The following is a 142,336-nucleotide window of genomic DNA, read 5'->3' on the forward strand; positions in this document are numbered from 1 at the left end:
ATTCCAGGATACTTTTAAGTTAAAAAAATCAGTTATTTAGCAACATGCATGTTATCATGTTGTGGCAAGAAAATATGGGGTTTTTTTGGTCTACGCATAATAGTATAGCTAAAAGAACACATTCTCCTATATTAACATCCAGAGAAGGGGTACTTTCTTAATTTTTAACCCTGCTTCCTTTTTCAAAATGCATTTTATTTTTTTCCAACTAATAAAAAAGTAGCCAAGCTTAATATTTCAAGAGATAATAAGAGGCTTAAAGCAGCAAATCAACAAAAACAACAGTTACAAAAAGTTGTCCCCTATTTCTCTAATCCCTCTCCCCAGATCCACTGTCCAAAGATAAGCATTGCCATTTCTTCTAGCAAATTCTTCTGATATTCACTGTGCTATTTTTTGGTAATACATTCGTGTTGCAATTTTTCATTGGTCAGCTGTAGGCATTAACCTTTGACCTCCCCATCACTGTCTCTCCTTTCATCTTCCTAAAATTTAATCATTCTGGAGACTTCTTTTCTTCGGTTCTCAGAAGTTTTCTTGTGTTGCATCTTCCATACTTCGTGCCCCCCACCCCCGTCAGCCTTTCTGGAAGTCCTAGAAATCAATAGACATACCCTTAGACTTTCTCCTCTATTTCCTTTTCTTTGTCTTTTTGTTGTACTGGATTTTAGCTTCTAACTGGTCTATTATTTTATTTTGTTTGGGTTTTGTTTATTTTTCATTTTGAGATTCTTTTGCTCTGGGGTTGCTATCGTGTATTCAAAATACAGTGTATTCTGTCCTTGTTTCATAGATGTGATACCTTCTCACATGTCTCTCAAGATAGTAATTATAGGGTTTATTGTTTTTAAGCTTTCTATGTGTCCTCCATTGTCTGTACCTTCTCTCTGGGTCTTTCTTTTCTGTTTGTCTGGGACTCTCTCTGTGATGTTGGACCCTTTCCTCAAATATGACCTAATACCTATGACAAGGTACTAAAAAACTGATTGGAAGTGTGGAGACTGATGTGGAGACTTTGAGGACTTGGGGTTTTCACCAGAAGGCCGTGAGACTTTTTGGTCTCCTAAAGTTAATTTTCAGGTGTTCTGTGGGGCTATTCACACTTTCCAGGAAAGCTGCTCTCTAGGGTCCCAGGTCTGCCTCTGCTGTTCTAGAGTCAAGTCAGGGAAAGAGCTGGAGAGCCGACAGTTCAGCACAAGTCTGACTTTAACCCCTATCTTCTGTCCTGTGCCTCGCCTAGCCTCCCAGAGCCTGACACATTGCCATTCAGTTCATCTGGACAATAAACTTCTGGTCTCCATTGGATGGAGGAACAGGAGACGAGCAGGGCAGAGAGAAGGGATGGGGGGGGGGGGGCCAGATGGCATGGGGGAGGGAAAGGACCTGAGAGTACAACTGCTCAGTTTCCAGACTTTCAACTATTCGCCCATTTTTAGCTCCAAGCCTGACCCCGGCTCCCTGGTCCGTGGTGTCCCTGAGTGCTGAGCCCCTCAGGGATTTTCAGGGCGAAAGACTCACTGCTCACAGGAAATACCCACTGCCGGCCAGTAGCTCGAACCGTCCCATGTTCTGCAAAATCAGTTGCCACTTCTCCATCCACCTCCACTTGAATTCCGATGTTTGCTCTTATCTTGTGTCCATAGAGTAATCGTTTTTAAATTGTCACACTCCATTTGAGTGGGGAGGAGCCCAATGCTTATCATTAAAAAAAAAAAAAAAGCCACATTCATCTGGAAGCCCCTGTGTTTTCAAAACTAAACCTTGGTGTTGTTGGTTTTTGGTTTTTGACTTTTTTTTTTTAGTTGTATCAGAAAAAAAAAATTAGCAATTGGGTGATGTGAGTGAATGAAGAGACTCAAATGAATAAAACATGGTTTCAGCACTTAGAGAAGATACAAATGACCTTGCTTGACTTCTGAACAAAGTTCACCAACAGGACTCTCGTTTTTCCTGACAGAGCCTTAGACATCTTTTGAGAATTAATTTAAACCAAAAAATCAAAATTTTCAGAGACACTATCATGAAAAGCACGGACATGGAAGGGGAAATTGTAGCTTCCCCTCCTAACTTCACCCCTGCCCTTACATTTCATGGCGGGTGTGGTTTTTTTGGGGAGAGCAGAGCCAGGGCCTTCATGAAGGAGCCTGTGTTCTTTCTCCTGAGCTCCCCTTGGGGTTCTGATTGATGTGGAAACCCCTTCCTTCCAGCAACAACAGAGGGGAACCTTGTCTGAGGCAACTTGGCGCCTTTGACTAAAATATTATTTCCTCCACATGTTGGAGTTCACTCCTGGGAGCGTTGGGGATTTAACCTCCTAAATGCTACAAACCTGGACAGGTATTTAGTCTCACTGTGCCCCCTGGGAGGACTGATGTCAGAGACCAATTTCCCAAACTCTGTGGTCATCAAGAGGGCCAAGCCCGTGAAATGTTTAAAACCTCTTGTGGCCTCGCACTGTAAATCTGTGTCTCGACAGACAGTCCCAGGAGAGCTGGCTGCGACGGCAGGGCCGTCTGACCACGTTCGACGAAGCTTGCTCAGCAGAGCAGGTGGTCCCCGTGTGTCAGGCCCCCATCAGGCACAGCCATCCCTCACTCTGTCAGTCTACCCTTTCAGGACAACTTAATTGAAATGGAGTCCAGAGTTATAAAGTCCACAACCTCAGTGACTTGGAAAGATCTGAAGGGACCACCTGTTTCACTGTAAGCGTGGCAAAACCAATCCCCAAGAAGCATGACCTCTCCTAGTTCACACTGACCGTTAGAGGCAAGTTGGAATTCATCCCCGGGCAACCTGGCCTGAAGACCACCGCACCATCCCCTTTCCCAGAACCAGTGTGTTAAAATGGCAGCTGCCAAGCATGGCAGACCCGTGCCGCTCAGTAGCCCCCCCCACCTCACCCCATTCCAGAGCAGGTGTCTCTTCCTGCCCTGCACAGACCAAAACATGGTGGACCCTGGGCAGCTCTGCCTCCCTGTGAACTCAGACTCACAGAGAAATTGTTAACACAACCCTGTACAGTAGCACAGGCCTCATGCAGATCGTTGGTAGCCCCTGCACTGTGAGGAAGCATACACAGATGGCACCAAACTTAGAGAAAGAGGGAGAGGTGAAGGACAAACGTGAGTTTGCCTGAAAATGCATCCTCTGCACCCTTTACACTGTCGAGTACGTGGCTTTGCCTACTTCCTGTGCTTTGGCTAAATTGATCTTAAAGAACTAAAATATAAACGAAGGGTCCCCTTGGACAAGACGTTCTCATTCATTCAAGTATCTACCATCCCCGAGTCCATAAATCTCACCAGCCAGTGGAAGAGGCCAACGTTAACTCGGCAATTGCTAATACAATGCGACCGGCTGCTGGGGTGCTGCAGGTCTGAGGATCTCTGTTGTCTTCTGCAGACACTGAGATGAGGGCCTGAAGAGGTCAAAGGTTTAGATCCGCTCCAGGGATTTGTCTCCGGGGCCAGGCACTTCCTTTGAGTTATGCCCATGAGCTTCCTACTATTTTGTGCAAGCTTCCTCATCCCCCAACAGATGAAGATTAGCACACCCCCACATTTCATCCTTTCCTGACTTCTCATGCTCCCCAGAGTCATCCTGGGCATCTAGAAGTTTCGTGCTGCTTTTAATGGCACACAATTTATGGCCATCCCATATGGCAGAGTATATCTGTAAAGCATCCATATGTAGCAACGCACAGAAGCTCTAGACAAGGCCAGAGGCAGCTGCAACCCAGCCTCCGGGGACACTCATTCCCATGAACCATCGTGGGAAGACAGTGGAGAGCTTCAGCAAGTCCACCATCACCTCCTCCAATCTGAGAGCAGTTTCCTTTAGAAGCCCTCCTGGATGAACTGCCCCAGGGTTACTGGAATGGTCTTCTCTCACTGGGCAGCCTTATGATAAAGGCACCTGTAAAACCAGAGGGCACAGCAGAGGGAGCCAAGCAGAGACCACTGGGCTCATTGTCTCCTCATGTCTGTTTTGTGTGATCTTGAGTAAATGCACTTAATCTAACATGACTGCTTCCTCATCTATAAAATGCGAATAAAAGAATAGGGTTGTATATACAGCACTTAGCACAGCACCTGGAATGCAGTTAATGTTGAACAAACACTAGTTATTATAATTGTCACTGACGTTATCACTAGTTTTCACAGCCCTGGAGGCAGGACATTTATTACCAAGCAGCTTGAATTATTATAAGCTGATTGAGTCTGACTGCCTTCCTATGGTTACAACACACAGGGACTCTGGTTAGTGTGCCGTGAAATGAAACAATATAGCAAACAAAGCTCTGGGTGAGCCCTGTCATCCCAAAGAACAGCTTTTCCCTCTATTTCCCTGAGGTCAGGGCCGGGCCGTGCCCCTAATTGGGAGTGTCGTTGGTTCACTGGGTGGAATCCTATTGTTACAAAACCTACAAAAGCTTGACCACAGTGCAGAAAGTTTTCTTGGTTCACTCCTAATAGTAGATCCCGTTTCCCGGCATCTGCTGTAGACAGGTACTTTTGACACAATACTTCTATCCCAGTGAGACACCTTGTAGACCCATTTGATAGATAAGAAAGTTAGGACTGAGAGAGGATAAAGAATGTCTCAAGCCACACAGCTGTTAACTGCGGAACTGAACTGGGCACCGCTCCTCTCCCTCTCTGCACTGCTTCTCTGCCCTGGCCCGGCTGTGGACAGATGCACAGAAGAGGAACCAGGCAAGGTAGGAAATTCTGGCTCTCTTCCTTTGCATTCTAGGTGCATCCCTGGCACTTCTCAGGGCAATTGTCTGGATTCCTTTAAGAATGACAGTCATCTGGAATCACAGACTCAGGGGTCCAAATCGTCTGATCAGAGCTTGAGAATTGCCCTCAGTGTCAGCAATGTAAACGTGTGCACACACACACACACACACACACACACACACATACACAGACGGTATTCTTGGGGGCTCCAGGGAGCTCATGACCTCCCACACCAGCCCATCCTATGAGTGGGGAACAACTGAGAGAACACCTTCCCCTACTGTGAACTGAAAGTTTCTCCCCATAACGCCCACCCATTAGGGCAAGTTTAAATTCTTCCCAACGCAGCCGGAGTGGAAAGTGTGCTTTCTCTGTGCCGTACCCACGCCACACTGTTGTCAGGAGCAGTGGGGCCCCTAGCTCTCTGGTCCCTATACTGCTGTAGTCTGAGGCTCCCTTCCTGCTGTGCAGGGTACTTTTCTGCACTCTTTATACAGGTCCCTCACAGCCGTGCTCAGTCCTGGGTCCTTCCCTCCACCCTTTCACAAGCCTCTTGGAAGCCCCCCGATCTCTCAGGGAAGTGCCCCCTTCTTCTTCCTCTGAGCCCATGAAGGTCTACAAAGTCAGACCTGAAGGTCTGGGAGCTTCCCCCACCTTCACAGTTAGCTTCTATTTCAGGGCCTCTGGCCCTCGGTTCCTGGAAATTTTTTCTCTGAATTCTGAGATGTCTGAGGACCTTGTCTGCCAGCCAGATTTCTCCTTTCCCCACGGAGCTCCACAAATCGGCTTAGTGACAGCAAGACCAGAAACTCTGCCAGAGTCCTCTTTGCAGTTTCCTCAAGCCAGCATACACGGGGTCTCGTCCACTGGGTGCTTTCACAACGGGCCATACCCTCCTTCCTCCACCAACCCGACCTGCACTGGGCTCTTGAGCTGACAGTGTGAAGCCTGCTTGGGATTCTCTCTTTCTCCCCGTCTCTCTGCACCCCCCAACTTGTGAGCACACACCCTCTCAAAATAAATAAGTAAACATTTTTTAAAATGTAAATAAGTAAATAAATAAATAAATAAGGAACAGGTAAGTTTAGCAGCTCCCTAAGGACATCCAGTGCCCAGTGTTGTTGCCATAGCACTGGACAGACTCAAGTGCTTGTTTCGCCCTTTGCCTTGACCCCCCTCATCACCAAGGAGCTGCCCGTCCTGATACAGGTGCACTCACGGAGGGGGAGCCCAGCCCATCCTCAGGCCCCTTGTTAAAAGCGAGGGACACTTTCCCAGAAGTACATCAGCACATACCCCTTCCAGGCTGTTTGGCCAGAATCGGGTCACACGCTCGCTCCTAAAACAAAGGCACCAGGAAGGGAAGGCTATAATCGGGCCTGTGGAGTTCAACAGACCGTGGCAAGCAAGGCCTGGAAGGAGTCTATGTCTTCTGAGCAGGCAGATGTCAGACACCCAGCAAAACCAGCTGCTGTTAGCAAGGAGGAAGCAAAGCATGCTGCAGGGCTGGCCAGAGCTTCCCGAGGAGCTGAGGGCACAGGCCCCCACGGGGCACGGAGCCACAGGACTGCGGACCCCCCGGCCACCCACAACAACATCTGTGCGGTTCAATGTGTGCTACAGACACCCAGGTACCAGCATGTGGGAGAGGGGATGTGGAGCGCCAAGACCTGTGAAAAACTGGGAACTTTGTGGGGCGCCTGGGTGGCTCAGTCGGTTGAGCGTCTGACTTCGGCTCAGGTAATGATCTCACAGTTCATGGGTTCGAGCTCCTTGTCGGGCTCTGTGCTGACAGCTCAGAGCCTGGAGCCTGCTTCCGATTCTGTGTCTCCCTCTCTCTCTGCCCCTCCCCCACTCACACTCTGTCTCTCTCTCTCCTTCAAAAATAAATAAACATTAAAAAAAAATTAAAAAAAAAGAAAAACTGGGAACTTTGGAGTTGATAAACACAGCTGACCCAAGAAGTAAATATGTCAAACCATACATTTTCAATCTTTTTAAAATTGTTTTCTTTCTTTTTGAGAGAAAGAAAGAGAGCACATGTGCATGCATGAGCTGGCAGGGGGCAAGGGAGGGGAGGTGCTGGGGGGGGAGAGCAGGGGAGGGGGGAGGGTACAGAGGATCTGAAGCAAGCCCTGCTTCATAGCAGACAGCAGAGAGCTCCATAGGAGCTTGAACTCACAAACCATGAGATCGTGACCTGAGCTGAAGTCCTACGCTCAGCTTACTGAGCCACCCAGGCGTCCCCAAACCATACATTTTTAAACTTGATCTTAAAGGTCACATGAACAACAGCGATTCTTAAACTGATTCAAATGGGGGAGATTAAAAAAAACTTGGTAATCTTTATGGAATGTTATGAAATCTTGACCAAATTAATCAATCATATTAGAATAACTTTGTTATTTTTATTTTTTTCATCATAATAAGTCTTTAATCCTCATCCCCTATATCCCCCATGCCCCCACCCACCTCTGCTCTGGTAACCATCAATTTGTTCTCTATGGTTAAGAGTCTGTTTTTTGGTTTGTGTCTCTCTCTTTTTTCTTTGCGTGTTTGTTTTGTTTTTTAAATTCCACGTTTGAGTGAGATCATATGGTACTTGTCTTTCTCTGACTATTTCACTTAACATAATACTCTCTGGCTTCGACCATCATTCTTTTTATGGCTGAATAATGTTCCAATGCGTACATACACCACATCTTATTATCCGCTCAATTGATGGACATTTGGGCTGCTTCAGCAATTTGGCTATTGTAAGTGATGCTGCAATAAACATAGGGATGCATGTACCCCTCTGATTTTGTGTTTTTGTATTTTGGAGTAAAATAACCAGTAGTGTGACTCTTGAATGATAGGGTAATTCTACTTTTACTTTTTTTTGAGCAACCTTCATTCTGTTTTCCAGAGTGGCTGCCCCAGTTTGCTTTCCCACCAACAGTGCAAGAGAGTTCCTTTTTCTCCACACCCTCATCGACACTTGTTTCTTGCGTTTTTTATTTTAACCATTCTGACAGGTGTGATGTGATATCTCCTTGTAGCTTTGATTTTAATTTCCCTGATGGTAAGCGATGATGACGAACATCTTTTCAGGTGTCTTCTGCCCATTTTTTAAATGGATTATTTGTTTTGGGGTGTTGAGTTGTATCAGTTCTTTATGTATTTTGGATACTAACCCTGTATCAGACATATCATTTGCAAATGTCTTCTCCTATCCTGTAGGTTGCCTTTTAGTTCTGTTGATTGTTTTCTTCACTGGAAACTTACAATAAATTTACTAGAGGGGCGCCTGGGTGGCTCAGTCGGTTAGGCCTCTGACTTTGGCTCAGGTCTGATCTCACCATTCATGAGTTCGAGCCCCGCATTAGGCCCTGTGCTGATAGCTCGGAGCCTGGAGCCTGCTTTGGATTCTGTGCCTCCCTCTCTCTCCGACCCTCTCCCTCTCACACTCCTCTCTCTCTCTCTCAAAAATAAACAAACATCAAAAAATTTAAAAAAAAATTTACTAGAGAAAAATATGTATTCGTTATACGAAGGCATATGATCCTCACCAAAGCAATAAGCGAAACAGACTATGCCTGAGCTTTTCGTTATTATTAGAATTTAGTTTGGGGATTTTTTTTTTCCTAATTTGGTTGTTCGGCTGTTTATTCCACTTGAGCAAAGGGATAAAAGATTTCAGAAAAATGCCTGGGAGGAATGCTAAAAGTTTTCATCAATGAGTAAATTGTGAATTAGTAAAAGCCCACGATTGTCAGCTTTTAGAGGCTGGGCTTCCTGGAGCAGCTCTCAGAACATACCCTGAGAATCACCGATCCAGCCAAACCCTCTCATTTATCGTCTGCAAAAGTCACTAAGGCTAACAAACATCTTTGGGTTTCCCCAAGGTCATCCAGTTAATTATTGACACAGAAAGTCCCCTCCCAAAGAATCACAGTGTTTCCCACATCACACGTCAGGGATGCCTGTCGGGGATAAAGGAGGGTCCATGTGTGCTATGGGCCTGAGCTAAGTATAACTGGTCGGAGTCCAAATCTAGCATGGCTGCAAAGCTTTCTAATCCACCTATATGCAGAAGAATAGAAGCTTGGAGCTCATTTCATGAGTTGTTTCTGCTAGCGATTTAAAGACACAGCTTTCTCTTCCACACGAAACGGTCACCTCTAGACAATGACTTCCCCGGACCCTGTGGGCCTGAGGTCCAGGTGTGACTTTCTCAGAGCTGACCAGTAAGGAAGGGCCTGGGCTGGCTCCTCGGCTCTCCCCTCCCACCCAGAAATGGTTAATTGCCAGCTCCAGGCTGCCTCCAGCCCAGCCCTAATTGGCCCGATCTCAAGCGGCCGTGCTGGAGCCGCAGCAACTCTGGGCCAGGCCGGAGCTGCGCGGAGCGAAAGGGGCACTCTTCCAAGGTAATGATTAAGCTGAGCGTCTGGCAAGGGCACAGGCAGCAGAGCCGGGAAGGTGAGCCCTGTTCACACCTCGGCCAGGCTGTGGTGGCCAGGACTGGTTTGGAAGGCAGGGCCCCGGGGCACAGGGGCCCAGAGCCGACAGCCACAGCCTCCCCCTGCACACGGGCATCCAGGAGCATCTCAGGCCGGAGCTTCTGCTGCCTGCCCTACTAGGACCCTGTCCTCGACCCTGGCACCATGAAGCTGCAGATGTTCTGGACTGGGCTGGAATACACCTGCCGGCTCCTGGGCATCACCACTGCTGCAGGTAAGACCCCACCTCCCCGCTACAGTCCCCTGCGCCCTGGACACAGCAGACATGGCTGCTCAAGGGGTGGGGGCCAGCAGGCTGGGGACAGATGGACACATCGGGCCACATCTGCTCTCACTTTTCTTCCCAATGCCTCCAGAAACACTGTTTCGCAGGGCAGCGGCAGGTGCAGTGGGGTGAGCCTGAGTGAGGGAGCCTGATGCCAAATCTCCACTTGGTAACCCACCACCCATGTGACCCTGGGAGCCCTCAGTGTCCTCATCTGGGAACTGAGTAGAGAGGGTCTGCTCTACCTCCTGGAGGGCTATTGTGTGGTGGAGGTGGGGTCTGAAGGTGAAGGTATAAAAAACCAGGCTAATGTGAGAATCAGATGCCTCCCCGTATAGTTATAAAGATGATCAACAGAGCTCAAACCACAGCCCTATTTCATAAAAAGAGAATTCCCAGCACTTGGGGCAGGCTGAACTCTAGGACTAAACATGGAGATCCCCGGCTTCCCTTGGCCCACTCCCACCTCATTAACAGAAAGTCCTGTAGAAACCCAAGCCCCCTCCCTGTGGCCTGACTACAAGAACACAGTGTGGGTCTGGAGAAGAAATGGTTCCCTACCCTGGGCTCCTCTCCCTTACCCGGCCTGATCACAGGCTGCTTGACTTTCTGGAAGCACAGACAGAGCAGAACCAGAGCACCCACTATCCTGAGTTCTGCCTGCTCACTTCCCCAGTGCAGACCCCAACCTTTAGTCCCATAGGCCCCACATGGCCAGAGTCTGTGTGAGGGAAGTGAGAAGGCATCGTTCTGAGCTCTTAGCTCTTGTCCCACTGACCCTTAGGAAAAAGAAGAGACACACATTGATCACCAGGTCCTTCCTTGCCACTGGACAAAATCCAGGATGGGTCTTGGCAAATAGGAAATGTCCCCCAGCTCAGACTCCAACAGTGCTGGTTCCAGCCCCCCACCTTGTCATCTGCTGATGTGTGACCTTGGGAGAGCCACCCAGACCCCCTCGGATGGCACTTTCTGATCTGGACCTCCTGGCCAGGTATTTTGAAGGATCAAGGATGCATAAGCTGAGCCGAGTTAAGTGGAACTGAGGGCATAAGCCTCTTGGGAGAAGCCTCTATGACATGGTTCAGAGCTTGTTGGGGAGGCTGGCCAGTGGGTTCTTCTAGCATCCAGGTCCTCAGCACAGGAAGTCAGCTGTTGGGGAAGCTCTAATGCCACCCTTCTTATTGCAAGATGGAGCACCTGAGCCCAAGTAGGGGCAGTGACCTTACCCAAGGTCACACTGCAGATCACAGGGACAGCAAGTCTGGAGCTCAGGTGCCTCAACTTTTGTAAAGGCCAGGACTCTGGCCAAAAAAAACCCTGCTTCTCAGAGTAGGAAGCCCCACCCAGCAGACACCAGGAAGGGTCTGGAATTGCTCTGCTGAGGGTCCTGAGTAAATGGGCTGGCAGGGTAGCCAGCTCCCACCTCCAACAGAACCACCTTGTTACCTACATATAAGGGAATGAATGCCGACGCCCATAACTTTACATCCTGGGGAGAGAAAGGTAAACCTATAGAGTGTTTCTGTGTCTGGGGTTCGAGTCCTGGTCTACCCCTGTTGATCTTGAGCCCACCCTGCCCTCCTCCAGGCCTTGGTTTTCAGATAACTATAATGTATCCTTTTTAGCTATCAGATATCTTGGTGATATTCTGCCCAGAGCTGCCTCCTGTCAGGAAGCTGTTTTAAGACATATCTATTTTTCTAATAGCCTAGCAAAAGACAGTTTAAAAGTCTGATTTATCTCAGTCAGTGGAAGGGTCTGCAGCCACACACACACACACACACACACACACACACACCTCCTCTTAAGCACACTCTTATCTCTGTGCAGAGGGCTGCTGTTAATGCTGAAGATGGGTCTTCCTCTTGGTTTTGATAAGATCCAGGCTAAAAATAGGCCACAAGTTGCCTTTTAATGGCCAGGCTTTCCAATAATCTTGTTTGAGCTTTTTAGAGTGCTGGGAGCACGTGGGAAGCTAGAGAGAGGGGCTTTGGTGCTTTTGGGCAAATCTCAAGTTTCTTCCAACGTCACTAAACTCCTGGCCCGTTTCCAGTGTGTAAGATTTGCAAATTCTTTATTCCCTTAAGCCTCTTGTTGTTGAAATCTCCGTTGAGAAATCTGGGCCTCATTTACAGGGGCATTGCTACCAGAGAGGAAAAAAGACTTGAGACAGAGGCTGTCACTTTACAAAAACCCCAGGAGACCTAACGCAGCCCCTGGTCCTTTTGTCAGAAGGAACGTGGCATCTCCAGAAATGAGGAGAAGCATGTGGCCCAAGGTTGCCCAGTGTCACCTGAAGGTGACACCTGCCAATCCACCTGCCAATCCCCTCTGCAGATGGGATCTGGGACTATTAGAGATTCTAAGGGTACCAGACCCCAGGAGACTCCACCATGATGGCAAAGCCCAGTGGCTAAGGCCTGGTTAGCTGAGCTCATCTCTTCTTCTCCTCCCAGGCCCTTTGGATGAAGTTTCTTCAGGATGTCCAGTAGTCCCACGGGCCATTGCTGTCCCACCCCCATGCCCAGCCCCACAACACCAGTGGGCACAGACAGAGCATTGCCACTGCTGAACAGGGGCAGACAGGCCACGAGCAGACAGCACCCAGCTGGAAGTGTTTCTAAAATTAGAAAATTCTCTCCCATGAGACTTTTTTATGACTTTGAACCAGTCATAAAGTTTCCAAGTCATCACAGAGCTGCCCCCCCCCCCCCAAAACGTTTGTCTTACCCTTGGCCGGCTTCACTCATTTGCATTACCTCCTTGGCATGGAAGGAAATACGTGTGTGAGTGTGTGTGTGTGTGTGTGTGCGCGCGCGCGCGCATGCACATGTGATGTCTGGTGCCTCTGCTGCTGAGATGTGGCTCTTGGAGTTGCTCAAAGAAGCAGACACAACTGGGAAATGCACACAGACTGTGAGCTCTCCACACCTCCCCTCGCAGATGCCCACTTGTCCAACCCTCAAAGCGGGTTCTCATTGTGTCCACATAAAGGCAGGGACGTGCCATCCTGAGTTAGAGACTCGGGCCCCAGGGGATGTTCAACCCTGGGCTTTATTCTCACTACAAACCCACCATCAGAAAAGGGAACCTGGGAAGTGGGTTGTAACTGAGATGGGAGGCCAGAGGTACAGGGCGCCCCTTCTCTGTCCCGCAGGACTGGTCCCCATCCCTGTTCTTGGAAAGCAGGATTGGCTTCCCTTTGAACTTCGGCAGTCCTCTTAGTCCCTGAGAGAGAATCTCCATGCACTTCCTCACCACTCCTCAGCCTCAGCCCCGAGTCTTTGGGGAAGAGAATGGAAAGAGCCCACTGTGTTGGCCCTTTGGTGACACCCCTGCAACTTTCCTCAGAGCAATGGTGGCTCGGGGTTGAGGCTTCTCACTGCCAGTGCTTGAGGGCTTTCATCGTTCTTCCAGCCCCGCTCGGGTGTGAGAGCCGATAATGAACATGATTATTTGAGTATTTACTGCGAGCCAAGCTCTGCGCTGCCTGTTTCAAATGTAGTGTTGCATTTCGTCCTCATAATGACTCTTTGAACCATCATCATACTCCTCCCCATCCCCACTGTATGTGGGGGGGGGGGGAAACTGAGGTTTGGTGGAGTGAAACACCTCATTCAGAGTCTCACAAACAGGAAGCAAAGAGGCAAGATTCTGATTGATGGTGGTCTATTCCTGAGACCCGACTCTTCCACCGAATTCCGGCTAAAGAACACGTCTTTATATGTCTTGGCTACCCCAAGATGCGGGAGGTAAAACACACAGAGGGTCCCAAAGAGGCCGGACCGAAGCCACACCATACACAGGCTCAGGCATGTGGGGTCACAGCGAATTGGGCACAGCTACACTGAAGCCTAGTAAGCATGACCAAACACTTCCTGAATCTAAAGACACTGACATTTCATCACTTCCTGTCTCTGAACATGCATACTTTGACTGGCACTACCAAATCCACTCCTGGACCTCCTCTGAGGACAGACAAATCTGCTCACCTTTCCGGAGGGAACTGTCACAGCAGGACCTCCCATTTATGGGTCCAGAGATGCACAACTGATAACAACAGCAGAGTCATGATTTTGCTAAAGCCCCACCAGTGTCTTTGAGGGCCAAGTGCTGACCTTAGTCCTAGTTTACAAATGAGAAAACCGAAGCTCAGAACGTTCGGGTAGCTTGGCAGAAGTCGCACAGCCAGTAGACAGCGGGTATGGTATTGGGGGTCCAGTCTGCCCATTCGCAGGGATGCGGTGGAACATCCAGAGACCATCAGTACACTGCTCCAAAGAGAGGGGTGCCACACAGCCAGCTGGGAAATGGGCCGGCACTGAGACAGGGCCATTTTGAATGAGCCCTGCTTGTCAGGCTAATGTGCTCTTTCTCACAAATCAACTATTTTAGATCAACCTGGAATCACTTAAGGGTCTGTTTTGTTCCAGGTTTTTGACCTATTAACCTCTTCTGTCCTCTAAAGGACAGAGCCACATTCCCCAAAGCCCCATTCCTTGCCAATATTCGGTTCAAACTGGAGATTTGGCTTATTAATATAGCCTAAGACAAAAGAAGCATTTAAACCCAGATGTTCTCATTATTTTTTAAAGAGTACAGCAAATGCATAGTTTGACCTTAGCCCTGACAAAGCCTTCAAAAAAAAAAAAAAAAAACAACAACAACTAATGCTTCTGAGGCAACCATCTTGGGCCCTCCATGCTAATTTCCATCCTTCTTAAATGTGTATCCCCGTGACCATTTCCTGCCATCTAAGGAAGCTTTGTGCACTTCAACATGTCCACAAGTGAATTTATTACCCAAGCGAGACCACATTGTTTTCAGATCCTCCAAATGGATGTTGACTGTTTTTCCTTTCTGATCTGATTGTTCCAATGAGCAAATGAGATATCCCTACTTCTGTTCCGCTCCCTTAGCACTGAAAGATCATATGACTTGGGTCATTTTTTTTTTTACCTCTTTGTGCCTGTGTCCTCCTTAGATTTAGAATCAAGGAATCTGTCACTCCATTTAGGATTCATTTATTCAGCAAACATGTGCTGAGTTCCCATTTTGTGTCGTGTAGACACATAGATTAGTATGGTCTGACCCTTACCCTTGAGAAGCACATGGTCTGACCAGGGAGACAAGCCAATAAATACACATCCCAGCACCAAGTGCTGCAGTGTGGAGTTGGAGGGGTGAATTTGTGTTCTTCTCTACCACTTACTAGGTGTGTGACTTTAGGCGTGTTACCTAACCACTTTACACATCAGTTTTTTCACCTATGAAATGGGAATAATGACTGTATTTACCCTCTAGGGCTGTGAACATTCAACAAAACGATGACTGAAGCATGAAAATGCCTGGCACATATATTCTCAATCAGGGCTGGTTAATTTTTAAAGGGATGTGTTGAACACAGGGATGGTAGAGCATAAGTGATGGGCTCTTCCTGAAGGATGGAAAAAGAAGAAAGACCAGAGGAAAGGAATAAGGCAATCTATGACCCTTGAAGCTGCAAAGGGAGGAGGAAGAGTCCTTAGAATGTGAAGAGTCTTTTACTGAATAACATTTTCCTTCACAGTTCGAGGTTGGGTCATTAGGATCAGCCCACAGAAAAACCGATCATTTCTAAACCACACGTAGTGATCAAATCAGAAGAAAGGTGGTAGCCTCGTTTTGTTTTTTACCAGCTGGCAATTCTCTTAAAATTGTCCTTAGTTCTGAACAACCATCTGAAGAGGGCTATTATCAAAAGAGATTGTCGTTAGATATAAGTGGCAGATGCCGAGGAGGAAGAGCCTTCTGCGGATTTCCCCCCAAGGCTTCCTAGAACACCAGAGGCCAGGTGAAGTCAGATGAAGAAACATGGCTTGTGTGGCATGGATAGAGTATCTGGAGGGATGGCCATTGTTTTCCGGCACCAGGAAACTGCCATATGGAAGGGTGAGCAAATGTCTTCTCTTTGAACGCAAGAATAAGAAGCAAATACCTTGGGCAAATACCTTGACCTGAAATCAAGACCTAGAAGAAATTCCCCCTGTAGGTCCTTACAAGAATGCTATTCTGTGCTAGAGGTGATATCCTCAATAGTATCAGTGATCCCTGCAGAGCCATCAACAATGTCATCCCCCAAAAGTGGCGTATCAGCCTAGATGGCTTCACAAGTGAATTCTACAACATTGAAAAACTAATATCATCTATTCTACACAACCTTTCCAGAAGCCTGAAAAGGAAGGAATACTTTTCAACTCTTCTATAAACTAGCATTGCTCTAATACCAAAACCAGACAAAAACATCATGAGGAAACTACAAATAGCCCTCAAAACATAGATGTAAAAGTCCAAACAGTGGTTTAGAAAATCAAAAAATATATATGTCAAGAGGATAGTATATCATACACAAGTGGAGTTTATCCCAGGAATAGTAAGATTGCTTTAACATTTGAAAATCAATTAATATAATTGACCATATTAACAAACTGAAAAAAGAAAAGCTTATATTATACAAAGCATTTGACAGAATTTAACATTCTTTCATGAGGAAACCTATCATCAAACTGGGTATAGAAGAAAACTTTCTCAGCCTAAAAAGAGCATCTACCAAAAACCTTACAGCTACTTACAAGTAAAAGATCAAATGACCTTCTCCTAAGATTAGTAACAAGACAAGAATCTTGTTACAAGAATCTCTCACCACCTGAGCCAACATGGTACTAAAGATTACAACCAGTATAATAAGGCAAGAAAAAGAAATAAAGTACATACAGGTTGGCAAGGAAGAAGAAAACTTGTTATTCACAGATGACATGATCATCTATGCAAAATCTGATGGAATCTATCAGAAAAGCTACTAGAACTAATAGAAGGTGTAGTAAGGTTGCATAAGACAAAATCAATATACAGTAACCAACCATATTTCTCTATACCAGCAACAAAAAAATAGAAAATGAAAATTTTTATTTTTTTGTTGTTTTTTTTAATGAAAAATTTTAAATACAATTTACATAACGTCAAAAATATGAAGTACTTCAGGATAAATCTGACCCAAAAAGAAACTAAAAAAAAAAAAAAAAAAAATGCTAGAGGTAGCAAAGAAGACCTAAATAAATAAAGAAATCTATCCTGCTCATGGGTCAGAAAACAACATTACTCAGATGTCAATTCTTCCTAAAATTGTCATACAGTTTAAAAGCAAACTCAGTCAAAATCCCAACAGTTTTTTTCCAAAACCTGAAGACTGCTTCTAAAATTCACATGCAAATACAAAGGTCCTAATATAGCCCAACAATGTTGTAATCAAAGAACAAAGTTAGAACATTAACACTACCTGGGGCGCCTGGGTGGCTCAGTCGGTTAAGCGTCTGACTTTGGCTCAGGTCATGATCTCTTGGTCCATGGGTTCAAGCCCCGCGTCGGGCTCTGTGCTGACAGCTCAGAGCCTGGAACCTGTTTTAGATTCTGTGTCTCCCTCTCTCTGACCCTCCCCCATTCATGCTCTGTCTCTCTCTGTCTGAAAAATAAATAAATGGTAGAACATTAACACTACCTGATTTTAAGACTTATTGTAAGTCTGCAGAAGTCAGGACAATGCACTATTGACATAAAGAAAGACAAATAGGTTAATGGAACAGAATAGTGTCCAGAAATGGGCCCATACATTTATAAACAACAGAGTTTTGACAAAAGTACAGAGGCAATTTAGTGTAGAAAGTGTAACTTTTTCAGCAAATGGTACTGAACAATTGAAAATCCATTTACCAGAAAATGAATGTCTATCTATAGCTTGTACCATACACAAAAAAAGACTAAAGTGGATTATAGACTTAAATGTGAAACCTAAGACTACAAAACTTTTATTTTTTTTAATGTTTATTTATTTTTGAGAGAGTGTGTGTGTGTGTGAGTTGGGGAGAGGCAGAGAGAGGGAGAGAGAGAGAATCCCAAGCAGGCTCCGCATTGTCAGCACAGAACCAGATGCAAGGCTGGAACCCGGGAACGGCAAGACCATGACCTGAGCCAGAGTCAGAGCTTAACTAACTGAGCCACCCGGGAACGCCTAAAACTAAAAAACTTTTATACTACGGGATAAACTCTAGGTAATGAGTTAAGCCAACGTTTCTTATTTATAATATCAAAAGTTCAATCCGTAAAAGAACAAACTGATAAATTGCATGCCATCAAAATTAAAAACTTCACTTTTCAAAATAGAATGTTAAGAGACTGAAAAATCAAGTTGACAAAAATACATGATGGCCAATAAGCCCATGAAAAGAGGTTCCACATCATTAGTCATTAAGGAAATGCAAGTCAAAACTACAATGAGATACTACTACGTAGTATTAGAATGGCTTTCTACCAAGTACTGAGTGTTGGCAAGGATGTGGAACTCTAATACAGTACTTATGGGATGTAAAATGGTACACTCACTTTGGGAACGATTTGGCGATTTCTTTAAAAAGTAAACATATAACTACCATATGATCCACCATTCCATTCCTAGCTATTGATACCCAAGAGAAAAAAAAAAAAAAAAGCAATGTCCACAAAAAGATTGTACATGGATGTTCATAGCATCTTTATTTGTAACAGCCAGAAGCTAGAGACAACCCAAATGCCTGTCAACAAATGAGTTATAAACCAGCCCAAGTATATCCATACTGCTTAGCAATAGAAAGGCGTAGGGGCTACCTGGGCTCAGTCAGTTAAGTGTCCGACTCTTGATTTTGTCTCAGGTCATGATCTCATGGTTTGTTGGATTGAGTCCTATATCAGGCTCTGAGCTGACAACACGGAGCCTGCTTGGGATCTTCTCTCTCCCTCTATTTCTACCCCTCCCCCCACTCACATGCACTCTCTCTCTCTCTCAAAATAAATAAACTTAAAAAAAATAAACAATAGAAAGGCATAAGTCCTGATATGTGCTACCACATGGATAAATCTCAAAGTAATTATACTGAATGAAAGTAGACAGCCAAAATAGAGTATATATTGTATGATTCCATTTTTATAAACTTCTAAAAAATGCACACTAATCTCCAATGACAGAAAGCAGGTCAGTGGTTGTCTGGGGGTGGATGGAAGGGTGGGAGTGTTGTATTACAAGGATACAAGGGCCACTCTGGTTTCTGCGTGCCTCATGCTCCAGCAGGTTGGCTCAGGTAGCTGTGCATGATGATGGTAGAGGCAGGAGAGAGCAGACCAGGTTCACAAACCCATTTCACATCATTGCTTGCATGATGCCTGATAACATCCTCTTGCACAAAGCAAGTCACATTTCTGAGCTCAGATTTGAGGGCTTGGGGAATCAGCCTTCGCTTTAATGCGGGGGACTGCAAAGTCACAAAACAAGGGGTGTGGACACAGAGAGGGGCATTACTTACTGCAGTCTACCCCAGGACTTCTACAAGGCCAAATGAAGTAGACCTCCTGGATGGTCAACTTTGGTCTATAGCTCATGTTAAAAGAATCTAGTCTAGAAAATTGAACGGGTGCAAAATCTTGCCTTTGGGAAATTCTCCCCTAACGGGCTTGTGAGAGGTATTAAGGGTAGTGACTGCCACACTATACTCTAAAATCTCTTCTAACTGAATATCTAGAATTTTCTACTATAAAATCTTGGCCTTTTCTCCCAGTGTCTCTGAACCATGGCCCATATGTGTCAGCTGACCGTCTCTCAACATACAGGTAAACCTCCCTGCCAGGCTTAGACTCTGCCAAAGCTTCTCCTGGGTTAAGAAGTCTACAGCTACTACCTCATTATCTCAATGGATCCTTAGCAACTGGCTCCAACATCTTCATGTTCTTAGAAATGGTGCAAGTGTAGCTTTTACCTCTACAATGAACTGTGACCTTTTCAGAACCTAAACCATCCCCAGCCATTGTCATCAGCTGGTACATCCTTACCCGAGATGTCCTTGTGTATCCTACGACTAGTAGGAGATACACCATACTTGAGGAAGAAGAGGAGAGACAATCATGACGTGGTGAGTTATGAGGCTGCCCTCAGCAGCAGTGAATATGACATTTTCATCTTGCTCCCCACGCAGCCAGAGCCAATATCACTGCCTGGCATGAAAACCCAGGTAATGTGACCTCTAGTGACCTCTGTTGCCATCAGGGCACCGCACTGAATGTAAGACAGATATCAAAACTCCACCCAGTGATGGAGTCGGAACAGACAACCCCCAGCCAACCATGAGGTCAGTCCTGAGACAAAAGCAGCACGAGGCCAGAGGCCCCCAGGATAGCCCCTCAGCAGTCAGCACCACGGACAGGCCACGTCCTCATGAGCACACTGGTCCTAAGCCCTTGGCATCCCTAGCAAGTCACACAGAGGACGTGACACAAGAGATGTTGAAATGGATGGGGATTTGGACTACTGATATCCCAATCAGGCCTGCAGAAGGGACCTCAGGCAGAAAAATCAATGAACAACATCAGTGTGCAGAGAAGAGCTCTTTAGCCACAATAACACCGCGTATTAATGGAAGGAAAGGATGAGAATAAACCCTCTCCTCCCCCTTGAGAGTGCTTGCCTCTCTCGGGCAGGAACAACCTGCCTCTCCTGATAATTCTATGAGCCATCGTCTACATTTGCACAGCACTCTGTAATGTACTAAGATTGAGCATTCAGAGCCATTTGTGCATGCTTTTATTACCCTCATTTTCCAGAAGAGGAAGCAGACGAGAGGGTTATGGTTTGCTTGAGAAGCCGGGGCTCCGCTTTCCTGATCAGGCCTCACGTTCTCTCTGCCACAGCCGAGTACCCGCACAGCTCCCATCCGCCCCTGCTCTGAGACCAGCACATCAAGACGCTTAGAAGGATGCCCAGAAAGCGGTGCACCACAGAGTCTCGGGCCAGAACCTCTGATCCCTGCTAACCTGAACTAGAACAAACCACTCAGGAAGGCAACTCAGAAGAAAGCCCTGGCCTCTGGGAGAAGAAAATACTGCGCCTCGGCCCAGACAGGAGGGACAGAGGCTAGAGGGCAGGGGACAAGGTGAGGAGGCCAGGCCTGTCCACAAATGCTTGTGGAGGAAGAACTGGCCCTAATGGGCACCAAGTAGGATGCCTCCCCCAGGGGACGGTGCAGGAGGGGGGAGACAGAAGGGTGGGGCAGACTGTACAGGGGGTGGGGGGCTCCTAATGTGGTTCTGTGGGTCTGGGAAGAGAAGTAACAGGGCCCTGAGGGACAGATAACAGGGAGTGTTGGAAGGAGTCAATGGGTCACTTGGTGGTATAAAAGTAGTTACATGGCAGTTCTGCCCAGCACCACCCTCCCACCTGCAACACAACAACAATGACAACGACAACAACACATCTAGGGATCATGGCTGTTCTTAGGGGCAAGTTTTTCTTACAGAGAATTTATCGTAATGAAGCCCTGATTCTGGGGACATGTATGGTGTTTGTTTCCATGGTCGAACTGTCCGCTCCTCTGTCTCCACGCCCAGCTCTGGGAAAAAGCCTCAGGGGCATTTGTCGGAGTGAATTGCTGACACAGATTGTCCATTTCACACTGAACTAGAGCCCCGTGAAGCCAGCGTTGCAGAGACACCAGCCAGGCTGCCTTGTCAGGAGGAAAGGGGACCAGGAGTACAGGCCAGACTCCAGGAGTAGCTAGAGGCTCCCAAACCCTGGGCCATGTGCGTCTCTGGATGCCAGGGCCGGAGACACCCATTGCCATGGTCACAAAAGGGCCAATGCCGCCTCCACATCACCCTGGGAGTGAGCACCTCCTTATATTTAGGTCTTAAATTTAGAGTGAGCGCCTCTTTAAATTTTGTGCTCACCTCACATCAGTCCTGGCTTCGCTGGATGCCGAAACTTCTCCGTGTCTTATAGACAGCCCTGCCTAAATTTGGAAACCTGGCAGAGTTCCTAGGTCCGATTCCACCAAGCAAGGACTATACCCATTCTCATCCACGGGGCTGACAAGAGGCTTCGGAGAGAGCAGGTGGCCCACGCGTGCGCGGTCCTGGGAAGACAAACGCACAGGAGACAAGATGGCCAAACGACTTCTCACACACCCGTCCCATTTTTCACCTAACACCCCTCCTTCCAATCGAAGGCCACACATCATGCTCATTTCTTGGCTTCTGAAATACCCCAGTTCTGGAAACTAGTCCCCTGGAAAAACATTTAGGAAGCTCCAGACCCTCAGTCAAAACGGCCTTGGAGTCCTGTATCTGCATCACATGGCACTGTGGGGCCTCCCAAAGACAGTGCGTTCCCAGCACAGTTCAGTGAGAACAGCAGGCGGGGAGCTGCCATGGCAATGGCTGATGTGGCTGTCTGGGGTGAGTGCTAGATACGAGTCACAGCGTTCTCCCGCAGTAGACGGGCCTCAGTGTTTGCTTTCCTCACTTTTTCCACTGGGAACCTTTGTAAAATGAATCTGCAGAAGGGAACTGCGTTGGATGAGGCAGAGCCCCACCGATCCTGCATGAAAGCCTAAGCTATTATACCAGCGAATAGGATCCTAGAGACCCCACCCCCACTCCTAATGAGCTGCCTCGCCCGGCCCGTGCCCAAAGTTGAGCAGGGGGAGAGTTGCTACAGGACCTGGGAGCCCACAAGTTGGCTTTCTGACAACCAAGCTGAGGACCGGTGAGAAGGGCCAGAGGCCCAAGGGGCTTTGGGCGCACGCTCAACATTGAGAGTCAGAATATAGACCAGACCAGACACAGGGACTTCTGGGCCAAAAACCTCAGGTAGTTAAGAAGATAGGATAAGCTGCTTTTCCAGTTCTGTGGCTACCTAATAAAACCACTCCAAAACTTAGTCGCTTGAGGCTACAACAATTTTATTACGCTCAAAATGTTGTGGCTCGGGAATTCAGGCAGAGACAGTGGAGACGGCTCATCTTTGCTGCATGACGATGGGGTGGCTGGAATGACTCCTCAAGGGCTGAATGTCTGGAGCTTTGGTTCTGACTGTTGGGTTGGCTCGTCCATTTGTCTCCACTTGGTACCTGCTGGGGCTGGGACGTCCACGGAACTTCCTCACGGAAACTTGCCTGGTGGAGAGGGCTGAACCAGCTGGGGCTGGCTGTGTATCTGTCTGTCTCTCTCTTTCTCTGGTGTTCCCTCTACATGGCTTCCTCGCACACAATGGTCCCGGGAGCATCAGACTTCTTACGTGGTGGGTGGGTGGCCCCAGAACAGGCATTTTAAGAGGCCTGGGTGGAAGCTCTTTGTGAATTAGCAGTGTAAGTCCTTGAACTGTCTACATCATTCTACTGAACTGAGTCACTAAGGCCAGACCATATTCAAAGGGAGGGGAGTTAGACTCCACCTCTTGATGGGAGGCATTGCAAAGAATTTGTGGGCAGCTTCCATTAACACATCCTACTGTAACAAAGAAACCCCAAATCACGTTGCTAAAGTTAGGGGTATCTCTCTCACCTAACTGTGTAAAGTACATGGGCGTCCACTCTCCTTTTCTGCCATAGAGCCCAGCAATTAGTTTATCAGGTGTCTGGGAGTGTGGCTGCCCCAGGGATCCGTGGGAACATCTTCACAAGACCATCCCTGGCTCACTTACCTTAGTCATGGCAACTAGTGTGACCTTTGGGGAGATAAGTGCTAGGGAGAAGAGCAAGTTCTCGTAGAAACAAGTCCAATCCCCAGGGTACGTGTCTGCACCCAGGCTGCAGGGACAAGGGTTTTCCCAGCACCACAAGGCACAGCTTTCTCAATGGACTTGGCTCCCTTGGAGGAACAGGAGGAAGTTGCAAAGTACAAGAGGACTTGAGGGTGTGGGCCCAGGAAGCCACACTGTCACTGCCCTAGTGTGGAACCCATGACCTTACCTGGTCCCAGGAACTGCACAGAGAAGCCCAGAGACAAGGCCCTGTCCCTTTTCAGCCACGGCGGTTCCAGGTTCTTATTCATGCTGCTCCATGCTTCTGGCATCACCTTGCCTTCCTTCCCTGCAGAACCGTCCTTGGCTTCCAGACAGAATGGAGCCAGCACTCGTCCTGTTCCAGGGGTGCCGTGGCCTCTTCCCACCCTCCCCCGCTCTTCATTTCCTGGGTCCGCGACAGTCTGCCCAAGCCCCAGGGTATATTTCCTTTGCACCGCTGTGCTTTACCCAGGCCTGGCACAGAGGATGTGCCATAAATGAGGGTGCAGGCTGACCGCTGGGGACTTTGGACCCTGGCCTATTAGGACAACTCTTGGGTCTCTGGGGGGCACTGCCCTGGGCAAGGAGATTCAGCCGCGGCTACTTCTGACATTCAGAAGATGACTCTGCTCAGACTGACGGCCCCTTTCCAGAGGCCTGGGGAGAGGGCCAGATGGGTTACTACCACACTGAGCCAGAGTTTAGACATTCAGCAGATCATCGAGGCAGTGAGGCAGGAGTTTCCTGACTCGTTCTGTGGCAGACATTAGAGAAATCCATTCACAGCTGGGTTTGGGGGACACAGTGGTCCACTGCCCATGGCAATGAGGGTGTCATCCATGTAACACCCCCATCACCCCATGTGAGGGCTCCCAGGAAATGTCCTCCCCACCAGCACCATTGTCACCAGAGTCCTTCCTCTGCTGGGGGTTCTTGGGGCCCCTGGGAATCAGTCCTGATTCTGGCTGCCCTCTGCCCTTTACAACAGCATGCCCCGGGCAAGGTGCCGCACCTCCAAGATGCTTGCTGGGATTTTTCCATAAGTTACATGAGGGACGTTGTGCAGACTAAACAAGATGCACGTAGGGGCCTACTGGAATGTGCCGGCACGTGCTGGGACCTCCCTGAGAGGCAGCTGGGTGGTCACGTCCAGGGAGGCTCCAAACCCAGACGCCTTCTGGTCCCACCCTTCCGCCTTCCACTACCCAGATGAAAACCAGGAAGAAATGGCAAGGCACGCCCTTCTCTGTGCCTGGTCTGAGCCCCCAGACAGAACCAGCCCTCCCCGCCTGGGCTCCTGTGCCTACTGGCACCCTAGTATTAAACAGGGGAGCAAGGGCACCTGGGCACGCCAGCAGGAGCCAAAACCAGAGCTCGTGGCTACAAGTGTGCTGGGAGATGGGGAGGCCAGGAGCAGCCGGACCACGGTCCTGTCTCTCGGTCACCGCCTCACGTCTGCTGCTTGATCTCGGCCAATCACCAAAGCCTCTTGCCCTGTCTGCCCGAGGTCGGGATGCTTTCTGAAATGCCAATCTGAACATGTTGCTCAACTTCTCCAAAACACTCAAGGCCCTCCCTGCCCATCCTGTGGGGGCTGATATTTAAAGACCCACCCGCCAGCCTCAGTCCACATGGACTGCCCAAGGCCCCCTCTGAGAAAAGAGAGAGCTCTCTCTTTTCTCTACTGTTCCATTGATTTGTTTTTTTAATCGCAGACCAGTGCTGCCTCTACAGCATTCCTAGAATGCCCCTCTGACTATTGACCTTCTGTTTCCATCAAAAGGCATCAAAATACCTCTCCACAGGCCTAACAAACCAGGGCAAAGGGCTCTTTCCAAGACCCTTTCCTGCCACCTGCTGGCCAGTGGCCACAAAGCATGCGAATCTACAAATGTGAACGAAGCCACCCGCCGAAAGTTAACAAGCGACTGAGCAACTGTGGTGTGCCTGGCGTCAGTTAGCTTACTGAATCCTTACAACCATTCTGTGCAAGAGGGATGACGAGGAAACGGAGGCTCAAAGAGATTGCGTGCCTCAGCTATTAACTGGCGGATGTGAGGTTGAAATGCAGGAATGACCTTGGTTGGTAGGCTGGTTTTGCTTACACTCTCTGTGCCTCAGTTTCCTTTCTGTAAAAGGACGGTAACACTAGTACCTTCACAGAGCACTGTTGTGATGACTTGGAAAGTTAATAAAAGCTAAGTGCTGAGGACAGGGCAAGATACATACATTGAGTGAAAACTGAATAGACAGATGGGCATTTGCCTGCAGCATATACCACATCACACACACACAACACACACACACACACATACACACCGACAGTGGAAACCAGGAAACCGCCCATCACCTGGAGCCAGAGTCTCAAGTTTGGTCTGCAGATCGTTTACCTTCTGACATGTGTCCTTGGGAGAACTACCCAAGATGACAGACTGAGTAGGAAGTATATGCCTCCCTGTGTCTCGGGCTGCTGTTGAGGAGCCAGGACGAGCTTGACCACCGTGCAGAAAGCATTAAGCTCTCTGTAGGTTATGCCGGCCTGCTGGATGTATGTGGCCGACCAGCATCCCTGGCCCTCACGGGGTACAAGCCAGTGAACATCTAGAACCTGGAGAGGGCATGGGGCCCTCCATGGCTCCAGACCAAGCCCAGGGGAGCACCGGAGCCCTCCATCACTACGAATCCTCAGGCACCGCCCCTCCTTTCCTGGACAGAAGCACTCTGTGCCCTGCCCCTCAAAGCACTTTCACATCCAGTCCCCCCAAGGGGGAGCGAGAGGTGCCTGTGGCCTAAGTGAGGGGCTCTGCACTGCTCTTCAGCAGACAAAAGTCTCAGGACATGGGGATGAAAGACAAAATTTCTGCAGCAGACAAAAGTGTCAGGACATGGGGATGAAAGTTTACAATGTCTCTGCCAGGGAGGAGAGGACTCATCAAGGGAAGCAGCCTCCCGACCAGCAGAGGTGAAGGGCCACACATGGACAGGCTACCAAACATGACAGCCTAGCCCTGCCATCTGTGATTTTCTGGGAGGGAGACAAGGTGAAGCCACAATTCGGCCAATAGCAGAGGGGGTCATCTGAGCCCAGAGAAGAAATAGAGGATGCAGTGTAATCAATTAGGACCAGAAAGAACTCTGGTTACTGGGCTATGTGGCCCTGGAGGAAGTTTTCAGGACACCTCCGTGCTGTCTGTGGAATGTTTCCATCAGCGAGCGGATGGGGTCTGAGCCACGGCTCATTGAGTGAAGCGGTAAGAGCAAGGGAATCCCCATGAGGAGACAGCCCGGAGCCAGCAAGTCTAGAAAGGAGAGTCCGAGAAGAAATTCACGCTGGACAAATGGAAGGTCAGGTGCTTGAGCACAAACACCAACCGCCAAGTAAGAGCAGGAGGAGGGACGAGGCTAATCAGCTTCCTGTGTCCGAGCAAACCCTCAGGGGCTTAACCAGCACTGGGACCAAAGCAAGGAGCCAGGACTGTGTGATACAGGCATGAAACCAGCAAGTGAAAACGAGGCCACAGAAATAGCTAGAACAGTGAGCTAGGCAAGGGGACAGGGGTTGGGGAGGTCCCATGGCCAAGCACGGACCCAGACACATGGCATACACGGGTATGGCTTGCAGGACAGTGAGGGCCCTTAAGGCCATGCCACATGGAAGACAGCCATGGAGCAGAGGGGCTGGTGGCCCATCAGTGTGAACTGTCTCTGGGGACACTAAGGGATGGCCCATGTGGGCAGAGGACAGGCATCTGTGCCCCGGGGGCACTGCTGGGGTTCTGCCTGAAACCCCTCTGGCTTCCAGAGACCATTCCAGAAGGCTCCCTGCTCTCCTGCATCTTCCTAGCCACTAATCCCTGTGCCATGTGGAGAAGAGCCCACCCTGGCTCCCGGTCCCCAGGGAGAAGCCTCACTCCACAGCCAAGGAACCTTCCACAGGGCCATGCTCTGGCTGGAGCACGTGGGCCCACTCTCCCCTCTCTTCTTCCCCTCTTAGTGTTGATCGGCGTGGGCACTGAGACCTTCCTCCAGGGACGGTTCAAAAGCCTGGCTTTCTATTTGCTGTGAGTATGCGTGAATGTGCTTTCCCTGCCCACATGTTCTGCTCGGCACATCCCAAGTCTGTCTCTTCAGACTAACACAGAGCAGCCCCCACCCCTTTCCCATGCTAACTCCGTCACATCCCACAGGTAGAAGAAGTAGAGAGGGCTTTTAGGATATTCTCGGCTTTGGGCAGGGCTTTGGTCGGACTATCCCATAAATCAAACAATTCTCCTTCCATTCATCTACCTACACACCCATCCTCCCATCCATCCATCCATCCACCCATCCGTCCAACAACCCGTCCATCTATCCATCCATTCAGCCAGCAAGCCAGCCAGCCGCCCTCTACCCACCCATCTATCTTTCCAATCATTTCTTTATTCAGCAACCACTAACTTAGCTCTTGTTTTAAAGAAAGAGGAATCAACTCAAGAGACTATATTTGTGAGCCCTTCTACATGCCATGCACACACACAAAAAAGGTTTTATTTACATCATGTTCTTTTACTCTGACCGCATCACGGAAGTGCACACTGTCCTAGTTTTTCAGGTTAAAAGGTTCAGAGGGAGTAAGCAGCTCAGCCACGTCACCAAACATAAGAGCAACAGGGCACAGACTCAGGCCTGGGCCCATGTAGCTCCTCCCCAGCATCTTTCCCAGCCAGCTGCCTCTGCAAATGCCTCCCGGCAGGAAGGAGATCTCTGTGCGGTGGTGACCCAGGGAGTGAGGAAAGCCTTGGGTCCCTGCCGGCTCTGACCAACCAGCTTCTCGGCAGCCCCATCCTGAGGGACACAGGGAGCCTGGGCTTGGCCTGCAGGGTGGCCAGGCTGCCTCTGCAGCTCCTCCCTCTCCTCCCCATCTACATCCACCCTCATCACTGCCCAGGGCAGGTCTTCAATCTGCTAGACACCCACCATCTCCCATCTTCCACCCTTCCAGCCCACATCCACACCACCACACAATTAGCCACCTATAAACACAGGGCTCTTCCAGAAACTTCAGCAGCTGCCAGGGTCTCCCGGCCATACTCTCTGCCATTTCCTGGCTTCCATTTTAGTTCTTGTCACTCAGCTTCCACCCCCGGAGCTTCTGACTCTTTCTCAAACTCACCTGCACCACCTCACCTCCTAGCCCGTTGTTCATCCCGGTGAGCACCCAAGGTGATTTTCCACCCACCTCGACATTCCCAAAGCCTGATATTCCTTCCTGGCGTTCTGCCCTGGGAAGCTTGCCCGGAGCCTGAAGCCCCCACTGCCTGAAAGTGACTTCTCTTCGCTCTGAACACCCTCCATGTCCCACTGAGCCTGTCCCCGCTGCTCTGCGCTGTCTTTCCGGAATCCAGAAGCGGGCCCGGCCTTCCCCCTCTCCGCACGGTTGTGCAGCTCACCCACACGGTCACTTCAAGTAAGAGGTAGGGTTATCATCCTGCTGTAACAGGTCAGGTCAGTAGCCAGTTAATGCAAACTGCTTTCTGCCCAGAACCCTGCCCCTTCCTGACCGCTCTGTCCCTTTCCTGAGAGGACGCTGTGCCCATCTGGTCACTCTGCGGCCAGTCCTCGAAGACATTATTTCCAGCCTCCGGTCCCCCTGCCCCTTGCGGTGAACTGGCTTAGGTTCTGCACCCTGCACTGCTCTATAACCCCACGGGATGGGCAGCCACCACCCTCCTGAGCTCACAGCCACCCACACCTCAAGGGCCATCTAAACGCCAGCCTCCCTCTTCCTTCTTCCTCTGCCGTCCTCCTTTGCACTCACTCAGGCTCCCCTGCAGATCTCAGACTCCTGCCTCTGCATTCCCTCAGAGCGGTCCTCAGTCCTTGATGGCAGCGCATTGAGGCAGTGGCAGCGCATCGATGGCAGTGGCTGTAGGACGGCCACTCCGTCCTGCATGTCCCCAGGACCCTCGCACTCTCCAGGAGGAACTGAGCTGTTGTTGGCTTTCGCTTGTCCTTCACTTCTCTCTGCCCTGGCTTCCTCTCCCATCTTCCTCCTCCCTGCAAGGCCCCTCACTGTCTTCCTCACACGCACCCACAAACAGCAGCCACACCTTTAGCTGAAGGGTCTGCGTGGCTTGTGTGGCACCCTGGGCAGAGGCCTTGGTTTGTAGGATGTTGCTGCCACTGCAGGGCTCTAGCCTTGGATTCATTGCCCCACTTGAGTAAGCAGACTTCCCTGGCCTCAAGAGGCACAGCCTCTATAGCACCAAACAGGACGTCTGGTGAGTCACTTTATTGCCCAAGCCTCAGTTTCCTCCTTGCCACCCCCCCCCCCCCCCCCATCCCAGGCAATGACGCTTGTTTTACAAAGCATGCACCTTGGTGTGCTTGTTAGGAACACAGGCTCTGGAGTCTGAGTGCTGGGTTCAAATTTTGCCCCTGCTGCTTATCTGCTGTGTGACCACAGCAAGGATCTTGACCTCTCTGTGCCTCGAGGCCCCTAGCTGTAAGCTGAGGGTAATTACAGTGCCTCAACAGTAATATGGTTACAAGGACTGAATGGATTGATATTTGAAAGCCCTTAGGACATAGCTGGCGCATCGTTGTCATTATATAAATGTTAGTTACCCAATTTAAAAGCTAAGGAGTAAGAGGGAGATACTGGGAGACATAAAGAGAATAGGAGAGAATGGGGATTAATTACTAAATGGTCACAGAGAGAGAAAGAAAAAAGATAATAACTAACATGTATATAATGAGCACTATGTGCCACATTTGAAAGGCTTTGCAAATATCAATTCATTCAGTTGTTATAAGCAATGTTATTGAAGCAGTGTAATTACCCTCAGTTTACAGATGAAGATACTGACACACAGATAGGTCAAGCCGCTTGCCTATAAGCATACAGCTGGTCGGTAGCAGGGGCAACGCCCAGGAACCTGAGGAAACCACGGCCCCCAGCCGCAGTGGGCCTGGGCTACATGGAAGAATTAGAGAGGGAACTGCCAAAAGGCGTTCACAGAGGCTCAGGTCACACAGGAAAACCAGGAGAAGCAAGAGGTCACCAGACAGAAAAAGGAGGAAAGGGGAGTCTTTCCATGAGGGACCAGCCTGTGCAAAGGCCCTGTGGCACTAGTAGCTTCCCGTGTAGTCAGAGGACTATAGAAGTTCATGTAAGACTTTAAAGGCATGCTAAGAAATTTCCATGTTATGGGCCAGTAGGACCCTCCAACAAAACATTCAAGTTCCATTCCCAAAGATTCTAATATATAAAGTCTGAGGCTCACCCAGGAATCTATGATTTTACATATTTCCCAGAAGATTCTGACTGGAAGTCCCCTGGACCATACTTGGAGCACAGGGAACTTTTGAAACATTCTGGATTGGGAGGAATACCATCACATTCAGGTGTCAGAAGGAGCCCTGGGGGCAGCCCAGTAGGGGCAGAGTGGAGAGGCAGGAAGGGGAGAGGGGAAGCAGGGAATCAGGGAGGCAGAGAAGGGGAGACTAGTGCAGGGGTTGAGAGGGCAGTGCCCAAACTCAGGTCAGACAGGTGAGGCCAGAGAGAATGGGAGTGACTCTAAACCGTGGAAGGAGTACAACCAGCCCCTCCTGGAGACGGTTTGGACAGTGGGAAAAGAGGAAGAAGGGAAGGAGTCTGGAACAGCTCCAGCCTTCAGGTTTCTACAGCCAAGCAGTGAATGTCCTCCTAGTGACGGTAAGTAGAAGTATGTGCCTGCCAGTGTCCACACAGGGGCCTGGATCAAGGCGGCCTCCCCTGCTGGCCCATACTCCCTCACCCATGTCTGGGCCCTGGCCCCCACCCCTCCACTGAGGCCCAGGTCCTAGCATGAAGGCAGCTCCTGGCAGATGTTGGCTTAGCGGCAGCATCAGATCGGGAGACCCCTGGTCAGTCTGCTGGCTGTGCCTGGCCAGGAGCCCCGGATGCTGTGAGAAAAAAGGCTATGGGAGAGCGAAGGGCGGACCAGATGGCACCAGACCTCCCTTACCTGTCTCCTCCACAGGTTTATAGGAGCTGTCATCTCTGTGTGTGAAGGGGCCTACTTTGTGGCTCAGCTGCTGACCATCTGCTTCCAGTAAGTACCCTCCAGAGCAGCCCCTCCACCACCTCCCAGCCCCAGACGCTCCCAAATACCCCCACCTGTGAGGCCACAGCCCAGGTGATGTTCTGCTTCTGCAGTCGCTGCGGATGGCTTCCCTCCCCACAGTGTGGCCAGCCCCCGCCTAGACATGGGATCAGGCCCGCACGGCTCAGTGGTCTCCTTTCCCCGCTCCCAACCAGGGGAGCAGAGTGAAGCATTCACTGAGGGCCTGTTCCCACCCAGAATTCCCCGCAGAGTCTGTCCCCACCACCAAGAACAGATCATACCTGCACCTGCCATCCAAGGCACCCACAGAGGGGTGAGGACCCTGCAGAAGGCCGGACAGGTTTGGAGTAAACAGAACTAGATTTGAGAACTGGTTCTTTTTCCTGCTGGGACCCAGGGACAAGTCAGGGGCTGCAAGGATCTTGGGAAGCCTCAGTTTGTAGAAGCTGTCATCAATGTGGCCAAGGGCTGTCCCTGGACCACAGCTCTCAGAACCTAAACAGTTGGGTTTCTAGGTAGTTAGGGAAAGAGCCAGGCCTCAAATCCAGCTGTCCCGGTACCTTGCAAGGCTATCAGCTGCCTCCCAAGGTCACCAGCCCTGAGGCCACAGGCTTCCTCCTTTCTGATGTATGTTACTGCCAAGGGATCTTTTGCAACTTCTCTGGAAGGAGGAGGGGCAGGGAAGAGGGGGCAGGGAAGAGCCCTGAAGCTGAAGGGGCATTTCTCCCTGCTCTGGACTCCCTTCTCCCAGCCCGGGTTTGGTCACAAAAGAACGTCCACCAGAGGGCACCAATGAGCCATGGCCATGGCCGTGGTGGAGGGCCTTGCTCTGGACCAGCACAGCATCCTCCAGGCCCCTCCACTGCCCCCAAACTTGCCTGGCCAGAATTCAGCTGTGCAGAGCCCTGCTCCAGACCAATTCAGAGGATGAAGGAGACAGACCTAAAGGCAAGCCCTTTCCTCTGAAACCTGGAAGCAACACCCCTGAGGAAAACTGCTCAGCATCAGGCCTCTGCCAGACCCATGTGTGGTCCTTGTGTGACAGTTTTTAAAAAAGCCCCTCCGGGCTGATGCCATCTTATGCCTAGGTGACACTCCGTGAGCAAGGTATAACTGGATTCCAGCCTGTTCATACAGGTGGCCAGGCAGCTTGTGCAGTGCACAGTCAACACAACTGTCCCAGCAGGCTATCTCCCCTACTGTGTGCCTTCTCCACTCCACGGGGGACCTCCCAATGGGGCCCTGGTTTCCTTCCCAGTCTTGGCTGAGTCCTGATATCATTTGGCTCCTTTCCCCCTTGACCTAAAGGCAGGGCTAGACAGCATTTCAGAAAAATTGTGGACCCTCTGGAGGGACTCAGACAAGACCCCTAACTGTGGAACCCCTGGTGAGAACACCAGCCCCTGGGGAGTGTTCAGCCGGAGGTCACTAAAGAGAACATGGACACAGAAAGACCCAGTCCCAGCCTCCAATAGCTTCACTTGTTGCTGGGGCTTGTCTGGGTTGTTTCCTGTCTCCTATTAATCCTGGACTCCCTCCCGCCAGGTGTCGGCCAGCGTCCCTAGCCTACAAAGCAAGGGAGAAAGCCCGCTGGTTGGGCTGCTTCCAGAAGTTCCTGGCATACATGCTGTTGTCTGTGGCCTGCTTTCTCCACCCTGTCCTGGTCTGGCACGTGACCATCCCAGGTAGGACCTCCAGGAGTTAGTGGAGGCCAGCAACCCCCACCACAGACGGGCTCTGAGCAGGGAGGGCTGAATCCCCTTCTCACAGGCCTCACGGACACTGGCTCCCGGGGCCCCCACTGACCCCATTGACTTCTCCGGCCTAGATCTTGGGGATGAGGAAGTGTCAGACATCCTTCATGCTGTCAAGGGGCAAGAATGTCCCTTCATGCAGGTATCCAGAGGCTGCACCCACAGAGACTTGTCCTCCAATGCCTCTGTGTGGTCAGAGCTTTCGGAGGGCGTGAGATGGTCATTTCTCTGTACAAACCCATCCCTGTCTCCCCAGTGCCTACCCACTCAGGGGCAAACTCCTCAGCCTGGTTTGGAAGGTATCCCATGATGGGACCCAGGGCAGACCCTCAAAGCCTCCTCATCTTCTCCCACCCCAACTTCACAGAGCCTGCCAGTAGCCTAGTGTCTGATCCTAGAAGCCAGGACTCTGTGATCCCGCCCCTCGGTGTTGTCCATGACCTCTTCGGCTAATACCCTCCTCTCCCCTCCTCCCTAGCTGTGAAAACTCTGTCCCTTCTCGTGACCCACCTAAAATGCCAGGAAGCCAGCTGCCCCAGGGAAACAAAGTCGAAAGGCAGAGCTTCCTCTTCCTCCCTGTGGTTTCTTTTCATGTACCTGTCATAGCATCTCAAGGCCACTCTGCACAGCCCTCAGTGGACTCCAGAGAAGGATTCAGCATTGCCGAGGCCAGAGCGAGCCACAGCCTCCCGCTCCTCGGAGATGCCCGGAGGCTTCCTCTGGCCAGAGCAGCAATCTCTGCCTGAGACAGAGGGACCTCTGGCCTGGAAGCTGGGGGTGGGGGGCCCCCAGGAGGGGGGCCCATGCTAGCCCAGCCCCACCCCATAGGATTTGCTCTTTCCTCTGTGTTCACTGGGGAGGCTGAGGAAGGAGCATGTCCCCGCTGCTGGGAACGGAAGGAAGCCCAGATCAGCCGCTGGAGCCCAGCATTCAGAAGAGAGTGCAGACCCATTGAAGGTCCAGCCTGACACGCTGTCCTAGCAGGGAGGCCAAGCACGGTGATGAAAGGCCAGGCAGGCTGAACCAGGGTTGGCTGTCACTAGGCAGGGGACCTCAGGCATGGGGCCCCCCTGGCTAACGATGAGGGTGAGGACCCCAGCATAGCGCTGGCCCTGCTGACGTCCCTCAGCCGGGCATCAGGCCTGCCCCCTGAATGTGAAGTGGGTGCGTGAGGACAAGTCACATGTGCAGGCTGGAGCACAGGAGGGCCTGAGGGTGCCGCGATGGCCTTTTGGGACAGCGGGCTTGGACAGCCTCTGGCCCTTCTCCAGCACTCACCCCGCATGCTGACCTCCCACATCCCTTCCAGGCTCCATGCTCATCATCACTGGCCTGGCCTACTTCCTGCTGAGCAAGCGGAAGAAGAGCAAGGCCAAGCCCGAGGCACCCGCTCCCCCAGAGCAGTACACGGACCCCTCCGGCAGTGCCGTGAGCACCACTGGCTCTGGGGACACCGAGCAAACGTACACCTTCCACGGGGCCTTCAAGGAGGGGACCGGCTCCCTCTTCATCCACATGAAGAGCATCCTGAAGGGGACCAAGAAGCCCGGTGCCCTCCAGTGCCCGGACACCCTGACAGAGCTGACCCTGGAGCCAGCCGACTCGCTGGTCAAGAAGAAGCAGGTGCACTTCGAAGACAGCATGGTCAGAATCATCCCGTCTCTCACCGAAGACCTGGACGGGGGGGACAGCGAGCCAGAGGAGACCACCTCTGACACCACCCCCATCATCCCTCCCCCGCAGGCCCCTGCCTTCCTGTCCTCTCTCACAGACGCCAGCCTGTTCTGAGCCGCAGGCTCCAGCCGAGGGGACACTCAGCAAGGGGTCTGCATAGATCGATGGCCCTGTCTGGAGTTTCCTGACATCTGAGGGCCCCCCTCCCAGGGAGCTTGGGGTCTTCACAGGTTAGTGCTTCAAGGGGTGACCAGACATCCCCGTGGTAGCTGGGCTACTGGGACCATCAAGTGGCATGGCAGATCCTGGAGACGCCTCTGGCAAGGCACAGATGAAGCTCGTGCTGTCTCAAGCCAACAGAAGCTCCTCCTTCCTGGCCAGGGGGTGGGGAAGTCCCTGTGCTTTCCCCAAGAGAGACCATCAGCCCCATTTCACACAAGGCTGCTCCAGCCCCAAGAGCCAATGAGCTTCTCTTGCTCCTGACACGGGGCCCAGCAAGGCCTCGTTGTCCATCTCGCGTCAGATGCCGCAATCCAGCTCTGAAGGCCCAAGGATGCGTGGGCTACTTAAGCATCTCAAAGGCAGGTGTGAAGGCAGCCATAGACCCCAAGCCCCAGCCGAGCTGGCTCAGGATGTGCAAGGAAGGCACGGCTGTAGGCCCTCGGGAGGGGGGCAGCTCGAGCAGTGGGCCGCATTCTCTGCCTGCTCTGGGGCTGGCCCTGTGCCGCCTGAGTTGCACAGGCGCTCGGGGACACAATGCCACACTGTGCTCCCTGCAGGGAAAACCAGGCCGGATGAGTGAGGCTCATTCCAGAAGCATCACTGAGAACTCCCTGCCTCCCCACCACATAAACTTTCCCGAGATTCCAAGTAGATGATGTAAACTGAAAGGTCCTGAAAGCCGACGACGATCCGGCGGTGAAGACCGCAGCACAGGACACAGTACCTCGGGCATGCAGGGACCACGGGGGTGGTGCCCTGGAGACACTCAGCACAGAGAGGTGGCCCCGCCATGTGTGGGTGAGGGTGCGTGGTGGCAGAATAGGTGACAAATGCACATTTGTTTAAAATGTAAGGGGGGAAAGAGGAAGGAAAGAGGGGGGAGATAGGAGAGGGGGCGGGCAGGCTAGCCCTCTGCCCCTGGGCTGTGGAAGTGACAGTCCGCTTAGAATGAAGGAAAAAATTCGAATCAGACCTTTCCTAAAGGATTTTCACCATGGTATTTGTTTCTAAAGAGCGTCCTCTGGTCCGTGGGATTGTGGCAAGGAGGAGCAGACCCGTTACCCTTGGGAAGCAAGCTCGATGAATGGGCAGGCTCAAAAAAATAGTTTCACTGTTGACCAGTTTGTGCCACAGCAACTCCTCCAGCACTTGCTCTAGGTTCTGGGTAAGAAACACGTGTTCCTTCCACATCCCCTGGGAGTCACACGGCAAATGTGTGGGAATACAGCCAGTCCAGTCATCATTTTGGTGCCAGAATCCCATAGGTGTTGCAAACGAGCAGCCCTCTTCCTGCACGAAGCCAGGTCTCCTGTAAAACCAAGTGAGAAAAAAACAAAGAAATATGTTCCCATGAACCCTCGATGCCGGAAGCGGCAGAGCTGTTTAGCTGCCACCAAAGAAGAGCTTCAGGGTCCCAGGGTCCCCGGGGGAGAGTGAAGAACATTGGTAGACAGGGACGGCCCCCAGCTCCTACCGGGCCAGGTGTCCCAGGCAGGCCCCCGGTGCACAGAAGGAGCCCACGTGGAGAGGGGGCAGGGCTCCTGCATCCGTCACACGTGGAGGGGGACATGATGGGCACAGACACCCTCACAGTATAGGCATGGCGGTCTTCTGGGGAACCCCAAAACTTCTGCTCTGTTCTCAGAACCCAAGCCAGTAGAGTGGAATGGATGCCCAGGTCGCAAGAAGCCAACCCTGAAGTGTGATATCAGAGTATCAGATTTCTAATAAACTTCTATAAACCCAAGGGCTAGAGCATTGCTTGGTATGGTCCCTAGAGGGAGCTGCACATTGGGGGTTCCAGGTGACACGGTGTGCGTACCGTCCTGTGACATCTGGGCTTCCTGGTGCCCGTCCTCAGTTAAGGGAGAGTCTGCAGGGCTCTGGAGCAAGAGGTTCGGACAGTTACGGTCTCGCCTCGCTCAGCAAAGTAAAGCTCTCACTCTTACTGCCGCCCAAAACCACAACAAAGCTGGGATGAGGTCGTTAAATAGGCTGCAGCCCGTGCCTCTGTCAGTAGACCAGACGAGAAAGTGGCACCTCGTGAGAAGCAGATGAATACCACATGTCGCCATTTGACTCTCGGCCGAGACACTCTCCACCCACGTCCTCATCCCCTGCTATCCCTGTGAAGATGGTATAATGGCCCTTATCCCTGACAGGGACAAAGACCAGAGGGACTGACCCTAGCCTGTCCCATTCCCTTTCTCAGCAGAAAGTGGGGCAGACATTCCGTAGATGTGGAACAGGGCAACTGGCAGTAGAACAGCGTTGGGCTGGGATCATTGGCTCTGCCACTAAGCTAACATGCTGATTGACCTTGGCCAGCCTTCCTCAGGTCTCTGGTCTCGGGTTCTCCCCGTAGTGTGTGGGAATAACAGCTTTCTCTCAGGGTTGGTGCAATGACTCAACTGAGAAAAGTGGGGAAAATGATGTTCAGATTACACACCACCCATGTCCCACGTCCCCATCGCTGTGGGGGCCTCACACTGTGTGTGAGTGCTCTTCAAGGAGGCCCCAAAGTAAGGAAGCACTGAGGAAACACCACCAGCATATGTCTCAGCGGCAAGGCCACTCCACAGTCCCATGCTTGAGCCTCGGAAGGGTGTAGCCACCATCCTCCGGCTTCGACAGAGAGCCACAGCGGACCCTCAATCATGAGGACCCATGCCCTGGGGACCATCCAAGATGTCCTCTCTGACTCCCATCAGTACTAAGGGTTGTTTTCCTTTTTTCTTTTTTCCATTTTTTAGTTTTTAAGATGTATTTATTGAGATATAATTCACACACCATGAAATTCACCAACTTAAAGTACACAATTAAATGGCTTTTGGTTTTTGTATCGTCATCATCAGATTCATCACAATCTAAGTTCCCAAAATTTTCATCATTCCCCCCCCCAAAAAACCTGGTACCCATTAGCAATTACCACCCCAGCCCCACCGAAAGCAACCACTAATCAATTTCTGTCTTTATAGATACTCCTATTCTGAACATTTCATATAAATGGACTCATATAATATGTGAACTTTTTTACTTGCTTTGTTGACTTAACCTAATGTTTTCAGCGTTCTTCCATGTTGTAACATGTATCCTCATGTTACCCCTTTTTGTGGCTGAATAGTATTCCATTATATGGATATGTCACACACACACTGTGTGTCACTGTTCATCTGTTGATGGACATCTGGGTTGTTTACACTCTGTGCCTATCATGAACAATGCTGCTATGAGCATTCATCTACAAGTTTTGAGGTGGATATATATTTTCATTTCTCTTAGATGTATGCCTAGGGGCAGAATTGCTGGGTCAGTCACCCAACGTTTAACTTCTTGTGAAACTGCCAATCTGTTTTCCAAAGGTGCTGCACCATTTTACATTCCAACCGTGTATGAGGGTTCTGGTATCTCCACATCCTCAACAACATGTGTTACTGTTTGTCTTTTTTATTACAATCATCCATTCGTTATGGTTTTGATATGCATTTCCCTAATGACTCATGGTATTGAGCATCTTTTCATGTGATTATTGACCATTTTTGTACCTTCTCTGAGAAATGTCTATTCAAATGCTTTGCCTTTTTTAAACTGAGTTGTCTTTTAATTGTGAGTTGTAAAGGTTTCTTATCTATTCCAGATACTTGACCCTTATCAGATGTATGATTTGCAAATATTTTCTCCCTTTCTGTGGGTTGCCTTTTCACTCTCTCGGGGGTGTCCATGAAGCACAAAAGATTTAATTTGGGGGGAAGTCCAATTTACCTATTTCTTTTCTTTTGTTGCTTATTCCTTTGTGGTCAAATCTAAGGGGCCATTGCCTAACCAAAGGTCATGAAGATCTATTCCTATATTTTCTTCTAAGAGTTTTGTAGTTTGGGTTCTTAAACTTAGAAATATCAGCTTGGGAGTAATTTTGAGCATGTTGTGATGTGGAATCTAACTTAATTCTTTTACTTATGGATATCCAGTTGTCCCAGTACCGTTTGTCAAACTAAATTGTTAACGGCACCTTTGTTGAAAATTCATAGACCATATATTTCTGCACTTGTAACTCTATGCCATTGATCTGTGCATCTGCCTTTATATTGCCACAATTTTGACCACTGTAACTTTGTAGCAAGTGTGTTTTGAAACTAGGAAGTGTGAGACCACAATTCTGACCACTGTAACTTTGTAGTAAGTATACTTTGAAACTCAGAAGATTGAACCCCCCCAACTTTGTTCTTTTTTAAGATGGTTTGCCGATTCAAAGTCCCTCATGTTTCCATATGAATTTTAGGATCAACTTGTCAACTTTTGCAAAAAAGCCAACTGGGGTTTTGATAGGGATTTCGTTGACTCTGTAGACCAATTTTGAGAGCATTTCTATCTTCGCAATGTTGTCTTTCCACCCAAGAATACATGGTATATTTAGATCATCTTCAGTTTCTTTCAACGTTACATGCAAGTTTTGCCTCTCTTTGTTAAAATTATTCCTAAATATTGTATTTTTTCATGCTTTTGTACACGGACTGGTTTTCCTTTTTTCTCCAGCTTTATTGAGGTACAATTGACAAAATTGTGTATATTTAAGTGTACAAAGTAATGATTTAATATGCATATACATTGTAAAATGACTTCCACAATTAACACATCTATCATCTTTTTAGGAATGTGTCCATTTCACCCAAGTTATCTACTTTGTTGGTGTAATATTGTTCATAATATTACATTATAGTCCCTTTCATTTCTGTAATTTGAGTCTTCTCCCTGTTTTTCTTGGTCCTTCTAACTATAGGACTGTCAATTTTGTTGATTTTTCATTACGGTTTTTATATTCTCTATTTCATGTATTTGTGCTCTAATCTTTCATTTTCTTTCCTCCTGCCTACTTTGCATTTGGTTTGCTCTTCTGGTTTCTTCAGGTAGAAGTTAGGTTGTAGATAGGAGATATTTCTTATTTTTCAATATATGCATTCACAGCTATACATCTGTCTCTGGGCACTGCTCTAGCTGCATCCATCCCATATGATTTAATATGTGGAGTTTTGTTTTGATTCATCTGAAGGTATTTTCTAGCTCCCTTTGACTTCTTCTTTGGCCTGCTTGCCATTTAACAATATGTTATTTAATTTACACATATTCTTTTTTTTTTTAATTTTTTTTTTTATGTTCATTCATTTCTGAGACAGAGCATGAACAGGGGAGGGGCAGAGAGAGAGGGAGACACAGAATCTGAAACAGGCTCCAGGCTCTGAGCTGTCAGCACAGAGACCGATGAGGGGCTCAAACCCACGGACCGTGAGATCATGACCTGAGCCGAAGTCGGTCGCTCAACCGACTGAGCCACCCAGGCACCCCAGATTTACACATATTCTAATTCAACTCCACCGTGTTTGGAAAACACACTTGGCATGATTTCAATTTTTTTAGTTTTCCTTTGAACGTATTTATATCTGCCTTGAAGTCTTTGTCACCAAGTCCTACTTCCAGACCCCCTCAAACACTGTGTCTATTGCCTGGGTATCACACGTTCTTTCATTGTATATCTCAAGATTTTGTTCACAATTGGACATTTTCAATAATATACGATTACCTTGGATACTCGTTCTCCCCCTCCCCAGCCTGTCATCATTTGTCTACTGACTTGGCTGGACCAATTCTGTGAAGTTGATCCGTTTCTCCCATTTGGCCTCTTATGTCCTGCTCAGATGTTTTTCCTTGTGTTTAATCTTTTTTTTATTTTTTTTTAACATTTATTTATTATTGAGAGACAGAGAGAGACAGAGCATGAGCAGGGGAGGGGCAGAGAGAGAGGGAGACACAGAATCTGAGCCAGGCTCCAGGCTCTGAGCTGTCAGCACAGAGCCCGATGCGGGGCTCGAACTCACAAACCGTGAGATCATGATCTGAGCCGAAGTCAGACATTTAACTGACTGAGCCACCCAGGCGCCCCTCCTTGTGTTTTGTATTTTAGCCTGTTTCTCTAGAAGCCTCCCCTGGGTGAGCATAAGCCCTTTATCAGTTGAAAGTTATGATTAAGTGCCTTTGACCAGTTAGATACTTACCCTTCACTGGTGTGTGTGTGTGTGTGTGTGTGTGTGTGTGTGTGTGTGTGTGAAACTTGGAGACTTCTATCACAGTTCTAGAAATTTACATTTTTCCCCACATTTAGCCAGGGACCAGTAGCTTGGATGTTGCCTCCCGTGTCACTCCTGAGAGGGTCCAAGTTTGGACACAGAAAGCTGTGTGCCGGGCTGTGTGCCTGACAGGCATATGGGTGACTTTATTTTTGAGCCTGGCTTTCTAGGAATTGCCCCTAGCCTAGTGTTTGGTCAGAAATTGTGCTTAATGAAGCCTCTTGTGCCAGTGAGGCATCTACCTTTTGCTGATGGAGCTGTGTGTGAATTGGGGAATGATTTCAAGTCTGCCCTGCCTCCAGTTGATGGCGTCTGAGTAGCTGCAGCCCAACAACAGCACACAGCCTTTCTGAGCCCTTCATCCACACTGTCTGCTTTCTCCCCAGGGTAGAACATCCGTAGCATTGTGCAGGAGCCAGAGATGGGGACAGAAATCTGCTTCCCCTGAGTGACACCCCTGTTCTACAAGCAGGTACTGAGACGGAGACGCCCTCTGTGTTCTCAGCTTGCCTCTCCCAGTGTGGAGCCTCCATCCTGGGAGCGAGTGGGGTGAGGCAGTTGAGGCCCCAGATTCTCTGCCCGCTGCTCCTGGAGCAGAGCGTTTCCTGCAGGAGTGAGGGCTTCCTGGAAGAAGTGGAGCTTCGGTCATCTTGGCATGGGCCTCTTCAGAATAGAACAGAACTTCTGCAACACAGGGCTGTGAGGATGCGAAATACCAGCATTTTGCACCTTTGGAGACAAACTGTAACCTAGATGGGGAGCTGGAGGGAGAGGGAGCCCCTGTGTCATCGGCCACACCTGCCCAGAGTGGAGCACCAGCTCCACGAGATAGAGCTAAGAGGGGATGAGGGAGTGAGTCATGGTTCCAATGCCATAGACCCTCCCCATTCTCACCAAGATTTAGTGGATACTCTTAAATGAATGTTTCTCCAGTTGCCCTATGCCTTTAAGACAATTTCCAGAGATTTTAAATAATTGATATTTATAATTTTCTCCAGTTAAATAGCTGTTTTGTTGGAGAGAGTTCCCCTGAGCTCCTTAAACTGCCAGTCCAGAAGTTTATATCTTAATTTTTTTTTTTGCCATGACCTTGTTGAAATTGATTGCATGGATGAAAACATTGACCATCAAGTGCGCCGGACCTGAGCATGAGCCCTAGATCTGCTTTTCACCAGCTACGTGGCCAGAGTTCATAAAACCCCCTTGAGCCCCCACTTCCCCATTTGTAAAGAGGGGATAATAATAGAACCTACTTCCAAGACTTGACTGGTAGTTGGCAGAGATTCAGTAAACATCAGCCCCCTGGCCCCCTTTGAATAGTCCTTTCCTGGAACATGGGAGCCTAAAGCTGCTCTGGTAACCTCTGCTCCCTCTGTGGGGCTGTCAGTCCCACCTAATCCTTTTTTTTTTTTTTTTAAGTTTATTTATTTTTAAGAGAGAGAGAGAGAGAGAGACAGAGCATGAGTGGGAAAGGGGCAGAGAGAGAAGGAGACACAGAATCCAAAGCAGGCTCCAGGCTCTGAGCTATCAGCACAGAGTCTGATGCAGGGCTCCAACCCGGGAGCCACAAGATCATGACCTGAGCTGAAGTCGGAAGCTTTTACCAACTGAGCCACCCAGGTGCCCTCTTTTTTTTTTTTTTTTTTTCCCCCACCTACTCCTTTCAGCTCAGTCTGGAGCCATCCCTTGCAGTGGTATGTTTATCCTAGGAACAAACTTGAGCCTCTTTTCCTTGGATTCTACGCAGTCCCACTCTTCACTAATCTCTCAGAGGAAACATACTCATTAGTAAGTCCAAATGGGAAAACTCCCTGCCTCATCCCCTGCCTGCACAAAATGTCAAGCCTTCTCTGTAAACTGCTCAGTCATGGAGCCTGCATCTTCCGCCTCGAAGCTCTGGGCTCAGCCAGAGTCTAGACAGCTGCTGGTCTGCTGGTGAAGAGTCAGTTGTTTGACCACCCGGAGACTGAAGGAAATGTAAGGCTCTTGGAAGACACAGAGGGACTGTCCCCATTGGCTGGAAAGGGGCTGCTTCCACGGGATCTGCCTGGCTGGCTATCTTATCATTGTTCTGAGAAGAAGGAAGGACAGATAAGTCGAGACCTTTGTGCAGAAGAGAAGGGGAATTTAAAGAAGCCAAGTGTCATTTAAGTGAAACATGTTACTTCCAGTTTCACATTATGACCAGGGTGAAAACAGCTTCATAAAAAGAAGCTTCCAGGAGACCAAGAGTATATTCCCATGGGGCTCTGCTGAGATTTGGGGCCTGAGGGAATTAGGTCATCTCCAAAAAGTCCTGCCATCTGCATAAGGGAGAAGTGCACAGCTGTATGCATTAACCGGGAGCATTTGCCCAGACTTCAGAGCAGGCCCAAGGGAAATCCAATTCTGAGTCTAAAGATAGGCTGTGCAATGTTTTGTGCAGCGTGAGTTTCTGGGAAATTTGCATAATCTCTTAGGACAATGATCTGGGACAGAGGGGAGCATTAGAACCGGAGAAGTATACTGGGAATATACTGGGGCAGCTGCAAGAGCCCCTCCAATGGACTGGTTACCACCTAATTGATACTGAAAGCCTTTGTGAGTCTCGAATCAAATTTCCCCTTAAAGAGAAGGTCACAAGTAAAGTGGATGGGCAATGATTGTGGTGATTCATTTGTCCCTAAACAGCCGCTTCTGTCTGAGGCCGTGCAAGGCTCTGATCGGGATGAGGGTGTGATAGCTCACTATCATTTCATTTTCCAGTTCCCAGGAAACTCGCTGAGATATTCCTAGGCCTCAGGTCTTGGGTTCCTCTTTCCAGAGTGGAACAGGTTCCTTTCTTGGAAACCAACAGCACCAATATAAACTTAGGACATAGGTTACTAGTGATCAAAGTCAATTTAACCCAACAAATATTCATTAAGCACCTACTGGTGAACCATGCAAAGTGCCGGGCTGAAGGGATGAGTCAGGCATGCTGTCTGATCTCATAGGATGGACCATGAGCATGGCTGACAAGAGGCAGATATAAAGGCTACAATGAAATTGCAAACAATATGCCGTGAGACATGAATTCAAAAGGAAATCTATGAAGGTAGATTTGTGTTGAGCTTCAGAAGTAGGACTAGAATATTATCAGGCACATAATTGTCCATCCTGGGACAAGGGAAGCATGGCCAAGGCCATCAGAGTCCGAAGACTGCAGATGAATTTTCCATCCGTGACAAAGGAGACTTCTGTGCAGCAGAAAGAGCGTAAGGCAAAGAGCAGTATCACCAACAATGACAGTAACAACTGACAGAATTGAGACCTGAGTGTGTGCCAGGCTTCAGTGCTTTGCAGAAGGTGAGGAGGCAAGGGACAGGGAGGGATCAAGAGAGCCAGAGACTGGAGAGAACTGGCTGAGGTGCAACACGGCAGAAGGCCAGCTCCCCACTTTGGTGGTGACTGGGTTTACCTCATTTTTCACCCTTGTGCTCACATGCCCGGGCGTGGTTTCTATCCCGAGCACAAAGTGCCCTCACCTCAACAGAGTGAGTCTATTCTGCAGCTGCCTTGATGAACTATCCCCACAGTTAGATTCCCTACAGGTGGTACCAGCTTCCATTCAGAATCGATTTGCCACCTGCTTGGGTGGAAACCTTGGTGACAGTTACTGTGTCACCCAAGCAAAGTCATGGAGTTTATTTGGTTATTAATGTGATTGTTGGCACATCCTATGCAGGTACAACTATAGATAGGAACGAAGCATGTGTATTATCCATGATCCTATGTCATTAAAAAATAATATTCTTGAAAAAAGAAAAGGAAAGAGGGAGGGAAAGGGAAAAGGAAAGGAAAGGGTCAGATGGGCTCTCCACCCTGTCCCTACACCTGATCAGCATTGGCCTACTCATACTGGAGGGGTGGGGGCACCTTTTGGACTTCCCTCATTGGCTGATGGGCCAGAGCAGAGCCTGGGTGCTATGTCCAGCTCTCCTGCATGGCCTGCCTCCAAGCCCATGACAAAAATCCCAGCCTCAGCAGAGTGTCCCCCACCCCATGCAAGAAGGAATAATTAAGTCAATGTCACCTTGACACCCAGGGACGCGGTTTAAACACCTGGTCTACCCCTCCAGTTTCTTCCTTGGGGCCCAGATCTCTCGCTGCTCCTCCTTGCTGCACTCCAGTCCCTGGAGGCTCTAAAGGAGGTTAGCAGGCAGAGACCAGCCAGTACAGCTGGCTTCCCAAGGCTTCTCGCTCCCCTGAGCCCGGAGTTGGCTGGCAACTGGGTGAGGGAGTGGGAAGCTTTCTGGCCTCAGGTCCCCTTGGAGCTCTTCATTTCTCCACAGGCATTTTCAGTTCCCATTTTTCTGGCTTGGGTGGCTCCGTTTCTCTAGCTAGGGTTCCTTCACAGTTAACCAGAGCCTCCCACCCACCCACCCCTTACATGGCGCTTCACAGAGGAAACTGCTCTCCTGAGCTTCTCTCCAGACTGTTTCCCTTCTTCTCTCCCTTCAAACCCTGCTCACTTATCACAAGGCAGCAACTTCCCCCACCCCCTCTTCAGCCCCCCTCTTGTGATAGACCCGGGATTAGAGCAGGCATCGCTGGGCTTCTTCCCAGGGGCACTGTTGATCGCTTGCTTGCTGGTAAAGCCTGAATGTTCATGGTCGATCTATCTTCTTCCTCTTGGCCAGCCATGTTTTTTTTACCCAGCCAGGCACAGAGGGTCCATCCTGTATAGCAATGCTCACACCCTAATTCTGGCCAGTGAGAACTGAGAGAGATGGTCCAGTACCTTCTGGGAAAGGTTTCCTTGCTACGAAAATGAGCTGCACTGGACCATATCTGTTTTCTTCTTCCATCGAATGTAGTCATGTCTGCCAGGAAATGTAAGAACTATTTTCAAATACCAGGTGAAATTAAACCGACCAATATGCTGAAGGTGACAGAGTACGGAAGTAGAAAGAACTTTGGTCCTTGGAGATGTCTTTCAGACCTTGACTTAACCTTGGAACCACCCATTCTTGGGCTATTTTATTATATGAGATAATAAAATCCACTTTGTTTGGGTTTTTTATGCCTCACAGCTGAAAGCATCTCAAGCCAGAGTATGGTTTTTCTCTCCCCTTTGCCAGGTTTGCTGGGGAGAAAAGGTCTGATATCACCCCAAACTCTATCTTTACCCATGGACCAAATCCATGCCCTCTGCCTGCTGTTGTAAATAAAGTTTTATTGGAACTCAGCCATACCATTCATTTCAGATTGCCTAGGGCTTGATTTGTGGCTGGAGGAGTGGTATGGTCAACAAATATGAAAATAGTTACTATCTGGCCCTTTGCCGAAAATGCCAACTTCTAATTTAGATCCATTAGATACAGAAGCAAAAGTTCCTCAAAACTTGCCACGGATTATATAGGTACATTAAAACATGAAATCCTTGGAAAAGAAGGCACTGTTAATCCCGAAGAGTCTTGGAATGCCTAGCTTCTGCCCCAGATACAAGGCCACAGAGTCTGTCCTGAGAAGGACAAGATGGGGTACAAAGTGTTGATCAATCTCACAGCTTGTGTTGGTTAATTTTATGTGTCCACTTAGCTAAGCCACGGCACCCTGTTACATGGTCAAATACCAATCTAAAAGTTGCTGTGAAGTTTTTTGTTTGTTTGTTTTGTTTTGAGTAAAGCAGATTACCTTCCTGGAAAACATGATGGGCCTCGCGCAGTCAGTTGGCCTTTCAGAAAAGACTGAGGCTTCCCAAGGAAGAAGAAATTTTGCCTCAAGACTGTAACAGAGAACCCCTGGGTGAGGTTTCGGCGTGCTGGCCTGAAGATATTAGACTCAAGACTGCAATATCAACTCTCATCTGAGTCTCCAGCTTGCTGGCCTACCCCAAAGATTTTGCACTGATCATTCTAATTCTGTCCCAGCTGTAAGGTCGACATCTTATTTATTTTGTTGAGAGGAAGTTTCCAAAGCGAAAAGTCAGAGATGATTCCCAAATGGACACAAGAGTCAAGATGTTTATTATTATATGGCACAATCCTGCCTCCAACACACAGATCCTGAGTTCACAGTTACAAAGACTGGGAAGAAACCTTGGGTAACCCGACCCCTGTCATACCAAGAACTAAATAGAGGTGTCTCTGAGGGCAGGTTCAGAGGTGAGGTCAACCCAGCTGAAACATCTTTTTAAACACAAGGTTCACAGGTCAAGTCCGGCCAGCTTGCCACTTCTCCGTTGAGGATGTCTTACATTCCTTGGGAAACTGCACGCTTGTAAGAAGAGGTAGCGGGGCTGTACTTCCCTCCAGGACACGGCAGGAGCCACAGTCTCCAGCCGGGGAGTCTCCCCAGAGTGCCCTGAGGATGATCTGCTTTGAAATACAAAGCCCAGGAACTGGACAAATGGCCCTTGTCTGGGCAAATGCTCTGTGCTCTCTCAAGGTTCCTTTCTTTTCCATGTCGAAAGTCTCCACTTCCGTTGGCTGTTTAACATCCTGGCTTGAGGGAAGGTTCTAATCGTTGATTAGCTTGCCCCCTTGAGTCTCAGTATCTGTCTATTCATAGGAATTCTGGCTCTCAGGCAACACCAGACTCTTTGTAGAGGGAAATCCTTAAGAAATTATACTTTGCAAAACCGTCCTTCTGTAAATCCTCCTGCCCTTGTACTGTTTCATGCCATGTCCAGCAAACAGTCTTGCCATTTGTTAAATGAGTCAAAATATTGAACAGCATAAAGTCATTTATTAAAATTATAGTTCCATTGAAAATGCAACTTATTCAGGCATCTGGCATTGCCATGGTTATTTCCATCTTATTTCTGAGATATTAGCAACTCATGGCCATTACGGAGTCCACTCATAATAACTGAGTTTCTGGCAGCCCCACATTGTCAGCATCCCCCAGATCCCCCAGGAGCATAGCCCAAGTAGAAGGTGGCAAAGTGTATGAAGTGTGGGTGCATGGGGGGGGGGGTCACATAGATCTACAGGAGGCTCAAGAAGACAGGGAAAGCCTAAGGAAATGGAAAGCTGTGCCTTCTAAATTTTTTTTTTTTACATTTATTTATTTTTTAGAGACAGAGCACTGGTCAGGGAGGGATAGAGACAGAGGGAGACAGAATCTGAACCAGGCTCCAGGCTCTGAGCTGTCAGCACAGAGCCCGATGCGGGGCTCGAACTCACAAACCGTGAGATCATGATCTGAGCTGAAGTCAGACGCTTAACTGACTGAGCCACCCAGGCGCCCCGAAAGATGTGCCTTCTAAAGAAGTACATCTTCTTATCTGTACTGTTGGATGAGCCAAAATCATATATATGTATATATATCCAATGTCAGGAACCTAGGGAGGAGAAGGTGAAGGGAAAGACCTTTAACTCATTACAAACCAGACTTATTTATGCTCTCTGACTATGGATGTTCATGCCACCCTTGTCTTCACATATGTCTTTTTTTTTTTTTAAGATTTTTTAAAAATTTATTTATTCATATTGAGAGAGAGAGAGCTTGTGTGTGTGTAAGCAGGGGAGGGGCAGAGAGAGAGAATCCCAAGCATTCTCCACACTGTCAGCACAGAGCCCGATGCAGGGTTGGATCTCACAATTGTGAGATCATGCCCTGAGCCGAGATCAAGAGTTGGACATCTAACGGACAGAGCCACCCAGGTGCCCCCTCTTTGGAGCAGACCTAGGGATGGTGACATCTTTTTCTCAAGACCCAGTAGAAAAAGGGCTTGAGCTAAGCAGATATTTTTCCCCAAAAGGAAGTTTCATCAGCAATTTTTAGCTATCACCTTTAAAAAATTTTTTTTAATCTTTATTTATTTTTGAGAGAGAGACAGAGTGCTAGCGGGGGAGGAACAGAGAGAGAGGGAGACACAGAATCTGAAACACGCTCCAGGCTCCGAGCCGTCAGCACAGAGCCCAACGCGAGACTCGAACTCACAAACCGTGAGATCATGACCTGAGCAGAAGTCAGCCGCCCAACCAACTGAGCAACCCAGGCACCCCTAGCTATCACCTTTTAAAGCAAGCTCTCTCCGGGGTTCCTTGGTGGCTCAGTCAGTTGAGCGGCTGACTTTGGCCCAAGTCGTGATCTCGCAGTTCACGAGTTGGAGCCTCAAGTCAGGCTCTTTGTTGATAGCTCAGAGCCTGAGGCCTGCTTCGAACTCTATGTCTGTCTCTCTCTGCCCCTCCATGGCTTGTGCTCTGTCTCTCTCTCAAAAATAAAAACACTTTTTAAAAATTTAAAGTAAGCTCTCTCCATCCCAGGAAACCCTGTGCCTAAGCACTTACTAGTTCTGCAACATCGGATACAAAGTTTCTCCAAAGCATAACCATAACGGACAAACAATATGTAGTATATAAAGTGCATGCATGTGTGTGTACATGTATATGTATGTATGTGTCTGTGTAAGAAGGCAATTATGTGGCACACATTATGCAAAGTTATGTCCATTTGGAGAATAAATTCTCATTTTCATCCTGCCTCCAGCATGGATTAAAGAGTTCCATATATTAACCTGAAGTTGTTATTGATATGCTAACAAATGGAGTTAATGAAAACCATTTCACATAGGAAGGAAGGGTAGATGGTATGCAGATTGAGAAATCATCTGAAAACTGATGGCAAGTCCTTCTATGTGTTAAGATCATGCAATGGATGACCTCCCTGCTCAAGGATTCCATCAGACCAAGTGGTGCAAGGAGCATTCTGTACTTACAGAATGCTGTAAGGCCTCTTCCTGCTGGTGGGTTTAATAAAATGGAGCCCATTAAAGGCAAAGAAAAGTTGCTTGGTTTAAACTGGATCTTACAGATCTCAAACAAGTGCAATCATCCAATTGTTTCCTAAAGAATATACATTTGAAATCGTGAAGACTTTGAAAAAGTGCCTTTAAAAATCACTTGTTCTGAATCTTATGTCAGGGAGAGTGAAGGGGGGAAAAAGTCATACGAAGTCATCCCTAAAAGGCCTTAGATAGTTAACTAGCAATTTTAATGCAAACTCACCTTTACTGTTTTAAGGGAATGGCCTTGAAAGTGATCCTCATTATTAATAGCATTTATGTCCAATTACATAAGCCTATATTTCAAGACTCAGAGAAATCTAAATTGCATCTCGACAACATGTGATTATGCCCAGGCATTTTCACAACTTGCCTCTCAAAGCACCAGAGGGAAGAAGGCAATTCCTCACTCTTCCTTGCCTTAGCTGATGCAATAAGTCACATGTGTTTTATCAGACTCGGGCTCCTGTACACTTACCCCTTCGAAAATCAAACACAAATTCGTTCTTTGTGGCTCTTTCTTGACTAAAAATGTTGGATCCATTTGTGTTTGTTTCCATGTGGCTTTTTACGGATCTTACAAGTTAGTTTGTACTGTTCACAAAATAATGACTTCTCCAAAGACTTTCTGATGCAGGAACACTATAAAACGTGAAACTGCCCCAGGTGAACAGGATAATGCCCTGGTCCTTAATGGACTTTCAAAGGCCCCCTTTCCCGGAGCCATGTGCTAGGGTAAGAAGCCTTGCAGAAACTTCTGTGTGGCCTCAGCTCCCCTGAGGCCCAATCTTCCAACAGAGTAGATGTGGCTTTACCCCCACTCCTTGGTGGCACAAACACAGTGTCCCAGACCCAGATTCTTTATTCACTTTACTCACCATGTCCCCTTGGATGGGCAATTGAGCTTCCTTGAATCTGTTTTCTAATCTGAATCTGGCAGAAAAGGGGAAAAAATCATATGCCAGATATTGATTAAACACTACCACATTCCAGAGTCAGTATCTTAGAAAACAGAATCAGTCTTCCTCCCTCAAGGAGCTCATGGTAAAGAAATGAAACATACAGCTTGCCAGAGAGTAGTACATGTGGGCCAGTGAGGAGCATTCTGGTTAGGGGACCAGGAAAGACCTCAAAGGGAAGGTGATTTGTGAGTAAAGACCTGAAGGAGGCGAAGGAACCAACCCTGTGGACCTGTGGAGGCAGAGCCTTCCAGGCTGAGGAAACAGCAAGTGCAAAGGCCCTGTGGTAGGAGTGGACCTATGCAGGAAAAAGAGTATGACCAGAGCAGAGAGAAGGAGGGGAAGTAGGAGATGAGGTCAGAGAGGCAATAAAGGGGGGAAGATCATCTAAGAAAAGAGGTGGAAAACAATAGCCTAGGGTCACGTGACCTGCCACCTGTTTTTGTAAATAGTCTTATTTGAACCACAACCATGCCCTTTGGTTTCCACGTTGTCTACGGATGCGTTCAAACTACAACAGCAGAGTTAAGTAGTTGCAACACAGGCTATTTAGCCCACAAAGCCCAAAATATTTAATATCTGTCCTTTTACAGAAAACACTTAGGAGTCTCCAGTTTAAACAAATAGGTTTATTTTTCTCCATGACAGGTCTAGAGTGGGCAGTGCAGGCAAGGTACAGGAGCCCCATGATGTTAATAAGGCCCAGACTCTTTTTATCCTTATGGTCCACTAGTCTTAGCCTATGGATGTGTTTCATCATGTTCTCAAAATAGCTGTCAGTGCTCCAGAAATAGCACATTCTATCCACATCTGAGATAGAAAGGCAGGTGAAAGAGGTATTTGTTCCTTCTCCTAGGAAAGCAAAAGTTGACTTCACCCCCACCCCCGGAATGCTTTTCCTTGTCTCTTTGCCCAGAAGTAGGTCATATGGCCCTTCTAGCTTCAAAGGAAGTTGGGAAAGCCACGGAAAGGACCGTCAAGATTGACTTAATCACTTTCAAACTTTTTTGACCATAACCCACAATGAGAAACATGTCATATCATAGCCTAATGCACGTAACTGAAATATTGCAAACAAAAGTTTCGTAAGAGGCAACTTACATTTACATTGTGTACTGTAAACTGATATTTTCTCTTCCAGTGTTTTAAATATGAGTCACATCATCTACTCACTTAATCTCATCACCCACTGTGGGGATGGTGCAGGTGCCTTATGAAAAATGCAGTGGTCACAATCTGTCGCTAGGGACTGGCACAGCTCTGCTCCAAACAAGTTCCTGGCTCTCCCTCTCTCTCTCTCAACTTTCTTCCTTTTCCATTCCTTTACTTCCTTCCTCTTTTTTCTCCAAAGAAGAGAATGGATAATGGATTGGCAACTAACAATAGCCACAACACCCACCATAAGTGAGCTGGAGACCAAATACAGTTTCATTGAATACTGAGTGAAAGGAGAAGGTGATCATCCTTCTGAAGGAACTGAGGACCCTGATGACGGACACTTGTCTTCCATGTAAAATCCAGGTGGAAACACCTATTCCCCAGGGGGTGTCGAGGGGATTGTGTGGGGTCCCCGATGTGTAGCACTAGCACAGTGCCTGACACACGGTGGGAATGCAAGACACAACAGGTTGCTTCCTCAAATGCAATCATCTCTCCAGACCGGTCCTGGCCCTGGACACAGAATCAACCAGATAAGAAGGAATGATTCATTCTCAAGGGCTGGAAAGTCCCAGGGAAATTGCATGTTACCCTGGTGCTGTGCTTACTTATCCTATTGGGCACAGGATGAATACTCAGAGGTTAAGGGCTATGTTGAATTTTGCCCACTGTTTTTGTCTGTTTGTTTTGTTACATAATTGTTTTCCAAGTTAGCTATCATACTGTGTGGTCTTGGTTTCAGTAGTAGAACCCAATGATTCGTCTGTTACGTATGACACCCAGTGCTCATCCCAAGTGCCCTCCTTAATGCTCATCACCCATTCAGCTCATCCCCCTACGTCCCCACCCCACCCCCATCAGCCCTCAGTTTGTTCTCTGTATTTAAGAGTCTCTTATGGTTTGCTTCCCTCTCTATTTTTATTATATTTTTCCTTCCCTTACCCTATGTTCATCTGTTAAATTTCTCAAATCCCCCATATCAGTGAAATCCTATGGTATCTGTCTTTCTCTGACTGACCTATTTCACTTAGCATAATACCCTCCAGTTCCATCCACGATATTGCAAATAACAAGATTTTATTCTTTTTCATCGTCAAGTAGTATTCCATTGCGTGGTGTGGTATGTGTGTGTGTGTGTGTGTGTACCACATCTTCTTAATCCATTCCTCAGTTGATGGACACTTGTTGCTCACTGTTTTTGAAAATTTTTCAGAAGCACCAGTTACTGGCCTTAGCTTTGATGACCAGAACTTTTGGCTATGCAGGAGTGGAAGTCCCTGACCACAGGCCCTAAGCTGGCAGAGGATGGGCCATTCTCCATGAACTCATGTAAGGGCAAAGGTGAAGTATTTCTGGTCACCTTTAGCCCCCTCATTTTTGCAAGTGGGGAAATTGAGGCCCTGAGCAGTTGCAACATGTCAAGCTCATGCAGGAAATAGACAGCAGAGCCGATCTCTTGACCCCAAATCCAGCAGCAATAATTAACACAGCCCCTCTCAAGAGGGGTCCAAAGGGCCCATAAATTCAAATCCCAGGCTGAATATACCCGCATTTTTCTAGAAGGTACATATCAGGTTCTAAAATGGACATCTGTTTCTACAAAGTTAGGAACCACAGATTGAATGACACTAAAATGATTCGTGTTGAGAGTTCAAGAGAAGAGGTCTGGAGGTCAGGACTAGGGATGGTGATATAAAACAGAAACTGCGAATGCTTCCATCAGCCTCTTCCCCACCCCACCCCCACCCCCTCCATACCCCAGAAACAATGAGCTTCTGAGTTCTCTAAAAGGCCTGTGTGCTTTTGTCCCCTCTGCCTCTGTGCAAGCAAATCCCCATCCGGTAGGCGGTGATTGGGAGAGAAGTTTATCTCCTTTTTTTTTTTTTTTAAGTTTATTTTTATTTTGAGAGAGAGAGAGACAGAGAGAGAGAGAGAGAGAGAGCACACAGGCACACACCAGCAGGGGAGTGGCAAAAAAAAGAGAATCCCAAGCAGGCTCCCCAACGTCAGCACAGAGCCCAACGCAGGCCTCCATCACAGGAGCCATGAGAACAGGACCTGAGCGGAAATCAAGAGTGGACGATTAATTGGCTGAGCCACCCAGGGGCCCCGAGAAGTTTACCTCCTCTTTACCATCGGATCGCATTTCTTAAACTCAGAATGAGTTCTAAGAGGCCACACCAAACAGTAGGACCACACACAGGTGCCCCTTGAGCGAAAAAGATGACAACGGCCTGGCTTTAACTGATAACATCCTCCCCAGTGCACACTAGTAATTTTGGTACCCACGAAGTGGCCTTTGTTGGAAACCCAAGGGTCCTGATCACCCAAGGGTCCCAGACTCCGCCCACGCACCGGACCCTCCCGGCAGAGTCGGGACTGCTTCCTCCAAGCGTCTCCGGGCGCCCTCGTCGTGACGCGGGGCCACCTCTCCGGCCCGAGTCCCCGAACCTTCTTCGCTACCTCTCGGGCACCGCCCGAAGCCCACCCTCCCCTGTGTGCCCGGGGCGGGGCGGGACGGACGCGGCGGCGCCATTGGCCTGCGCGAGGCGAGAGGCGGGGAGAGGCGGGGAGAGGCGGGGAGGGGCGGGGCGCAGAGGGACACATGGAGCGGGCCATTGGCCGGCGCCGGGCGAGGGGCGGGGGAGGGGCGGGCCCTACGCGCTAAGCCCCAGGGAACTGGGGCAGTAAGCGCTGCCTACACAGCTCGAGTGCCGGCGAGGGCACAGCACTGGCAGCGGCTTCTGGACGGCGCGATGAGCGGACGGTGAGTGATGCAGAGGCAGGAGAGATTGGGGGCATCCACGGAGCACCGTCACCCCCGTCCCCGAGCCCAAGACCGCCCCCAACCATGGGCTCTGGAGCCTGGGCACCGGTGCCCCTTGGCTGCCGCGTGCAGAGTTCCCTCCCCCTGCCAGCCTGGCGCAGCCCGGGCCATTGCTGACAGTGGGCACTGCGCCAGCCACCTTCTCCAGAGGGAAGGCACCTCAGGGGCTCAAACCTGAGCACGATGGGTGAGAGCGGCCGCAGGCTACACCTTTGCCCAGTTTGCCTCTCATCTTAGGCAATATCCCAGAAGCATTGATCTTAGTTGTGGGGAGAGGCTCCAAGAGGTTCTGGCACAACTCTCGGATTTCACAGATGGAAAACCGGCGCCGAGATAATAGCAGAAGGAGGGGCTTGCCTCACCACGCCATTTACAGAGGATTTGCCTTGTTCCCAGACCTGTGCAAAGGTCATTAGCACAATACGGCACCTACTTCTCACAGCCCTGATACTTTCATTTTCCCCATTTTCAGATGAGAAAACTGAGGCATGGAGAGTTATGGAATTGTCCATTTTCACCCAGATGAGTCAGTGGTTGAGACAGGATTTGAACTCAGACTTTGTTGGGCCAGGTCTCATTCATTTCAGCAGCTGACTTCAGAGCTCACCCTGCCCACCATCCTATTCCAACCCCCACGCCCCACCCCTCGCCGCCCCAGCTCCTGACACTCAATCAGGCACTTCTAATCCCCTAGAGATGCTTCAGTGTTTTTACAATGGGACACAGCCCTGTGGGAGGGAGAGCCTCCTCCCACACCAGGATCAGTGCAGGGTTAGTGCTGGTCAGTGCTTTCTTAAACCACTGTAAGGAAAGCTTTAGTAAACTCACTTCATAAGCAAAGTAGATAAAGTCCCAGCAAGTGGGGCTAGGATTCTGGAATTTGAACCCAGGCAGGTTAGACTCCAAAGCCTCACACTTGCACTTAGGAAGGCAGAAGAAACCCTTCCTAGCTTCTCTATAGTTTAACTGCTCAGGGTACAGTCAAGATTTGTTGCCAGTAGTCATGATTTAAAAAAAAGATACCCGCAGTGAATTGGTAGAACTGACAGGTTAATGCAGGTCTGCTTGCCTCCTGCTCCCCAGTATAATCCCTGAGCTGCTACCACCAGGGTGAGAGGTGTGAAAGGGAAGAAGGGAGGAAGGAGAGACTGAGGGAGAGGAGAGAAAGGGGGGGAGAGAAGGGGAAGGGTGAGCAGAGAAGATGAACCGCATTAAACTTAAGTCGAAACATTTCTGGCTGGAAGTTGTAATGGGGTGTGGTTCAGCTCTCTGTCGGTGGTGAAGTGTATTTTCAGCAGTTCTTGTCATCATTCTCTGTGTGGGTAGTGCTGGCGGTTCGACTTGACAGCGAAAATGAGGTGGACGCTACTGATTAAACAGCCCCTGTGAAAGTGGGAAGGGAGGCCATATTTCCACCCTGAGACTCTGGTGGGCGGCCTGGAGGTCGAGAACAGAGTGAAGGTCCAGGGTCCCCCTGGGTCAAGGTCACCTGGACAATGACAGAGAACAAAGGACATGAACAGAACTCAGCATGTCTCAGTTCAGATCCTGTAAGTGCGAAGCCTCACGGGGAGACCCTGACCAGGAGGTCTACCGGAAGGCACTCTGGACTGGGCCTCTGGGGACCTGGGCCCTGGTTTTGAGAGCAAACTCAGCCATATGTCCTTGCTCACAGCCACTCCAGGGGAGGACTGCCACCCTCTTTGAGTCCCTTGTCCCCATCTCCAGAGCACACCCCGTTGTGCCCTATCATGAGAGCTTCAGTTTATTATGGGTGAACCTGATGTCAGGCCCATCTTATAGCAGTCAGTGATTCAACTAATGAGGGACCTGAGGCTGAGAGAGGGAATGGGACTTGGCCTAAGGTCACACAGCTGAAGAATCACAGAGCAGAGCTTGAAACCCGGATCCTTGTAAAGGTTGGGTTGTTATCTGGTCACAGAGTACAGTGAAGGAAGTGTTTTGGAATTGTTTTCAAGTAAATTAAAACCAAATAGAAAGCGGCTACACTTCCCAGAGCGTCTGCTCTAGTGAAAGGGGAACTTATAGTTTGCTCGGTTTTCTTTTCTGGCTGTCTGACCTCCTTCCCCAGGAGGCACTGCTGAGGGAGAGATTTGGAACCCCTTCCCCTTGCCCTGCCTGACTTTGGGGGATGGGAGCAGGGAGGCCATGCAGCCCCATAGCTGCAGAGCTGGGAAGAGCCCTGAAGACACTCTAGATCAGCTGCCGGTACAATCCTGCTTAAACTGAGGCCCAAGGGCTGGCACAACGTGGTGACGTCACATGCCACATTGATGCTGCAGCGAAACCCACACCCAGACTTCTGTCTGGGATGCCCCTTTGCCTCCTCCCTCTCGCTGTGACACGTTTCAGCAGAGTTCTTAACCTGGGCTCTGGGAATCCAGGGGCACATGAATAGGGACTTCCCAAGGCCCCTGCGGTAGTATGCAAATTTGGTGCACACACTTGCACACTCACGCACACATGTGCATTTTTCTGGGGAGTGTGTGTTATTTCAAGAGATTCCAAAGGGCTCTATGGCCCAGAAGATTCTGAGCCCCACTATGTGTCACAAGAAACCACCTCCAGCAACTGCCCTTGGCACACAGGCCTGGTGCAGTAGATAGCAGGGGTGGGGGAAGCCACAGAGGGCACCCGGTGTGGCCCAACAGCAGCTGGCACTGAACCCTTGGAGGGCTTGCCCCCCCCCCCACCCCGCACCTCTGGCCCCAGACACTCAGGCTGTTGGTCATTCTGAGCACCTGTCTGGCCCAAAAAGCATGGCTGAGGGGATTCCTGCTTCCATAGGCAAGGAAGGGTCCCACATGGCCAAGTGTGTGTGAGAGAGCGAGCAGGAGGGTCGGAAATGGCTTTCTTGCCTCAAGCTGCCGTGCCTTGAGAGCAAGAGCAGAAGCCCAAAATCCTGCCACAGGGGGCTGGGTGAGCGCTGCCTGTGCGCTCGGGTGAGAAGCCGTAAGGAAGGCCAGCCTACGTGTGGACAGAGGGCCAGGCTCTTCAGAGGAAGGGCGATGGTGTCAGGGAGACCCGGGTGCCAGAATGGGCTCAGGGAGACCTGTTGGTGGGAGCCCAGGAGGCGGGAGGATGCAGTAAAGGCGAGTTGGGGTCCGTGAGTCAGCCCAGGAGAAGGCAGTGAGTGGAGTGGCTGCTGTCTCTGCGGCCACCTCTCCTGCCCTCTCTCAGCCACCATCACCACCATCTGGAGTGTGCACAGTGTCCTCCTGGGACCTCCTTCCCAGCTACCGTGCTGAGGCAAGGAGGGCTGTGGCTGAGCCAGCGGGCAGATGGCGGCAGAGGGAGGGGGGTGGACAGCCATGGATATGGAGGGGAGGGTAAGGACAGCAGTGTGGAGGGGCGGGGGGCAGCAGCTGCTGAGTCTCTGTCTGCTGTCTGCATCCCAACAACTGGCTTTCTCAGCAAAAATGTGTCGCTGAGGGGCAGCCCGTGTGCGGCCAGACGTCCTCTCGGAGGCAGCTGGTACCAGCAGGCACTGCAGCTTCCTTCGTGGCCAAGCTCTGCCATTTGCTGGCTGACAGGTGCTGGGGGGTTGGGAGGGGGGCCCTTTAAGGCCTCTTCTTTCCAGTGCCCCCTGCTGCCCCTGGCTGGTCATGGGCTACTGAGCGGAGTACATCGGCTTCCCAGGAATGCGAGGCAGTGTCCCTGCACCTGCCCTCTCTCTCGGAGCCTGCCTCCTTCTGGCAGGAGCATCCTGGGCCCCACACCTCTGTCCTCCTTTCTTTTGCTTCCCGCGTCGCTTTATTTACACATTGGATTGTAATCATGCCTAAATAAGAGAATAATCATAACTTGATGAAGCGTTAGAACAGAGGTTACCAAGCCCCCAGATCTCACAGACATCCCCGGAGCATTTTAATTTGGATAGTGACGCATTGACCATTTTGCCAAGTGAGGACAATGACCATCTATTTTTGCCATCATTTCAGGAAAAGAGAGGGCATTGTAAGAGGGAAAAGTAGGCAGCGCGGAGTCGTGAAAGAAAAGGCTTTCAAATGTACTCAGTTGGCTTCTTGGAAACCCCACTCTCTTAGCCTTTCTTTCCCCTTCGGCCCTGGCCAGTAGGAATCGGGCTGTCATGGTGACCCGAAGGGCCACAAAGCTGCCTTCTGTGATAACCGGCTCCATGACCACAAACAAGGGAGAGATGGGCCAAGCCTAGCAGTTGTAAAGGCTTCAGTGTCCTTTGTCCCAAACCAAAGGCCAGAGACAATAGCAAGGGCAGGCTGTGGTGCCTGCTGTCCTCAGCAGCCCCTCTGCATGGCTGACGGAGCAGCCACTGAAGTGGAAAGCAAAAACAGTTCACTGCTTGTTCACTGGGGACAGGTAGGTAACCATGGCTGGCAGGTCGCCCCGGGGGCCCTTCTCTGGGGGACAAGGAGCCCTGGCTGCTGTATGAGTCTCTGGTTGGGAACAGAGCCTAGTCTGGCCTGGGGAAGAAAACCCGGAGACCTGAGTTGTGTGCCCTGGGGCCCTGGGGGAGGGGTGGAGGCCAGGACAAAGAGGGCTGGATCCCAGGGCCAGAGGGTTGGCCTGCCCAGCTGCATCTGTCACTCTGGTTTTTGGACTGTGCCAGGGTGGCAGGCCAGCCCCAGCCGGTCCTCTCCCCCGCTCCAGCTTCAACCAAAGTAACCTTGCTTTTTTTTTTTTTTTTTTAAGATTTTTATTTTTAAAATTTTTAAATGTGTATTTATTTTTAAGAGTGAGAACAGGAGAGGGGCAGAGAGAGAAAGGGGGACAGAGGATCCAAAGCAGGCTCTGTGCTCACAGCAGAGAGCCTGATGCGGGGCTTGAACTCATGAACCACGAGATCATGAGCTGAACCCAAGTTGGATGCTTAACCAACTGAGCCACCTAGGCACCCCACAAAGTAGCTTTGCTATAATCCATTTGTGCATTGGACTTCTGCCTGTAAATATGAGATTGTGCTTTTTATTAAAGGTTGAAAAGCACTCCACTAAGAGATTCGCTAAGGCCGTGTCCAGTGCACGAAGAGAGTGAATATTTAAAAAGGGGCAGTTTCAGGTACATGTTCCAAACAGAGAGGGATCTCTGTTTGCTTTCTTCCTGTTGCTCTCTTCTCTCTCTCCCTCCCTTGCAACTCTCTCATTCGGCACTTATCTCTAGGGCACCTCTAAGGTGCATGTACACCTCACTTTAGAGCTCTACAAGACACTGGGCTTATCAAAATGAATGAAAATCATCTCAACATTCAGTCTGGTAAAGGAGGCACAAAGGCACAGTGTTCAGATTTGGAGTGGAGATCTTATGAGTGACCGCAAGCTCAGGTCTGGAACTCAGGGAGGTGGAGACATTGTCTCCTCCGGGTGGAAGGGTGGACATGTGAGAATCAGACAGACAGATGATGCATATCAGAAGTCCGTCATTCTCTCAAAGAAGATACTGTTTTTCTAGGGGCCAAGGTTCCCGCCACATAAGGCTCAGACCCAGCCCAGCAAGTTGGAAGAGACCCCCTTTGTTGAAGTGGGCCCTTTATTGCCTACCTCCAGCCTTGCTCACTCATTTCCTGCCCTCCCCTGGGACAGTGTACAACCCCATTCTCCATTCCTGCCGAGCTAAGGTATTTACTTTATGGGCTGCCTTCCCCCTTCCTTCTTCACTTGACCACCTATAATCCAGGACCCTTCTCCACTTTCTTACTGACCCCATCCCCCAGCTGATGCCACCTGACTCCGGCTAGAGCCGCTCGGCCTGTTGGTCATGTCCTTTTAAAAAGCAGATTCTGGAGGGCAAAGTTCTCCCGAAAGCCAGTGCTTGGAAGGTTTCATGTGTTACTTTGTACCGTGCTTTGCAAATAATATTATACAGAGCCCTAGGCAAACCCCTGGATGGGGGATCCCGGCCACCCACCTCACTGTCAACCCGAGCAGCCCCTTTTAATCTGATTTGCATAAATATTCCATGTGAACAAAGTTCGGTGGAACCAGGCTTCCATTTCATCTTGGCCTAGAAAGCGTTTGGGGGAGGGGCGCCTGGGTGGCTCAGTTGGTTAAGGGTCCGACTTCATCTCAGGTCATGATCTCGCGGTTTGTGGATTCGAGCCCCGCGTCGGGCTCTGTGCTGACAGCTCAGAGCCTGGAGCCTGCTTCGGATTCTGTATTTCCGTCTCTCTCTGCCCCTCCCCCACTTGTGCTGTCTCTCTATAAAAAATAAATAAAATAAAAAAAAAAAAACATCGCGGGGTGGGGCATGGTGGGGTGGGAAGGGGCAGCTGCCATCTTCGAGACAGAAAGATGCAGGACAGCATTTCATACGTAACCATTTGAATGTTTTTGCCATTTTAAGAATTCAGAACTCTTGTTGGGGAAGCCTGGGAGGTGGGGTACAAAGAGCTTCCGTTTGTCCTGTAGATGGCACAGTAGGGGCTGGTTGCGCGGAGGGACGGCTGCTGACAACCAGCCCTGGTCTGTGTTGCCTGGGTGCTCACTCAGAGGGGCTGTTGTCCAGGAGCCTGTGGCCCTGAGTCCCTGAGGGTCACGGCTCCTCCCCAGCCAGTCCCCTCTGCCCTTCCCCGCCCCATTCCCACCCTTCTGGCTAGAGCCAGGGCCCATTCTTAACCTTGCCCGTTGATCATTTCAAGAAACCTCTGTTTCCTGTGCGACACCCAGGGAGAACATGCTCCACAAGCCCCACTTGTATATTTGGCAGATTAAACTTGACATTATCATAAAAAAAATTATAATTAAAAAAAAAGTCTTCTATAGTTAAGAAAACGTCTAACCTGCTGGAGATCAATATCCCCATTGTACAGATGGGAAAATGAAGGCTCGGAGAGGAAAAGGCAGGAAGCTAGAGCCATGAGGGTCTTTAGCAGCCCCTGGCCCAGAGCTGTAACTGATCACTGCTTGACTTACAGAGATTTCACTTATAAGTATTCCTCCTAAATAGATCAAAATCAGCATAGTCCCCACATGCTGTAGGAGAATCAAAGTATTGTAAACTGGGTCCTGTCATGAATCAGAAGTCACACGCCAGAGCCCCGCTAAAGGCATCTGTATTGCGAGTATGTTTTGTCTAGCTACATTTTATTTTTAACTATATAGTTTTAATTGAATAATTTACGGCCTTAGGATAGTGTAGATTATGCTGCAGTAACAGATCCCTGAGACACCAGCAGCTTAGATTTATTTAAATCCCTTTCCCAGTCCATATCCGCCGTGGGTTGGCAGAGAGCTCTAGTCCGCAGAGGCGCTCTGGGACCTAGGCTGACCATCTGGAAGCTGAACCAATCGGGACATGTGGCTTTCTGGATCACCACGGCAAAGAATGGGGTCACAGGCTGGCTTGAGTGCACTAGTCTGAGAGTGACACACACAACACCTCTTATGTGTAGCGTGTGACATGTTAGTCACATGGCCACCCGGGGGGGGAGGGGTGGAGGAATGTGAGTTATCACAGGTCATCCCAGGGGCAATGTCTCCGCCACAGTGTCCAACTCCAAACAGTGAAATATAGCCCTTACAGATGCAGATTTCTGGCTTCTCATGAAACTCCAGAAGAGCTGCCCCTCCAGAGAAGGAATGTGTCTCCCTGTTCCCCATGGACTCCACTGACCAGAGTCTCAGCTGAGTCACTTTCCTAGCCCCTGGAGACTTTTACGTGTTTTATTCCAATTGGGGATGCACAACTCTGGGAAAGTTGACTTTGGAGGACCCCATGAGGCTTCTCAAATCCATCCAATAATTTAGTAGACATCTATGGGCCTTTTGCTGTGTGTCAGGCTCGGGCTCGGGGCTGGAAACAAGAGGTGAGCCAGAAAAGTATCATCCGTGGTGCAGAAGTCTGCGGCTTCAGCCTCCCCTCCCACCTCCCCCACTTGTACTCCCCCATCGTCCTGTCAGCTCCCCACTCAATGGGTCAGGCCCTGCGGGCCCAGAACATCCAGGAGCCCAGAACAGGTGCTAGACTAGAGAGGAGCCTTTCCTGATACTAGAGGAGGGGACCACTCTGGCAAGGGTTTCCTGGCAGAGCTAGCTTGCAGAATACAGGGCAAGCAGTGGGCTGTTTTCTGGACAGAGAATAGCTCCATCAAGACCCAAAAGGAGAACAAAGCAGAGAGCACAGTAGGCGAGATGAGAGCAGCTCGGGGAAGCTAGAGCTGAGAGCAGGAAGTGAGAAGGGGTGGGAGAGAAGCTGGCTACAGAGGAGGCCAGAGGGAAAACCGCCTGCTGTTACTTCTGGGTAAATCCAGCTCTTCCCTTCCAGTAATGAGCCTGTGTAAAGCAAGACACAGTTGTGCCAGGGACCCACAGAAACAGTGTTGAGTGAGAAACTCAGATACTTTTTTCTTGGGCTGAAGCCAGCTCTGCATGGAAGTGTTTGAGGAACTCCTCAGAGAGGGAGCCTTGCAGAGCAGTTTTTTCCACTGGAGACTGAGGTGCTGAGGAACTGAAACCCGATTTTGAAATCCTATTGCCCAGCAGTGAGGCCCCCGCTCCAGAACCCCACAGTGCCCTGCCCTGTGCCCTATAGAGGTAGGGTCTGACCTCTGTCTAGATCCTGTTTTGCTTCTCTCTAGACCCAGGGAGAAGGGAGGTATTTTTAGGATGATTCTGAGGTCACTGAGAAGCCCACCTCCCTCAATTCATTCCCCTTCTCCCTGTTTCCCCTGCTTCCAGAATCAAATGCTCATTCAGGCCTGACACACCAACACAGAAAGCAAGCCTGTGTTGTTTGTGGGTGATATCAAACAAGTGGGAGGAGAGTGTGTTCAGCTAGGGAGTCAGGGCCCAAGGGGACGGAGCACCCTGTCCACTTTGAGGGCATTGACACAGCAGCAGTTGAACCTGACCCCGAACCCCCAGGAACATTTGCACACACACAGAGGTGGGAAAGACCCGACTGAGCCAGGTTTGTGTGAACAGATATTGGGGTTTGGGGAAGGAGCCACTCTGTGATATGAAGGACAGGCTGTATGCCCTGTCTGTGCCACTTCCCAGTATGACTTAACCCCTCAGAGTCCTAGCTGCAACTTGAGAGGAAAGGTAGAGACAGGGCCATGACTGGGATAGGGAGAGAGAGAGGTACTGTGGCTCACTGCCTGACACACGGGGGGCCTCAATGAGAAAGCTCTCAGCCAGGGTAAGTTGGAGAGGGAAAGTAGTAGAAATCTGCGCGGAAGATGCCAACAAGATAGAAAAAAACACTAGTGGATTTCCCCAGGAGGGTTTAAGAAACTCCGTGAAGCCTTCTGGGTTGTGAATACACGGTTTCATGTGTGAATCAACTAGCAATCTTATAATCTTTATAGAGATTACCCCATTGTATCAATAAGAAAAGGAAGTCTGGAGGGTCTAAGTCACTGTGCGAGATGGGTTTTAGTGACCAGGATCTAGGATCTAAATGCTTATGTTCAAACAATGACTTTGCCACCGATTCACTGGGAATCTTGGGCAAAGTTCTTAACTTCTGTCCCTGTTTTCTCACCCATAAAATGGTATGAGGATAGTACTTACCTTATACCGTTGTTGTAAGGAGTAAAAACGATAATTCATAGAAAATGCTCAACACAGTCTCCAGCATGTAGTGACCCCAGTACCGACTAACCCATCACCAGGAGAGCCGGCCCAGGTGTGCTGGTTCCAAAGGGCCACCAGCCTGAGCTCAGTGGGAATGGAGGAGAAAGGCCCAGGGTGCTTTGGGGGGCTGGAGGAGTGATGGAGGCAGTAGCCATCATTTAGGGTGTCCCAGCTGAGGCAAGAGAGCCTGTGGTCTGAAACGTTTAGGAGACGGATCCAGATCCCTAGGGATTATGGAGAGGTTCGGGGAGGGCGGCTGTTGGGCTGGTACTGGGTGCCAGCTAGCTCAGCAGTTCTGACCTTGTCTCCCGCCGAGGGAAACGTGGCTGCCCCGTGTGGGGTGTGGGACCCCATTAAGTCCTCTGAGCCTGATCCTTCAGAGCTATGGCCACCCTGTGCCCCGGGGTGGAAGGGGGGAGGGGGGAGGTGAGGCTGGAGCCACAAGGCCTGCACAACAGGGCTCTGGGCACTGCACTGGCCAGCACTTCCTTCTCCGGCTCACCTGTCTGTATGATCTTCCTCCTCTTCCCTGCAGGTAGCCTCCCTGATGCTACAGACAAGAGGAGAACATGAAGGAAGATTGTCCACCCAGTTCTCATGTTCCCATCAGTGACAGCAAGTCCATCCTGAAGTAAGCCTTTGTGTACAGGGAGGGGGTCTGGTGGTCACTCCCTGCCATGGGCAGCCTTTGGGTAGAGGGATTCTGGGCACTTTTCATAGATAGGACGATGTGCCTGCCCCAGGGACAGTGATGGGGGCACTTCTTTCTGAAGCCTGGCGCCCTGGAGATCAAGGATCTCTTTGGGTTGAGGGTTTGACCCCTGCCCCCTCAGGCCCGCAAAAGCAGGAAAGCATGGCCATGTCCGCTGTGACTCTGCACAGATGGCATTTAATTTATTCAAAAGCTTGGGGCGCCTGGGTGGCGCAGTCGGTTAAGCGTCCGACTTCAGCCAGGTCACGATCTCGCGGTCCGTGAGTTCGAGCCCCGCGTCAGGCTCTGGGCTGATGGCTCGGAGCCTGGAGCCTGTTTCCGATTCTGTGTCTCCCTCTCTCTCTGCCCCTCCCCCGTTCATGCTCTGTCTCTCTCTGTCCCAAAAATAAAAAAATTAAAAAAAAAAAAAAAAGTTGAAAAAAAAAAAAACAAAAGCTAGAGCAATACTACTACTCTTATTGTGTCAAACAGTTTGGGGAAAAAATAAAACTCAAAATAGGTTTAGAGTTGTTCTTGAAAAAAGCCTATTTTATTGACATGATGATTTTTTAGCTTGGCTTATTTTCAATTTTATTTACTCCGTCTTACCATAAAAAAAATGCTTGGAGTATTTATTCAAATGTATTTCTGAACTAACGTAAGTTTTCATTTTCTCTTGCTTTTTGCGTGCTGGGTCCAAATATTTTCTAGATTTGGGCAGCTCCTATTTGCCTCCTTGAAGAAAAGCCAGCCTCCTAGCTTTTGCTGAGCTGCTTCCTGGGTCCTCCAGTTAGACACCTGAGAAAACAGACAGCATCCCATTCACAGTGCTGCCCATACTCTCACATCCCCGGTTTAAATTTTATAATGAGAACAACAGTAGGTACGCCTGGGTGGCTCGGTCAGTTGAGCAGCTAACTCTTGACTTCAACTCAGGTCATGATCCCAGGGTCCTGGGATGGTAGAGCCTGCTTAGGATTCTTTCATTCTCTCTCTCTCTCTCTCTCTGCCTCTCTCCCCTGCTTGCTCGTTCTCTCTCTCTGTCTCTCTTTCTCTCTCTCTCAAAAAAATATAGTTTTGGGGAAAGTCATAATAATAGCCATAACGTGATTAATTTCATGTGTATATATCCTAATAAGTTTATGTTCAGCATTGATACACCTACAAGCACAGCGAATATGCAGCATTGACTCTTGCAATGTTAATGCCATAACATTAACTGAACCACAGGTGAATCACTTCCGTCATCAGTTACCGTCATCCCCACATCAGGCAGCACACCAGGGCACCAACGGCGGGTTTTGCTTATCCACTCCCTGGAGTGCTCCAGTGTCAGTGAAGGCACTGCCCAGAGAGGTTCTAAAGCGGCCCCGGCCAGCAGGGGAGTGACTTCCACGTGTGGCCGCCAAGCACATGACTTACAGGCAGAGAAGTACAGTTAATATAAAAGACAGGTGGCAAGGACATATTACGAAATACAATAATGAACAAGATCTCGTTAATAACATTTATGTAAAACGTTCATATATTAATACGAAATACAGGTGGCAAACACTTATTACAAAATAAAATAATGAATAAGGCCTCATTCATCATGTTCACATTGATTACATGTGGACATGAAAATATTTTAGATATATTGTGTCATAAAATAAAATGCATTATGAAAATTAATTTCACCTGTTTTGTTTTCCTTCGTGATGTGACCGCTGGAAGGGTTAGAAGCAAACGTGTGCCTTGCATTTCTTATCTGTTGGACTGCACTCCCCAGCAGAGCCCAGCTTGGGCACAGGGACCGGCTTCTATCCGCTAAGGCTTCCCTTTATTCTGGGGAGAAGGCGTTTGGGCAGAGTGGCCTCCCTCAGACCTTCGGGATCTTATCTCACAGCTGTCACCTTCACCTCTTGGTCAGACCTCCAGAAAGCCAGGATGAGGAAGAGGCAGACACCCCTCATGATGCCCCCAGAGCAGCCACACCAGGCACTCACAGGAAGTAATATTGGTGGGGGGGGGAGCCGAGGGGGGAAGCAAGAGTCTTTCAAATGCCAATAATCCAATCCCGGGGGATTTATTGAGGAAATGACTCAGAAGTAAAGTACATGGAGATTTTCGGGAACTCTTATCTGTGATAGTGAAAGCATGCAAACACCATTTGCACAATTCTATGGGCCGTCTGTGAGCTCACTTCCTTCTTTTCCCAGCCCTACACCTTACACAAGGTCTGTCATGTGGAAACCTCTAGAAGACTAAAAGGCATGTGTCTGATGGCAGAGTCTAGTCTCTAAACTGATTATGTGTGGCTGGAGAGACCTGTATCATCACGTCCCAAAGCCCTGCCACGCCCCAAGATTATATGTGTGTTTACCTTTTTAGGTCGGAGCTCTTAAGCTTGCTAAAAACTTACAACTGCTACCACGAGGGCAGAAGCTTTCAGCTGAGACATCGAGAGGTAAGGCCAGTTTCTCTTCTTTATTCATAGGTCACCGTTTATCTTGGATTGCTGAAGACAGTCCTGGTTTATACCTGCTATTCCAGGGTCATTATTAAGACCTTTCCCTTCACTCTGAGAAGTGTCCCAGTTAGGATAATGAAGTATGAGGCCGCCCATCTTCTGAGTTAGAGACCAGGTTACCAGCTCTCTCTCCCGGACGTCCTGTAAGGGGTACTGAGGGTCAGAGCGTCCCCTCCCTCTCCCTCCCCCAGCAAGAGTTCAGAGCAGATGGAAATAATCACCTGCAGTTCTTCTCCTTCCACCTGAGATTTTTGCCTACGTGAATTGCCAGGACCCTGGAGACTAAAATCTTTAAGACCGCACAGCCAGTCCCTTCTGTGCCCAGCCCACAGCACAAATAAGGAACTCAGCACAGGGCTCGGGTTTGCCCAAGTTCACAGGGCAATCAAGAAGTGGGAGCAGTCTCTGTGGTTGCCAATCAGAATAGACATCAGAGAAGGCTTGAAACGGAGGAGAGCTCCCCAAAAGATGCTCACGTAGCTGGGCAGGTCAGAACGGGAGAGACAGGGCAGGCGTGGGGAGTGGAGGACTCGAGAGCACGTGCTGTCTGCAGACGCTGTCGCCCTGCGGACCGAACCCGTTGCTGCTGTGCAGGAAGATGGGCTCCAGGGAGCCAGAGAAGTCAGACATCTGGAATTTCATGTGCAATTTCCCAAACCTCGAAACACCAAGCGGGCTAAACAAAACACGTCCGTAGGTGAAACGCAGCCCAGGCCAGGCTACTGTCACACAGCTCCGGAGCCTGGAGGGGAGGGAAGCAGCTGGCTCCCAGTCCAGGCAGCACTGGCCTGCCAGTAGTGCGACCTGGAATTGCGCCAACCTCGCACGCCACCTCCCCTGGACCCGCCGCCCTGCACAGGGCCTGGGGCCAGCCCTGACAGCTTGTCTCCCAGCCCCTCTGCACTGTTCCTTCGCTCCCGCTCTTCTTTCTGCAGAGCAGCCTCTCTGATACGCGTCTTATCGGCCACTTACCCTGCTCTGTACTGCTGCTGGAAGGGCTCTGATGCCACCGCCCTGCTATCTCTGCTTTTGCTGTTTCTTTTCTTGCCGCCCGGCTTCGTGTCCCCCGGCCAGGCACGGTGTAGCACCTGAGCACAGATGCTGGGTGACTAACCGGCAAGTGCAGGCCCAGGGCAAGCTGAGATGAGTCCCGAGCTCCAGTGTGCTGGACAGTTTAATCTATGCTAAGCGAGGAGTTGGACCCACTTCAGTCCTTGTGCTGGAGGCATGCGATGGGGTCTTCTGGCTGCACCCTGCTTCTTAGCCCTGGGCCATTCAGTGATTGATGTAAGACCCAGCAGCTCTCAACAGGTGGTTTCTGCTCAGCAGCCTCAAAGTCACCTGGGAACTGGCTAGAAATGCAAATTCTTATCACCGTCCTTCCCCCAGGCCTCCTGACTCAGAAACTCTTTATCTTCCCAGCTGTGTTTTAACAAGCCCTCCAGGGGATTGCGATGAAGGCCAAGTTTGAGAACTGCTACTCTTAGAGTTTGGTCTTGAGTCTTGGGATTCCCCAAGACAGTCCCCTCTATAGGAGCAGTTGTGTGGGGAACAGGGCTGGGAAGCCCCAAACCTGTGCCCTGTGTTTGTGTGTGATGGGACAGGCCACGTGGAAAAGTGAGAGACCCAAAAAGGGGAAGAGGTATTCTCGACGGGCCCCGTGGTAAGAAGTTAACGCCCTGCAGTTGGGGATTTTCATGTTCCTAACCTACAAAAGGTATGAGGACCTGACGTGATCTCCCCGGAGCCAGAAAGCACCTTGCAGGAAACTTCCACAGCCTTAGCCATCAAGGGGATGCCAGCCTGAGGGAGTATGTGTCTTCGGGAGGTGATCGCCACTATAGAGACGGGCTGTAGGCCTGGGCAGCACCGAGTTCTGATGCTGAAATGCATGACTGGTTCCTGGACACCAAGGGCCTAGCGACCCACCCACCACCCGGTGTTCAGGCCTCCACCGTTTCTCGGAATGCAGCCCTGGGACCTCCTGGACCTCAGAGAATTCCCAGTTGCAGGCACTTGCACTGTGGGGCCACCCCAGGCCGGCTTCTCCTCAGGGGTGGGGCAGACAGGCACCAGGCACTTTGCCTCCGACTCGTTTCTCACAATACAAGAGCTTTGTGACATCAGAATGGCCATTTTCCAGACAAAGAGATTGAGGCCTTCAGAGTTGAAGTCTCCAGCAAGGTAAACACTGCAGTAAGTGGAAGGTGCCAGAGTGGCTGCAAGGCGTGGGCCCGAATTTGTAACACAGCAACAGCATTACCGGCATTAAGCTTTGAGGGGCCTCGGGGATGCAGGCAGCTGCTTGTCACCTTCAAACAGCAAGCTAAGGGGCCTTCCAGCTACCAAGGGGCTCAGCACAGGCTGCGCCCTCACAGAGCCATGTGGGGCCCAGAAGAGACCTCCCCCCCCACCCATTGTCACTAGGTTTCCCCCAGAGCAACTGTGGCCTGCCACAGTTTGGGGACACCCCCTCTGCCACCGTCTCCTCGGGGGTCCAGAGCCCTTGGAGAGATGAAGTGTGTCAGGGAGCAGGGGCCACGCCCTAGGTCAAGTGTTTCCCTGTGAACTCTCCCCCAGCTTCCAAAGGGCAAAGGAATCCCCACTCAGGAGGCCCAGGCACCCGCTTCCTCTATTGTATTATAAACTTTGCTTTTGGATACTTTTGCTTGTATTACAATGAAGAGCTTGAGCAAGCTGGAGCCATCTGTGCCTTTTGAAAGATAGCAAAGCATTTTAACCAGGCTGGGTGGCTTCTTGAGAGAAAAATGGACCACCTGGAAATACCAGTGGGTAAATATATCGCTGTGATGAAAAGCAGGACCCTTATGTCGTGCAGGGGCGTGTGGCCCCCTCAGGGAGCCCGCCTCTGATGCTCCCCCTGGTGGCCGTGAGCACGCACAACACCCAGTCCCCATCCTTGGGGCCAGGCTCCTGGGCAGGGGAAGAAAGGGGAGGAGCATGCCTGGGCTCAGGGTCTCTGTCTCTCCCAGGGTGGGGAAAGTCAGGATCCCCTTCCCTCTTAAAATGACCCCCCCTTCCTCTAAGGCCTGGAGGCAGAAATGACAGGCAGTTGACAGACCACTGGCACCTGGGGTGAGTACTCGGCTATGGACGAGTTCCCCTGAGAGCTCCAAAGCGCTTGCCAGGCTGCCCCCTGTTCAGGTCATTGTGTCCTTTCCCACTCCACTGGTGGCTGTGGGGAAGAGACTTCTCCATAGGACCCCCATCACAGGGACTGTCTCCTAGGCTGTTGTGTCTCATTGAAAGCTTGGAATAATGCCAGAAACCCCTTCCCCCTGCCCTTTATTCTTTTTTTGGTGGGGGGGGGGGGTGGTGGGGGGACACCTTCTGAAGATATCATTAGCTTCTTTCATCTCAGTACATATTAGCAGAGGAGCCAGAGCCCTGTATGATGTCCCAAATGCAGCCACGTGGTTTTGAGCTTGGGGAGAATTGGCCAACCTCACTCATCCTTAGTTGCCTCCCTCTGACCCTGGTTCACACAGCTTCGTAGAAGGGGCTACAGCGAGGCAAGCCCAACCCCTGTGGGCACCAGCCAGCACCCACTCCCAGGTCAGCCCTCCCCACCGCCTCCTACGGATGTTCTGGCTGAAGGCTGCCCCACACTTATTTGCCAGCGAAGGTCAGGGACCAGCAGGTTGTGGCAGATGCAGGCATTCGTATATGCTGTTTCTAACTCCATCTCCAAGAGTACGTGCCCCATTTCCCAACCCTGTGGGGTGTGGAGGGCAGGGTTGGTGACCGCATCTTACAGATAAGGAAACTGAGTAAATTACTTGTCTGAAACTTTTCAATGTATGGTTTACATTCTGCCTCCCCACTCAACACACATAAAAGAGGGCAGATAGGGATGCAGGCTGGCTCAGTCGGTTGGGCATCTGACTCTTGGTTTCGGCTCAGGTCATGATCCCACGGTTTGTGAGATTGAGCCCCACGTCGAGCTCTGTGCTGATGGCAGGGAGCCTGCTTGGGATTCTCTCTCTCTCTCTCTCTCTCTCTCCCTCTCTCTCCGCTCCTCCCTTGCTCCTGATTGCTCAGTGGCTCTCCCTGGCTCTCTCGCTCTCAAAATAAATAAACTTTTTTAAATGTTTCAAAAAGAGGGCAGATAAACATTTTTAAAGTGAAAAGCAATTTTAAAACAGAAAAAAAAAAGTAGGAAGGGAAGAGGAAAGGAAGAAAATAGTTTGATAGCCCACAGAAGAGACAGAGGACACTGAAGCAGGCTGTGAACTTGAACGTGGCCCCAGCTCTGCCCTCCTCCTCTCCCCTCTGTCCCTTGAGCACTGACCAGGGTCAGCCAGCTCTGACCTGGCCGAAGGGAGCAGGGTAATGGGTCCTCAGGCCTGATTCTTTTGAGTTCTCTGATGCCTCACCTGCCTCTCTGAGGAAGGAGACCCTTCCTCTCCCCTATTCTTCACCCTCACTTCCTTCCTTGCCAGACGCCTCCAGGCTGGAGGACCCAGGGCTGGCCCAGACCTTAGGTCATGTGAAGCGAGGCCCTGGCCGCTGGACCTGCCGGAGAGCAGGGCTCTGGACAACAGCCTACACTTTGGCCCCACAGCTGAGAAGCCCCCTGGGTGGAGGGAGGGATGGGGACAGTGAGGACGGAGCCACCTGGTCTGCAAGCTGAGCTGGTGCAGGTTCTGTCTCAGCCCTCAGCATGGACAACACACCCCCAATGACACAACAGGACTTGTGAGCTGGAGCCACTGAGATACCACCAGGTACCCTGGTGATAAGTTCCCCCCCAAACCCGAGCGGGCACATTTGGGGAAATGCTGTTTTCTCTTGGGCCACATAGAGCACAGGCTCTGAGGGTGGGAGCCAGGAGGCTGACTCTGGAGTGCCCAGGGCTTCACTCTGAAATCACCGTGGGGCTGAGACCTTTGCTTCTTACCTGCCACCGACCTCATTTCCCCACCCTGAAGCCACCACATAGACAGTAGCTGCTCCGAGTATGGGCTTACAACACACCCCCCATGATGCATGTGGGTTTTATCCCACTTACTCATCAGAAACAGGTCCCTTTAATTACCCCATTTTACCCATGAGAAAACCAATGAACAGAAACATTAAGTCACTTGCCCAAGGTGATCATCCAGCAAGGAACAGTGCGAGCGGGGTCAGTAATACCACATCATGCCAGATAGGCTGTTCTCACTCTTCAGAGGAGGGGGTCTCGCTATGAAATGCCAAGGTGGGCAGCCCCTGCAGAAAGGTGTCTCCCTCTCAGAGACCTGCCGGGGACAGCACCCACCGCAGGGGAAGAGGGCCAGAAGGTGACACAGACCAGCGTGCTCTATACAGAAGCCTTTATTGGGAGGGATCAGAGTTCATGGATCACCGGGAGGTGCAAATAGAGAGTTCTGAGGGTGCTGCCGTGGCGGGGGGGTGGGGGGGAGGCTGCAGTCCCACAGAGTGGCTTGGAAGGCCGGGAGCCCTGGTGCCGGTCCCTTGAGGGCCTTGCCAGAGAGTGCCCCTGCACCCTGGCGTCACAGAGTCTCCCTCCGGGGGTCCCTCGGGCCTTGCCACCATCCATCTGTCTCTGTGGACCCCAGGGGTCAGCAGAGGAGCCAGTCCGCCTCGGTGGGTCCCTCCTACTTGGCTGCTTTTCCTGGGACTCCCCATACAGCCAGTCCAGGGGGTCAGCAGCACCATCCCTGGGCGGTGCAGGCTGCTGGCCACTGAAGCAGGTAGTAATGTCCCGTAGGGACTCAGTAGGGCAGCTCGTCTCGAAGGCCTGGGCTGGCTGGGGCGGTCTGCCGAGTTGGGCCCTGGCTGTGGCCGCGTCCAGCACTGAAGTGGGCTGTGCCAGCTGACAAATGGACTTCACATAGTCATCCAGGCTGGGGGAGGCCAGGGGTTCCTGCCCAGACCCCCCGGGCGGCATCTCCTCCGAGGTCTCCCGAATCGTGGGCAGGTGGGCCACAGGAACCAGTAGCCGGGACCTCATGGCTGCCGGCGATGGGGAGCAGTACCCTGTTGGTGGACAGAGGACCAGCGGTGAGCGTCTGCCATCCTGTCACCCCTCCTGTGTCCCCTCCCTCACCTGAGAGGCTGCCTAGGTGAATCATGGGCCTGAGAGCAGAGTGAAGTCTGCAGCCCCAAGCCCAGGCTCGGATCTCCTGGACTCTCCCTTTCCTGCTAACCCTGGACACCATGTGCTTAAGAATCTGTCATTCCTGTAGTTTAAGAACCTATACAAATAAGAGAACCCGGCCTAACGGACTGGAGTCAGAGGGAACCTGGGAGTAAAGCCAGTCTCTGCCAGTTCCTGACCTGGGGACCTATGGCAGGGTCACCTCTCCAAGCCCCCCCTTACCCGTCCATAAAACAGGGTTATAAATACCCGCTGGAAAGGATGTAAGAAACACATGGAATGACCCTACACGTGAAATCTCTTTTCGAATGGTACGCCCTCTGCAGCTATTAGCCGCTAACTGCATCCCCTGGTCTCTTGTAGCCAGTGAGGCTGTGTAGGTCCCTGCCCTTGAAGAGAAACAAAACCTTTCCATTTTATCTCAAACCAGAAGGAAGCTGCTCCCTCTTACCTGTAGCTGAGGGAACGTGGGGAGAGCAGGGATGCCGGATGAGCAAGGACAGTCCTTGGGAAGACCCACAGAGCTCAGGGTGGAGGGCCGGGGGGCCCAGCCGGCTGAGTCCCGCGTCCCGCGTGCAATGTGGGGACAACTGGCCCCTGTCCGGAGCGCTGGCCTCCGGGAGCCGTCTGGTGAACCTGGAGGTGTGGCAGTTGCTTTTATACTTTTCCACCAGCCATCAATTACTGTCACGAGGGCCAAAAATAGCAGTGCACAGGAAGGCTCTGGGAGGAAAACAGCCGGGTGGGGCGGGGTTTGGCCCAGCAGCCAGCCTGGAGCTACAGGAGGCCCTGGGGGATGTTTACTCTACAGGGCAGGGGAGGGAGGGGCACCATTCCTGTGGAAGAGTGGAGTAGGGGCGAGTGGAATAAGGGTGAGGGAGTGGAGGGCAGAGGGAGGAGTAGGGGGCTCCAGTAAGGAGGAAGGTGTTCGCTAACACCCAGAACTGAGGGTACACAATGACTTCCTGACTTACGGAAACATGAGGCCTTGGAACAGCACATTCTAGTCCTGCCTCTGTCTGTCTGTCTGCATGCACTTCCCCACCTGTGTGGCGAGGGCTGCCCAGAAGCCCGGAGGTCCTCCTCTGACCTCGGTTTCCTCTGATTTGACCAGACACAGCTGCAGACTGACAGGGCCTCCCCTCCATTCCATAGGGGGCAGGCTGAGGGACAGTGGAGTCGTGGCTGGGGGGACAGCGTGGGGGCTCATACGCGGCCCATGCAGGGACATAGGGCCAGCAGTCCCCAGCACAGCTGACCCCTGACCTGGGAGGCTCTGCTCTGCTTTAGCTCCTTGCTTCCAGCCCCAGAGCAATTCCCCCTGCCTCCTTCCCTGCCAGCTCTCCAGAGCCTTCCAATGGCATATCTGAAGCTTCAGCCTCAGCGTGTCCGGCCCCACTGCCCTGCCCCAGCCGTGCTCTTTTTTCCTCCTTACTCTCATACCCAGCACCTGACTGGTTTGATCTCCCTCCACCCGGGTCAGCCGGGCCGGCAGGCACGGGTCTCTGTGAACAGACATGCTGAGGTGTTTTAGGTGGGGCAGCAGCTCGGAGGAACCCCACTTTGGGTTTCCTTACTGCCCCCTCTAACTCCAGTGAATCAATCCAGTCTCTCCTTTGTTGGGAGGGTTAGTTACCTATCTGTGACTGTGAAACATCAGTGGTTATCAAAAATCACTCTGGTTTGTTGTTGTTGTTGTTTTCTTTTTTAACAAGTAGTGCAAGGCCATTCCAGAAAGCTGTGTGTACTTTTGATAACCTTGAACAAAGTGGAACTGTTTTCTCTGTGGATGGCGGAGTGTTTTAAGCAATGACTAACTTAGTATGAAGTCAACACTGCAGGGCACATCCCCCGTAAGGCCTTCCAGGGATATGAAGAAGTTTCTACAAGGTCCCTTCTTCTTGCAAGGCTTCCCATGCCTATAAGGAGAAAGAAATGGAATTTGTGAATCTAGAGTGATGTTCAAGATAGCAATGGGAGAATGATGTTCAAAGTTCACTGCCCAAAGGCTAGTATCAAAGCAGATTAGGAGCCTGGAGCTGGGAGGACCACACCTCTGGGGAAAATGAGGCCGAGAAGAGTTCAGACAGATGCTCTGAAGCAGCCTGGCCAGGCACACGCGTGGGGGCCGTTAGGCTGGGCACAAGGAGCCTGGAGGTGGTCGCGCATACATAGGAGCCTGAACTAGGTCGGAAACAGAATCAAAAAGACCTGAGGGGTGTGAGTGGCACCCCTGAGACCTGAGAGCACTCGCTGAGGGTGCCTCTGGAGGGTTCTGACAATGAGGACCTCAGAGTCTGGCGGAAGGGCAGTAGGTAGCTGTGCCATCTGCAGACCTTAGGAAATCAAGTCTGGTTGGGGACACAGAATGAGAGCTGTTGTAGATCTTCTGAGTGTTCATGCCAGTGGTGAACCACGGGACTGGCTGTGTCCAGGTGGTGAGGAAAGCAAGACGCCCTCGGGAAAGAAAGCAGCTTGGAAATATGGGGGTGGGTCCGGCCCACTCGAGTGGTTACTGTGGCAAATGGTGGCAGTGTGGGGAGAAGGGTGAGGCTGAGACCAGCTCCGAGGACCAGCAGGGAATGGAATCCAGAGCCCTGCACATGTTCGCAGCAGGACCTGGTGACCGTGGGGCCTCCTTCCCAGGTGCAGTGTGGGGGGAGGGGTGTGGGAAGGCTCTCTGCTTGGCACTGGTGTCACTGTGGCCATGCTTCTCTGGAACATGTTTCCTTACTCCTGTGTGGACGTGCTTGCTGGATAGCAGCTGGGTTCCTGTGGGACGCCTGACTCAGCCGCTCTGTCCCAGGCCGTGCCCCTGGCCAGACGAGAGCTGAGCAGTGAAAGGGCGCGCCCCAGGTTTCCTCTGGTCAGTCACATGGCCTTACGCCTTGGAGCATGTAGAGGCTTGTGTACCTTCCCCCTGGGGAGAACCCCAAGGAGGAGAGGATGTGTTTGCGGCCAAGAGTGTGCAGGGCGTCCTGTGGATGACAGGCTGGCCCTTACGGGGGCTTGGGGGAGGGTGGGCAGTGACCCCCGAGGAGGGCCGCCCTGGGGACTGAGGCTAACCTGTGTGGGTCCCCACAGGAGGAAGGCGCTTTGATCATTGAGGGACTTCTCAACATTGCCTGGGGACTGAGGCGGCCAATCCGGCTCCAGATCCAGGATGACAGGGAGCGAGTGCATCTCTCGGCAGCCTCCTGGACGCCTGGACAGCCCAGCTGCCACCTGTGAGTGCCGGGATGGCTGAGGCAGGGCCGGGGGCCTCCCTGACAACTGTTCAACCCCGCTTATTTTTCGAGAGGTTCGGGGGCTGGGGTCCTCAGTCTCAGGGCAGAAGCCCTGCTCCATCATGGGGCACGTGAGAGCACAAGCCAGCCTTAATCCTTGTCACCCCGCGACTGCCTGAGCCCATGGCCTCACCTGCCAACAAGTGATCTTTCTAGATGATGACCAAGTCACCTCACTCTTGGAGAATTTTCCAGACTCCCATCACCTCCAGTTGTGTTTTTCATACATTCACGGGAACCACCTTATCTGCAAGGAGGCAAGCTACAGCCAGGGGGCTCCCCCCATCCTGGACAAAGTGAATGTTTTTTGGCATCTGTTCTAGCTCAAAAATTCACACAGATTTCACCTCTCACTGCTCTGCTTTTATTTTAATATCAGAATTTGTTTTTATAAATGTACTTGGACTCGATACCAGATTTATCTTAATATCAGAAATACGTTTTAATCGTGACAAAACAGGTCCCTATTTTATTGCTTAGTGGACATTTGCCTCCTCTTGCCCTGTCACCCCCAATAAAGGGCAGTTGGCTGCTGTGTTTTGCTTGCTCTTGCCTATAATGAATCCTTCTGAGAGGCAGAAATTCAAAACTTTCTCCCCTTCGAAAATTCAAGTACAGGTGCTGTTCTGAGGGCACTGAACACCCCCCCCCACCGCCGCCCCGTTGCACCCCATGCAGACTTAGAGTATAGCATTTGGATGGACTTCTTAGAAAGGCTGCTAGTACGATTCATGCGTCCCACTCCCTGGGGTAAAGCAGCCACGTGAGCAGACAGACAGCAGGACCCTCAGAGGCCCTTCTCCAGCCTGGCACCAGCTACCCTCGCTTGGAGTCCACCCTGCCCAGAGGCCCAGAGGTTAGCCCCTCAAGGTTGCCCTTGCCCAACGCTCCATCAGGCCTGAGGGAAGCCCAGAAGGCCCGCTCAGCGCTTGGCCACAGACAGCGCCTCCCCAGTCTATGCCTAGGAGTGCATGGGCACCGCCTGTGTCCCTGTGTCTATGCAACAGGGACAAGCTCACTCGGGTCAACGGGCCCGACTCCCTCTCCCTCCAGCAGACACCATGGCGATTCTTTGCTCTTCTTTTAATATTTTGCATTAACTCGGTGTGAAATCCAGCCTTACCTCAGCCTGCCCTGCTTCTCACCTTTGTCCCGTCCACAGAGGCATCCATCCTTGTCTCTCTAACTTGAGCTACTTCTCTCTGTCAGCAGCTCTGTGAGCACCATGATTGTCTTTTCAGAAAGGAGCCGCTTCTTCAGGATGGCAAGGTCGCTGCCCAGGAGCCAAACGCTCAGACGGCACACAGCACCGAGAGTTCCAGAGACAGCTCAGGTAAGTGGGGCCTCAAGCTACCCGGGACCGTGTCTCACTCAGCCCGGGTAGGAGCGGAAGGGCTTGGGTCAGGACTGTCTCTGAAGGACAGCTTTGTGGAGGGGCACAGAGTGGCTTCACTTGTCTTCAGGAACAACACTTGGCTGAATCCCTCCTCAGTATGAGGTAGTCTCATCAACTCCTCATAGCAAAGGAAGCAGAGGCTTGCAGAGGTGACATTATTTGACATAATTTGCCTGAGTCCCCTGGACCGTGCTGCATTACAGAAAGGAGACATCAGTAGTGGGCATGGTGCCCTCCTGGCCCTGCGAACCTCTGGGACATCTTCACACTCTGGGGTCCAGACTGCTCTTCTGTCCCTCTCGCACTCAGTCGGGGCTCAGAGGGTTGGGACAGGGCCGCCAAAGACCTGCCCTGAGTGCCCAGAGACAGAGGCCCACACCACGGCCATGTGGTGTGGTGACATAGGTCATCCTGCCTGGGGGTCACCTTTCCGGTCTGCAAAGTGGGCATCACCCGAGCTGGACCCCAGCCTCTGTCACAGCAGCAGCATTCACATTACTGTCTGCTATAGCGTGGTGCCACCACAAAGCCCCAGGAAGCCAGGTCCCATGCACGGCAGCACAGCAGGTCTCTGGACCTGTGCACCACCCGGGACCAACTTTCTCATTCATTCCTCCCTGCAGAGCCCGTGGAGGAGGATGAGGAGACCCCACAGCTGATGCGGACCAAGAGCGACGCAGCCTGTGTGATCCAGAGGAGGCCCCGGTCCCGCACGCCCGGCGAGGCCCAGAGGATCCGGCGACATCGGTTCTCCATCAACGGGCACTTTTACAACCACAAGGTGATGTCCCAGCCCGGCCTCTTCCCTGGGCCCTGAAGCTGAGGCCACGGGGAACCAGCCCCCAGCCTGCACGGGTGCAACTGTTGGGCTTTCGCTAGGCCAGGCCGCACCGAAGTCTTGTCAGGGTTCACCGTCACCCTGGCCCTGTGGACTGGGGTGGTCGTATCTGTGTCCTCATGGGGGGGATGGGCTCAGGGGGAGAAAGAACTTGCCCAAAGTCACATCAAAGTAGCATTCAAAAAAACAAAACAAAACAAAGCAAAGCATTCCACCTGGTGACCCCAAAGCCTGTGTTGTTTTGTTTTGTTTACCACATGCTTACTCACTGTCCATCCATTTTCATAAGTTGCATGGATTTTTGGAAAGCAATGCCATGTTTACGTCTGATGAGGCAGTTTTCTATGAGGTTTCCACCAGAGCTCAGCTGATGGTTTTGTGGGAACATGACGTGCTACTGGCATTCTTACAGGGCAGCTTAGCCCCCTCGGTTGAGGTGCGCCCAGAGGCATGTGCTCCTGTGTCCCAGAGAACCTGCCCTGCTCCTGGTTCCCAGCACTTAGCCTTTTGTCCGAGTGCGCATTGTACTGACCCTAGGAAGAGATCTCCTTCCCCAGATGACATCAGTCCCTAAACAAACCGAAGTGTAAAAGGAGAAGTTGATTGTTGCTATAAATGGCATGAGTGGCAGTGTGGGTGAGGCCCCGGATGGAGTGTCCCGTAACGGGGCCACATCCTGCAGCGCTGGGAAATGGAAGCAGGGGTTTCCAGCTGAGGCAGCTGCCCGTCTTGATAGGCAATGACTCATGGGAGGGGGCGGGGGCCTGGCAAAGGCAGGTCTCAGGGTCAGATCTCAAGAACGGTTACACAGTTGAGGCCTGCCAGGAGCCACTCGAGTGCTCTGGGGGCACCCTGGACTTCGGGGTGAAGAATTCAGCAAGGCAAGCTTGTTGTCAGGACCCGCCTTCCACTCTGTGCTGGGTTGGCGGTGAGTGTTCAGGGGTGACAATAGGTTATCTTTGCTAAGTGCAGGAAAACCCAGGACTATTTGAGAGTCAAGTTTCCTGAAAGGGCACAGGGGAGGTAGGGCTGAGGTTAAGCAGAGATTAAGAATGGTTTGGATTAGCCAGAGGACTCACAATCTGGCTTGGATATTCTTTAAATCTGGTTCCAAAGGGGGTTGGTCTGTAAGGCGTTATGTAAGCATATTAGATATTTATATGCTAGTTTAAGGAATTAGTCAAAAATTTTAAAAGAATATTTGCATGGGATTAGGCTCTTTGTATTTCTATGTTCCTAAAAAAGGAACCTTTTGATCCGTGACTCGAGGTACCAAAGAGTGGGGTTTATCTCCAGTACGTTTACCCCCCTCTTCTGAGAGAGTGACTCATCTCTAAGATGTGTGTCTGGCACATTAAGCCTTATTTTAGTCATTACAAATATCCCAGAGACACGGAGATCTGAGCACTCTGTATCCTTTAAAATGCACAGCAATGACCAGCGAGAGCTTTTGTCTCGGCCCATTGGAGCTGCTCTGGCGAGAAGGGCTCCTCAGCCAGCCCAACACTGAACCCACTAACCTGTAATCCAGTCAGGGTGGTTCTTTCTCCCAGTGACAGATTTACCTACAGGAGGTGGGTTCCTTCTTCCAGGCAAACTGACTAAACCCCAGGACGTGAGCTAGTGTCTTTAGGCATGTTGGACAGTGGATTCCCATCTCCTGGCTGAGTAAGGGGCTCCCCCTCTCTCACCTTACTTACGATCCATTCAGAATCCGTGTCCTTAGAAATCAGGTGACACAGTATTTGAGTCACAGGCAGCAATGGGAGAAAAGAAGTTCTTAGAATTGACTTCCTGAGGCTGTTAGTCTGGATTTTCTTTCTGAGGACTGCACGCTATTACTTCAAGACTCCATCATTTTTCAAAACTGCTGTGATTCGCAGTGATGTTGACATGATTTCCAGACCGGGTTAAACTTGGTACCTGTCCCAGTGCTTTGCCCTGGGCTGTTGGATTCCAATGTGTTTTACCCGAGAGAAACCCTTGTGGTTAGAGATGGCAAAGATGGGAGCTTCGTTCCTACGTGGAGCTGGTCAGTATCATCGTGAGAGAAGGCACCAGGCAGAAGCACTGACAACGTCTTGTTGACAAGACCTTTCTTCTCCTTGAAATGGCCTAACTCCTCCAGTCCGTATTTCTTGGGGACTGAAAGCCTATTCCGGCGTTCTGTATCTCCCAGAGTCATTCTACGTCTCAACTTTGGCGGAGGCAGGTCTGGATTTGAGTCTGACCCTGGTGCTTGGGGACACTGAGCAGGTCCTTCATACACCCGAGCTCCAGTTACTTCCTGGGGACAGCGGGGCTGGGACCACAGAGGAGGAATGTGCAAATTTGAATTTGGTGTTGGCAAGTGAGGAAGAGCTCACCTGGGGGGGGGGGGGGGGGGAGTGAGTCTCACAGGGAGGATCCAAAGCAAGGGCTTTCCAATGGCTCTGTCCTTTCTAGATGGGTGACCCTGACGGGCTACTTAACCTCTCCGAGCTTCGGCGTCCTTTCTTAAAAGGAGGACTAGTGACAGGTACTTCGAAAAGCTGTTGTAGGAGCCAAAGATTTGGGATGAAATGCTAAGCAGGTCTATAACCTGGCTAGTGTTCATTGAGGACTATGAAGCCTCAGGCGATGCCCTGGTTGGCTGGATATATGGTGTCTCATAGGCAAAGGCAAGGAACATAATGTGAAGAGTCTGTGTGGCTGGACCACAGGGAGACGGGGAGAGAATCATCGTACCACATGTGTAAACAGTGAGAGGAGCTGTGGATGGTGCCGTTTGGGCCATGGGAAGCCTTCAGAGACTTTTAACAAGAACCGTGCTAAAAGACAGTGCTTCTCAAGTTGTCCTGTATGGAAAGCATCACCTGGCGGTTTCCTCAAAATGCGGGTTCTGATTCAGGAGGCTGGGGCTGGGAGCCAAGACTCTGTGCTAACGCAGCTGGTCCAGAACACACAGAGCTGCAAGGTGCTTGAAAGGTTGTTCCTTTGGGCAGCAGGGTGGAGAATGGATGGAAAGTGCTGAGATTGGACAGGAGAAAGGTGGGACACATAGGCAGTGTAGACGGACAGCCTCTTCTCGGGCGCTGCTGGGAGAATGGGGAGGAGCGGACGGATTCGAAAACTTTCCGTCTTAGAATCAACAGACACTTGGCAATTTGACTCAGAGACAGAGTGAGAAGGAGACTGGTCCCCCCCCCCCCCACCCCCTGTGAAGTACTTCCATGGGACTGGCTCCTAGGATCAGAGAGCTGGCCCTGACAGCTTTGGAGGCATCTTTCTTTCAGTCCTCTGTTACTACAGTTTCCCCAAGTGCACCCAGATGTGGGCACAGCTGTGTGTAGACCTGTGACCGGACAAGCACAGGTGTTCCCGCAGCCCAGGTTCACCTGTCTCTCTGGACCACTTGGCTGACAGTGTGCCCAGACCCTGCCTGATGTCACTTCCATGTCCCTCTGGCCCTGCCCTGAACTCTCCGCCTCCCTCCACAGACCTCAGTGTTTACTCCTGCCTATGGGTCTGTGACCAACGTGAGGGTCAACAGCACCATGACAACCCTGCACGTGCTCACCCTGCTGCTGAACAAGTTCCGAGTAAGTCTGGCCATGAGCAGCCTTGCCCCGGGAGGCTGATAGTTTGCTGTTTTGTTGGAGGAGGGGGCTGGCAAAGGCTGGGGAAGGTGCCCGTGGTTCTTGGGTAGAAGGTCTAGCAAGGTTTCCTGGACTGAAGCAGCATCTCTGGGATTTAGAGCAGGGAGAGGGGAGGATCCTTGGGGACTTGTGTGTGTAGCACTGGGGGTGTGGTTACTGCCAGGGATCCCTTTCTGTCCGTCTTGTCCCAGAAAGCCGTGGTCTGACTGCCTATCACTGCCTGTACAGGTGGAAAATGGCCCCAGTGAATTTGCACTCTACATTGTTCACGAGTCTGGGGGTAAGTGTCTGCCTGTGCTTCCAGATCATGAAAACAAAAGCCGCTGTCCATTTGGCAGGCTCAATGGCCGTGCTGCTTGGGCAGGGGGCCACGACGAATGCCTCTGCCAGACCGAAACCCAGCCACCCTCGCTATGCCTCTCAGAATCCCAAGGGAAGTCACCATCTCCAGCCTCGCTCAGTTGGGAGGGGTTGGGGGATATGTGTCGGGGTCCGGGAGTTGGAGCTGAAGGTTCCCCCCCAAGTATGTTTGCCGAACCCGCACGGCCCTCTGTACAGCACTGGCCTCCCCATGGCCACTCTGCCCTCTCTGCTTCTCCCTCAGCTCCTGTTCCTCTCTGACCTGGGTCTTTGCTTTGTGCCACAATCACATGTCATTCCGGGCACCCTTCTCTTCCAAGCCTGGAGAAGATTCCTGGGCCCCCCGGACATCCATTTTCTACCAGATTCCCGGCCTGGAACAATGAGGGGCAGTACTAATGCCCCATGAATTTTGTAAATTGCCTTCTTTTTCAGAGCGAACAAAATTAAAAGACTGTGAGTACCCGCTGATTTCCAGGATCCTGCACGGGCCGTGTGAGAAGATCGCCAGGATGTTCCTGATGGAAGCCGACCTGGGCGAGGAAGTCCCCCACGACGTGAGTTGGGGCTGAGGCTCTGGGAAGCCTGCTCTTGAAGGAAGAGCCGGATGACAGCATGGGGGCCCCAAGGGCTCTGAAGGGCACCTTGGCCAGGCCCTGTCTCCAGGGGCCACACAGCTGTCCTCAAGGGCCCCAAGCCTGGCAGAGTGAGGGCTCCAGCCCTCCCTCCTCCTGTCAGTGACCACCAGCTCTAACAGCAGGCCTAGGGGAAAAAAGAAGTTGGGTCCTAGAAAACCATAGCCTGTGCTTTTCCCCTCGGCAGGTAGAAACTTTTCCTTTGTTAGAGTGTGTTTAGTTATTACCTTAAAGACCTACACAAGGGCTCCTTAACTAGGACCTACCCAGGGCCTGTGGAAGGGAGCCAGCTGGCTAAGTCTTACCACAGCCTGAGTCCTGGGCTAGGAGTGAGCACATTGCCAAACTCCCCTACACAGGAAAGGCCCATAGGGTTTGAACCCAAGGCAAAGGCCGGTGACCCTGTATCCCTCAGACCATTCACAGACTAGTGCAGATTCGTTCCACTGATAGAAACAGTGGTGTTCCCAGTCCCCCTCACCCCCACCCCAGAGAATACCCAGTGTGGTCCTGCTCTCTCTTGAATAATTTTCCTCACATCCAGCTTAACCTTTCGTCCCAGGGATGATAGTGGCCTGTGAGGTAAAAATGAGCCAATCTGTCCTCCATCCCAGAGCAGACAGAGTGCTGGGGTTGGCTGGGGAGGAGGGCAGCCACTTCCTTGGCTATAAGACATTGCCGGATTTGGCTGCCGTGGAAGCCACGAGGAAAAGAAAACACATGTCTGGCCTCTAATTGAAAGCACACTCAAATGTTCTTGGATTTTCTAGGTCGCTCAGTACATTAAATTTGAAATGCCGGTGCTGGACAGTTTTGTTGAAAAATTAAAAGAAGAGGAGGAAAGAGAAATAATCAAACTGACCATGAAGTAAGCAGCACAGAAGGAGCCAGTCGTGGGTCCTGAACACCAGGGCAAGCGTGCAGGGCAGAGCACCCAGGCTGGGGCCGGGACAGCTCTCCCCTCGCCTTCCAGCCCTGGCTCCCCAGCACCTCCCTCTGGCCCCCTGCTCAGTATTGACACCAAGATGGGGTGACAGTCTGCCAGAATGGCAGGCTGCGGTGCAAGCCACCCATCTGGCCCCAGCACCTCACCAGCACGGGAAGGGCACAGCTGTTGAAACTGAGTGGGAGAGTCAGGCAGGAGTGTGGCTGGGTGCTGGGCCAGGGTAACGAGTTCTTCTGGTGACACAGCTCTGTAGGGGCAAGTGAGGAGAGGGCCTGCTCAGGGCGGTTTCAGCCTGGTCTGCACCTTTTGTGCTAGTGACCTCTCTGAGCCTGCCCCAAAGCGGTGGCTGTGGGAGCTTTCTGTAACAGCCGATGTTTCCGGGCGCAGGGGACCCGGCCAATGGAAAGGTGAGCCGGCTCCTGGGGAAGATACATCAAGGCCCGGCTGGGCGAGGTTAGCCAAGATGCACAGCCCAGTGACTGGTCTGTCCCCCTGCAGGGTGGAGGGTGGGGCAGGGAGAGCACCTGGGGCATCAGCCAGGGCCAGGGCTGGAGTCCCCCTCCTTAGGAAGGGAAGGAGGGAGTCTGCTCACAGCCAGGGCCTGCGGTGGGGAGACTGCTTTGGATTCCGGTTTCTGGCTGAGTGATTTTTGGAAAGCCACGGCCCTCCCCACGCCCCGCGGGCTTCCGTCCATGCGGCGAGGCCTCTTCCGGCAGTCAGCAGAGACCCCCAGTCAGAGAGGACGGTCCACCGTGCAGTCTGCAGTGTCACCGTAGGGTTTTGGAGCTGGAAGGGGACCTGGGGGGCACCTGGTCAGTCTATTCAGTGCACGGAGAGGAAGCCGAGGCCTGAGGTGAGGAAGGTCGCAGCACAGGTCACTGATGAGCCTGGGCTTGAGCGCAGGCTTCCCGATCCCTGCCCTGCCACCTGTCCACTCCAGCACGCCCCTTTCAGAAAGGAACAGCGCGCTCTGCTTTTGAAGCCCAGCAGGGTGTGAGGTCCTGTCCGCTCCTCTAAGCCGGCCGTCTTGCAGGGTGTGGGCCTGGCTCCTCCCTCTCCTTGGTGGAGGAGAGATGACGGCTGCCAGCCGCGGGTCTACTGGCCCAGGCACCTGTGTGCTCCTTCGTTCTTCTCCCCTCTCCCTGTGTCCTCCCGTGTCAGCGAGTCCCCTTGACTGTGTCTCCCTCCAGGTTCCAAGCCCTGCGTCTGACGATGCTGCAGCGCCTGGAGCAGCTGGTGGAGGCCGAGTAGCCAGCCGGCACCAGCCTCTTCCGAAGCCCCCCACGGCCGGTGCGCACCGAGTGCCGGTGGCCAGGCCCTGATCGGTCACATTGACCGAGAGCCACCGGCTGAGGAGTCTAGCACACGTGCTTCTACATGTCTACCTGCCCGAGCACCATAAGTCCCGTGCCCCTGGCTCCTGGCTCACTCACAGGGCCCAGAGCCAGGCCTGAGGAGCCAGAAATTTGCCGGGTGGGGCGTCTGTGTGAGGCCTGCCTGTGCGGCAAGTAGCCCCGAAGCCGTGGCGCTGGCCAGAGTATGGGGCTGGATGTCGCGGCCGGTCCTGTTCACGCCGTACCTCTCTGGCTCAGGAGAGCAGTACCCGATCGAGCCCGTGAGGTGTGCGCTCTGTCTGCTCTCCCAGGGCCTGGCCCAGAGTTTCTGCACAGCCACAAGCCCCCCACCGCCTCATCCACGTGACCCACAAGATCCCCGTCTGCCCTCACCTCATGCAGCAGCTCCGGACTCTGCTGGGAAAAGCAGGGGCTGCTAGCAGACACGGGATGTGCCCTGTGTCCGGCCATCACTTCTCCACGGCATCCCTGGCCGCCCACCCCACGAGCCCCATGCAGCCTAGCACCCTGGCAGCAGAGGTCAGACCAGGAGTAAGACCATGAGCGCACCATCTTCCCTCTGCAGCACTCACTCTTAACATCCTCAGTGAGACCTGAAGGAATTCTTATAAGGAGCTTGCTGCAGGAAACATGGCACTTTGATCACATGGAGGAGGTGGCCCACGTGGCGTTGGAAGGGTGCCAGCCTGTGTGGAGCAGAGTCCAGGGGGCTGTGCGGGGCGCAGCCATGTGGCGGGCTCGGGAAGGCAATGGTCCGTCCCCGTCGCGCTGTCCCATGGATACCTGTGTGCCTCTTGCCCTTTCTGGTCTCTTTCTTCCACTCTCTACGCTTCCCGTCAAAGGGGCACGATGAGAAGAAATGTGTATTTGAGGAGAAAGCGCTTTGAACCCCCCTGGGGCCAGAAAAATTTGGGTTTGTCAGCTGTTGGAGAATTTCTGGAATGAACAAGAAGGCCTTTGCACAACTGTGCAACAGTTTACGTTGGTCATGTGAAGTGTTTGTCCAAACCAGAGCAAATTAAAGACAAAATTCTTTTCCCACTGGGGCCTGTGGATAGTGGATTTAAAGAGAAGAACTAGAGAGTCTTCCAGATATAAGAGAGATCCCAACTCTGCTCCGTGCAGTGGCTCCTTACTGGCCCCCATAAAGAGCAGAGCTTGGGAGCAGCCCTGTCCTGTGGATCCACTGTTCAGGGTGAACTTCGTGCCGGGGGTGCCCTGACCTAGTTCTGCCGTCACAGAGACATGCAGAGATGCCCCAGGGAGATCCCCTGCAGTTTCTGTCGTCTCTGTTCTCCTTTGGCAACGTAATTTCACAGGTGCTCAATAAAGGTGTGCTGAAGTGAAGGAGTTAGGACCAAGCCTTCTTTTTGTTGTGTGTGTCCACCCTAACTCCCTGCTCGAACCTCTCAAATTTTATCCTACGATACGTGTGGCCAAAGTTGGCAAAAGAGCCAATGCTGGGGGCAGCCCGCTGCTCTAGACCCCAACGTGACTCCTTCATTTCAGTGCACATCCTTGGGACTGGTGTGGGGCCTGAGGACAGAGGCAGCCAAAGGGCACAGAGAAAGAATCACTGATGGGGGTCTGTGGGCAGCCCGAATGATAAGCAATAGGGCCACCGTGATTTACAAAATCTTGGCATCAGGACCATAGGAATCTTCCAGGCAGGAGCTCAGATGGGATGGCAGCATCTCTACGTAAGAGAGGGTAGAAAACAAATCAAACAGGCTCCCCCAGGTCGCTCTACTCCCCAACCCGTTATTGACAAGCTCAGGTCTAGGACAACCGCCAATCCATTGTTCAGCGGTAACTATGCCCGGCTTGTGCTCAGCCCTGGAGGGACAAAGACAGAGCCACGGTTCACCTCACCAGGAGATGTTCAGGGGTACCCTCAATTGGAGAAGCAAGCTGGATACCCAGGAGGGCCAGGGGAACAGCAGAGCTTGACCAGAGAGGATAGAGCTGATCTAAGTCCCTGGAAGGAGGCCTGAGCCTGAGCCCGGGTTGGAGTATGTGGCACTCCAGCCTGAGAAACACGTGCCAGCTTAGGAGAAAGACAAAGCCCAGGGGAAAGCCACTGGATCAGGAGACCTTCTGAAAGCAGTCCCTGGTTTCATTTTATAGTTTTTTCGGTGTTCGGGATTTTTTTTTCTTTTTTTGCAGTTGCTACAATATTACTGTTCAAGACATCTCTAGATAAGGATCACTTTTGAAATAGACATTATCAAAATTAACTTGTGACTATCATAGCAAAGAAAAATCACTAGCAAGTTGTATAGGAAAGGGGGGAATGTACACTTCTACAGTCATCTAAGGGGTTAGCAAATCTTTTCATCAACAGCATATTTGCTTTTCAGAGGCAATTTGAAAAGCTGCTAATTCAGCTCACAGTGACCCCACACTTGCAGACTTTCTCTGCTGGGCTCTGTGGTTTCCTGCTGGTTTGTGTGGGAGCTCTATTTTCCTCTTTCCATAGAGCTTACGATATTTCTCACGTGCTCCCTCACTAACTAGTATCTCAGGTAATAAAAGTATCCAAAAACAAAGTACAGACTCCTGTGAGTGAGTGTCCTCTCCTAGAACAAGCCTGCCTTCCCAGGCCAGGTCTCAACCAGAGAAAATAATAAACACAGGATGAAATCAACATGATTGCAAAAGATGGCCTGGACTCAGGAAAAACAGGGTGATTTGCCCAGAACAAATTATCAGAAGGAACCAAAAAACAGCTTGTTTTTCTCATGTGATAACCATATGCCACCTGCTTGGAATGTTTACCAGAAAACGGATTAAAGACCTTCCTACTTTCACAATAAAGCTCTGTGTTCACCCAGGATACATCTGGGCCTTTAGTCGCAGGGAAACAAAGCACAAGGCTTATTCAGTCTGACCAGGTGATTTGTGGAGGAGCCAGGAGTGCACAATGTGCCCCAAGGTGGGCAGGACGCAGGCACCCTGCAGCTGTGGAGAAGGAGCGGGACATCCTTCTTAGGTGCCCAGGTGGGCAGCGGCCCCTTTGCCTCAGTCCCTCAGCCGTGATCAGGCAGGAAGTGCAGTCATAGCCAAGCCATTCTAAGCATAAAAACAGCATATGTACACGTGCTGTATTTAGGCCCCACAAGCTGAGATTGTCTGAAAGAAAGTCAGCTGTTGACCTGCGCCTGGACTCAGAACATGCAGGGTGGGGCTCTGCTTATCCCGCCCCCCCCCCCGCTCCCCCCGCCCCCCCCCCGCCAGGATTTTAATAGAATGTTTTCTACAAACCCAGGAATGGGAATTCCCACAGTTTCCTTTCCCAGGGAACCCAAAGGAAACAGAAAGCAAAGTTTCAGGCTTGGTAGACAGAACTATTGTCCAGGGGTCCCTGTGTGTGGACCACTCCTGTTACTGTGCTTGGGTCACACGTGTGACCAGGCTCCCTTGCATTGTTGCCAAATGCAGCGGCACTCCCTGCTGAGACGGGGCTTCTGTGTCACGTGTGTAGGCGCTTCTTCCTAGAATGAGCTTGTCAAATACCACCAGGCTCAAGGGCACACTGGTCCCTGCTGGGTGGTTTCCCAGAAAAGCCCCAGCCTTCAAGGAGATGACAGCAGCTTGGGGCAGGTTATAGTCGTGAAGGTGTTGGAAGTGGCTCGATTCTGGGTAGATTTTGAAGATAGAGACACCAGAATTGAGGATTGGATTGGGTTTGGGTTTGGGGTGGATAAAGAGACAACAATGACATCAAGATTTTTGACCTGAGCAACTAGGAAGATGGAGTTGCCATCAATTGCTGGGACGGAGACCACTGAAGGAACAGGTTGGGTGAATGTCATAAGTTCCTTTGTGGTGTATGTTAGGTTTGGGGTGTCCATCACGCATGCAAATGGCAGCTGAGTAATCAATTGCAGATACAGGCCTGGAGTTCAATAATATTTGCGTCCCAGGATCAGGCTGGAGTTACCAAGTCAGCAGTCTCCAGCTTTAACAGATGGTATTTGAAGCCATCAGACTGGAGTAGCTCAACAGGGGAATGAGGGCACAGAGAGGAAGAAAGGTCAGATGACCCAGCACCTGCCAGGCTGGAGAAGGAGGAGGAGCTTGTAAGAGAGAATAATCAGGAGAGATCATTATTAAAGCGAAACAGGGGACTATGCTGAAAATCAGGAGACTGTTGCTGAAAAGGCCACTCCCAATCCTTGGTCTTCCACTTCACACACTGTATAAACCTGAGCAAACTTCTCTAGGTCTTGGTTTCCTGAACTAGAGAGTATGATCATTTCCACTTTGCAAAGGCTTTTTGGTGATAATTAAGGAGTTAAAGAAGCCCAAAATGGGGTCATTTGTGCCGCTCCCCCACAACAGGAACTCAAGACTTAATTAGTTTCAATCTGTCCCAGGACTGTGGCCTTTTAACACCTGAAATTTCCTGAGGGGCACTAGTGAGGTCATCTGCATGACAAAAACCCTGCTTTTCCTTCCCTCCCCCCAAAATGTAACAACACTTTTTTTCTTTTGCTGATAATTTATTGTCCCTCCTTCCTATAAAAATCTTTCATTTTGTTACAACTCCTTGGAGCATCTCTACTTCCCAGATGGGATGCTGCCCATTCAGGAATTGCTTAACAAAGCCAAATCAAGATCTTAAAATTTACCTGAAACTAATATAAGACAGTAAATTACCCTGGAATTAAAAAAAAAAAAAATCTTGACATTTACTTGGTAAAAAAAAAAAAAAAAAAAAAAAAAAAATTCAACACAGGTGACTCATGAAAAACTATCGGTAACAGTTTCGGCTCTCCAGAAGTACCTCTTATAATTCATAAGTGCTCAATACTTGTAGGAAGAATGAGGTCTAGGGGGTCGGGCAGGCCGGCGCTGCCTTAAGAAAGCCCTGACTGATCGGGCTTCGGTTTGCTGGCCCCGTAGGCCTCTGGGCGCCCACAAAGGGGCCCCGCCACAGGTCTTGCTGTCCCGGCGGCCTCCGGATGCCATCAGAGGGGCGAGAGCGGGAAACAAACAAGGAGAAGCATACGGTTCCTTCTTTCCGGTGGGCCCAGCACCATAGAGGGTCGCCCCCACCGCGTTCCTAGAGCGGCAGCTCGGCGCCGACTGACGGCGCGGCCCTCACTTCCGGCGGCGCGAGGGGCGCCCAGCGAGTGAGCGAGGCAGGGTGGCGGCCGGCGGCCCGCGGCGCGGTGAGTGGGCCGGGGGCGCGAGGCCCGGTGCTCGGTGCTCGGAGGCCGCTCTGGCGCCAGCTGGCCGCCGCGGGGCGGCGCGGACCCGGGCCCCCGCTCCCGGAGCCACGGGGCGGGGGCGGGGGCGGAGGGAGCTGGGCGGGCCGGGCCTGCGAGGAGCGGCCGGCGGAGGCCTCGGGAGGGCGGAGGCCTGCGCGGGAGTCCCTGCGAGTCGGGCCGCATCCCCTACGCCGGCCATCGCCGTTTCAGGACTAACTAGTTTGAACAAACGCTTGGGTAGCACAGGGCCGTTAGGGGCGACCCGCAGAGACTGACTCATTTACACCTCTAACACCCTGATGATGTAGCAGCCTTATTGTCTTCCCAGTTCTATGCGAGAGAAAGCAAGGCCCGCTCCGGTACGCGTGTTCGCACGACTACAGTTCCCATCGCTCGGGTTTACCTTAATACCTCCACCCGCCGAGGAATTATGCTGAGCACCGGGGCGGAGCGCTGGACTTGGTGTTAGAAGTTGTGGCTGCACTCGGGTCTTCCACTGAAGAGCATGAGCTCTGGGGCCTGGCTGCTAGGGGTTGGGAGCCTGGCCGAAGTATGCCTGCCTTTCCTTAGCTGTAAAATAGAGATCGTCGCGTGAAGCTGCTACGAGAATGAAATATCATAGCACAGTCTCTGGCATCACAGGCTACCTCTCAGCATGATTTTCTCATCTGTAGTGTTCTGGGAGGATTGCACAGTCTAAAAGTTTCCTACCAGATCTGACTTCTAGAGTATGAAAAATGATTTCTTTTTTCAATGTGTAAGTCCCATTATAGCTGTTGTTTGAACACAAGACCATGTGCCTAACAAATGTTTCCTTGTAATAGATATTCTGTAAGTAGATACATATTCTGTAATAGATACTCCGTAAATATTCACTAAAGGAATGAGTGGTGCCCTCTCAGTAATTGATAGTGTGTGCAGTTTGCTCTTTCTGATACTTACCGTAATTACAACAGAGCTAATTATTAAATATCCAAATAAAGCCCTCAGCACTACCAGGCCTAGAGTCTCAATTATACAATATGAGATGAAGGAAAAGCAAGAACAGTGATGTAATTTGTATTCTCAGTTATTTGCTTCATAAGCTTGTATGCAGAGACCCAGAGTAATTATTCTGATTTTAAAGTCTACTTTCTGACACAAGATGTGGAAAATAGTTCCAATAATTTTATTACCTTTGTAGCCCATCTTATCCCACATTGTCACCTATTTGGAGTTAGTGACTTACTTGTTTATGGCCATGATTTCAATAAATAGCTTAATAGATGAAATTCATTTATTTGAATTTTCCTAGCATTTGGGTATTTACAAAATTCTGTCCTACTTTTGCATGTAAACTTGCCGCCCTTCCTTTTCTTGTGCCCTGCTCACCCCGCTTTTTTCCTACTCCGTTTTATTCCACTGTCCACTAAAAGTTCTTCTGAAATTTTTTTTTCCTCTCTCCAAAAACAGTTCCCTTGTTTCAAATTTTCAAAGAATTGTCCTCTTTCTTGGATCATTCGAATCTAGAAAAAATACTAAAGCGTCTCTTCATTTATATTTTTCTCATCCAGTGTTATTGAATTGATTCACAAACTTGCCACTCCCTAGAGAGGAGCTCCTACTGTCAAAGCAATTTATGCTACAAAGTTAAAGCCAAGTAGTATTCACGCAGTGAAAGTAGAATGGCTAACCAAGTAAGGATAAACAAAAATATTTAATAAAGTAGTATGATTTGTCATTTCATTTTCATTTGGATGCCTTATGTAGTCACCAGTAAGAAAGTAGAATTTTAACATGGGAGTAAATACTAAAATGTAATGATAGTCTATTACCCAAATTTTGATTGTCTTTGGAGTTATTTCTTCTGTTCCCATGAAGATATTATTTTGTCTCAGCCTTTTCATCCTTCAGAATTCTATATCCATTTGATAATGCCTAATAAAAACATATATTTCACATTATCACTTTTATTTTGTCATGTCTCAACAGACAAAAACTCCATGGGTAAATTGGGTCAAAATTTGGGGATATTTATTAAGTTGAAACCCTGGGAATTATTAGAATTATTTTTCAAGTATTTTTCCCCCAGAATTGTCTTTCATATGTATTGGATACACTAAAAAAAAAAAAACTTTTTTTAATGTTTATTTATGAGAGAGAGAGAGAGACAGAGTGTGAGGGGGTGAGGGGCAGAGACAGGGAGACACAGAGTCCAAAACCGGGTCCAGGCTCTGAGCTGTCAGCACAGAGCCCGACATGGGACTCGAACTCACGAACAGCGAGATCATGACCTGAGCCAAAGTCCAGCGCTTAACCAACTGAGCCACCCAGGCACCCCTGTACTGGATACGTTGTTAATTTAAGCATGGATACAATTTTAGTGGGTTGAAGAGGTATTAAAGTTGAATAATTAACAAATGATCTAAGTTGGCTTTTATTTTTTTCTTCTATGCAGAAAATTCTGAGCTGAGGAGCTCTAGGAGGTGAACCTTCAGAAGAAGAGAGCAGAGTGTTAAGAGTACATCTGGCTCATCACCATGAGGTTAGGAAAACCTAAGGGAGGTATTTCTCGGAGCTCAAGCCAAGGAAAAGCTTATGAGAACCCACGCAAAACAGGCCGGCAGCGGCAAAAATGGGGAATGACTGTTCGATTTGACTCAAGCTTGAGTAGACTGAGAAGAAGGTTGGATGAGAAGCCCTATAAATGTACTGAATGTGAAAAGAGTTTCAGTCAGAGCTCAACTCTTTTTCAACACCAGAAGATTCACACCGGAAAGAAATCCCATAAATGTGCCGATTGTGGGAAAAGTTTCTTTCAGAGCTCTAACCTCATTCAGCATCGGCGGATCCATACTGGGGAAAAGCCCTATAAATGTGATGAGTGTGGAGAAAGGTTTAAACAGAGTTCAAATCTCATTCAACACCAGAGAATTCATACTGGAGAAAAACCCTATCAGTGTGATGAGTGTGGCCGATGTTTCAGCCAGAGTTCCCACCTTATTCAACATCAGAGAACCCACACAGGGGAGAAGCCCTACCAGTGCAGTGAATGTGGCAAATGCTTCAGCCAGAGCTCTCATCTTAGGCAGCACATGAAGGTGCACAAAGAAGAGAAACCTCGTAAAACCCGGGGCAAAAATATTAGGGCAAAAACTCACTTAGTGTCATCTTGGAAAGCTGGTACAGGTAGGAAGTCAGTGGCTGGTCTCCGCTAAGTAAAGGGCACTGCTTCAGCCTTCTTTTAAATACAAAAATAAAAGCTGTCCCTTTTAGAACTGGAGATATTTTGTAATAGAGCACTTAAATACTGTATCCTTTCCTAGCATGGAGACATTGGGAGTTTAATGACCTTGGGCTGAGAAAAACTACAAGTCCAGCTGGTCTCGTTTCTTTTTATGTAACTTGGAAGACAAAAACCCGAAACTATGTTTTGAGAGAATATAAGATCCTTGACCTCATGTGATAATTGCTTCCTGCATCATTTTGACAAAAATAACTATGTTTTAATGGCACGTGTGAAAGTGCAGGTATTCTAGTGACTCCTCAGTTTTAGGACTTTCTGTGGAAGTAATTAAAAGGGAGAAGAAATTAATTCCGTTAGTGTGGAAGTTCTGCAGCCGATGAGGAGATTTTATGTTTGTAAAGTTTTGTAGTATATTAACCATTTGGTATGTAAGTATGACTCAAGACCCAACATATTAAAATGTACTCCTGTTCACTTAGCTTTTGTTTTTCCCTCCTGCTTATGGACACTTATTAATAAAAGGAATTGAATTTCCCTGTCTTTCACCCAGTGCTTAATAAGAGATCCTCTAGAAGCCAAAGTGAGAACTGAAGTAGACCACAAGTCTCCTATTCCCACTAGCACAGTTCTTTGAGATGGTGTTACACTGTGCCACTTGTTTCTGAGAAGTTGGGGTGGCTTCGTGTTCACCCATCCCCATGCCTTTGGCTTTCGGCATTCGCTTACCCTCTGACAAACTGAGCCAGCCTGTTAGATCTACATGAATAAATAATTAAACCATATCCTACCAGCACATCTCAACTTGTTAATTAGAAATCTACAATTTACACGCTTCCCTGCTTTCCCCCTTGGAGAGTTTTAGGTAACACTGGTTATCTTAAACAGATGCTTGTCGACAGTGAAAGTCATTTGACTCCAGTGTCCGTGCATCTGTAGCTCAATGTGTAGATTTTGAAATGTAAGTTAACTTCCTCTGAGTCGATACGAATTATTTATGAAGTTGAGCAAACCTGTTTCTTAACTTTTGTCAGGACAGTGCCAAGTGTCAGACATTCTGATCAGCCTTCAGCTCAGGTTTTAATTTCTATTGAAAGCTAACATTCTTCTGATTTTTTTGTATCTTTTGTAATCATACCAGTTCCTGCTGTATTAATGACATCCATAAAAATAAAGAAAATGAAATATTTTGCATACGACCACCTTCTGTTTATTTTGCTCCTGGGAAATTGTTTCAGTGATTTAGGCAACATGTAGAAATCAGAGCTTTTGGAAGAATCCCTGTTTTGCCTGTTTCTTATTTCCTCAAGCTTGAACTTGGCTTCCCTCCTGGCCTTGCATTTGAGTGCAAGTCATAGAAGATGCCTTATTGACAACAGTTTCATTCAACAGAATATCCACAGAGTGTTTGGTGAGTACCAGGTGATTGTAGTTATCTTCTACAAAAGACTCGATCCCTGATCATTTGCTTAGCAAGTGTCCCCTGAATCACAGCCAAGTCACTTTGTAGTAGGGGCATGGCTCTGGGGCCATTCTGAGGAGTGTTATTTATAGCAGTTTTGTGTCTGGAGTAACTTCTGTCTGGGACCAACACCACTTTCTTTAATGAATTTGCCAATTTTGACAGCAACCTGCAATAGAAAGACCTCTGTATATTGTTAGATTTCATAGTTTATATTTTTACCCTGAATAGACTTCCATATCCTGTAGAAAAGTAAAGCAAATCCTCTTCAGACTTTTGTGTATTCCCAGTTTGTGGTATGCATGTCTTCTCAGAGCCCTAAAACTGGAAGCAAATAGGTCAATAACATGGTGGCCTTTCGTAGGACCTAACGTACAGGCGGCAGCCTTCATCTGCTTTTGTGACATCTTACCAGAGAAGTATCATAGCTGCTTTAAATTGATTAAAGGATATGTTCCCCTGCTAGAAATTGAGTTACGGGAGAATGTAAATCTGACAGGCACTGCCTCTTTAAACACCGTCTCGTGAAAATATGCTGCCCCTCAATATTGTGCTGAATCTCTACCTTCACTCACGTTTACTAAACCGAATCCTTTTATCCTCCTGGCAGGTTCTTCTCTTATACAGTCTCTGGATGTTGTATTGGAGAAGAGAGGGAAAAAAAGCTCCAAGGTGTTTTTTTAAAGTATTGTTGAAATTTCATTCGCCCTACACTAGTGAGTAAGCGGTGTTGTTCAATGTCTTTGCCTTCCACATTCGTTTATTCAGTCATTTCATAACTATGGTAGAAATAAAGCCAATCAAGACACCCTTAGTTTAAAGGAACTTTGGTTAAATGAGTAGTTGGGTAGAGGAACTGGGAAACTAAACTAGGAGCGCAAGCACAGGGTGCTGTTTGAGCATAAGGGCAGTTCCTCTGGCCCAGTGGTTCTCAGTTTCAAGGTGCATCAGAGTCACTTGGAGGGCTTGTTAAAACATTCCTCAAGTCTGTTCTCAGAATTGCTTATCCAGTAGTTCTGGGTTGGAGCCAGATAATTTACATTTCTAACAGACTACCAGGTGATGCTGATATACTGGTCTAGGACACTTTTTTTTTTTAATGTTTACAATTATTTTATTTTTGAGAGAGAATGAGCCGGGGAGGTGCAGAGAGGGGGACACAGAATCTGAAGCAGGCTCCACACTGTCAGCACAGATGGGGGGCTCGAACCCATGAACCATGAGATCATGACCTGAGCCGAAGTCCTACAGACACTCAACCGACTGAGCCACCCAGGCACCCCAGTCTAGGACACACTTTGAGAACTACTATACCCATTACTGGAGGGTAGTGATGTGCTCACATAAAATCCCAAGATACATAGTACTATTCATTGATAAGGATGGGCAGGATTTAATGATGAAGATGGCCCTGGGGTCTACCTACTTAGGTTTACATCTTAGTTACCTAGCAACTGGGCAGTTTGAATAATTGCCCTTGCCTAAATTGGAGAAGATGCCTATGGTTGACTTGTGGATGGAATTAAATGAACAAATGCAGGCAGAGAGCTTAGCATGGTGCCTGGGACATTGTTTAGAATTTACTGATTAGCTTATTAGACTGCCAGAGACAGAGAAGCTATTCTATCAATCTGAAATTGTCAGTGGCAAAAGTATTACTCCCATAAATTTAAAGGTGAGTTCTCTTTTACTTTGATTGAGGCAAGACCCTGGGAGAGAAAGAGATGCCTAAAAAGGGCAAGGACCATCTAAATTTCTAAGAGAAATTTTAGAATCCATTAATTTTTTGACAAGTAATGGGAGTACCTGTTCAAAATAGAAGTGCATGGCCACAAACACAATGATTATACTCCATATCGGGGAAGGAGAAGCTTTCATTTTGTTGAGGAAACAAAAATTTGTTGAGTACTGGCCATGTATAAAAGTAGGTACTGGCCATGTATAAAAGACTGGGAGTAAAGGGAGGTTACATTTTTTTTTTTTTTAAGTAATTTGAAAACAGGTGATGAATATACAGTGTGATGCTATTCAAGTTGGGAGAATTTACATCTAGTACAAGAAGGAAGGAAATAATCATGAAAGGAATGACATTTATATTAGGGAATGGAACCAAAAAGGCTGTGGAGGCCAGGCAGCTAATGTAATGAGTGAAGCCAAAGACATGTGTCCTGCAAATGGGTGCCTGTCCCCTCCAAAAGATAACCCGACTCAGGTTCAACCCCTTGTTGCCATATAGAGATTCAGGCCCAGACTTACCAGCTCTTGACTTTCCAAGAGAAATCCAGATTTTAAAAGTCACAACCCTTCTTGTCAGTTTGCCACACTTGGACTAGAATTTTAAGAATATGAAGCCTCTGTGTGTATGGAGAGCATGGAGGGGAAAGTCCCAGCTGCATGATGGTATCGAAGCTGCAAAACACAGAAGAATGCCCAGCGAACAGTGAGCGGCTGCTTTATTAACAAACAGTCCAGTTTTATCCAAGAGATGTGGGAGATAAGGCTGGGGCCTCCAGAAGAACCTTAAATATTACTTTAAGAGTGAAACAGTTTGAGACGAAATGCACAAAGGTTTTTAGAGTGTAGGTTGGAAGATGATGAACCCACGAAGGAGAACAACCCCGTTGGTGAGAAGAAAAACTCCCCTGGAAGAGACCCAACTGACTAGTTGGATCTACAGGGCTTCCCTTCCTGCCTCAGGCCTCAAATCTTCTCTCCTTCCATTCCCTGCCCCACACTGACAGCAACTCCAAACTGCTCTGTAGCTTTGCTTATCCTGCAAATATCCTGCAGTACCTACTCTGAGAGGTAGACCACCCAGGATGTCAACCTTGGACCTTCTTTAGATGCTCTTCCTTTAAACTGAATTGTAGTGATCCATGTTTCAATCTCTCTCATTCTTCCTCTCTCCTACTAGACTGTGAGCTCCTGGCTTACAGTAGTCAATCAAGTCAAAGTTTTAGTGAAGAATGGTAAGAGGGAAGTACAGAAAGAAGGTTAGAGAAAGAGGTAAGAAGTTAGTTCTGGAAAGTTGCTAGCCTACTTGTCAGCTATCATACCTACCTAGCTGAAGAGTCCCCCATAGAACTTTTCTTCCCCTATCTGCCATCCTTATCCTCTTCTTCAAACTTTCTATCCTCTTGGAGGTCCTGGCTCATTGTGTAGTTCATTCTTTAGCCTGGCACAAAGTACACACTTATATTTGTTGAATGAATGAATGAATGAATGTGTATAAAATGGCATCAACCTTTAAGGAAAAAGTTTCTCATGGTCTTAAGGGACCTGAAAGCCCACTTATTTCACCTTCCCCTAATTGGACGATTATTTTTTAATGACCCAAATTCTTTTATGCTCTTTGGAGTTATAAAATACATATACATAGAGTCTATATCATTTTAGGAAACCACCATTTCCAACTTTTAAATGACCCAACACTCTGCGTTTTTCACCTTAAAGCCGGATCTGGAGCATTTTAAGGACTTTGCAGACTTTAACACACACACACACACACACACACACACACACACACACACATTTAATATTGGTTTTGTGACCAAGAAATACCAGATCTCCAAAATTGGAAAGTCTGACGTTTTTGGAAGAGTTTTAAGTCTGTAATTTGGACAGAATGTTATCTAGATGATTTGAAAGGTAGAGACGTTAATCAAGTAGACCATTTGCTGGCACTGAGAGTCAAGAGGACTTTTAGAGTAGTCCACGCAGGAAGAAATTAAAGAGGGGATCTGGAGTGGGGAAGTCTTGTAAGGAGATACTGTGGTGATAGAATGGACAGGCCTGAGACACAACAGATTTGAGGTGCAAGCAAGAGAGGAAACATCACAGTGGTTTCCAGTCCAAGTGACTAGGAGGTTTGGGGAGAAGACGATGAATTTGTTTTAAGAGATACTGATTTTGAGATGTTTATGGTAGTATCTGGGTAAACAACTGTAATAGAAAATTGAATATCTGTGTCTAAGCATGGAAGATATTGAGGAATGAAATTCATCTTTGCACCACCCTGTGCTAGATGCTTTACATACATTAGATTCTGTATTAATCTGCTTGGGTTGCCATAACAATACCACAGGCTGGTTGTCTTAAATAACAGGCATTGTCTTCTTATTTTAGAGGCTGGAAGCCCATGATCAAGGTCCTGGCAGGGTTGTTTTCTGTTTTCTCTTCCTTGCTTCCTGGCAGCCATCTTCTCACTGTGTTCTCTCGTGGCCTCTCCTCTGTGCATGCAGGGGAGGGGGTGAGAGAGAGAAGAGAGCTCCCTGGGTCTCTTCTTATAAGGACACTAGTCCTGTTGGATTAGGGCCTCACACTCATGACCTCATTTAACTTTAATTCCCTCCTTAAAAGCCCTATCTACTAATACATTCACATTGGGGGTTAAGGCTTCAACATATGAATTTTGGGAGGACACAATTCAGCTCACAAGGGATACTATTCCCATTGTCTAGATAAAGGAACAGACTCTGAGAGTTCAAGTAACTTATTCAACATCAAACAGGACCAAAAGGTCCATGGTCTTTTGGATGTCTTTTAAACATCTCATTATCCCATCCTAGATCATGTGAAATGGATACACCTTTATGGCTATCAAAAATAAAAGTAACAGTCCCAACCTCCTTGACCTCAAAGAGAGAGGAGACTTGCCAGAATAGAGTATAACAGGAATGAGTGTTGACTCTATACACAGCCTCCAGCTCTTCTGGTTCTCTGGCTGGATCTACCTTAGTTGCATAGACACCCATAAGTATGGATTTATTTGCCCTTTGAAAACCAAACGGATCCAAAACTAGGTTCTGTTTTACCTTGGTTCTGTGGACCTTTTGGCTGTTCAACTCTGCTACTCCAAGGACAATTTTACAAGTCATGTCTATGGTTTTTCTTGCAGACTTTGATAAAAAGTGAATGGTGGTTTGGGGAGAGGCAAAGGGCTGCACTCTGATGGCTCCCAAGTATGGAGAGCATGCTGAAGTCTCCTGTAGGAAAGTCTTTCAGTGGGACCAAAGGTCTGATCAGCTTTGGTGTCGACTATGGTCTCCTTCTTGGCAGTAGACACAGCATTCACCCTGGAAGTGAGCATGAAACAAAATGCTGCTGCTGCCCCCTATTGGCTGGGCCTCCTCACAAGCCAACAGGAGACCAGCCAGCAAAAGGACAGGATTACACATATCAATCCTCTTTCCTCATTTCATTCATTAAACACTCCCTTGTTTTCTTTGATGTTGAAAGTTATATAGCATATTAATGCAGGTTAAAGACTGTATTCCATGGAAAGTGTTCCAGAAAAAAAGGGGGCAAGGCTATTATTTATAATAGCTATGATATGGAAGCAACCAAAGTATTCATTCATGGGCTTATTTTTCATGATGTCCTCATGGATTTTGTTTGAGCTGGAGATGGACCCCATGTCATTTTCAGGGGTCTGCTTGCCTCACTTCGTACAGAAACATGTTTAGTAAGTGCTCTTGAGGAGATTTTCACCACTGAAGAAAACCAACAAATTAAATCCCTAGACTCAGAAATATGTCCACCCAATGAAGGCACCATGTGGGCAAAGGAAACAGAAGATACTCCGTCACAAAAGTCTTCACTGTTCTAAGACACTGGGATTCTTTTTTTTTTTTCTAATGTTTATTTATTTTTGAGAGAGAGAGAGAGGCAGAATCCATAGCAGGCTCCAGGCTCCCAGCTGTCAGCACACAGCCTGACGCAGGACTTGAACTCATGAACTGTGAGATCATGACTGAGCCAAAGTCAGATGCTTAACCGACTGGGTCACCCAGGAGCCCCTAGGACACTGGGATTCTTGTACTTCCTTGAACTGTCACTGCATGGGAGCAAAGGAGACATAATGGAAACCAGACTATAGCTGATCCACATTCAATTTGTATTTTCCTTTGAAAATACCATACTCAAAATGTTGAAAACTTGAGGCCACTCTTTGCAGTCATCTGGGATTCAGTAAAGTGTCCTTGGGAATACAAACATAATTTTTAAGATTAAGCACATTTCAGTCAAATTACCTGACTGTCATTCCATTTCTTCAGTAACTTGGATATTAAATTACTTCTAAGGCACAGAGGGATAAGTAGGTACCTTTCTTGTCCTGGCAGAAGAGGAAAAGAAATCACCTGAAGTGATTGCTAACCAAACCATAGCTGTTTTCTCTGCTCCCCTCTTCTTTGCTTTCCTTGAAAGATCTGCCTGTGCTTGTTTTCCCCTTTCCTTACTTGGCATTCTCCCTTCAGTCACCATGCTTCCATCCACCCCTCTGCTCAGAAAAACTCTTCTCAAGGAATTTGTGCAGCACAGGCCACTGACAGGAAGGTTCAAAGGCAAGGCTAGACCCCATGGAGAATTGAATGCAGTTGTAGAGACTGATGCCAGAGCTTTAGAGCTGGAAGAACAGTTTGCTTTCCAGAGTTTGGACTTTTGAGCATGTACATGCATTATATTTACAATTAAAATATAAATGTAAAGCCAATTACATTTCTGTAGCAAGACTAGGACAGTCTGGGGAAACAGGAAATCGGGGGGGGGGGGGGGTTTCCCGAGCAATGCCTTTGTCACCTTTGCCTGGTGGGCAAGAAGTCCTAAGGAGCATTGCATTTCATAAACATACCATCTCATCTAGTACTCGTTCCTCCAATCCTTCTCCCTGTGCTTTTCTTTCCCCAACTTCTAAAGGGCTGAATTCTATCACAGAGTCCATGTATGGGAACTTATTTGTGTTCAGCGGTTGGGTACACCTGGGGTGGGTATGGAGGGAAAGGGGGTGTTGAATATAAGGGGCAGTATGGTATAAGAGAAATTATGTCTGAATTGGAGTGATTAGTCCTGAGTTCCAGATCCTGTTCTGTTGTGGAATATTCACATGCCCTTAGGCAATTCATTTTTCCTCTCGGACCCTAAGTTTTCCCATCCATCAAATGAAGTCAAGTCTGACAAGTAAATTGGTTGGTTGTCTCAGTTATGACTCTATAGCTGCAGGCTGCCAAAGCCAACTTTGGCTAACCACAACAAAACAAAGAGATGTAAGGAAAGATGGCTAAAGAAAGAATTGAACCACTAGGTCGTAGGAAGGATGGTCAGCCAGGGCAACCCCAGGGATCTCAGGGTCACAGGTGGATCTTTAAGAGGCTGCCATCGGAAGTTCTCAGCTCGAGCCACCATCTGCCTGCTAACTGTGATGACAGTGCTCGTTCCCATCTTTAATGGATGTGTTTTGCAAGGGGAAGGAGGAACGCCATTTATAATGAAGGGATGGGGGTGGGAGGGTAGTTGAGAAGAGAGAAGAGACAGAAAAGACACAAGAAAAGAAAAAAAATAAAAGAATAGGACTTACATTCTTAAAACTTATAAATTAGCTCTGAAAACAATTGCTAAATTTCCAAATGAATAATCTAACAATAGTTTAGGTAATGGAAACATTGCAGTGAGCACATACTTTCTGATGTGACTACTCTAAAAGAAAAAATAATTCATCTCTCTGTATATGTTTTCGTATTATGTTTGTATCCATTCTCACAGAAAAATGCTACTAAATGTTCACATTTATCACATCAAGTCTTCTGAGGACTTCCAATAAGTAATATCTATGCAGAAGTAATAAGAGCAAATTTATTTAAATTTGTTTTTAACCTCACACTTAAATTTTTTTTTTTTAATTTTTTTTAACGTTTATTTATTTTTGAGACAGGGAGAGACAGAGCATGAACAGGGGAGGGGCAGAGAGAGAGGGAGACACAGAATCTGAAACAGGCTCCAGGCTCTGAGCTGTCAGCACAGAGCCCGACGCGGGGCTCGAACCCACGGAGTGTGAGATCGTGACCTGAGCCGAAGTCGGACGCCCAACCGACTGAGCCACCCAGGCGCCCCAACCTCACACTTAAATTGAGAAAAGTTCATAGTCCGTTTTCCCTTAAACTTCTTAAGCTAACTCAAACACTAGTTTTAACTTTACTCTTTGTGGCAGAATTATTAAAGATATACTTTGTAACTTGCCCTTCAGACTGCATATTACTATTCTGAACACATTATTTTGTTCTTTCCTGTTTATTTAGATAAAAAATACATATTTGTCTATTCTTACATATAAATACATGTATACACATAAAACCATTTTACTAACATATAATTAGGAGAAAAATTCCTTATATTAATATTCTAAGGCTTATTAAAATAAAAAAATTTGTTTTCATCCGATTACACTCCTCTGTTTTGAGATCACGACTACTCTTCTATCACATAATATGAACTCTTCAATATTTTATTAACTCATGGCCTTACACTGGATTAACTAGTTCTTTTTTCTAAAATTATTTATTTATTTTGAGAGAGAGAGAGCAGGAGGGGCAGAGAGAGAGAATCCCAAGCAGGCTCCACACTGTCAACACGGCGCCCAATTCAGGGCTCACCGTCACAAATCATGAGATCATGACCTGAGCCAAGATCAAGAATTGGATGCTTAACTGACTGAGCCACCCAGGTGCCCCCTGGCTTAACTTGTTCTAATTCATCCTAAGTTTTATTCTGAGTTTTCATCCTCCCTACTGGGAACACCTCCCCCTGACTTCTTGAAAGCATCCTCACCTCATGTTATCGGTAAGTTCAGACCCACTGTGATTTTTTTCTGAGCCATAGAATCCGTTTTCCTCCAAGGGATCTTGGTTCCTTTTACTGGGAAATAATAACAGAGATAAAATCTGGTTACTGTGGTACATGAGTCACGAAAATGGGAAAGGTACGCCTTTAAAGGATGTGTGCTCTTTCGACTTAAAAAGTTATGTAGCCACAGCCTGCTCAATATATATTAAGTTTTATGGGCCACTATGGCTTTCCACTACATAGACACCAGGCTGCTGCTTGCCTTTGATGCAACTCTAAATGTGTAGTCAGCGCTCCACTTCGTATCTTAATCAGAGTTCACTGGGCCATAGAACCAACTTAGGAGCTCTCTGCGTAGAAGAAAAGTCAACTGTGAGACAAGGTCCTGCATAGGAATGGGGATGTGTGCAAAACAAAGACCTGCACTGGCTACAGCAGGCACTAGGAGGGGGAAGGAACCACCTTGGGTTGGGAAGGGCAGGGAAGGATTTGCTAGCGTAGTGAGAGAAGGATGGGGGAGGAGAAGGCTTGTCCATGTGGAAACGTGGGCAAAGTCAGGTAAAGGAGCATGGAATATTCAGGGGGTGTGCATAGCCCAGCGTGGCTTCTGCTTAGAGCCTATGCTGCGGGGGTAGAGGAGATGAGGTTAGGAAGGGCACAGATCATGGAGAGACTTGAATGCCCAGCTAAGAAGTGTGGCCTGATATCCTGAAGGCATACCCCTGTACCATTAGAGGGGTATAAAAATAGGGACAAAGCAGAACCAGATTTGCATTTTGATGGATGTTTTCTACATTCTTGTAGAAGAATGGCTTGAGGATGTATCCTGTTGTATGTTTCAGATTCTTTTCTCTCTCCTTATCCACTTTCTGATGCTGAGGGTATGTTATTCCAAATGATACCACTTCACAATCATAAATTCTTTTATTCCCTTTCTGAGATTGAAGAGAAATTGACCAGATGCCTGTCCTTTCTAGAGCTGGCCTTTTAAACTTTCAAAGCTCCATAATCAAGGCAAAGCTTATGTAACAGATTGAAGTACTCTCTTACCTTCTAGCAATATTTATGATCTTGCTAATTAGTTAATTAGCCCCTCACCTGGTTCCAGAGGAGATTTGTGGTAGTTTTCCAAAATATGCATGATCATCAACAACGGTCAGGATGGTTGTGCTGTCTAGCAGCCTCTAGTGGTTTCCTATTCCCTCCCGCTGAAATCTGTGATGATAAAAACCCACAGTCTCACTGAAACTTAAGAATGATAGACAACCTATTAGCGGATAAGGCTGGATTAAGGAAATGATAGCATAGGCTTCCTTTGGTGAAGAGCTCAGGCTTTGATTGGTGAAACAAAGACCACCTAAAAGGGCAGGAAGACACAGGTCCTAGATGTGTTTCTTAGAGCTGGTGTAACAAAGTAGGTGACTTTCAACAACAGAACAAGGATTCTTTCACATTTCTGGAGGCTAGATGTCTGAAATTAAGATGTAGACAGGGCCATGGTCTCGCTCTGAGGGCTCCATTCCTTTCTTTTAGTTTCCAGTGTTGCTAGCAATCCTTGGTGCTCCTTGGTATCACCCCAAACTCTGCCTCCACCTTCGTGTGGCTTTCTCCCTTTTTTGTTTGTGTCTGTGTCTCTTCTCTTCTGCTTGTAAAGATACCAGTCATAATGGATTAAGGAGCCACTTTGCTTCAGCATGACCTCATTGTAACTAATTATATACCCACAGTGACTCTGTTTCCAAATAAGGTCACATTCTGGTGTTCCAAGAAGGACATGAATTTTGGAAGGACACTAAACACGTACAGGTTCTATCTCTCAACCTGCTCCTTGACTCAAGATCAGTGAGAAAACAAGGTGCCATAAATTTAGTGGCTTAAAACAACACAGTTCTGTTGATCAGAAGTCTGGGTGGGCTTGACTATGTTCTTTGCATAAGGTCTCACAAAACCAAAATCAGAGTGTCATCCAGTCTATGTTATTATCTGGAGACTCCGGACTAGCATCTGCCCTGAGTCATTCAGGTTGTTGGCAAATAGTGCAGAATAATGGAAAGGAAATACTGTCCTGGAATTAAAAAGGAAAAATGAACTTACTCTGGCTTCAGACACCACCAAAAGCAGAGCCTGAGCAAGGATATGTATACAGGTAATTAACAGGGGAAATCTCAGAGAGTGGAAGGCAGACCCTTGGGAGAGTTGCTATAGAATGAATGTTTGTGTCCCCCCAAATTCATATGCTGAAGCCTAATTCCCCACATGATGTATCTAACCTACTAGGAGAGATTTAACAAAGGATCCCAGAATCACCTATGGCTAGAAGTGGTCCCTGAAAACTTGCCCCAGAGCCTTTAAGCTCCCTGGAGGTATCCACTGGGAGACCCACCTCTGTGAGATAATAAAGCCATTAGAGACAAGCAGGTAATGGCCAGACCCCAGGATCCCTGCAGATATGACCAGGGCTCAGCCTCTGCCTTACTCCAAACTCGAGTAAGAGTTTTCACCCTTACTCTAAACTTTCTGGGAGTAATTAATACTTGAGAGAAACATCAATAGACTGGTGAACCAGAGTTCCAGGAGGTGGCCCTCCAGGGTCTCTTCATAATGGGCTGAGAAAGCACAGGCTTCTTTCCCTGACTGCTGAATTTATTTCTGCTATTCCTTGCTGTTATTTCCTTCTTTTCTTGCTGGCTTCTGCTGAGTGCTGTGCTATGGGAAACACCAGGTACAGAGGATGATGTATGACGAGTCAGACTAGGAAAGGTGGGGTCCTCTTTGGGAAATCCCATACTATTCCCACGTATTTTAAATATTGATAACTAATTGGCAAAATACATTTCTTACATATTATCTTTAATCCCCACAATGGCCTCAAAAAAGAATACATCATCATCAAGTTACTAGTATGGAGGTCGAGTCTGGGATACAAATCTTTACACATAGATTCTTATATACTAGGACTTTAAATTCTGTGGAATGGATCTCCCAAGTGTGATTGCTGGATCAAAGGGTATGCATGCTCTAAATGTCACTAGATACTGCCAAGTTCTGTTCCATGAAAGTTGTAGTGATTCACACAACCACAGCAGAGGAATGGAGCCTTTTCCCAGTGCCCTTAGCTTGCGTTACTGTTGTAATTCTTTTTAGCGTTGGCCAATATGATGGATAAAGTGTTGAATCACTATTAACTATTATTTTACTTCGCATTTTCTTGATTGTTAGTATATTTGACATGCACATTTCCTCTTCTGAGAATTGTCCTTTATATTGTGTGTTAATTTTTCTATTGAATTGTTTGCCTTTCTCTTAGGAATGATTGGTATATTAAGGATACTAACCTTTATCTGTCAGGTATGATGTAAATATTTTCTTCCAATCTATCATTTTGTACTTGATTTGTTTATATATAAACATATTTTTCTATATAGAATATTAATAATCTTTTATGTCGTTGAATATGAAGCTTCTAGTTTAGTTATTTTCTAATAATTAACTTTATGGCTTCAGTTAATAATGAACTATATGGCACAGTCATACGATGGGATATTGTGCAGCTGTTTATTAAAGGAAATCACACTGCTCTCAAACCTAAAAAAAATGCACTTCAAAATTCTTGCCTGGACAAAGGACAAACCACATGTGGTATTGACCTTTGTCACTTTTTAGATAAAACCCATCAACAAATACTATCATATCAAGATTTTGGAGGGGATATCCAGACAACCAGCTTTGAGCATGGATAATTCCATTAAAAAACACAACATAGCCCAGTCATTGGATAAGGGGAAAACAGTGGCCACCTTCACTAGTAGAAAAATTTAGCTAGAGTTCCATTTGCTCAGAGGCAGGAAAAATAAACCTGTAGGTCAGGGAAGGCTATGTACAATGTGTCCTTAATGGGTATATTTACATTCATGCCTCTAGACCATGACCTGAACTTTCCTGGACATACTGGAAGAAAGGTTTATCATAATCTGGAATACCCAGCAAAGGTGGTTGTTGAAAGAACAGTCTGATATTACTATAATTATCTTTAACTTCTGAGTTCCACAGGAGTGAAGCTCATATAAAGACCTTAATAGTTCAGAAAAACTGGGACCCTATCATTTGCAATAAATAGTAAATCCAAGAAATTCTCTCATTTGTCTTTTAGAAAATATTTTTGGATAATTTTGTATAGTCGACAGTCTTTCCCCAAATAACCTCTACCTTTGGCTGACACATAAGCTTTCCCTTAAAAACTTTGCATCCTTTTTAAACCAATTCAGTCAACAGATATTTAGAATCAGTTTTAGAAGAATAAATCAGTGAAGTATATAAGGAGATCATCGACATTTTGTATCAAGATAGGTCAATATGGACAGCTTTTTAAATATCCTGATCTACATAAAAGCCATTTATGAAAAGCCCACAGCTAACATCATCCTCAATGGGGAAAAACTGAGAGCTTTTTCCCTGAGATCAGGAACACGACAGGGATGCCCACTCTCACCGCTGTTGTTTAACATAGTGCTGGAAGTTCTAGCATCAGCAATCAGACAACAAAAGGAAATCAAAGGCATCAAAATTGGCAAAGATGAAGTCAAGCTTTCGCTTTTTGCAGATGACATGATATTATACATGGAAAATCCGATAGACTCCACCAAAAGTCTGCTAGAACTGATACATGAATTCAGCAAAGTTGCAGGATACAAAATCAATGTGCAGAAATCAGTTGCATTCTTATACACTAACAATGAAGCAACAGAAAGACAAATAAAGAAACTGATCCCATTCACAATTGCACCAAGAAGCATAAAATACCTAGGAATAAATCTAACCAAAGATATAAAAGATCTGTATGCTGAAAACTATAGAAAGCTTATGAAGGTAATTGAAGAAGATATAAAGAAATGGAAAGACATTCCCTGCTCATGGATTGGAAGAATAAATATTGTCAAAATGTCAATACTACCCAAAGCAATCTACACATTCAATGCAATCCCAATCAAAATTGCACCAGCATTCTTCTCGAAACTAGAACAAGCCATCCTAAAATTCATATGGAACCACAAAAGGCCCCGAATACCCAAAGTAATTTTGAAGAAGAAGACCAAAGCAGGAGGCATCACAATCCCAGACTTTAGCCTCTACTACAAAGCTGTCATCATCAAGACAGCATGGTATTGGCACAAAAACAGACACATAGACCAATGGAATAGAATAGAAACCCCAGAACTAGACCCACAAACGTATGGCCAACTCATCTTTGACAAAGCAGGAAAGAACATCCAATGGTAAAAAGACGGTCTCTTTAACAAATGGTGCTGGGAGAACTGGACAGCTACTTGCAGAAGATTGAAACTAGACCACTTTCTCACACCATTCACAAAAATAAACTCAAAATGGATAAAGGACCTGAATGTGAGACAGGAAACCATCAAAACCTTAGAGGAGAAAGCAGGAAAAGACCTCTCTGACCTCAGCCGTAGCAATCTCTTACTCGACACATCCCCAAAGGCAAGGGAATTAAAAGCAAAAGTGAATTACTGGGACCTTATGAAGATAAAAAGCTTCTGCACAGCAAAGGAAACAACCAAGAAAACTAAAAGGCAACCAACGGAATGGGAAAAGATATTTGCAAATGACATATCGGACAAAGGGCTAGTATCCAAAATCTATAAAGAGCTCATCAAACTCCACACCCGAAAAACAAATAACCCAGGGAAGAAATGGGCAGAAAACATGAATAGACACTTCTCTAAAGAAGACATCCGGATGGCCAACAGGCACATGAAAAGATGTTCAACGTCGCTCCTCATCAGGGAAATACAAATCAAAACCACACTCAGATATCACCTCACGCCAGTCAGAGTGGCCAAAATGAACAAATCAGGAGACTATAGATGCTGGAGAGGATGTGGAGAAACGGGAACCCTCTTGCACTGTTGGTGGGAATGCAAATTGGTGCAGCCGCTCTGGAAAGCAGTGTGGAGGTTCCTCAGAAAATTAAAAATCGACCTACCCTATGACCCAGCAATAGCACTGCTAGGAATTTATCCAAGGGATACAGGAGTACTGAAGCATAGGGGCACTTGTACCCCAATGTTTATAGCAGCACTCTCAACAATAGCCAAATTATGGAAAGAGCCTAAATGTCCATCAACTGACGAATGGATAAAGAAATTGTGGTTTATATACACAATGGAATACTACGTGGCAATGAGAAAAAATGAAATATGGCCTTTTGTAGCAACGTGGATGGAACTGGAGAGTGTGATGCTAAGTGAAATAAGCCATACAGAGAAAGACAGATACCATATGGTTTCACTCTTATGTGGATCCTGAGAAACGTAACAGAAACCCATGGGGGAGGGGAAGGAAAAAAAAAAAAAAAGAGGTTAGAGTGGGAGAGAGCCAAAGCATAAGAGACTGTTAAAAACTGAGAACAAACTGAGGGTTGATGGGGGGTGGGAGGGAGGGGAGGGTGGGTGATGGGTATTGAGGAGGGCACCTTTTGGGATGAGCACTGGGTGTTGTATGGAAACCATTTTGACAATAAATTTCATATATTAAAAAAAAAATATCCTGATCTAAAAGTCAGGAGATATAAGATAGAGCCTCAATAATACATTATGGAGTCATCCCTAAGTGCATTGTAACTTTCCCCCAAGTGAAGCAGATAAGATTAAAAAAATTTTTTTAATCTTTATTTATTTTTGAGAGAAAAAGAGAGACATGGTGTGAGAGGGGAAGGACAGAGAGAGAGGGAGACACAGAATCTAAAGTAGGCTCCAGGCTCCGAGCCGTTGGGCTCAAACTCAGGAAATGCGAGATCATGACCCAAGCTGAAGTCAGACGCTTAACCAACTGAGCCACCCAGGCGCCCCTGAAGCAGGTAGATATTGACTGTCTTTATCTACTGGGATAGTAAAGAATGCTGAGCACAAGTTTGTTACACAAGAATTTATCCTCAGGTAGGACTAAGGAAACTATGCTGTTTGGACGAGGCTATATAAAAAAACAAAGTATACTATTATATTAATTACACACAAATATTGAACTGAGCCACAATCTCGTCTATTTAGCCCTTATAGATAAAACAGAAGTATTACAAGGACCAGTGAAAGGGATGATTAGTTTTGCTTTTAAATAATGTGGGACACTGACTCTTCCCATTACCTTTTTGCTTATATAGCTGCACATATTATCATTAATAGTTCTTTAATTCTTAGATGATGGAGGGCCTTTTAATTCAATCTCTGTTTCAGGGACCAGTTGTGGGGTTTTTTTGGTTTTTGGTTTTTGGTTTTTTTATATCTCAAGGGCCATACATTTGTTGTTGGCCCTAAGCTTGTCAATTTTTCCAAGTGCATTTGAAAATGTTCAGCCAAATATTGGAGAACCTCAGAACTACAATTTCTCATATAATTTTTGACTAGGTTCCCTATTTCATATTTTAGCCCACTTATACAAAGAAAGGACAAGGATACTTTTACATTAGCTTAGAGTCCACCTGAGAATATTGTTTAAAATTTTCTTGAAACAGAATTCTAGAATCTGGTCTAGAGTTGTCTTTTTTATTTGCTTATAACTGTAGCTATTAATCTTGATAGCTTCAAAAATGACCTACTTTTCTTACTGCTTCTAAGCCTTGTTCAGTGTTTTCCATGATGGAATTTTAAAAATTATTTTAACTTTCCCACATGATAGGTTTCAATAAATTTTGTCTTCATCTGAGAAAGCTTAATTGGTTTAAATCTAGAGTCCCTGGCCAGTAAATTACTAATATAATTCAAAATCCCATAGCAATGTTTTGGTTTTTCTGTGATTTGGAAAGTTTTTTCATTATGGTTCTAATATAATTCAACTTATATTCATCTTCCTTTGATTTATGTTCTGGCAAAGCAATCTGGAGTGAGGAATGACCCACTAAATCAATAGTCTACTGGGGGAAGATGTTGAGGAGAGTAGTCTAAGTTGTGAAATCACAGCAGGTAGGACACAAGAAGGGACAATAAGGGCCCGTGTATGAAGATACGAATAAAGTGTGCTCTTAACTTTAGCTTTTCCCAGAGGAATTTTGAGGAAGGCTGTAATGGAGTCAAAATTTTGTTTTGAGCCCTCAGCATACCAATCAAAACAACTTCCTTCTGAGTATTTGGTGTGTTTCCTTCCTTCTGGAAGTCATTCCAAGATGTTTTAACTTCACCAACTCAAAAGTTCCCCATGATAAACTTTGCAATTCTAAATCATGTTTAGTGAAATTGTACTATTTTAGAATATAAGCACGTGAATTGTGGTTATAGTGAGAATACTTATGATTTCTGCTTGAAGAAGGTTTGGTGTGGGCTCAGAGACACCCATTTGGGCACAAAAAAAGGAAAGTCTCCATAGCCAGCATCTAGTGGTCCTTATGAAATGGTGTGTCAGGTGTTTTATTATAAAACTGTAATAGCCAGGAAATCATTAGCTCTGAAGTAGGGAACTATGAATAAAGACCTCCTATATTTTTATCTTGTATTTCTTTCCCTTCCCCTCTGTTCATCTGTTGTGTTTCTTAAATTCCACATGAGTGAAATCATACATTTGTCTTTCTCTGGCCGACTTATTTCACTTAGCATAACACACTCTAGTTCCATCCACATTGTCGCTAATGGCAAGATTTCATTCTTTTTCATCACCAAGTAATATTCCATTTCCATTGCATATATACACCACATCTTCTTTATCCATTCATTAGTTGATGGACCTTTGGGCTCTTTACATAATTTGGCTATTTTTGATAGCACTGCTATAAACACTAGGGTGCATGTGCCCCTTCAAATCAGCATTTTTTTTTATCCTTTGGATAATACCCAGTAGTGCAATTGCTGAGTCGTAGGGTGGTTCTATTTTTAATGTTTTGAGGAACCTCCATACAGTTGCTGGAGGGGAGGTGGGTGAGGGGATGGGCTACATGGGTGACAGGCATTAAGGGGGGCACTTGTGATGAGCACTGGGTGTCATATGTAAGATGAATCACTGGGATCTACTCCTGATTTAAATAAATTTTAATAAATAAATTTAGTTTAAATTTTAAATTAAACTTTAAATTAAACTTTAAATTAAAGTTTAAATAAATAAATTATAAGGGGTGCCTGGGTGGCTCAATTGGTTGGGCTCAGGTCATGATCTCATGGCTTGTGGGTTCAAGCCCCACATGGGGCTCTGCGCTGACAGCTCTGAGCCTGGAGCCTGCTTCAGATTCTGTATCTCTCTCTCTCTCTCTCTCTCTCTCTTCCCCTTCCCCACTAGAGGTCTGTCTGTCTCTCTCAAAAATAAATAAATGTTAAAAAAATTAAATAAATTGTTACTCTAAAAATTTTTTTTAATTTTTAAAAAGGCCTCATGTGTTAAAATGCTATCTTTTTTAAACAGACAAGATGAACCTGCCCTTGGAGTGTTTTCTAGAGGAAGCATTTATTGTTCCAGCAATAAATAAAAGTAAAAGCTGGCCTAATACAAATTAGTCCCCAAAGCCAGCTGAATGGTGAATAAAAAAGTCTCAATCACTCCCCTGTCCTTATGAAGCTTCCCTTTTAACATTTAAGCTAGGGTCAAACAATATAGGCAAGAAAAAGGAGAGAGAACCTCAGAACTTCATTAATAACAGTGAACTAAAATGACAATGTGGAAAGTCTGTACTTCTCTCAGGAAGGGTTTCTATCACAAGTTCCTATCTATTTATAATTTTAAAAACCTAAGTAATCAAATAAGGCATGTGCAAGAGGACTTACAACACCACCAGTCCTAGGAAAGCAAAATAAACACAGATTCAGTGGTAAGAAGCTCTGTTAAAGAACTGAAAGCTTCTGATGACCAACAGGAACATGCACCAATCATGATCGGACTGAGTTGACCTAAGTCACCATGATAAAAGGAACCATGGCTGATTACAATGTTTCTACAAAAAAGAACAAGGTGCCTGGGCAGCTCAGTTAGTTAAGCCTTCCACTTCAGTTAAGGTCATGATCTCATGGCTCATGAGCCCTGCATCAGGTTCTCTGCTTTCAGCACAGAGACTGCTTCAGGGCTCTGTCCACACACACACACACACACACACACACACACACACGCCCCTCCCCTGCTCATTCTCTCTCTCTCTCAAATTAAATTTAAAAACTTTAAAAAAGATAAAAGAAAGAAGGGGCCCCTGGATGGCTCACTTGGTTAAGCATCCAACTTCAGCTGAGGTCATGATCTCGCAGTTCGTGGGTTTGAGCCCCAAGTCTGGGCTGACAGCTCAGAGCCTGGAGTCTGCCTTGGATTCTGTGTCTCCTTCTCTCTCTGCCCTTCTCCCGTTTGTGCTCTCTTTCTGTCTCTCAAAAATAAATAAACGTTAAAAAATTTTTTTAAATAAGGGCACTGGGTGATTCAGTCGGTTGAGCATCTGACTTTGGCTTAGGTCATGATCTCACAGTGTGTGAGTTCCAGCCCTGCATCAGGCTCACTGCTATCAGCACGGAGTCTGCTTCAGATTTCCTGTCTCCCCCCAACACTTCCCCTTCCTGGCTTGTGCTCTCTCTCTCTCAAAAATAAATAAATCTTTTTAAAAAAATTTTTAAGGGGCACCTGGGTGGCTCAGTCAGTTGAGCGTCCGGCTTTGGCTCAGGTCATGATCTCTCAGTCTGTGGGTTCAAGCCCCACGTCGGGCTCTGTGCTGACAGCTCAGAACCTGGATCCTGCTTCAGATTCTGTGTCTCCCTCTCTCTCTCTGCCCCTCCCCTGCTCATGTTCTGTCTCTCTCTCTAAGATAAACATTAAAAAAACTTTTTAAAAATTTTTTTAAATAAAAATAAGGGCTACTGGGTGGCTCAGTCAGTTAAGTGTCCAATTTCAGTTCAGGTCATGATCTCATGGTTCATGGGGTCAAGCCCTGAGTCGGGCTCTGTGCTAGACAGCTCAAAGCCTGGAACCTGCTCCAGATTCTTTGTCTCCCTTTCTCTCTGCACTTCCCCTCCTCACACTCTGTCTCTTTCTCTCTCTCTCAAAAATAAATAAACATTAAAAATAATAATAGTAATAATTTAAAACATTTTTTTTTAAAGGAAAGAACAAGGTGAGGTCCTTGGGGTGTAAAAAAGTTAGGAGGTGCCCCCAAAATAATGGAGTCATGTCAAATGGCACATGGGGCTAACTTGAAGGGACTCCCAGTGGCCACGCATGGAACAATTTGAGCAATACAATGAACAGTGGTACTAACAGATAAAGGTCATTAAACAAAACAAATACCTGTGAGTTATCATACTGATATGAGTAAGTAATTGAATAAATAAACAAATATGGAGAGAAGGAAAACAGTAGAACTCTATTAAGTGTAGACAGAATGATGGAAATAGAATATCACCATTTGAAAATACCTCAGTAATAGTTGTTTCAAGCAAGAATCATCATTTGATACTAAATGAGTGGGCAAAAATGTAAGGATGGAATATTTACATAGTCTCAGAGCATTTTCCAATAAGATATTAATTACAAAGGGAAAAATAGTAGCTTTACTAATTTTTTTAGTTTATTTTATTTATTTTGAGAGAGAGAGAGAGAGAGTGCATGTGCTAGCTGGGGAGGGGCAGAGAGAGATGGAGAGAGAGAGAATGCCAGAGAGAGAATTCCAAGCAGGCTTTCTGCACTGTCAGCATAGAACCCAATTCAGGTCTTGACCCCATCACCATGAAAGCATGACCTGAGCCAAAATCAAGAGTCAGACGCCTAACTGAGTCCTGTAACTTCATTAATTTTAAACAAACACCACTTTAAACAAGCGATTACCTGTAACTACTAGTAAACTAATACCACCAGTAATAAGATATGGTGACAACATATACCTGAGAAAGCCACATCATTTCTATGGGATTTTTGACAAAACTTCATAACTTAACTGTAATCAGATAAACCCACATTGACAATCATTGTATAAAATAAATAGCACTCTTCAAAAGTATCAAAGTCATGAAAGTCAATGAAATGTGGAAGAAACTGTCCCCAACTGGAGAAGGTCTAGGAGACAAGAAACTATGCCTGGATACAATATGTGCCCAGGATTGGATATTGGACCAGAAAAAGGACATTACTAGGACAACTGAAAAAATATACTATGCAAATTAAATATTACTTTCCTGATCGTGATCATTGTTCTGTGGTTATATGTTAATATTTGAGGAAGCTATATGAAAAGTGTATGAGATTTCTTTGCCTTCATTTTGCAACTTTTTTTGGTAAGTCTAAAGTTATTTCAAAGTGAAAAGTTTAAGAGGAAAAAAGCAAGCTTAAAAATAATGTAATCAATATGATCTGACTTTTATAAAGAGAAAAATGCCCATTGAATCTACTTAAGTATAGTTAATACATGAGTATTCAAGCACACAAGCATTTAAGGAAGGCTACAAACTCTGTAACTAACACTGGCTGCAGGAAGGGATTGTGTTGGGATGGAGATAGAGACATGAGACGGGAAGGGAAAGGAGAGATTAGTCACTTTTTTTTCTAAACACTTTCTGTGTAGAAGGCTAATAAAATCCATTCTCCTCTAAGGACAGATTTACCTTTGACCACCTTTCCAACTCTATTCCACTGGAAATCTTATAAAGGTGGTGTGGCATATAGACTCTCACATGGCCTCCAATTATCTCACCTCCTGGTATTCACACCCTTGTGTAATCTCCTTCCACTGAGTATGGGCAAGGCTTGCGACTTACTTATAACCATTTAACACTATAAATGTCCCTGGAAGCACTGCTTTAGCTCCATCCCACAAATTTTGATATGTTATATATATTATCACTATTATATTAAAAATATGAAAATATTTTCCTTAATACTTCTTACTGGTAATAAATAAATAATAGATTAAAATAAATTAATAATTTCTATTTGGCCAAGAAATTATTTTGAGGTGTAGTATATAATTTCTACGTACCTGGGGGCACCTGGATGACTCAGTTGGTTAAGCATCTGACTTCAGCTCAGGTCATGATCTCGCGGTTCATGAGCTCGAGCCCTGCATCGGTCTCTGTGCTGACAGCTCAGAGCTGGAGCCTGCTTCAGATTCTGTGTCTCCCTCTCTCTCTGACCCTCTGCCACTCATGCTCCATCTCTCTCTCTCTCAAAAATAAATTTAAAAAATTTTTTAAAAATTTCCAAGTACCTGAAAATTTTCCAGTTATCTCTGTTATTAATTTCTAGCTTAATATGATTATGGTCAGAGAATATATATGATTTGTATGATTTAAATTATTGTAAATTTGTTAAAATATATATTATAACAGAAAAAAGTCTATATTGGCAAATGCTCAAGTACAATTACAAATGATGTATATTTTGCTGTTGTTCAGTAAAGTATTCTGTGTCAATTATATCTGTTTAGTTAAGAGTGTTGTTCAGTTCTTCCACATATTTGCTGATTTTCTTTCCCCCAGTAATATCCATTACTAATAGAGGAGTGTTAAAGTCTTCAATTATATTTGTGGATTTGTTTCTCTTTAATTCTGTCCTTTTTTTGTCCCAAGTATTTTGAAGTTCTTTTGCTAGGTATGCATACATTTAGGAATTTTGCAGCTTCTTGGCGAATTGACAGTTTTATCATTATGTAATCTTCCTTTTTAATTCTTGGTAATTCTCTTTGCTCTGAAGTATAGTTTGTCTGATATTAATGTAGCTACTCCAACATTATTTTGATTAGTGTTTGCATGTTCTGTCATTTTCCATCCTTTTGCTTATAACTACCTGGGTCATTATATCTCAGATTTGTTTTTGTAAAGCACACATACTTTGGTCCTGTTTTATTTCTTCAATTTTATGTTTTTTAATTTGACAGTCTCTGTCTTCTTATTGTGGTAAAAATCACATAACATAAAATTTACCATCTGAACCTTTTTTCAGTGTACAGTACAATAGCATTAAATATATATCCACATCGTTGTGTAACAAATCTCTCAAGCTTTCTCATCTTGCAAAACTCAACCTCTATTTCCATCAAACAACACCCCTTTCCCTCTCCTCCCATCCTGTCAACCACCATTCTACTTTCTATTTCTAAGAGTTTGACTACTTGGGATACCCCATAAGTAGAATTTTCAGTATTTGTTAATGCCAATGCCAATCTCTGCCTTCTAGTTGGGTGAGTTTAGGTCATTTCCATTTAATGAAATTATTGATATGTTTAGACTTAGGTGGACCATTTTGTTATTTGTTTTATGTGTTTGTTCCTGTTTTTCCTTCATTCATTTCCCTATATCCTGCCTTCATTTGAGTTCTTTGAATATCGCTATTATTCCATTTTAATTGATCAGGTCTTTAAAAATAATATCTATTTATATAGATTGTTTTAGATGGTTTCTATAAAAATTACAATTTACATATTTAACTTTCCACAACTTAATTATAATCAACACTTTATGACCCGGTATGTGATCTATTTTAGAGAATGTTCCATGTGCACTCAAGAAGAATGTGTATTCTGCTGCTTTAGGATGAAAAGTTCTGAATATATCTGTTAAGTCCATCTGGTCCAATGTGTCACTCAGAGCCATTGTTTCCTTATTGATTTTCTGTCTAGATGATCTGTCCATTGCTGTAAGTGGAGTATTAAAGTCCCTTACAATCACAGTATTATTATCTATATATGTGTTTATGTTTGTGATTAATTGATTTATATCTTTAGGTGCTTACATTGGGGACATAAACATTTACAGTTGTTAGCTCTTCTTGATGAATAGACCCCTTAATTATGATAGTAATGCCCTTCTTCATCTCTTGTTACTGTCTTTGTTTTAAAATCTAGCTTGTCTAGGGGCGCCTGGGTGGCGCAGTCGGTTAAGCGTCCGACTTCAGCCAGGTCACGATCTCACGGTCCGTGAGTTCGAGCCCCGCATCAGGCTCTGGGCTGATGGCTCAGAGCCTGGAGCCTGTTTCAGATTCTGTGTCTCCCTCTCTCTCTGCCCCTCCCCCGTTCATGCTCTGTCTCTCTCTGTCCCAAAAATAAATAAACGTTGAAAAAAAATAAAATCTAGCTTGTCTGATACAAGCACTCCAGCTTTCTGTTGATGTCCAGTAGCCTGAGAGATGGTTCTCCTTCCCCTCACTTTCAATCTGCAGGTTTCCTCAGGTCTAAAATGAGTCTCTTGTAGGCAGCATATAGATGGGTGTTTTTATCCATTCTGATACTTTATATCTTTTGATTGGGGTATTTAGTCCATTTACATTCAGAGTGATTATTGAAAGATATGGATTAAGTGTCATTGTGTTATCTGTAGGTTTCATGTTTGTGGTGATGTCTCTGGTTCTTTGTAGTCTTTCCTGCTTTCCACTCACAGAGCCCCCTTAGGATCTTCTGCAGGGCTGGTTTAGTGGTCATGAACTCCTTTAGTTTTTGTTTTTCTGGGAAAGCCTTAATCTCTCCTTCTGTTCTGAATGACAGTCTTGCTGGATAAAGAATTCTTGGCTGCATATTTTTCCCATTCAGCACATTGAATATTTCCTTCCACTCCCTTCTGGCCTGCCAAGTTTCAGTGGGCAGGTCTGCTACTACTCTTATGTGTCTACCCTTGTAGGTTAAGGACCATTAGTCCCTAACTGCTTTCCGAATTCTCTCTTTATCTTCGTATTTTGCCAGTTTCACTATGATATGTCATGGCGTTAACCTGTTTTTATTGATTTTGAAGCAAGGTCTCTGTGCCTCTTAGATCTGGATGCCTGTTTCCTTCCTCAAATTAAGGAAGTTGTGTTTGGGCTGCTCTATCCCACTGGTCAGTCCTCTGCAAATCTCCTCTTTGCTCATAGTGGGGGAGTGTTTGGACCTTCCACCAGGTGTGCTTTGATTTGTTCACCGAAGTAACCCTTGAGTCCACCAAGCTGTCTCCCTCCACCTGCCACTCCTCAGATTGATTTCCTGGGTGTTCCAAGTGATCTGACCTCCATACAGCTGTTTGAGGGACCAGGGAAATCCCGGTCCCCCTACTTCTCCACCATCTTAACTCCTCCTCTGTAAGTCACCCTGAATAAACCCTGGTCCATGTCAATGCAGGGCTCCCTGCTGCAGTCGAGGCCACAGCAGCTGTGGTGCCGCCAGGCTGCTTGCAGCATGGAGGCCCTGCTCCCAAAGTGTTGGGTGGACAAGCACCTAGAAAAACACTCAACCACTTAAGTGGAATTTAGTAGCCTCCTATGTATGTTTTAATTATTTTATATATCATATATGTATACACTGAAACCCCTGCAGATGACATTTTTCCTGTCAACCATCATATATGTTTTTCAAGAACTCAAAAGCAGACTAGGTACCAACATATTTACCATTTCTCGTGCTTATTATCCTTGATGTACCATTTTCTTTTGGTATCATTTCCCTCTGTCTTTAAGAACTTTCTTTAAATAAATAATTTTAAAAATAAATTAAGAAATAAAATAATAATATCAAGAGCTTCCTTTACTCCTAGATTCTTTCACAGCAGATCTGGCGGCAACAAATTCTCTTAGCTTTCCTTCAACTCAGAATATCTTCACTTTACCTTCATTCCTAAAGGTGCTTTCTGCTAAGTATAAAATTTCAAGTTGACAGTTCTTTTCCTTCAGCAATTGAAAAATATCGTGACACTTCCTTATGCAGTTTTTGATTAGAAATCCACAGTCATTGAAATGGTTCTTCCCCTACAGGTAAAACACCTTTATTTTTCTGGTTCATTTCAATAGTTTCTTTTGTGTTTGGTTTTCTACAGTTTAATTATGTTTGGTCCTAGCATGGAATTTCTTTGGATTTATCCTCTTTAGGCTTTGTTCAGCCTCTAGAATCTATAGGGTTATATGGTTTTCCAAATATAGGAAGTTTTCAGCCATTATCTCTTAAAATACATTTTTCAGTACTGAATTCTTTGTGCTTGTCCTTCTGATGACAAGAAGTTATACCTTTTATTCTTCCACAGGTCCCTGAAGACCTGTTCATTTAAGTCTTTTTTTCTCTTCCTTTTCAAGGCTGGATAATTTCTACTGATCTATTTTCAATTTTACTGACAATTTTATCCATCATCTCCACTTAGCATCTGAGCTCAGCCAGGGAGTTTTATATTTTAGCCATTGTATTTTTCAGGTCTAATATTTCCATTTGCTTCTTTAAATATCAGTGCTGAGTCCTATTTTTCTATTAATTTACAAGTGCTTTTAATTTCTTGTTAGAATATTTTAAAATAATTGATTTAAGTCTTTGTCAGATACTTCCAACATCTCTGTCATGTGAGAGTTGATGTCATTATTACAGAGTTCATTATCATTTCTCATAAGAATTGAGATTTTCCTGGTTCTTCATGTGCTGAGTCATTTTTGAACTGGGATATCATGTTTGCCGACTCTGAGTCTTTTTAAAAACCCTTTGGAAAGTGTTTATTTCCTCATTCTGGCAAGAAATGGACCTGATTTGGTTCAGGCCATAAGTTGCATCCCATCTTCTATAGTCTACAGTTTCAACGTCAGTGAACTTTTCAAAACCTTTGCAAAATATTCACATAAGTCACACATGTGCATCACCAGGGAAGTCTGGCTTCTGGCCAGAAATCTTTCTGGTAATTCTGTTTTCAAAGTCTTTATTATGCTGATCAAGATCAGATCTAGTCATGCACAGTTTGGGAGTAAATCTTTGAGTTATTTAACAAGTTAATGTGATCTTTTTCCTCAGGTTCCCCCTCATCACAATCTCCCCAATACATCTCATTTCCCTAAAGTGCCTCTTCTAGCTTCTGTGGCCAGAAGCATGGGGACTTCATCACTCTTCTCTGCTGCTCTGCTTTGACTGGACCAAGAAGTGAGAGAACCAGAAGACAAAAAAACCATGGTAAACTCACCACTGATTTGGTGGTACTTCAAATTCTGATCTTCTTTTCAGTCCTTCTGCTACTATTCGCAATGCAGAATCCTCTAATGGCTACCAGATCCATCCTGTTTTACAGCCATTTTCAGTGGGGGAGACAGGGCATATCATCTTTCCCCCAACCTACCTGAAATTGGTTCCTACAGTTATTTATTTACTTCTTTATTTCTGCCTATCACCTACATCCAATCTTGGACCTCCAGTGTTTGAACACCTTCTGATCTTGACTCATTTTCCTTGTTCCCCAGCCAAAGTCCAGTACTCAGTCACTGTAGTATTCAATCATTTGCACACCTTTTGTGTTGTAACTGCCTTGCCTAGCCCCATCCTGAGATCAAAGGGAAGACTCCCTGAGGTTTCTTGGGGGGAAATGCCTGATAACTACTTCCCTGCGTTAATTACCTAGAGCATCAGCAAGATAATGAAAGCAACATTTTATGATTTCCCACAGGCATGTAAGTTTCACCGAAAAATATTTTCAAGTTGACCTAAACAATGGAAAAAGTACTCCCTGAAGAATTAATCATCTGCTAATTTATCCTCTCTGGAGTCACTGGTAGGCTAGAAAATGAATTTGTTACTTTTTATTATAAGCCCAAGTAGACAGAGAATTTCTGTATGGTAGCTCCTTACTCATGGTGTTCAGGGATGACTAGGGTCCTATGTAGCCCTGCAGAATTCCCTGATAATGCTATCACAATTACCACTAACTAACTCTGAAGCCACTTCTGCTCATGACTCTCAGAGCCACTGATACACAAAGTAAGCACAAATAAATAAACTTCCTCTTGCCTGTCACTCTGTTTCTTTGTTCTTTGTATTCCTTCTTCCTACAAACAGTTCAATTCTAATAAGCCCCTCGCCTGAAGCTCCTATTCTCCACTGCATTCATTTGCTTATACTCCACTTTGTTCCTGGATATAAAACAGCTTATTATTTCCTTGGCTTAATTCCCCTCACTAGTCGTCTTCTTCAAAGACAAACTTATACTTACTGGAAGAGAAATGGAATGATGTCAAAGGAGTGAAATACTTCATCGGGTCTCAAAGTGTAGTCCCTACACCTGTAGGAATACATCACCTGGTAACGGGTTATAAATGCATATTAGTGGGCACCACCCATAGCATCAAAAACTCTTGGGGTGGGCCCAATAATCTGTGTTTTAGCAAACCCTCCAGGTGACAATGATGCATGCCAAAGTGTGGGAACCATTGCAACTAGGGACTTAATAATTGTCTGGCGGGGGTAGAATGAGGGAGAAGAGTATTTCAGCTTTGGATTACCTGACAAATTGTGAGGACCTATCGCATTGGTTTTCCACCATGCTTGGAAGAAGACTTATTGTTAGCAACCTGAGTGGCAGGTAGGGTGGAGGAGGGGAGGTGAAGTATAAATATTGAGTAAGATGGGCTGACAATGCCAGAAGCTTTCATTCCCTCTCTGTCTGCCTGCTCCATCTGTTGGCCAGGATATTAATCTCTCCAGCTACTGATAACACTTTGGCAATGATCCCCAGTGGCATTTTTCTAATAAAAATTCACTTCTTATTCTTCCAGGAGTTTTCTCCTTCAGGGGTCCTGGGAGCAGTGGACAAACACATTTTCAATGACAAGGCTTCACAAATACGGCATTATCATGCTCTCCACATACTACTTTAACAACCAACTGACACTTCTTATCTGACTTTTTGCAGTACTTAATATCACATAAATTTGGATTCAACCAAAAAATGAGTTTGCTGATGTAATACTTATTTCAGTATTCCCTCTCTGTCTGCCTGCTCCATCTGTTGGCCAGGATATTAATCTCTCCAGCTACTGATAACACTTTGGCAATGATCCCCAGTGGCATTTTTCTAATAAAAATTCACTTCTTATTCTTCCAGGAGTTTTCTCCTTCAGGGGTCCTGGGAGCAGTGGACAAACACATTTTTAATGACAAGGCTTCACAAATACGGCATTATCATGCTCTCCACATACTACTTTAACAACCAACTAACACTTCTTATCTGACTTTTTGCAGTACTTAATATCACATAAATTTGGATTCAACCAAAAAATGAGTTTGCTGATGTAATACTTATTTCAGTATTATAAATAATCTGAAAGCTGAATCATTATGTGTTGTAATGGAAACAGAATTATATGCTGCACTAGAATCTATAAAAGCACAAAGTTTGCCCTTGTGTACAAAGCATTCCTCCATATCACTGTAATCTTCAAGGGAAATAAGTAACCTTATTGACTAAATAAGTCAATAACTGAACTTATTCACTAAATAAAACTATTTCAAGAAAATATGTGACATGTAAAATATGCTCAACTTCAATATATTTCCAAATTTTACACTTCCAGCGTCAGTGAACGGCAGTCCAGTACTCTCATTGACGCTTGGCATTGTCTGAATTTTGCATTATAGTCTTTCTGGTTTGTGTGAACTATTATTGTACTGTGGTTTTATGTTATCTTTCCCTGGTAAATACATAACCTGCACATTTTAATATGATATTGGCCATTTGTACAATCTCTTTTTGTGAAGGAACACTGCAAATATTTTGCCCAGTTTTCTATTGTTCCATTGTCTTTTTCCTTACTGATTTATAGGTTTGTCAGGTTAAAAATAGCTTCTCCCAGACTGGCTCAGTTGGTTGGGCGTCCGACTTTGGCTCAGGTCATGATCTCACGGTCTGTGAGTTTGAGCCCCACGTGGGGCTCTGTGCTGACAGCTCAGAGCCTGGAGCCTGCTTCATATTCTGTATCTCCCTCTCTCTCTGACCCTCCCCCGTTCATGCTCTGTCTCTCTCTGTCTCAAAAATAAATAAACACTTAAAAAAATAGCTTCTCCCAGACTGTGACTTGCCTTTCAATTTCCTTAATGCTGTTTCAATAAACAGAGGTATTTAATATAATTTTTAATGGTAAATTATTTTGTCTTGGTTAAGTAGCTTTTTTGCCTTCCCCTAAAGACATTAAGATATTCTGGCCTTTTTTCTTTTAGATGATTGTTATACCATTTACATTTAGATCTACAGCTCATCTTCTGGGTTTCTTTCCTTTTTGTCCCCTCTTTTAACATTTTTTGCTATGATATAAAGGAAGCATCAAATTGCATTTTCTCCATTTGAATACCCACTTGATGCAATACCGTTTATATTTATTGAAAGAACTATCACTTCCCTGCTTCATTAGACTGTCATCTTTGTCATGAACCTGATAATGCATATTTTATTGCTAAGTCAAATAAGCTCACACAGAGAAAGACAACTAGGGTACGATCTCATTTGTATGTGAAATCTAAAAATATCTAACTCATAGAAACAGAGAGTGAGATGGTGATTGTCGGAGGCTGAGGAGTGGGGGAAGTGGGGAGATGTTATTCAAAGGTACAAACTTTAAATTATGAAATTAGTAAGTTCTGAGCACCAAAGGTACAGCACATGGTGATTATAGTTAATAATACTGTATTGCACATTTGAAAATTGCTATGCAAGTAGAGTTGTAATATGCTTACCATAACAACAACAAAGTGGCAATCATGTGAAGAGAAGGATGTGTTAACCTTACTGTGGTAAACATTTCATAATATGTGTGTGCCAAGTCATCACTTGTACACCTTAAACTTACACAATGTCGGGAGAGAGGGAAGATGGCGGCGTAGGAGGACGTTGGGCTCACCCGCGTCCTGCTGATCACTTAGATTCCACCTACACCTGCCTAAAGAACCCAGAAAGCCGCCAGAGGATTAGCAGAACGGAGTCTCCGGAGCCAAGCGCAGATGAGAGGCCCACGGAAGAGGGTAGGAAGGGCGGCGAGGCAGTGCGCACTCCATGGACTGGCGGGAGGGAGCCGGGGTGGAGGGGCGGCCCGCTGGCCAAGCAGAGCCCCCGAGTCTAGCTGGCAAAAGCGAAGGGGCCTGATGGACTGTGTTCCCACAGCAAGCGCGACTTAGCGTCTGGGAGGTCATAAGCTAACAGCTCTGCTCGGAAAACGGGAAGGCTGGAGGACAAAGGGAGGGAGAGCTGCTGAGCCCCCTGACGACAGAGCTCAGTTTGGTGGGGAACAAAGGCGCTCGCCAGCACCATCTCCCTCGCCCATCCCCCAGCCAAAATCCCAAAGGGAACCAGTTCCTGCCAGGGAACTTGCTCGCTCCGTGCAAACACCCAACTCTGTGCTTCTGTGGAGCCAAACCTCCGGCAGCGGATCTGACTCCCTCCCGCTGCCACAGGGCCCCTCCTGAAGTGGATCACCTAAGGAGAAGCGAGCTAAGCCTGCCCCTCCAGCCCCCGTGCACCTTGCCTACCCACCCCAGCTAATACGCCATATCCCCAGCACCACAAGCCTGGCAGTGTGCAAGTAGCCCAGACGGGCCACGCCACCCCACGGTGAATCCCGCCCCTAGGAGAGGGGAAGAGAAGGCACACGCCAGTCTGACTGTGGCCCCAGCGGTGGGCTGGGGGCAGACATCAGGTCGGACTGCGGCCCCGCCCACCAACTCCAGTTATACACCACAGCACAGGGGAAGTGCCCTGCAGGTCCTCACCACTCCAGGGACTCTCCAAAATGACCAAACGGAAGAATTCCCCTCAGAAGAATCTCCAGGAAATAACAACAGCTAATGAACTGATCAAAAAGGATTTAAATAATATAACAGAAAGTGAATTTAGAATAATAGTCATAAAATTAATCCCTGGGCTTGAAAACAGTATAGAGGACAGCAGAGAATCTCTTGCTACAGAGATCAAGGGACTAAGGCACAGTCACGAGGAGCTGAAAAGCGCTTTAAACGAAATGCAAAACAAAATGGAAACGACGACGGCTCGGATTGAAGAGGCAGAGGAGAGAATAGGTGAACTAGAAGATAAAGTTATGGAAAAAGAGGAAGCTGAGAGAAAGAGAGATAAAAAAATCCAGGAGTATGAGGGGAAAATTAGAGAACTAAGTGATACACTAAAAAGAAATAATATACGCATAATTGGTATCCCAGAGGAGGAAGAGAGAGGGAAAGGTGCTGAAGGGGTACTTGAACAAATTATAGCTGAGAACTTCCCTGAACTGGGGAAGGAAAAAGGCATTGAAATCCAAGAGGCACAGAGAACTCCCTTCAGACGTAACTTGAATCGATCTTCTGCACGACATATCATAGTGAAACTGGCAAAATACAAGGATAAAGAGAAAATTCTGAAAGCAGCAAGGGATAAACATGCCCTCACATATAAAGGGAGACCTATAAGACTCGTGACTGATCTCTCTTTTGAAACTTGGCAGGCCAGAAAGGCTTGGCACGATATCTTCAGTGTGCTAAACAGAAAAAATATGCAGCCGAGAATCCTTTATCCAGCAAGTCTGTCATTTAGAATAGAAGGAGAGACAAAGGTCTTCCCAAACAAATAAACTTACACAATGTTATAAGTCAATTATATCTCAATAAAAGTGGGAAAAAAAGAGAATATTGTGGTTCACAAATTTGGGGGGAAATTACATTAACTCTTTTCATACTTTTTGAAAGTGTACATAAGACTTGTATCGTGCCTCCCTTACACAAAGCACTGAGGTGTACCCCAAGAAAGTGTCACCGCCACTATGTATCCTGTCACTGAGAAAAGAGGGATAGAAATTAAGAGTATAGAGGACACTATTTAGTAGAAGCCCATTAAGGTGCAGACATGAAGACTGAGGCTAGAAGGAAAATGGAAAAGCAATGGAAAGAGGATCCCTACACCCAATGCTGAATGAAGTTCCAAGAGCTGTCTGAATGTAGAATCACTCTCCACCTTCAGTGTCCATAGGACCAGGCCTATTGTGACACCTGATTCAGGATTTTAATGAATGAGATGCTACTTGTGAAAGAAAACCCCTCGCTAGCCATGATTGATAGGATTTCCATTCAAGACAAAGAGTCAAACTAAGATGGGCATGAGGAGAAAGCAGAGCTGAGCTCACCCAGCTCCTCTATTTTTGGCTGGATGTATCTTTCCCCAGTAGCAGACATGATGCACCAAGGTGAGGCACACTGCCGGCAGAAGCCAGCCTTCTGAGGATGCAGCACATGTCACCCTGGCAGTATCCTCTCAGTCAATCTGAGCATGGGCTTCCCCACTATGCCCGCACTGGCCACTGTCCTGCCCTGCTCTGTGAGTCGCCTGACCTCCCAACTAAGGAAGATGATGATAGATACCTCCACCCAAGGCTCAGCAGTCCAGTCATATTGGGGGGCTGACGAATTCCAATTTATCTCCTCTGGTTCCTGAGAACTCTTCTTAGGACCTCTGTCTCCAAGCAGTGATAAGTGCTGGATAAGAACACAGAATTTGATTGTGTTGTCAGTCGTGAGAACACTTTCCCAAACCAGTATCTATATAAAGGTTCTGATCACCCTTACATCCCCAGAGGCAAATGTGTGAAAAGAGATCAGTCTGGTTTACTGAATCTTAGGAATCTTGGACCCTGACTTTATGACACCAACCAATACAATACTAATTGATCAGATGATGTCTTAAGCCCAGCCAAAAAATCCCATTTCATAAAAGGGGATTGATTATATAAATTAGTTTTCTCTCCATTGCACACTGTTCATCTTCTCCTCTAAGTAGTTCCCCTCCATTAACAGCAAAACTATTTCATGTAATAAGCTCTAAGAGTGTAATTGGAAAAGGTGTGAACTTAGAAATGTGAACTTTGCCCCCCCCCCATTTCAAAGGAGTTTGCTTTTGCAGTGGGGAGGAGGTTATGGAGGGCTCTTCCATACTTTGTGTAAAATGTTAACCTTCCAAAACATAACATTCACATCTCATTCTGGAAAGGTACAGAGATAAAGATACTTAGGAATCTTGTGCTAAAAGCACCACCTAGAACCAACGGTTGTCCCCAACACCTGGAGCATCCACACATCAGATGTGGGACAAGTAGAAGAAATCTTACCAGGAAAGTTATAGAAGTGGAAGATCCAGAACCCTACAAAGTAGTTTCACTGCTGAGATTTATAGATAGCAATTTCCACCTGTTTCTACCCCACCCACATAATTCAACTCAATCATTCTCTAGGTTCATCCCTTTCCTTACTCTAACTGGATAACTAAATCCTCAAAGCACAAGGAATGCTGGAAAATGTCCAAGATAAATAAGATCTCAAGGTATAATTTAAAAACATAAAGAAATTGTAGGTTTTGGAGAGCCATGAAGGCACTATTCAGAAAACGGGCACTAGATGAAGAGAATATGAAACATTTCTTGATGGCAGCTCACTATCCCTTATGCTACATAGTTAGTTCAGTCCATTTCCTTGAGTATGCCATTTGTAAACCTTTCTATCAAATCACATACCAGCCCCTCTCCTCCCACCTTCCCATAGTCGTGTTGGCGTTGGGGCTCGATTAGGAGTGAGAGGAATTTTGCACCATGAAGCTCACTCTGAATAAAATTAAAACCTCTGCCAATGAGACTTTATCTGAATACGAGGATGTATAGTCTCATATCGTTCCAGCTTCTGTAACTCATCTCCCATTATTCTTTATTTTTCCTCATGGCCAACTGAGAATATGACCATGAGGTCAGAGATTTGCCTGGATTTAAAGCAGAGTGTATAGATGGACAGATGTTATAAAAATGATTTTGTCTATTTATGGGAGAGTGGGACCTAGTTGACATTCCTGAACGTTGCTATAATATTTGCCTTGACCTGGTAGGATCACAATGATGAGGGCAGATTCAGGCACAACAAATTTCCATCGACCATATGCCTCAGGGTAGCATTCAAATACACTTTGAGAGTTTAGTCCACTTCTCTGGATTTCAATGAAGGCCAGAGACCACAGAAAAACAGGTCACTCCTGACACCAACAGCCCAACCCAGGAGAAGAAGCTGCTTTCCAAGCAGGTGCTTCCTATGGATAAAGCTTCTCCACCCTCAGACTCACATCTCTTCTTCATGTGCATCTAGCAAGAATCTGGGAATTCACTTCCCAGATTTTTTTTAAGGAGAGAGGGGTCTACCAGATTAGAGATGTTACAGAAACCACAGGTCTTCCTTTTCTTCCCTAAAGAGGAAAAAAATTGTGTGCTTTCTTTTACAAGGAGATCGGGGAGAACAAAAATATTCTTCATATGAAAATATGTAATGAAGAGAATCATAATGTTGGTGGAAGCATGGAGAATGATTGACGAAGAGAGGTGCCTTCCCCAGTATCCTCCCCAAAGCCTCATGAAAGCCAGGTGTAATCAAGCTCTTTCTCACCAAAAATCTATTCTTGTAACAACTATGCTCTGGCCTCAGTGCATACACCACATGGAGAAAATTGTAGTGTGGACTTTTACCTCAAATTAGTAGCAACATTCAACTTGGGGTTTTAGAAACCCTTGGGAAATTGTCATATAATTTCCTTGAAAAAATTGGCAGAGAACAGTGGACATCTGGGAGTCAAAGTCACCATTGACAATGGAAAGATAAATATGAGGGTAGAGCCAGTAAACTTTATTTTCAACAGTGACCAATTAGCTGTCCCCAGTACACCAATCATGCCTTTACTTTCTGTCTCTGTCTCTGTCTCTTCAGGATCTAATGAGGTTTGGGGACCTGGACTCTCTGCTCACTGGCTGGGTCCATCCTGCTGCTGACCAAACAGTCCTGTGGCAAAAATATCAGAGGGACTTCAAACGTGCATGTCAGCTGTTTCTCACTGTTGATGCAGGAAATGAAGGATGCATCTCACACAGACAGGTGAGGATATGATGGAGAAGCACAGTGCAGTAGAAGGTGTCTTGGAGCAGGTGTGCCCATGACCATGGAGTGCTGCAGCAGAAGGACCCCTGTCTCAGCAGCACCCAGGGTTGAAATAAGAAGCAGCTGCCTACTCCCATTAACTGGTATAGCAGGTGGACGGCAATGTTGCATGTTAGGTGGGCTTTTACCCACTTGGAGGAGCAGAGCCAGACCTTTCAGCAGAACCCTAAGTAGTCCGAGAGTCCAGCTCTAGCCCAGAACTGGGGGCAGCGAAATGTGGTTGTTTTAGTCTGTCTGCGCCTTTCTGGGGGTTCAGTGAGCAAGGCTTCCATGTAGCCTTGCTGTGGTAGGAAACATTCTGGGCTATACAAACAAGGCTTTATCAGCCGGAACACTGGCCAAAGAGATGCATATTCACCCCACTTTGGGACAACAAGCTATGACAAATGCATTTACTTCTCCTCTCCTTTCCCCTCATCCCACAGCAAGCCTTTGCTTTCTTGAGATACAATGGCAGCTAGAGGAGGTAGCCCTGCCCACCATGTGGTGACTCCTGTGTGTGACAGCCTCAGGGACCATGGTGACATGGTGGACTTTCTGGGGTCAACTGGAAGAAGCAGGCGCACCTTGAGTTAGTGAGAGTGAGTGAGAGTGACACATTCCACACTGCCAAACTTTAGCTTAAATTGAGATGCTACAGCCAAACACCATCATGAGAGATGTCACTGATTGGGAGGACTGAAAAGAGAAGAATGTTCACTGAGCTTTCATGCAAGAGTGAATATAGGTTGCCAGCATATGCTCCTAAGTGCATTAATCCTGTGAACTATTGTCACTCCCACGGCCCTCACAACCCAGCATGAACTCGGGGTGGGTGGTAAATCCTGCATTCACAGTTCATGTCATGATGTTGAGAAGCCCAAAACATCTCTGGTCTCCAGTCTCTTCTACAAACTGCTAGTGCTAAAGTAGATTGTCTCTGACCCCATGTCAATCTGCAGGTCAGTAACTCATCAGTAATACTAACCTGGGAGAGAAACAAGATAAGTAAAGCTAATCTTGCACTTAAGGTTGAGAGATCATCAACTATAGATTTGTTTCTATTTTAAAATATTTTGTCACTGCATTTAGAAAAAGCAGGTACTCTGGATTTGGACATTGTGGCTAAAGTCCCAGCGAAATGACCTAAGCTCTCTGGATCTCTCTAAGCCTCCGTTTCTGCTTCTTTAGAAGAGGCTCTTCATTACTGTGAAGAGTAATAGAAATAGTGAATTTCAGTGACCAGCACAGAACAAGTATAGGTCCTCAACAAATGATGATGATGATAGCTTGGACCTTAGAATGTGTTACATATTAAAAGAGACGCTCAAAGTGAATATTACTAACATAACTGCTATGTTTACTACAAATAAATAATGTTGTTAAAAACAGTAAAGTGTTTTATAACTAAAAAATTTCAACAATATTGCCTACTGATGATGTTCTATTCAGCATAATAATAATGACCATCACATTACAATTAGACATTGAGAACACATAGAAACATTGGCATCATATGGCAAGTGAGCTACATGCTTTATCTTACTTATTCTCACAAGAGCATGAACAAGCAGATCCTGTCATCTTCATTTTACTGAGGGTGAAAGTGAGGTTCATAACGGTTAACTACCTTTCCAAAGACAACCCATCTCTCAGGGGTTAGAACTCAGTGTTGAACTAGTAATGAATTCAGGTCCTTCTGATTCAAGAACCAGCTGAGTAAACCACTTTGCTATCTGCCTAGCCACCTTCCGGGATAGGCAAATAACTTAATCATGTGCTCCGCTAAAACCTTTGCCCTCCTTTATGTCTTTATTGTGGGTTAAGACCAGCAGGGATGATGCTGTGGAAAGAGATGCCCATGGAAATGGGGAACGGGACCACCGTCCAAGAATTCACCTTGGAGGGGTTTCCTGCCATCCAACACCTGGGAAAGGTCCTCTTCCTGGTGCACCTGCTGGCCTACCTGGCATCCATTACAGGCAATGCTGTCATAGTCACCATCACCTGTGCTGACTCCCGGCTCCAGACACCTATGTACTTTTTCCTCAGCATTTTCTCCTTCTTTGAGAGTTGTTTCATAAGTGCTGTTATTCCTAAGTTGCTGGTCATCTTTCTTTTAGGCCGGCAAACCATTTCCTTTCTTGCCTGTTTCATACAAGCCTTTGTGTATGTATACCTCGGAGCCACAGGTTTCTTCCTCATAACAGTGATGTCTGTGGATCGGTACACGGCCATTTGCAAGCCTCTGCATTACCCAACCATCATGAACCTCAAGACTTGCTTCCTCTTGGTCACTGCCTGCTGTGTTTTGGCCTTCCTTCTCATCACTGGTCTGATAGTAAAGGTTTCCCAGTTATCGTTCTGTGGCCCCAATGTCATCCCCCACTTCTTCTGTGATCTTGGTTCCCTGATTCATCTCTCCTGTTCTAATACCAGGTTTGTTGAAATGTTGGCCTTTGTCATTGCTTTGTTTATCATTTTGACATCCCTTATCATAACCATCATTGCATACAGCAACATAGTAGTCACAGTTGTGCGACTCCCATCAGCCAAGGAGCGACAGAAAGCTTTCTCCACCTGCTCCTCTCACTTCATAGTCCTCTCCCTGATATACAGCAGCTGTGTCTTTATATACGTGAAACCAAAGCAAAGGAACAGGCTGGACTCCAACAGGGAGGCTGCCCTTGTGCATACGGTGGTGACCCCGCTGTTGAACCCTGTCATCTACACTCTGCGGAATAAGCAGGTCCACCAGGCTCTGAGAGAGACAATGTGCAGAATGAAAATATCAAGACAAAAATAAAATCACATGGCCTTGGAGTGGAATGGTTCAGAAAAACATTTGTCTTCATTCTGGCCAATGTAGCAGTCCACAGGGTCCTAGTGTAGCATTCTGGCAACCACACTTGATTTCTGCACATCCCGAACAAAATGGAAATCTGTTAAATTACAACAAAGTTAAAAACATTGTTGAGCTCACACCCCTGTTTATTACAGCATTATTTATAATAGCCAAGGTATGGGAGCAACCCAAGTGTCCATCGAAAGGTGAATGGATAAAGGTGTGATTTTATGTGTGTAATGGAATATGACTCAACCACAAAAAAGGATGAGATTTTGCCATTGTAACAACGTGGATAAAGCTAGGGGGAATCATGCTAAGTGACAGAAGTGGAGAAAGCAAACACCATGATTTCACTTATATGTGAAATCTCAACAAACATATAAGTAAACAAAAAGTATTAACAGACCCATAAATATGGAGAACAAATTGATGGTTGCCAGAAGGGAGGGGGTGGGGAATGGGCAAATGGGGGCAGGGGAGTGGGTGATATAGTTATGGAATGAATAATTCAAGGGAATGAAAGGTACAGCACAAGGGATGTGGTCAATGGTATTTAATAGTGCTCTGTTGTGACAGCAGGGAGCTACAGTTGTGGTGAAGATTGTATAAGAAATAAACTCATCAAATCACACACACACACACACACACACACACACACACACAAACACACACAAAATCTTTTTTTGGAAGTCTTTTTATAGCAATGTGGAGGGAACTGGAGAGTGTTATGTTAAGTGAAATAAGTCATACAGAAGAAGACAGATACCATATGTTTTCACTCTTATGTGGATCCTGAGAAACTTAACAGAAGACCATGGGGGAGGGGAAGGGGGAAAAATAGTTACAGAGAGGGAAGGAGGCAAACCATAAGAGACTCTTAAAAACTGAGAATAAACTGAGGGTTGATGGGGGGGGGGGGGAAGGAGGGGAAAGTGGGTGATGGGCATTGAGGAGAGCACCTGTTGGGATGACCACTGGGTACTGTATGGAAACCAACTTGACAATAAATTTCATATTAATAAAAGGAAGTCCACACTTTACCTTGATATGCATAACAATCTTCTCGCAAATATTCCACATTTCGATGACAATTTATTAATTGCAAAATCCTTTGCTGAATTTTGATTCTTCCCTCTGAAATAAGCCATGTGGTTGAAATGTCATAAATTTAGTAATTTCTCTCTTCTCTAGTCATAAACATGGCTCAGCAAGTATTAGTGTTTACAAAGGGCACTTAGATAATTAAAATGATATAAGTTTCAATATTACATTGTGGTTATGAAGGAAATGACAGAAATAGTACCAATGCTTGGGTCCACATTCCCTCCATGCTTAGTCCAAGGAAATAAGGGGCATAGTAACCTCCACCTTTGAATATATATGGTTTGAATCACATATGCTCTTAAATGCTGTTCTTGGCTCTTAGCTTAACTACATATGCATGTATCAATCCCATGCTGGAGAGTAACAGAACTGATCTCAGGCTTAGAGCATTCTCTAAGGAAAGGAATAACCACACAGCCAACAGCTTACCAATGCTCCTGTTGCCTAAATTATGTATTCTATCTCCAGTCTTTCAGAATCATAATGTATAATTATGACTGATTCTTATCTGAAAGCTTATCTTTATCAGAGAAAGGGAGCACTTATTTCATATTTCTATAATTTCTTCCAAAGAGTCAAGTTTACAGAATGTGAGTTATTTGCTTATCTACTTCATATTACTAATAAAAAAACAAACTAAGCCTTTTTTCCTGTTTGACCTCTGTTGTCAACTATAAGGTTATGTTCTGATTGATAACCTATCTTAAAACCAACGTTTCCATTACCTCAATCCTCAAATTCTTGTGCTCATCAGGCCTACTTTCCAGCTAGTATGTGTCCTTTATTTATTTCATAAGAAACATCTCTAAAAAGATTAAGACCATTTTTTGACATTAGCCCAAACACTGTGGTTAGATCATCTCAAATACATGTTATGAAACACATTCTACACCGTGATTAGATCATACATGGCCTTGATGGTATTATTACAAATTTCATATTTCATCTTATTGACAATGAAGAAATACGAAACATGCCCCCAAAAACCACGTATGATTAGCTGTAGAAACTGTATTAAAAAAGAGTTTGGAAAAGCCAAGGTAAGAGTGGAAAACTGGGTACAGACTGTTATAGGAATTGGAAGAAAGAGAATGATGGCTTACAGAAGTGGCAGTGGGAGTGGATAACAAAGGGACTATAGTAGACAAGGAATCATTTGCATTGAAGAAGCCTGGTGCTGCCTTCAACTACCTGGTCAACTTACAAAAACACTGAAATAAACTTCTCCATAAATATTAGATTGAGCCACAGAACCTAGGGTCCACTTGAGAATACTCATCGAGATGCTGCGGAAACATGGAAGTATTCAGAGCTGAACTATTCAAGAGCGTATTGAAATGGCTGAGGTTCAGCAATGCAGGAATAAGTAAAGGAATTGTGGCCAAACTACTGCAAAGACTGTGAGCCTCCCCAAGGTTTTAGTCAGGATTTGATAATAATTTATTATACTTAAACTAACGTAATGTACTTTATATTACCTTGAGATAGATTATGCTTTTTTAAAAAATATAATTTGTTGTCAAATTGGTTTCCATACAACACCCAGTGCTCATCCCTACAGGTGTACTATGCTTAAAGGGTGAGCTTGACAAAAAGAAAAGTGAAGACCAGAAACTCACATTTTCTTTGTCCATTCTTCTTCACATGGACTTTTAGATTATTTCCACATCTTAGCTATTGGGAAAAATGTTACATGAACATCAGAGTACAGATAGCTCTTTGAATTCTATATTTCCCTTCCTTTGGTGATATACACAGAGGTGGGATTGCTGGATCAAATGGTAATTCTATTTTGAAAATTTTCAGGAAATACTATATTGTCTACCGGAGTGGCTACACCAATTTACATTTTCAGTAATAGCAGACCAGAGTTCCTATGTGTCCACATCCTTGCTAACACTTCTTATTCTTTGTGGGTTTTTTTCTGTAATACTCATCCAAGGAAGTATGAGGTGGTATTTCACTGTGGTTTTATTTGTATTTCCCTTAGTGATGTTTCCATTTTCATTAGTGATAGTGAGCATCTTCTCACGTACCTGTTGGCTATTTATATGTCCTCTTTGGGAAAATGTCTATTCAGTCTCCCTACCCATTTTTTTAATAGTTTGCTGTGGGTGTTTTGTTTTGTTTTGTTTTGTTGGTGTCCGCATGTACTTTGGAGACTTTATAGAAAAAGGTGATTTTCAAAGACACAAGTTTTCCATCTGGACAATGAAAATGGAGGGCATTTCAAGTTGGTCAACAGCATTTGTGAAGCATGCAGCTATAAAATCATGCTTCAGTATGCTTACCGTGATGGTGTGATGAAAAAGAAATAGAAAAGGATGAGCTGAAGGCATACATGGAGTCTAAATTGTAAGTGATGGCAAACACCACGTGCATAGTTTTTGTACTTGAATGGAAATAGACTTTCAGGGACCAAAATATGAAGGCACATGGGTGCTATTATTACTTATCCTGAGGGCAATAGGGGACCCATTCCTGTTAAAATGCTGCTAAGGCATGGTCAGATTTGCATAAGTAAGATCACTTTGGCGTCGGTGGGGATATGAGTGGCTTTCACATTAGTCAGAATCTACAGTTTTATTAAATGTTTTGCCACAAGCACACAGTGTTCTCTAGCCTTCGATTCTTTGATAGTATTTTCTTTGTGGACCACACAGCAACCCACTTCTAGGGGAACAATAACGGCTCTGCTTTCCCTCTCCCTTCCAGCTATCACACAATGCCTTTCATTAGTGGGATTCAACCTGGACCCTTCTGGCCAGGGATTCTCTAAAATATAGTTCCCAGGGGGCCAGGTGCTGTGATCTAGACAGTAGGATCCAGGAGAGTGGAAATGATTGCAGCAACCTCTTCCCCCACAAAAAAAAAGAAAATGAAAAACAAAATCCAGCACAGGGTGCTCCAAGATAATATTGCATCCTAAAAACTTCATTAAGTTTTGATAAAGAATGGGTAAACAACAAAAGAAAATACGTTTTTATAAATTAAAAAATGTAATAGCTGAAAGAAAAGAATCATCCACATTGTGGGCAGAACAATAAATGGAGAAGTTTCAGAAAGTAAAATACAGAGAGAAAAAGAGTTAGAAAACTTGTGGGGAAAGTAATTTAGTCCAGAATGCTGAACTTCTGTTTATTATGGATTTGGAAGAGAGAACACAGAAAAAAAGGGGAGAATAAATTATTAATTACACAAAGAGGACAATATCCCAATGCCTGTGTGAACAACTCAATAAATTAAAATTTTTTGAATCTAGGCATGACACTATAAAATTTACAAACACGAAACATAAAGAAATCCTAAAACATCTTTCCAGATTAAAAAATAAATAAAACACTTCTATGAAAGGTTATGGAAATCCATATATCAACTTCTTTTTCAACTTTTGATATTGCTTGAAGTAAGATAAGGCTTTTAAGTTTTGAAGGAATGATTTTCAGTGTAGAACCTTGTAACCAGCTTTCAGCAAAATGCTAAAATAAATTATTAACATTTAGGGAGACAAGGAATCCGCGAATTTGCTTTTCATACACCATGTCCTAGTTAAATTCTTGACAATTTGTTCCCTGGAAATAAGCAAATGATCTCCCCCTTCAAAAAAAGTAAAAACTGTGCCTTTGTTTTCTTATCTGTGAAATAAGATGAGGATTGAGTAAGTTAATATGAGTAATGCAATTTTAAAATTGTTAAGGATTTAGCAGTGTGATCTACATATCTGTGGTCATGGTGGTGGTGGTGGTTGTGGTGGTGGTGATGATGGGCTCAGAAATCTCTGGATCTAAAGCAGAAAAAAGAATTCCAAGGATCTTATTGAGAAACCACGATTATATTGAAAAATAAAAAGGGAAATAAAGCATAAAACCAAAGCAATGATGAAAGATGGGGGGATTGGGAGGGCGGGTGGTTAGAAGTTCCAGGAGTTTAAATCGCAGGTTAAATTAACGTGTTTAATATTCTACAGTGGTGACTTCAAATGTCATATAGGAATGTTTTTTAATTGCCAAGCAAAGTATTGCTTATAAAACTATTATTAACTTCTAGTTTTTGTACACTTTGTTTTTGTTTTTTTAAGGTAAAATTTCTTTTTTTTAATGAATATAATTTATTGTCAAATTGGCTTCCATACAACATCCAGTGCTCATCCCAACAAGTGCCCTCCTCAATACCCATCACCCATTTCCCCTCTCCCTCACCCACCCATCCACCCTCAGTTTGTTCTCTGTATTTAAGAGTCTTTTGTGGTTTGCTTCTCTCCCTCTCTTTTTGTAACTATTTTTTCCCCTTCCCTTCCCTATGGTCTTCTGTTAAGTTTCTCAAGATCCACATGAGTGAAAAGATATGATATCTGTCCTTCTCTGACTTATTTCACTCAGCATAATACCTTCCACTTCCATCCACGTTGCTGCAAATGGCATGATTTCATTCTTTTTTTATATTAAATATAATTTATTGCCAAATTGGTTTCCATACAACACCCAGTGCTCATCCATGATTTCACTCTTGAATAGAGGATATGAATTCTATAATATCTGATTTAACAATTATTTTTAAATTGATATCTTCTTTATTCATTAATGTGGATCATGGGCACATGCAAAGAAACTGCTTTTTCTCTATGTAGGATAAACAGTTCCTTCTATAGAAACTTGTTCTGGATATTTTTTTCCATGTTTTTGTTGAATATCATTGAAGCAGTCTCTGATGGACCAAACCTGACCTACAAAATATGAAGCTAACAATTAACAGAGAACCCAATCTAATACACGAAGGGTTTGTGGTGACTGGTATGTGAACATATATCTATTAATCCAAACTTCACCATCTACCCTGCAAAACAATTTCCCAGTACAAAAACCCTCGCTATTAGTATTGAAACTTCAGAGAACATATCTCTCAGTAAAACTTGCCAACCAGTGTTTATGTGGGAAATATCAGTATTTGTAACTCCAAAAATCAATACAACAGGAAAACAAATTATATACAAGGAAAGGTTCAAATTCAATTACAAAGCCATAAAGGTCAACAAAGTGATATGGGGTTTTGGCATTTTGTGGTACTAAGAATGGCCACATTAATGCAGAGAAAGCAATGGTTTGCCACGAATCAGATTAGTTCCTTGAAAATCATGAAGCAAAGTTTTAAGTATTATATGCCCTAACAAGATGGTTATTATTTATATAGTGATATTTTTAGTGTGTTTTGGAATATTGGTTGGGGGTTTTGACTGATCTAATACAGATATATTGTAATACGGATATAGTGTTTCCATTTAAAATAATGGGAAGTGGGGTTTTTTTTTGTTTTTGTCTTTGTTTTTTTTTTGCTTTTAATTCCCTTGCCTTTGGAGATGCGTGCTGCAGCTGAGGTCAAAGGGGTTGTTGCTTGCTTTCTCCTCTAGGGTTTTGATGGTTTCCTGTCTCACATTCAGGTCTTTCATCCATTTTCAGTTTATTTTTGTGAATGGTGTAAGAAAGTGGTCTAGTTTCATTCTTCTGAATGTTGCCATTCAGTTCTCCCAGCACCATTTGTTAAAGAGACTGTCTTTTTTCCATTGGATACTCTGTCCTGCATGGTCAAAGATTAGTTGGCCATATTTGTGGGTCCAATTCTGGGTCCTCTATTCTATTCCATTGGTTTATGTGTCTGTTTTTGTGCCAATACCAGACTGTCTGGATTATTACAGCTTTGTAGTAGAGGCTAAAGTCTGGGATTGTGATGCCTCCCACTTTGGTTTTCTTCTTCAATATTACTTTGGTTATTCAGGGTCTTTTGTGGTTCCATACAAATTTTAGGATTGTTTGTTCTAGCTTTGAGAAGAATGCCAGTGCAATTTTGATTGGGATTGCATGAATGTGTAGACTGCTTTAGGTAGTATTGACATTTTAATAATATTTATTCTTCCAATCCATGGAATGTTTTTCCATTTCTTTGCCTCATCTTCGATTTCCGTCATAAGCTTTCTATAGTTTTCAGCCTACAGATCTTTTACATCTTTGGTTAGGTTTATTCCTAGGTATTTTATGGTTCTTGGTGTGATTGTAAATGGGATCAGTTTCTTTATTTCTATTTCTGTTGTTTAATTATTGGTGTACAAAAATTCAACCAATTTCTGTACATTGATTTTGTACCCTGCGACTTTGCTGAGTTCATGTATCAGTTCTAGCAGACTTTTGGTGGAGTCTGTTGGGTTTTCCATGTAAAGTATCATGTTGTCTGTGAAAAGTGAAAGTTTGACTTCTTCTTTGCCAATTTTGATGCTTTTATTTCATTTTGTTGTCTGATTGCTGATGCTAGGACTTCCAACACTATGTTAAAGAATAGTGCTGAGAGTGACATGCCTGTCATGTTCCTGATCACAGGGGGAAAGCTCTCAATTTTTCCACATTGAGGATGATATTAGCTGTAGGCTTTTCATAAATGGCTTTTATGATGTTTCAGTATGTTCCTTCTATCCAGACTTTCTTGAGGGTTTGTATGAAGAAAAGATGCTGTATTTTGTCAGATGATTTTTCTGCATCTATTGGCAGGATCATATGGTTCTTATCCTTTCTTTTATTAATGTGATGTATCACATTAATTGATTTGTGAATATTGAACCAGCCCTGCATCCCAGGAATGAATCCCACTTGATCATGGTGAGTAATTCTTTTTATATGCCGTTGAATTCAATTTGTTAGTATCTTGTTGAGAATTTCTGCAGCCATATTCATCAGGGATATTGGCCTGTAGTTCTCTTTTTGCTGGGTCTATGTCTGGTTTGAGAATTAAAAGCAAAAATGAACTATTGGGACCTCATCAAGATAAAAACGTCTGCACTGCAAAGGAAATAATCAACAAAACTAAAAGGCAATTGACAGAATGGGAAAATATATTTGCAAATGACATCAGATAAAGGGCCAGTATCCAAAATCTATAAAGAACTCACCAAACTCCACACCCGAAAAAGAAATAATCCAGTAAAGAAATGGGCAGAAGACATGAATAGACACTTTTCCAAAGAAGACATCCAGATGGCCAACAGACACATGAAACGATGCTCAACATCACTCATCATCAGGGAAATAAAATCAAAACCACACTGAGATATCACCTCGTGCCAGTCAGAGTGGCTAAAATGAACAAATCAGGAGACTACAGATGATGGCGAGGATGTGGAGAAACAGGAACCCTCTTGCACTGTTGATGTGAATGCAAATTGG

The 142,336-nt window shown here is 46.9% G+C and overlaps 5 protein-coding genes across 8 annotated transcripts; 4 read left to right on the forward strand and 1 right to left on the reverse strand.

The window, feature by feature from the left end:
* The first annotated feature begins 8,759 nt into the window (after positions 1–8,759).
* Positions 8,760–37,761, forward strand: TMEM72 (transmembrane protein 72). 2 transcript variants are annotated; one of them, XM_078434545.2, is made up of 5 exons: positions 8,760–9,458; positions 27,122–27,188; positions 31,131–31,202; positions 32,760–32,899; positions 34,278–37,761. In XM_078434545.2, the coding sequence occupies exons 1-5, from the start codon at positions 9,389–9,391 to the stop codon at positions 34,754–34,756; spliced, it is 828 nt and encodes a 275-aa protein (XP_078290671.2). In that variant the 5' UTR covers positions 8,760–9,388; the 3' UTR covers positions 34,757–37,761. The 2 variants fall into 2 exon arrangements, with proteins under 2 accessions (XP_078290671.2, XP_078290672.2); XM_078434546.2 differs by lacking the exons at positions 8,760–9,458; positions 32,760–32,899 and having other exon boundaries at positions 27,153–27,188.
* A 16,732-nt stretch (positions 37,762–54,493) lies between these two features.
* Positions 54,494–87,383, forward strand: RASSF4 (Ras association domain family member 4). Of its 2 annotated transcripts, XM_078434543.1 has the most exons (11): positions 54,494–54,622; positions 64,790–64,885; positions 67,319–67,394; positions 76,666–76,808; positions 78,110–78,201; positions 78,888–79,045; positions 82,582–82,683; positions 82,969–83,020; positions 83,536–83,657; positions 84,506–84,603; positions 85,872–87,383. In XM_078434543.1, exons 2-11 carry the CDS (start codon positions 64,824–64,826, stop codon positions 85,930–85,932), a joined length of 966 nt encoding a protein of 321 aa, XP_078290669.1. In that variant the 5' UTR covers positions 54,494–54,622; positions 64,790–64,823; the 3' UTR covers positions 85,933–87,383. The 2 variants fall into 2 exon arrangements, with proteins under 2 accessions (XP_078290669.1, XP_078290670.1); XM_078434544.1 differs by lacking the exon at positions 84,506–84,603.
* DEPP1 (DEPP autophagy regulator 1) lies at positions 72,780–74,308 on the reverse strand. The gene is made up of 2 exons (XM_060642134.3): positions 74,033–74,308; positions 72,780–73,460 (listed from the first exon to the last, which is right to left on the reverse strand). Exon 2 carries the CDS (start codon positions 73,432–73,434, stop codon positions 72,808–72,810), a length of 627 nt encoding a protein of 208 aa, XP_060498117.3. The 5' UTR covers positions 73,435–73,460; positions 74,033–74,308; the 3' UTR covers positions 72,780–72,807.
* A 3,706-nt stretch (positions 87,384–91,089) lies between the features above and the next one.
* ZNF22 (zinc finger protein 22) lies at positions 91,090–95,667 on the forward strand. 2 transcript variants are annotated; one of them, XM_078434561.2, is made up of 2 exons: positions 91,090–91,213; positions 93,690–95,667. In XM_078434561.2, the coding sequence occupies exon 2, from the start codon at positions 93,772–93,774 to the stop codon at positions 94,447–94,449; it is 678 nt and encodes a 225-aa protein (XP_078290687.1). In that variant the 5' UTR covers positions 91,090–91,213; positions 93,690–93,771; the 3' UTR covers positions 94,450–95,667. The 2 variants fall into 2 exon arrangements, with proteins under 2 accessions (XP_078290687.1, XP_078290688.1); XM_078434562.2 differs by lacking the exon at positions 91,090–91,213 and adding an exon at positions 91,247–91,611.
* Positions 95,668–130,977: 35,310 nt separating this feature from the next.
* Positions 130,978–133,985, forward strand: LOC132677320 (olfactory receptor 6C75-like). Its single transcript, XM_060629175.2, has 2 exons — positions 130,978–131,137; positions 133,007–133,985. Exons 1-2 carry the CDS (start codon positions 131,103–131,105, stop codon positions 133,983–133,985), a joined length of 1,014 nt encoding a protein of 337 aa, XP_060485158.1. The 5' UTR covers positions 130,978–131,102.
* Positions 133,986–142,336: the final 8,351 nt, after the last annotated feature.

Source organism: Panthera onca, chromosome D2 (genome assembly GCF_046562875.1).
Source record: "Panthera onca isolate mPanOnc1 chromosome D2, mPanOnc1 haplotype 2, whole genome shotgun sequence".
Classification (NCBI taxonomy): Eukaryota; Metazoa; Chordata; class Mammalia; order Carnivora; family Felidae; genus Panthera; species Panthera onca.

Excerpts from the sequence above, each read along its gene's own strand:
- ZNF22 (XM_078434561.2), top strand. The coding sequence starts at position 93,772 with ATGAGGTTAGGAAAACCTAAGGGAGGTATTTCTCGGAGCTCAAGCCAA.
- LOC132677320 (XM_060629175.2), top strand. The coding sequence starts at position 131,103 with ATGCAGGAAATGAAGGATGCATCTCACACAGACAG. Across the intron at positions 131,138-133,006 it reads GATGCATCTCACACAGACAG|ACCAGCAGGGATGATGCTGT; the intron begins GTGAGGATATGA and ends TTGTGGGTTAAG.
- DEPP1 (XM_060642134.3), bottom strand. The coding sequence starts at position 73,434 with ATGAGGTCCCGGCTACTGGTTCCTGTGGCCCACCTGCCCACGATTCGG.
- RASSF4 (XM_078434543.1), top strand. The coding sequence starts at position 64,824 with ATGAAGGAAGATTGTCCACCCAGTTCTCATGTTCCCATCAGTGACAGC. Across the intron at positions 64,886-67,318 it reads GACAGCAAGTCCATCCTGAA|GTCGGAGCTCTTAAGCTTGC; the intron begins GTAAGCCTTTGT and ends TTACCTTTTTAG. Across the intron at positions 78,202-78,887 it reads GAGTTCCAGAGACAGCTCAG|AGCCCGTGGAGGAGGATGAG; the intron begins GTAAGTGGGGCC and ends TCCTCCCTGCAG.
- TMEM72 (XM_078434545.2), top strand. The coding sequence starts at position 9,389 with ATGAAGCTGCAGATGTTCTGGACTGGGCTGGAATACACCTGCCGGCTC. Across the intron at positions 31,203-32,759 it reads CTGCTGACCATCTGCTTCCA|GTGTCGGCCAGCGTCCCTAG; the intron begins GTAAGTACCCTC and ends CCCTCCCGCCAG. Across the intron at positions 32,900-34,277 it reads CTGGCACGTGACCATCCCAG|GCTCCATGCTCATCATCACT; the intron begins GTAGGACCTCCA and ends CATCCCTTCCAG.